The sequence below is a fragment of the Bipolaris oryzae genome (assembly GCF_000523455.1).
Source record: "Bipolaris oryzae ATCC 44560 unplaced genomic scaffold scaffold_61, whole genome shotgun sequence".
NCBI classification, from domain to species: Eukaryota; Fungi; Ascomycota; class Dothideomycetes; order Pleosporales; family Pleosporaceae; genus Bipolaris; species Bipolaris oryzae.
Window position 1 is genome coordinate 1 of NW_006911337.1, and position 132212 is coordinate 132212.

The 132212-nt window shown below is 51.2% G+C and overlaps 51 protein-coding genes across 51 annotated transcripts, besides 1 other annotated feature; 25 read left to right on the plus strand and 26 right to left on the minus strand.

Moving 5' to 3' along the window:
- Window positions 1-523: 523 nt before the first annotated feature.
- COCMIDRAFT_26132 (uncharacterized protein) lies at window positions 524-3038 on the minus strand (the record flags this gene model as incomplete). The annotated part of the gene is made up of 5 exons (XM_007689569.1): window positions 524-771; window positions 826-1105; window positions 1155-1784; window positions 1836-2702; window positions 2766-3038. The coding sequence occupies 5 exons, from the start codon at window positions 3036-3038 to the stop codon at window positions 524-526; spliced, it is 2298 nt and encodes a 765-aa protein (XP_007687759.1).
- Window positions 3039-3836: 798 nt separating this feature from the next.
- Window positions 3837-6645, minus strand: COCMIDRAFT_36575 (uncharacterized protein; the record flags this gene model as incomplete). The annotated part of the gene is made up of 3 exons (XM_007689579.1): window positions 3837-5686; window positions 5747-6427; window positions 6489-6645. The coding sequence occupies 3 exons, from the start codon at window positions 6643-6645 to the stop codon at window positions 3837-3839; spliced, it is 2688 nt and encodes an 895-aa protein (XP_007687769.1).
- Window positions 6646-7200: 555 nt separating this feature from the next.
- Window positions 7201-8907, plus strand: COCMIDRAFT_26134 (uncharacterized protein; the record flags this gene model as incomplete). Its single annotated transcript, XM_007689570.1, has 2 exons — window positions 7201-7566; window positions 7621-8907. The coding sequence occupies 2 exons, from the start codon at window positions 7201-7203 to the stop codon at window positions 8905-8907; spliced, it is 1653 nt and encodes a 550-aa protein (XP_007687760.1).
- Window positions 8908-9423: 516 nt separating this feature from the next.
- COCMIDRAFT_26135 (uncharacterized protein) lies at window positions 9424-10294 on the minus strand (the record flags this gene model as incomplete). The annotated part of the gene is made up of 5 exons (XM_007689571.1): window positions 9424-9554; window positions 9612-9692; window positions 9757-10146; window positions 10199-10211; window positions 10274-10294. The coding sequence occupies 5 exons, from the start codon at window positions 10292-10294 to the stop codon at window positions 9424-9426; spliced, it is 636 nt and encodes a 211-aa protein (XP_007687761.1).
- Window positions 10295-10912: 618 nt separating this feature from the next.
- On the plus strand, window positions 10913-14496 carry COCMIDRAFT_94886 (uncharacterized protein; the record flags this gene model as incomplete). The annotated part of the gene is made up of 6 exons (XM_007689592.1): window positions 10913-11118; window positions 11257-11974; window positions 12083-12836; window positions 12939-13570; window positions 13619-14037; window positions 14094-14496. 6 exons carry the CDS (start codon window positions 10913-10915, stop codon window positions 14494-14496), a joined length of 3132 nt encoding a protein of 1043 aa, XP_007687782.1.
- An 863-nt stretch (window positions 14497-15359) lies between these two features.
- Window positions 15360-16753, minus strand: COCMIDRAFT_94862 (uncharacterized protein; the record flags this gene model as incomplete). Its single annotated transcript, XM_007689593.1, has 2 exons — window positions 15360-16427; window positions 16583-16753. 2 exons carry the CDS (start codon window positions 16751-16753, stop codon window positions 15360-15362), a joined length of 1239 nt encoding a protein of 412 aa, XP_007687783.1.
- Window positions 16754-16841: 88 nt separating this feature from the next.
- Window positions 16842-17291, minus strand: COCMIDRAFT_94849 (uncharacterized protein; the record flags this gene model as incomplete). Its single annotated transcript, XM_007689594.1, has 1 exon — window positions 16842-17291. A coding segment is annotated over one exon (450 nt), but the record flags the coding sequence as incomplete, so codon positions are not given.
- Window positions 17292-17829: 538 nt separating this feature from the next.
- COCMIDRAFT_36580 (uncharacterized protein) lies at window positions 17830-19845 on the plus strand (the record flags this gene model as incomplete). Its single annotated transcript, XM_007689580.1, has 3 exons — window positions 17830-17850; window positions 17907-18738; window positions 18788-19845. 3 exons carry the CDS (start codon window positions 17830-17832, stop codon window positions 19843-19845), a joined length of 1911 nt encoding a protein of 636 aa, XP_007687770.1.
- Window positions 19846-20163: 318 nt separating this feature from the next.
- Window positions 20164-21246, plus strand: COCMIDRAFT_26139 (uncharacterized protein; the record flags this gene model as incomplete). Its single annotated transcript, XM_007689572.1, has 2 exons — window positions 20164-20355; window positions 20413-21246. The coding sequence occupies 2 exons, from the start codon at window positions 20164-20166 to the stop codon at window positions 21244-21246; spliced, it is 1026 nt and encodes a 341-aa protein (XP_007687762.1).
- Window positions 21247-21678: 432 nt separating this feature from the next.
- Window positions 21679-22398, minus strand: COCMIDRAFT_94758 (uncharacterized protein; the record flags this gene model as incomplete). The annotated part of the gene is made up of 2 exons (XM_007689595.1): window positions 21679-22104; window positions 22177-22398. The coding sequence occupies 2 exons, from the start codon at window positions 22396-22398 to the stop codon at window positions 21679-21681; spliced, it is 648 nt and encodes a 215-aa protein (XP_007687785.1).
- A 786-nt stretch (window positions 22399-23184) lies between these two features.
- COCMIDRAFT_36583 (uncharacterized protein) lies at window positions 23185-24070 on the plus strand (the record flags this gene model as incomplete). Its single annotated transcript, XM_007689581.1, has 2 exons — window positions 23185-23284; window positions 23412-24070. The coding sequence occupies 2 exons, from the start codon at window positions 23185-23187 to the stop codon at window positions 24068-24070; spliced, it is 759 nt and encodes a 252-aa protein (XP_007687771.1).
- A 1579-nt stretch (window positions 24071-25649) lies between these two features.
- COCMIDRAFT_94780 (uncharacterized protein) lies at window positions 25650-26358 on the minus strand (the record flags this gene model as incomplete). The annotated part of the gene is made up of 3 exons (XM_007689596.1): window positions 25650-25718; window positions 25798-26205; window positions 26260-26358. The coding sequence occupies 3 exons, from the start codon at window positions 26356-26358 to the stop codon at window positions 25650-25652; spliced, it is 576 nt and encodes a 191-aa protein (XP_007687786.1).
- Window positions 26359-28845: 2487 nt separating this feature from the next.
- COCMIDRAFT_36585 (uncharacterized protein) lies at window positions 28846-29148 on the plus strand (the record flags this gene model as incomplete). Its single annotated transcript, XM_007689582.1, has 1 exon — window positions 28846-29148. One exon carries the CDS (start codon window positions 28846-28848, stop codon window positions 29146-29148), a length of 303 nt encoding a protein of 100 aa, XP_007687772.1.
- Window positions 29149-30611: 1463 nt separating this feature from the next.
- Window positions 30612-31779, minus strand: COCMIDRAFT_94797 (glycoside hydrolase family 43 protein; the record flags this gene model as incomplete). The annotated part of the gene is made up of 4 exons (XM_007689597.1): window positions 30612-31091; window positions 31166-31456; window positions 31514-31585; window positions 31639-31779. 4 exons carry the CDS (start codon window positions 31777-31779, stop codon window positions 30612-30614), a joined length of 984 nt encoding a protein of 327 aa, XP_007687787.1.
- Window positions 31780-34166: 2387 nt separating this feature from the next.
- On the minus strand, window positions 34167-34574 carry COCMIDRAFT_36587 (uncharacterized protein; the record flags this gene model as incomplete). Its single annotated transcript, XM_007689583.1, has 3 exons — window positions 34167-34241; window positions 34298-34363; window positions 34422-34574. 3 exons carry the CDS (start codon window positions 34572-34574, stop codon window positions 34167-34169), a joined length of 294 nt encoding a protein of 97 aa, XP_007687773.1.
- Window positions 34575-35914: 1340 nt separating this feature from the next.
- Window positions 35915-37371, plus strand: COCMIDRAFT_94888 (uncharacterized protein; the record flags this gene model as incomplete). Its single annotated transcript, XM_007689598.1, has 2 exons — window positions 35915-36557; window positions 36614-37371. 2 exons carry the CDS (start codon window positions 35915-35917, stop codon window positions 37369-37371), a joined length of 1401 nt encoding a protein of 466 aa, XP_007687788.1.
- An 85-nt stretch (window positions 37372-37456) lies between these two features.
- Window positions 37457-38919, minus strand: COCMIDRAFT_94838 (uncharacterized protein; the record flags this gene model as incomplete). The annotated part of the gene is made up of 2 exons (XM_007689599.1): window positions 37457-37720; window positions 37777-38919. The coding sequence occupies 2 exons, from the start codon at window positions 38917-38919 to the stop codon at window positions 37457-37459; spliced, it is 1407 nt and encodes a 468-aa protein (XP_007687789.1).
- A 337-nt stretch (window positions 38920-39256) lies between these two features.
- COCMIDRAFT_94782 (uncharacterized protein) lies at window positions 39257-40065 on the plus strand (the record flags this gene model as incomplete). Its single annotated transcript, XM_007689600.1, has 3 exons — window positions 39257-39304; window positions 39353-39542; window positions 39608-40065. 3 exons carry the CDS (start codon window positions 39257-39259, stop codon window positions 40063-40065), a joined length of 696 nt encoding a protein of 231 aa, XP_007687790.1.
- Window positions 40066-40337: 272 nt separating this feature from the next.
- COCMIDRAFT_5123 (uncharacterized protein) lies at window positions 40338-41696 on the minus strand (the record flags this gene model as incomplete). Its single annotated transcript, XM_007689562.1, has 1 exon — window positions 40338-41696. The coding sequence occupies one exon, from the start codon at window positions 41694-41696 to the stop codon at window positions 40338-40340; it is 1359 nt and encodes a 452-aa protein (XP_007687752.1).
- Window positions 41697-42437: 741 nt separating this feature from the next.
- COCMIDRAFT_94784 (uncharacterized protein) lies at window positions 42438-44137 on the plus strand (the record flags this gene model as incomplete). Its single annotated transcript, XM_007689601.1, has 3 exons — window positions 42438-42578; window positions 42635-43370; window positions 43434-44137. 3 exons carry the CDS (start codon window positions 42438-42440, stop codon window positions 44135-44137), a joined length of 1581 nt encoding a protein of 526 aa, XP_007687791.1.
- A 218-nt stretch (window positions 44138-44355) lies between these two features.
- COCMIDRAFT_5125 (uncharacterized protein) lies at window positions 44356-48153 on the minus strand (the record flags this gene model as incomplete). Its single annotated transcript, XM_007689563.1, has 2 exons — window positions 44356-47874; window positions 47932-48153. The coding sequence occupies 2 exons, from the start codon at window positions 48151-48153 to the stop codon at window positions 44356-44358; spliced, it is 3741 nt and encodes a 1246-aa protein (XP_007687753.1).
- A 180-nt stretch (window positions 48154-48333) lies between these two features.
- On the plus strand, window positions 48334-48874 carry COCMIDRAFT_36594 (uncharacterized protein; the record flags this gene model as incomplete). Its single annotated transcript, XM_007689584.1, has 2 exons — window positions 48334-48504; window positions 48563-48874. 2 exons carry the CDS (start codon window positions 48334-48336, stop codon window positions 48872-48874), a joined length of 483 nt encoding a protein of 160 aa, XP_007687774.1.
- Window positions 48875-49109: 235 nt separating this feature from the next.
- Window positions 49110-49794, minus strand: COCMIDRAFT_36595 (uncharacterized protein; the record flags this gene model as incomplete). Its single annotated transcript, XM_007689585.1, has 2 exons — window positions 49110-49343; window positions 49396-49794. The coding sequence occupies 2 exons, from the start codon at window positions 49792-49794 to the stop codon at window positions 49110-49112; spliced, it is 633 nt and encodes a 210-aa protein (XP_007687775.1).
- A 1182-nt stretch (window positions 49795-50976) lies between these two features.
- COCMIDRAFT_36596 (uncharacterized protein) lies at window positions 50977-52584 on the plus strand (the record flags this gene model as incomplete). The annotated part of the gene is made up of 6 exons (XM_007689586.1): window positions 50977-50983; window positions 51083-51113; window positions 51275-51330; window positions 51439-51469; window positions 51529-52300; window positions 52354-52584. 6 exons carry the CDS (start codon window positions 50977-50979, stop codon window positions 52582-52584), a joined length of 1128 nt encoding a protein of 375 aa, XP_007687776.1.
- Window positions 52585-53347: 763 nt separating this feature from the next.
- Window positions 53348-55006, plus strand: COCMIDRAFT_26152 (uncharacterized protein; the record flags this gene model as incomplete). The annotated part of the gene is made up of 4 exons (XM_007689573.1): window positions 53348-53719; window positions 53777-54032; window positions 54088-54675; window positions 54729-55006. 4 exons carry the CDS (start codon window positions 53348-53350, stop codon window positions 55004-55006), a joined length of 1494 nt encoding a protein of 497 aa, XP_007687763.1.
- An 8360-nt stretch (window positions 55007-63366) lies between these two features.
- On the minus strand, window positions 63367-66849 carry COCMIDRAFT_94826 (uncharacterized protein; the record flags this gene model as incomplete). Its single annotated transcript, XM_007689602.1, has 3 exons — window positions 63367-65975; window positions 66038-66181; window positions 66594-66849. 3 exons carry the CDS (start codon window positions 66847-66849, stop codon window positions 63367-63369), a joined length of 3009 nt encoding a protein of 1002 aa, XP_007687792.1.
- Window positions 66850-67705: 856 nt separating this feature from the next.
- Window positions 67706-69300, minus strand: COCMIDRAFT_26154 (uncharacterized protein; the record flags this gene model as incomplete). Its single annotated transcript, XM_007689574.1, has 5 exons — window positions 67706-68138; window positions 68254-68426; window positions 68558-68841; window positions 68935-69112; window positions 69229-69300. The coding sequence occupies 5 exons, from the start codon at window positions 69298-69300 to the stop codon at window positions 67706-67708; spliced, it is 1140 nt and encodes a 379-aa protein (XP_007687764.1).
- Window positions 69301-69898: 598 nt separating this feature from the next.
- Window positions 69899-70261, plus strand: COCMIDRAFT_36600 (uncharacterized protein; the record flags this gene model as incomplete). The annotated part of the gene is made up of 1 exon (XM_007689587.1): window positions 69899-70261. The coding sequence occupies one exon, from the start codon at window positions 69899-69901 to the stop codon at window positions 70259-70261; it is 363 nt and encodes a 120-aa protein (XP_007687777.1).
- Window positions 70262-72569: 2308 nt separating this feature from the next.
- Window positions 72570-75175, minus strand: COCMIDRAFT_94773 (glycoside hydrolase family 63 protein; the record flags this gene model as incomplete). The annotated part of the gene is made up of 3 exons (XM_007689603.1): window positions 72570-72818; window positions 72883-74837; window positions 74941-75175. 3 exons carry the CDS (start codon window positions 75173-75175, stop codon window positions 72570-72572), a joined length of 2439 nt encoding a protein of 812 aa, XP_007687793.1.
- A 685-nt stretch (window positions 75176-75860) lies between these two features.
- On the minus strand, window positions 75861-76499 carry COCMIDRAFT_5132 (uncharacterized protein; the record flags this gene model as incomplete). The annotated part of the gene is made up of 1 exon (XM_007689564.1): window positions 75861-76499. One exon carries the CDS (start codon window positions 76497-76499, stop codon window positions 75861-75863), a length of 639 nt encoding a protein of 212 aa, XP_007687754.1.
- Window positions 76500-76676: 177 nt separating this feature from the next.
- Window positions 76677-76892: a sequence feature (Protein overlapping with rRNA (COCMIDRAFT_94864, EUC45706.1) was converted to a misc_feature.).
- Window positions 76893-77818: 926 nt separating this feature from the next.
- Window positions 77819-78091, plus strand: COCMIDRAFT_72491 (uncharacterized protein; the record flags this gene model as incomplete). Its single annotated transcript, XM_007689605.1, has 1 exon — window positions 77819-78091. A coding segment is annotated over one exon (273 nt), but the record flags the coding sequence as incomplete, so codon positions are not given.
- Window positions 78092-79459: 1368 nt separating this feature from the next.
- On the minus strand, window positions 79460-80479 carry COCMIDRAFT_5134 (uncharacterized protein; the record flags this gene model as incomplete). Its single annotated transcript, XM_007689565.1, has 1 exon — window positions 79460-80479. The coding sequence occupies one exon, from the start codon at window positions 80477-80479 to the stop codon at window positions 79460-79462; it is 1020 nt and encodes a 339-aa protein (XP_007687755.1).
- Window positions 80480-81247: 768 nt separating this feature from the next.
- Window positions 81248-82656, plus strand: COCMIDRAFT_36604 (uncharacterized protein; the record flags this gene model as incomplete). The annotated part of the gene is made up of 5 exons (XM_007689588.1): window positions 81248-81537; window positions 81596-81681; window positions 81738-81902; window positions 81956-82026; window positions 82081-82656. 5 exons carry the CDS (start codon window positions 81248-81250, stop codon window positions 82654-82656), a joined length of 1188 nt encoding a protein of 395 aa, XP_007687778.1.
- A 257-nt stretch (window positions 82657-82913) lies between these two features.
- COCMIDRAFT_94820 (uncharacterized protein) lies at window positions 82914-84546 on the minus strand (the record flags this gene model as incomplete). Its single annotated transcript, XM_007689606.1, has 4 exons — window positions 82914-83089; window positions 83146-83635; window positions 83683-84280; window positions 84329-84546. 4 exons carry the CDS (start codon window positions 84544-84546, stop codon window positions 82914-82916), a joined length of 1482 nt encoding a protein of 493 aa, XP_007687796.1.
- Window positions 84547-86237: 1691 nt separating this feature from the next.
- COCMIDRAFT_5137 (uncharacterized protein) lies at window positions 86238-89045 on the plus strand (the record flags this gene model as incomplete). Its single annotated transcript, XM_007689566.1, has 9 exons — window positions 86238-86351; window positions 86398-86820; window positions 86871-87103; window positions 87151-87337; window positions 87392-87664; window positions 87718-87905; window positions 87967-88489; window positions 88566-88719; window positions 88777-89045. 9 exons carry the CDS (start codon window positions 86238-86240, stop codon window positions 89043-89045), a joined length of 2364 nt encoding a protein of 787 aa, XP_007687756.1.
- A 456-nt stretch (window positions 89046-89501) lies between these two features.
- Window positions 89502-90012, minus strand: COCMIDRAFT_36607 (uncharacterized protein; the record flags this gene model as incomplete). The annotated part of the gene is made up of 2 exons (XM_007689589.1): window positions 89502-89610; window positions 89678-90012. 2 exons carry the CDS (start codon window positions 90010-90012, stop codon window positions 89502-89504), a joined length of 444 nt encoding a protein of 147 aa, XP_007687779.1.
- Window positions 90013-90609: 597 nt separating this feature from the next.
- COCMIDRAFT_36608 (uncharacterized protein) lies at window positions 90610-92200 on the minus strand (the record flags this gene model as incomplete). The annotated part of the gene is made up of 3 exons (XM_007689590.1): window positions 90610-90927; window positions 90977-92094; window positions 92146-92200. 3 exons carry the CDS (start codon window positions 92198-92200, stop codon window positions 90610-90612), a joined length of 1491 nt encoding a protein of 496 aa, XP_007687780.1.
- A 537-nt stretch (window positions 92201-92737) lies between these two features.
- Window positions 92738-94528, minus strand: COCMIDRAFT_94890 (uncharacterized protein; the record flags this gene model as incomplete). The annotated part of the gene is made up of 2 exons (XM_007689607.1): window positions 92738-93999; window positions 94135-94528. The coding sequence occupies 2 exons, from the start codon at window positions 94526-94528 to the stop codon at window positions 92738-92740; spliced, it is 1656 nt and encodes a 551-aa protein (XP_007687797.1).
- A 1421-nt stretch (window positions 94529-95949) lies between these two features.
- On the plus strand, window positions 95950-96441 carry COCMIDRAFT_94781 (uncharacterized protein; the record flags this gene model as incomplete). The annotated part of the gene is made up of 1 exon (XM_007689608.1): window positions 95950-96441. The coding sequence occupies one exon, from the start codon at window positions 95950-95952 to the stop codon at window positions 96439-96441; it is 492 nt and encodes a 163-aa protein (XP_007687798.1).
- Window positions 96442-97196: 755 nt separating this feature from the next.
- COCMIDRAFT_94816 (uncharacterized protein) lies at window positions 97197-98905 on the plus strand (the record flags this gene model as incomplete). Its single annotated transcript, XM_007689609.1, has 3 exons — window positions 97197-97802; window positions 97905-98634; window positions 98685-98905. 3 exons carry the CDS (start codon window positions 97197-97199, stop codon window positions 98903-98905), a joined length of 1557 nt encoding a protein of 518 aa, XP_007687799.1.
- A 1081-nt stretch (window positions 98906-99986) lies between these two features.
- Window positions 99987-102280, minus strand: COCMIDRAFT_94831 (uncharacterized protein; the record flags this gene model as incomplete). Its single annotated transcript, XM_007689610.1, is given in 3 exon segments — window positions 99987-101585; window positions 101614-101615; window positions 101632-102280. The coding sequence occupies 3 exon segments, from the start codon at window positions 102278-102280 to the stop codon at window positions 99987-99989; spliced, it is 2250 nt and encodes a 749-aa protein (XP_007687800.1).
- A 2678-nt stretch (window positions 102281-104958) lies between these two features.
- Window positions 104959-107842, minus strand: COCMIDRAFT_5143 (uncharacterized protein; the record flags this gene model as incomplete). Its single annotated transcript, XM_007689567.1, has 5 exons — window positions 104959-105171; window positions 105228-105893; window positions 105941-107556; window positions 107617-107776; window positions 107831-107842. 5 exons carry the CDS (start codon window positions 107840-107842, stop codon window positions 104959-104961), a joined length of 2667 nt encoding a protein of 888 aa, XP_007687757.1.
- A 249-nt stretch (window positions 107843-108091) lies between these two features.
- On the minus strand, window positions 108092-109090 carry COCMIDRAFT_26169 (uncharacterized protein; the record flags this gene model as incomplete). The annotated part of the gene is made up of 1 exon (XM_007689575.1): window positions 108092-109090. One exon carries the CDS (start codon window positions 109088-109090, stop codon window positions 108092-108094), a length of 999 nt encoding a protein of 332 aa, XP_007687765.1.
- An 881-nt stretch (window positions 109091-109971) lies between these two features.
- Window positions 109972-110373, plus strand: COCMIDRAFT_36614 (uncharacterized protein; the record flags this gene model as incomplete). Its single annotated transcript, XM_007689591.1, has 1 exon — window positions 109972-110373. One exon carries the CDS (start codon window positions 109972-109974, stop codon window positions 110371-110373), a length of 402 nt encoding a protein of 133 aa, XP_007687781.1.
- Window positions 110374-111917: 1544 nt separating this feature from the next.
- On the plus strand, window positions 111918-112442 carry COCMIDRAFT_26170 (uncharacterized protein; the record flags this gene model as incomplete). The annotated part of the gene is made up of 1 exon (XM_007689576.1): window positions 111918-112442. One exon carries the CDS (start codon window positions 111918-111920, stop codon window positions 112440-112442), a length of 525 nt encoding a protein of 174 aa, XP_007687766.1.
- Window positions 112443-113226: 784 nt separating this feature from the next.
- On the plus strand, window positions 113227-116480 carry COCMIDRAFT_94768 (uncharacterized protein; the record flags this gene model as incomplete). Its single annotated transcript, XM_007689611.1, has 2 exons — window positions 113227-113453; window positions 113528-116480. 2 exons carry the CDS (start codon window positions 113227-113229, stop codon window positions 116478-116480), a joined length of 3180 nt encoding a protein of 1059 aa, XP_007687801.1.
- A 1780-nt stretch (window positions 116481-118260) lies between these two features.
- COCMIDRAFT_77848 (uncharacterized protein) lies at window positions 118261-118911 on the plus strand (the record flags this gene model as incomplete). The annotated part of the gene is made up of 1 exon (XM_007689612.1): window positions 118261-118911. A coding segment is annotated over one exon (651 nt), but the record flags the coding sequence as incomplete, so codon positions are not given.
- A 786-nt stretch (window positions 118912-119697) lies between these two features.
- COCMIDRAFT_26172 (uncharacterized protein) lies at window positions 119698-121612 on the plus strand (the record flags this gene model as incomplete). The annotated part of the gene is made up of 3 exons (XM_007689577.1): window positions 119698-119866; window positions 119923-121014; window positions 121071-121612. The coding sequence occupies 3 exons, from the start codon at window positions 119698-119700 to the stop codon at window positions 121610-121612; spliced, it is 1803 nt and encodes a 600-aa protein (XP_007687767.1).
- A 211-nt stretch (window positions 121613-121823) lies between these two features.
- COCMIDRAFT_94845 (uncharacterized protein) lies at window positions 121824-123095 on the plus strand (the record flags this gene model as incomplete). Its single annotated transcript, XM_007689613.1, has 1 exon — window positions 121824-123095. The coding sequence occupies one exon, from the start codon at window positions 121824-121826 to the stop codon at window positions 123093-123095; it is 1272 nt and encodes a 423-aa protein (XP_007687803.1).
- A 603-nt stretch (window positions 123096-123698) lies between these two features.
- Window positions 123699-127169, plus strand: COCMIDRAFT_26174 (uncharacterized protein; the record flags this gene model as incomplete). Its single annotated transcript, XM_007689578.1, has 1 exon — window positions 123699-127169. The coding sequence occupies one exon, from the start codon at window positions 123699-123701 to the stop codon at window positions 127167-127169; it is 3471 nt and encodes a 1156-aa protein (XP_007687768.1).
- An 898-nt stretch (window positions 127170-128067) lies between these two features.
- Window positions 128068-129783, minus strand: COCMIDRAFT_94848 (uncharacterized protein; the record flags this gene model as incomplete). Its single annotated transcript, XM_007689614.1, has 1 exon — window positions 128068-129783. One exon carries the CDS (start codon window positions 129781-129783, stop codon window positions 128068-128070), a length of 1716 nt encoding a protein of 571 aa, XP_007687804.1.
- Between the last annotated feature and the right edge of the window lie 2429 nt (window positions 129784-132212).

Sequence of the window (132212 nt, forward strand, 5' to 3'; positions counted from 1 at the left end):
ATACTCGGACTTCATGTAAATCTAGATAAAGAATAATACCTCTTATTTCTATCTAATATTATTGCGTTGTTGTAGAGCAATTGCGCAAAGAGCCGCGTCAAGTTTGGTGGGGTGGGCCACTTACTGATGTGGGCCGCTTACTGATAAAACACGTTAATCAGTCTGCTTATTAAGAAGTATAACTATGTACGCACAATCCAGTTCGCTGCTCGTCATATCGCCCCTGACTTCCCTCGCTGATCTGACCAAAGCCGTCACGACTAATGAAAATGTCAGGATAAACAAGAAAAGTCATGTAGGTCAATAAACTATATCCACCAAGCGATGTTGTGTCAGGAGAAAGCAATTCATGCTCAGTGTGCTCATCTTAAGCCAATCGATCTGACAATTTTTTCGACATTGATCTTAGCTTTTGGGCATATCCACGAGACCTTCTTCGAGATTGAGAGCGAGGGGTGCACAAGCTGATGATACCCAACGGTACGTATGTGGGCGGCGATGTCTGGAGCCCCAGACTTGACATCTACCGAAAAGAGCCAAAAGTGGGTCGCGACGTCGGGTTGCCGTAGCGTGGAAGCATACCAGCTGGGGGCCCGGGGCGCGTGGTAAGGGCGGGGTTGCAGCAAAGCATCGCGACACGGGAGCCGTACTTGGAACCGCGAAGTGAAACCATGTGCTTCCGAATGTGGCCACCGACAAGCTCGCGATGCTGGGAGCTGCTATTGGTCAAGATGTACTGGATGAGATAGTTGCCGAACTGATCACCCGCAACTGTCTCGAAATTAGCCTCTCTTGCATTGACCGAGCACAGAGATCGTCACTTACTGTCAATCAAAGGCATACGTGGACGGTCAGGGCGAGCCTCGCAAACACGGTCGAGATAACGGTCCAGAAACTCGCTGCCGCCAATCTTGAGGCATTTCTCGATGACTTTAGAAGCATACTGATCCATGCTGTACTCCGTGCTAAAGCGAAGAATGTGCTCGATTGCACGACTACGATCAGCGGGCGCGCCATGCTCACAGATGTGCTGAATGCACCAGTTTCCAAACTGTCCATGTGCAATCACATCGATGCTGGCCAATACCTCATTGATGCAGGGGCGCTACAATGGTCAGTAGGATTAACATATCACATGTATCGTGAGCAAATACCTTGTCTTCTTCGAGACAGTTCTCAAAGATGTTCTGTACAACAAGACTTCCGGTCTCGCCCAATGCAACCTCATGCCACATACCGCGAAGGGCTTCATTGACATAGCGCATGATCTGGGGCGGAGAGTCGCTCCAGCGAAGCTCGAATAACTTCTGCCAGACATGGCAAGCATAGCGATGGATTACGGTCTCTGGAATGCGACGGAGAAGCTCATGGACCATGGTTGCCTTGTACTCCTCGGGAACGCAGTCGAAGGCTTTCTGGATAACGTGGCAACCGAAAGCATCCATGCTCAGCGCAAGAGTGTTGCCGCGGATAGCTTGAGCAATGGCAATTACCTGATCGTGTGTACCATGTTCGAAGCAGCGCTGAACAAGGAAGTTGCCGAACCGGTTGATCATCAAAGCATACGCTTGGGAAATGATCGCTTCGACGATTTCATACTTTTGTTCTGGAGTGCCCACCTTGAGCTTCTGTTGGAGAAAGATGGAAGCTTGCTGATCGTTGTTGCAGATGATCTTGTCAACAATATACTTCCAGTTGCAGCTCATGTTGCGGTCTAGCAGACGACGGTAGTTCATAGGCTCGACAGGAGGAACGTACTGGGTAGTGCCAGTCTCGGGTTGGGCCTGAGCAATTGTCAGTTCAGAATCCGGGTATGAGAACAATCGAAGACTAACCTGTGTATTCCATGGGGAAGATCCCATGTTATTGGTGAAGTTGAACTCGTTCGCGTCCGCAGATAAGTTGCTGGAAATGGTGCCGATTGGAGTCGGGTGACCAATAGGATACATTGGCGGCAGAGCGTATTGGTTGTATCCTGGATCAAATGCGGAGCTTGGACGAGTAGGCGGGTTGCTCAAGTTGTTGCTCACACCCATGCCCACACCCATACCATTGCTAGAGCCAGTATACACACTATTAGACATACCGCTATTCATCACGTTGCTAACGTTGCTTGCCCTGCTGGTGCTGCGGAAGCTTTGGTCGAGCGGAAAGTGAGTAGGTTCATTCAAGTAGCCAGTACGACGATAGCTTGACTGTGAGGGCTGTGATCGGGTCTGTATTTGTGCCTGGGTCGGATAGGGGGCTCCGAATCCATTACTGCCCACGTGAGCTGGACGAGCAGACCCATTGCCCCAGCCGTAGGTGCCTTGGGTCGAGGCGTTGAACTTGTTCTGTAGGGTTGCAAGAGTCTGCTCGGTGACGTCGTCTGAGTAGCCATAATCAGGCTCAGACGATTGGGTGAGGTGCTCCATGGTTGATCGGGCTACATTTTGGCTGTGCATCTCTTGGTTCACGCGATTGACTTCGTTGCGAGCTTCCTGTAGCTCAAGCTTCAGCTTCTGTAACTCGACAGCTTCGACAAGGACAACCGAGTTTTCCATCTCCGTGGGTGGCGTGGACGTGAAATCTTCCGTGGCTGGAGTAAGGGAAACAGAGCCGCTAGAAGAACTATACGGATCATGGAGAGGAGAGTGCCTGTTGAAGCGCTGCAACATTGAGTCCACTATGGCTCGATCCTCATCGGCTTCTGTGCTGGACTTCTGCATATATGATATTTATTAGTACAGTTGATGCGCCAAGGGGCAAGTATGAGCACCACGAACCTTGTAACCATCGAGCGGATTGTGTGGTTCCAGAAGCGGTCGATTGCCCAGGGCAGAAGGTCCAAGTGATCGCTTGAAGCCCTGTGTATTGGAAGTCAATGCCGAGCCAAACACGCGTTGCAAAGCATATGGATAGCCGCCTAGACTCAAGTTGCCTACCGCCTGACCCAAAGCCTCGGGTGAAGTGTCGATTTTGAGGTCCCCTGGTACCGGGAACCGGGTGGGACCCTTGCGAGGTGTAGGCGAGCCGTCGGACGCGATATTGAAGCTCATGGCCGCGGCACTTGAACTTGTGTGCGGCGGATTAGATGGTATAAATCTAGAAAGCTCACGTAGTATGCAGGCTGTACAGGGACAACACTGCGGTTCCGAAAGGTGGTGGTGGTGGGGAAGCAAATCTGGGGTAATGGGGGCAAATGTGCAGATAAGATGCAGGACAGATGCCTGTTGAGGCTTGGGCGGCGTCGTATATGGCCAAGGTAGATACAGAAGCGACGATGAACTCAAATGTACACAGATTAGGTGGCAGAAGGTGCCGAGACAAAGAGAGAGAGAGAGTAATGGTGGCACAAAAGGAAGGAGGGGGACGGGGAAGCCACAGCAAAAAGAAGAAGGTGGGGTGGCGGCGAGAGAAGAGCGTTTAAATCAGTCGCAGTGAGTGCGAAGGCAGGCGCGTCATGGCGGGATTTTCCGCATTCACTTTCACTCCATGCCAAGAGTATAATCTGTGCCAGTCTTGCCGTCCAAGTGCTTATGGAATCTCCAGTAGCGAAGACAACGACAATTGTTGTGTTGGCTATACATTGGTTCTCTGGGGTGGCTAGATACATTTTTTGGCTCAGAATTAGTGCAGTGGTCAAACAAGGAGAAATTAAGAGAGCTTCTTTAGCGCTGAAACCCGAAGATTCCTTTCTGTGATATAGAAGTTCAAAAAAAAATTCGGTTTGAATGAAGAGACGGTCTTCGTAATCTAGGAATTACTTTTAGTTGATGGAAGAAGAAAGTAAAGACAACAACAATAAAGATGTAACTGCCCAAGTATACGCACAGTCCATGGTCTTAGAAATATGCCTAATCAGCCTGATATGTGCCAATGTCACTGTCAATGACACTAGCCGGTGTAATCTCCCAGTTAGAGTCAAAGAAGCCCATAGCCAGCACACCTTCAATACCCTTCCACTTTGCACTTTTACCAAAAATTACAAAGTCTGGTTGTCCCACGCCTGTCATAATGGGCAGAATCCGTGCCGCCTGCTGCAGTCCTGCCTCATCAGAACCCCAGAGCACCAATTCCAGTCGTTCGCCTTCGAGGGGGCGAAGGAACGCAGCACCACTGGCCTCCTCCCCATACTGGTGTTCCTGACCACGATAATCGCGAACAATGACTCCAGATTCACTGACATAGATAGGAAAGCTAGACTGGAATGGCGGGAGACTACTGGCGATACCCAGAGTAATGACGTTTCCAGAGGAATCTGGAGGGATAGAATTTGATACAGATGGGAGAATTTGCGTGTCTGCTTTGAAGTATTGGTGGAGATTACGGGAAACCTGCAAGGCGATATGCGATGTGGCCATAGACCCTGAATGACGAATGATGAAAGAGCCTTGTGTACGCAGAACAGCAGTCATGGAACCCAGCTGGCGACCATTTCGTTGGAGGCTCCTGGTTTCTTTCCCAGCTGGACCCAGTGTCCAACCGTCGGCCGATTTGTAGACACTGACTACTGCCTCTCCTGGACTTGGCGTACCTGGGAGTCCAATCCTTTTCTGGTCAATGGTTACCGACTCCTTCCAAAGAGCAATATCGAATTCAAGATCTTGTACATTCGAGGTCTTGATAATGTTCCCTCGAACACTGACTCTTCCGTATCGTCCTGGGTCCTCTAAATGTTTCACTCTGATCCCCCCTTTGCTACCCATGTCTCCTGGATCGCCAACGAGGAAGCTGAATTGCTTCAGTTTTCGTGGTATGACGTCCTCGCTATTTGTCTGGCTGTAGTAGAAGCTGACTAATTGGGGAGTAGTCATGACACCATCCCACCAATGACTGAAGCCAACAACCTCATTGAAACTCGAGTTGGCGTTCTCCTGATGGATCTGTTGTGCTAGGAGGCGCGAATTATATGCTGGTACATTGTCATCAATCCCGCCATGCTGCTGCTGGATAGGAATGCCTCGCACGTTCGGCATGAGCAATTCATGACGATAACTGTTTAGGGATGCGCTTATCATCTCTTTGCGTCTGGGGTCTGCGCCCTGCCAAAGCTCATATGGGACATACTTCTGGATACTACTGTATCCAGATACTGGAGCCGCAGCTAGCACCTTGTCTGGACGATGTGTCAAGGCGAACCAAGTTCCTTGGCCGCCATTAGAGTGACCCGAGACTATCCAACGATCCGCATCAACGCCGGGGCCGGTCCATTTATTATTTTCAATCCAATCTGAAATAGCTGCGATAGCTGCTTCCACATCAGTAAAGCCCCAGTTGTGCCAGTCATCGCTGGACCATGTAGTAACGCCTGTTGGGAATAACACCCACGCGCAAAGGTCTGACACGGGGTCCAGTGCATGATATACCATGGGGTTATCAGCTTCAACTCCCGCTCCATGAAGCTGCAGAAGAACTGGTAGTTTCAAGCGATTAGATGAGCAATTTGCGTTCTTGGCAGGAGGCCGAAGCATAGCGTAAGATACCATGCCCCCTGGATGGAGATATGTAATCTTATGGGGCGCATAAAGATCTACGTGGTTAAAGGGCTGGGAAGCACAGATTGTCGAAGAGTGAGTGCTGCCAACTTTCCTGTATTTTATCTCATAATCCGCGGTAGACGTATTGCTGGCTACTGGAAGGATATCGAATGACACGGGCCTCGTTTGACCAGCAACTATGGTCATGGGTAAGGTGCGTTGATTATCTGAGGACATGCGGTCCCCCTGGTCAGCGACGTCTAAGTCTACTTTAAAAGGAGTCTGACCAATCATATCTCTCTCCACAAATGGCATTTGAGAGCTGGCAGTGGACCGTTGGATGCCCAAGATCTCAATGTCCTCCTGCCCGCTATTCCTCAAGGATACCGACCCGATAGTAGACGCGGGTCTTCCATTTATGACATCAGACATCAGGATTCCAGGCTTCGCAAGTTCGAGTGACGCAGTGACTTGTCGTATGTCGACTACAACGTCAATTGTTGGTGCTAGAATACCTCCAAAGGCCCTTACGTCGCGGACCAGACGGATGTCAATTTTGTGTGAGCCAGGCGTAAGATGCAACACAGGAGGCGCATGCCGGAAGCTGTAGTAGTCGCCCCCGAAGTAATGCTTGTCGTCGATCCAGTACTCTAGGATAGAGTCTGTGTGTAAGATGACAGATTGAGTGGCATTCCCACCCACGACAATCTCGCCGCGCACCCAAGCCTGATATTGGACGGCAGCCCATCCGTAAACAACTTTCAAGAAGTCCCAGTCGACATTTGAGTAGCTGATGCTCAGAGATGCATTAGCCGAGCCAGCAGTGCTTAGGGTCTGCTTAGCCTTGGTGATGTTCCACGACGCAGTTCCATTCGCTGGTAGGGCACTAGGAAATGTTGCGCCTGGATTATAAGTGAGGTTTCTAAAGCCACCAGCATATTCTAGTGGATCTGCACCCCAAGAAGCCTCTGGGAAGTTGTTAGTAGGTGGGGGGATGTTTTCAAGCTGGCGTGCTCATTCATGACGTGCCTCTGGTCCCAATCTGGAAAGGCCCAAGAATGTGCCATGTTTCACCGAAGGACAACATGGAGACGCCTTGTGCTCGTGTAGCTAGTGGCCACTGGAACACGAGTAAGAATGAGGAAAGCAAAACCGATGACGACAGTCGATTCGACTTCATGAACATGGTATGACTGCTGGAGTTGCTCGATGCAATCGAAATAGACCAGAAAGGGAGTTTCCTGCTCTTTTTCTCTTCTTTCCAAGTACAATTGATGCCTCTGCAGCAGGCAAGACCAAGCCACGCAGACGTTGGCGGCTCTATCAACGGAGCTTGGCTGACGAGCCGTGGTGGTGGTGGCGCATAGCCAAGCAATCGCCTGTCTACCGGCCCCCCTGTCACTTTGCCCCGGTCATCAGCCGAACCGCTTTTGGACGCGTGTCGATAGGATCACGAACGCTAGCCAGACAATTCTCCGCTAATTACGGACCCATTGCGACGCTTGTTTTCTAACACCGCGTCCTATTCTTGGGACAATTCTCCGCCCAAATCCCTGGTACACGCCCCTCGCTACCGTTACAAGGCCCCGCGGCTTTTGGCGTCTTGTACATGTAATCAGCATTGTGCTCCCTACAGTCTGTAACCCCGACACTTGGTTCCCTTTCACCACCCATGGCGTAACCAACTCATTCACGATAAACCCCCTCACTCCCCTCGACGACGCTTTGCTCCGCAGTCGCCATGTCGCCCCCATCGGCGCGGGACCCCAGTCCCAATGCTACCTTCAAATTTCCCGCCTTCCAACCCGATCTCATGCCTATGCCCGAGGAAGACCATGGCTACGGCCTCAGCTCGTCGCGGTCCGCTAGTCCCAACCCTGCAACTCAAATCAACGGCAGCACGATGCCCGCAGATCGGTGGCAGCCACGCAAAGAGGCGAGGTTTGGCGGAATGAGTACTTCGATGTCCGGCCCCTCGACCAGACACGGGCGCCAGAAGAGCTTGAGCGAGGCCTTCAAGACCATACGCACGCGCAAGGGCAGCGTCAGCCAGAATGCCCACGAGATTGCCGATGCGCTCAAGGCACCACTCTCGCCAAAGCTCATTGTATGCTTTCCCACGCACAGGGTACACATGACGCAACGCTAACTCGAGGCGCAGTTGCTGTGTGCCGCCTGGTACATGACGTCCATCTTCACAAACATGTCCTCCAAGGCCATTCTTACCGCGCTGCCCAAACCTATAACCCTCACGACTGTGCAGTTTGCGTTTGTATCTGGCTGGTGTCTGATACTCGGCATGCTGGCCAGGAAGTTTCCTCGCTTGAAACAGACAATGCCCTTTTTGAAATATGGAATCCGCCCGCCCTCTAGGGAACTGGTCATGGCTACGCTGCCCCTGACGTGCTTTCAAATTGGTGGGCATATACTGAGCGCGGACGCTACGTCGAGAATACCAGTCTCGCTCGTGCATACTATCAAAGGACTTTCGCCACTCTTGACTGTTATGGCATACAGCATCTTTTTCAAGATCCAGTACTCGCTACCTACCTATCTCTCACTGATACCACTCACTCTGGGTGTGGTTCTAGCGTGCTCGGCGGACTTCAACGCCAACTTCATCGGCCTGATTTCCGCTTTCGCCAGCGCGATCCTCTTCGTCGTGCAGAACATTGTCTCGAAGCAAATCTTCAACGATGCCGCGGCCGCAGAGAAAGACGGGCTCCCGCCCAACCGATTTACCAAGCCGGACAAGCTCAATCTGCTCTGCTACTCCTCTGGACTTGCGTTCCTCTTTACCCTCCCGTTGTGGTTGTGGTCCGAGGGCTTCACGCTCATCTTTGACTTTCTACACGATGCCTCGATCGAACTGTCAGATCACCCCGACGCTTTAGACCATGGAAGACTATTCATCGAGTTTATCTTCAACGGAACATTCCACTTTGGACAAAACATAGTAGCTTTTGTGCTCCTATCTATGGTTTCCCCCGTCACGTACTCCGTCGCAAGTCTAATCAAGCGCGTCTTCGTCATCGTCTTCGCCATTGTCTGGTTCGGAAAACCAATGACTAAAGTACAGGCATTCGGTTTCGTACTCACCTTCGTCGGCCTGTATCTCTACGACCGTACGCACGATTCCGCCAGGGCGGACAAGCGCGCAAAAGCGCTCAAGTCCAAGGACCATGGTACCTTACTCCCGCTTGCGACTGATGTCAAGTCTCGAGCGGCATTCACGGCTAGTCCGACGCCCATGTCCGGAACGGGAATGTATCCTATGGCAGGCATTTCCGAGTCGAGGGACGAGAAGAGAGATGATAGCCTAGGCGGGTCGCCGTACAGACGAACGTCTGAGCAGAGCGCACAGTGTCTGCCTCCTGGGACAAAGGCAGAAGAAACGTGGCGACCTAACGATATGAATGGCAGTAGAAAGAGTATAGGCGTTTCATGAGGCATGATAAGCATACATACCCAGATCAATAGACATTTTGCATTTTCCCTTTCTCTCGGACAAGAATATCTCTCTCCCTCCAAATAGTGATTGTGACATGGTATGTTTGTGGAACCCGCAAAAAAAGAATCTAACATGAAGTGTCATTGCATAAGACGTTAGATACACATCAGTCAATTCCATTATCGTCTTCCGCATCCAAACATGATAAAAGCATGGCCTTGCGGCAGGGCAAAACCAAGTATCGAGACCTCCCCTTCCCCTCCAAGACACCTTTAACCGAACAGAAAGCAAGCAGAGACACAAAGCACATGTAAAAAGCGAGGGACTTCCTGGACGCCAATTGGAGGGCATTTGCGTGACTCGTGTAGCACATTGCATTCATGGTATCGCCCGCCGTGGGAGCGCACCGTCCTTGTCCCGATCAAAACAACATGCGCCACGCAGAAGCAGCCAGGGCCAGGGCCAGAGACAGTGTGGGCGGAGCATTGCTGTTTGGGCTGGTGGGTTGTTCGTCTAGCAGCATCCCTTCTTCTGCTCTGCGTCGGCCGACTTGCTGATTTCGAGCACCTTGCGGTCGTTGCCAAGGACGGGACCACTGCCTTCGCCCTGGTCAAGAGCTTTGCTTGAGACGATGCGGTAGATTTCTGGGAGTTAGGTTAGTGGCAATGCTTCTCGGAGCTGCTTGGTGGGGGGCCGCCTACCTGTGAGAATGTTCTGGAAAGCAAGCTCGACGTTGCTGGCGTCCAAGGCGGACGTCTCAATGAACGAAAGGTTGTTCTCGCCTGCAAATAGTGGTTAGTATGAATGTGATTGAACACACAAAAGCCGCATATCAGGTAAACGCACTCGCAAACTGCTTAGCCTCCTCAGTTGGCACTGCCCGCAGATGCCTCAAATCGCTCTTGTTACCGACGAGCATAATGACAATGTTGGAGTCGGCATGGTCGCGCAGCTCCTTGAGCCACCTGGTGACGTTCTCGTATGTCTGGTGCTTGCTGATGTCGTAGACGAGCAGAGCGCCGACTGCGCCACGGTAGTATGCGGAGGTGATGGCGCGGTAACGCTCCTGGCCGGCAGTATCCCAAATCTGGGCCTTGATCGTCTTGGCGTCAACTTGAATGGAACGGGTCGCAAACTCGACACCGATGGTCGACTTTGAGTCGAGGTTGAACTCGTTGCGCGTGAAACGGCTCAAAAGGTTGGATTTACCGACGCCAGAGTCTCCGATGAGCACCACTGCGGGGGGTTAGCGGGGCAGTCTAAGGACGATGACGGGGCCTGGAGGTACCCTTGAAGAGGAACTGTGTAGGCGGGCGGTCAGCAGATGCGGTAGACTGTCGACTGCAGGCGGACGGGCACTCACGTCATATTCGTCGTTGGCCATTATGACCGTGGGCGGGGAGGAGGATGGGGTGGGCGGTTGGGCGGTGGGGTGGACAAGAGGGATTTGGTGGTGAGGTGGTCGAGGGGACTAGCAGGCAGAGCCAAGAGGGAGTCGCAGAAGCAGGACAGGCTAGGCAGGAGAGGCGTGTGTTTTGGGGCCGGTGGTGGTGGACAGGTGCTTGTATCTCGCTGCCTCCTGGAGTTGCTCCACCAAGCACCAGCCAGCGCCCTCCCCAGCGAACGAGCGAGCCCGAGCCCTTGCCTGTCTTAGGTAAGCGAGCCGCTAGTGACATTCCCGACCTTCACCTTCCCCATGCACTTACGTAGTCCTTACTTGCCGTGTGCGTGCATGCAACGCAGGGACTCTCGGTTGTGCCTGTCTGGTACTGGCTTTGGTTTGCTTGTTTTGTCCACCTCATCGCTCAACGCCCAAAACGCCACATAGATAGTCTCTTGCTTTCTCTCTCCGCGTGCCCACTGCTGCTGCACCTTGCACAGGACCGCGTGCTCCGTTTAGTGCCGGGCCAATTGCACCCACACAGCGATCACCTGCGTGCCGTTTCAGCGTTTCAGCATTTCGTAGTTGCGGCTCCCCACCAATCAGGAACCCACCCGCCACATGTCTCCACAACCCGATACAGACTTGGACGCCGACGACATTTCCATCACCTCGACGGCCGAGGGCGAGCCCACTGACGATGCAGTCTACGCAGTCGAGGAGATTCTGGCTGAGAAGTGGGATATTTGGGACGATGAAGATCCTTGCCAGCCCCCCTTCCATGGTACCAAGTACCTGACCAAATGGGATGGCTACCCACTTCACGAGTGAGTTGACCATTCCGCCTTGTCGGAAGTTGGCTGACGAGTAGTGAAGATGTAAGTATTTCGACATCTTTTGTAGCGGTGGCCTGTCATGCAATCTCACCTCCCCACATCCACGTGCATGTCGACGATTTACTAAAGCCTCATAGGCACTTGGGAGCCCCTATCGGCCTTTATAATTCCTGACGATGATGGCAACACTCCGTCCGGGACACCGCCATTGCTCCAAACATGGCATGATCGTAAGAAGTCTATGGGCGAACCCCACTTTCACAGGTATTGTCGAAAGAACATAGACGACTTCCATGCCGCAATTGAAGCTGCAGAAACGGCCAGGGCGGTCAGAAAAGCAAAGCGCGACAAGAAGCGACAGAGGCTTGCCTTGTCAAACAAACGGTCGGCACTCTTTGTGTCGGACAGCGAAGACGAAGATGGGCTTGCCGCATCAAATCGATCGCAGAAGCAGAACCTTCCACAAGCTGCCGCCGGTACTCGCAGCTCATCATCAGCTAAGCAACCTCAAACAGCGCGTAAACTACCTTTAGTGCAGCCGGATCTATCATCAGCATCCGAGGCAGACTTAACCGATGATTCAATGATGGCTGAATTGGGCGAAATTTCGAAAAAGACGACACACAGTTCAATTGGCACCAAAGGTTCGGCGAATGATGGCCAATCAAGACGCAATTCATTGCAGTCACCATGCAGCCCGACTAAACGCACTGCAGCACCTGTGAGCAAGGAACCAGTCGCAAAAGCAAACCAAACCAAGCAGGCAACCAACAAGGAGCTACAGAAACCATCTCAACCTCTAAAAGATGCAGTTTCGCAGAGCATTAAACCGGCTACGGCGGCGCTTGTGCCAGCATCGCCTGTGGTAGAGAAACCCCAGTCAGCTAATGAGGCGAATGCTCCTCCTTCAACATCCAAAAAGCAGCAAGCAAAAGTTGCCAGCGCAACACCAAAGGCTCGTGCCTCTGATACTTCAATTGCTTCTGTAGAAAGACCGGCCAACTCGGCTGGTCAGGGAAATGCTAACAAGGCCAAACGTAGTGGTGCCATAAAGGTGGTAAACCAACCAAAGGTGCAGTTGCGTAGTGAATGGACAAAGGGCCAAAAGGCGTTCTCCACTTTACACTTCCGAGCAATAGCACAAAAGCGGTCGCGCGCTGAAGGCACGCCTGATCCGGCAGCGCTCGAGATTGTAAATGACCCGTCTGGTACCATCAGGCCAAAACCTCCATTCCCACGTGATGATCCTTATGCTCGCCGCGAGGTTGGCCAGAGCCGTACAAAGAGTCCAGAGCGCGATGATGCACGGCGAGGGTCTAGAAGCGAGCTTTCGACGAGCGAGATTTTGACTGACGAAAATGTCCCTCTAGCACCCTGGGAGGTGGATAAGATCCCGCAAGTGTGTCCTGAATGGCGGCTCAGTAACAATTGTTCAAAGCCCGCACAAACCTGCATATTTCTGCATCGAAACAGGGATCCAGACGGAAATGATTACCCCGTAGGCCATGCTGGAGGTTTTATACCCCCAAAATACCGCAGGCTACCTCTTACATGTGTCCACTGGCTGTACGGGAAGACTGGCTGTTTTAAGCCAGCTGACAAGTGTCTCTTTGCCCACCGAAATACCGGCTGGGTACCAAACGAAAATCACTCTAGCGAGAGCGCCACTCGAATCGACAAGAATATAAAGCCGATATGCGAGCGAAAAGGTGGTGCACCAAAACCAGTGAAGCCACACAATGAGCGAACAAGTGGTGCACAGAAACCGGTGGAGCCGCAAAACAAGCGAACAGAGACTGCATCGACACCAGCAAAGCCGCACAACGAGCGGAAAAAAGGTTTACTAAAGTCAGTGAAGAGTGTAGATAGGTTGGCCCCTCAGGATTTGACATGCTGGTACTGGGCCAATGACATTTGTCGAAACACTGCGGAGAAGTGCCAGTTCCAACACTATGATACTGGAATTCCAGCCCGTCCTCCGCATGGCCATGCTAGATCTTCTTACCGTCCTCTACCAGATAGTAGCAACGATATGTCTACGGATAAGGCGACTATGCAAGATTCTAGGGCTACTGTTGAGGCACCAGAAGAGACCCTGGTGCCTACAAACGATTATGTACCTCACCCCAAGTCGCCCGAGGCTGTGGAGACTGTGGAGCCTGGTGCACTCGAAGCAACATGTGGGAAGGTGCTAAAGAGGATTGACTCCGTGTGCGATCTCAACTTTGAAGAATTATTTGGCAGTAATAATTGTGAAAGAGGGATTAAGCTGATGGATCGGCGAGCTTTCCTAGTGTACCACTCGGAAGAGCATGCGGAGGAGCTGGAGTTGATCACTCGATGGCTGCTGATGCATCATGTCGAGGTTAGTGGTATGCATTTTCCTGGCGGGTGGGCGAATTTCCAGCAGGAAATCAAGAGCGGAGGGTCTGGCGTCATCATCGTAGGTTGCACATGGGGTTGGCATTAGTACTGTATTAACTTGTACCAGGTACACGCTGCTTTCGAGTACTTCACCGAATTGCCCGGTCTGGGCGATATACTCCAACATGAAGTTCGTGTCTGTTCGCTTGGCGTGCAAGAAGATATCGAGTATGATCCTGCTTTGTCACTTGATCCACCCGTATACGGCTATGGTCCGGTGGAAATCTTCCCCGTCGGCGGGTTCATCTACATTACCGACGAGGTATTTGACAAGGAGCCACAACTCGCTTTGAAAATCATCGAGCTATTCCTCGCGAAAGTCGAAAAATTGAAGCAGCTTAAGGGTCTGCCGAATCCGGGACGCCAGGTCGAAACCGCAAATCTGCTCTGGCGTCTATGTGTCCGCCCAGAACTAATGAAGTATCTAATCAATTACTGCGAGAAGTATGCAGATCGGGTCGACAGTGGCGACGCAGAAATGCAAAGGTTTGTTTCGCCCATGATGATTTCACTTCGCGAACCCAAGCTAACCCCAACAACAGCCGTGCCCGCCTCTACACTCTCCTATCCGACACAAACTACATCGAGCAAGACCACCCCTCCGAGCCGCTCAGCCGCATCCTCGACAACTTCCCCATCCTCTCCGAGCGCCGCACCATTGCAGACAGCGAGCCAGTCACGTACTTCAAAACCGTTAAGCGCGACCCGGCCGCAGCCAACCTAGCCATGATGCGTTACTATGCGGGCTTGCACGTCGACATGCGACGCGACTACCGCCATTTTTACCTAGTGCATACGGATCCCCGGGCGAGCGTGGTACAGCAATGGAAAGAGGAGATGCAAACGATTGGCCGGGTCATGTCGCCGAGGCAGTGCGTCCAAGAGTTGGAAAAGGAGAGTGAAGGAAGTATGATTGATTTTTATGAGCGGTTCATGGAAGAGTAAAAGGAGTGTTAGGTCAGTGTTAAGGGACGGTTGAGAGAGCAAACGGGGCATTAAGATGCCTTTTCTTTTATTTCTCAGTTCATGTTTTGACTTTTTTTCTTTTTTCGATACTTTCTTTCTTTCTTTCTTTTTCGGTCTTTTCGTTTCAAAGATTTGAGTAAATGTGCATTGCACATTGAGTTTAATTGATTTAACATGTTTTTTCCTTCTTCCTTTCTTTTCTACTTTTATGCTTTCTTGCTAGTGTCTAGGTACGCAACTCGCGTGTGTGAATACATGCGGCTTAACTACATTAGCTTTATAGATACAAAGTACATGGCCTTTTCATATATATGTATGGCTGAAGAATATGTATACATGTATATATTTGCGTGTTTTTTGTGTGTGTGTGAAAGGTGACATATGCGCTTAATTTTGAAAAACCAAAAAGCAAATGGGTATATGAGTAAAATGAGCCAGATTGCAGTTGGGCCGAGGCCTGGTATTACGCGCATGATATGCCATTTGGTGGTCTTTGTTTGTGTATTGGGGGGCAGCAGTCTCGAGGGGCGGTACTAGTGAAGAATATCGTGTATCGTCGTTCAAGTTGTATTCTTGGTTGGTTGATTTTTTTCCCCTGGTTGAGAAATTTGCCTCGTCGCCGCTGTGGCGAAAAGGCTAGGACTAAGGCTCCGCTCTGAGACTGCAGGGCGAGAATCAAGTCGGGTCCAGTGGCGTGGCATCCAGTGAGTCGAAGTGCCGACAAGCGCATGTCTAGATGCGGACTAGACTGGATTTGGACCAAGACTCGAGCGCGGGTTAGGGTTGGAAGGATGCCAAGGACTCGATCGACAGTCACGTGACATTGAAATTTGCACCTCCCATCAACCATGAGGCCCGAATTTCCGCGGAGACTCAGGGGCTGGTGCGGGTGTGAGTAGACTGTCGCGATGCATATCTCTCATTGCTTCTGCGTAGTCGTTTTCGGCGACCCTGTGTCTTTCATCAGGGCCATACATGTCGTCGATGAAGTGATGCTGTTTCTTGCTTCCGGGATGTCCGTTGTCTAGTGGCCCAGTAGGCTCATCGACTAGCGCACTGGGTACAATGTCCTCGGGGTCTAGGCCGGCGTTGCAGTCGCGGTAGTCGGGTTGGTTTGGAAACATGACCGAGTCCTTGTGTGGCCTGCGAGCGCGCTTGGGCTTGAAGGGGAAATTGCTGGGATGAATATAGTCGCCATCGGGGCTGCGGACATTTTGTAGAGCATTTGCCTCCCTCTCCATCTCTTCCCAGGTGGCGACGAGGTTGTTGCCGTTGCGGCTGCGGCTGTCGCTCATGTCTCCAGAGAAACTGCCTAATCGGCTAATTCGGAAAGCGCGGAGACGGTCCAGGGCGACCTTGAAATCGTCAAGAACTACCGAGTCGGTCAAGCACTTGAAGACGAAGGCGAATTTCCAGAAAGGATTGATTCCGGTAGGGCCGGGGAGAGAAAGCGCGCCGGTGACAGACAATATGTCCATGATGATGAAGATGATGCTGAGAACCATGGAGAAAAGCATGATACCGAAGCGCGGAGAGATGCGTATGATTTCCTTGATGCTGAGCTCATACTGTGTCTTGATGACCCAGAAGAGGTAGACGGTGGTCAAAATCCACCATGGATCGCGGCAGAGAGCCTCATAGGGCCTGGTGCTGAGAAAGAGCCTGTTGACGCCGTGGAAGTAGGCAAAGTTTGCGTAAATCTCGAGGATCCAGTATGGCTGGGCAAGAATGATGGTGCCAATGAAGATGTAGCTGGTGGGTTTTGAGAAAAATGGCTTGATCTTCATCCAGGCAATGACATTGTGCAGCGACCATGAAGCATTAAGGAAGATGGCGGCAACCGAGAGCCACCAGGCGTGAACAGGGGTGGGGAAGAATAACCAGAAGCCTTGCCATAAGCCGAGAATGAGCTGAGTGGGTAATTGGTCAGTGGGGCGCCTTATAGAATGGGACGCAAGATCAAAAGGCTGGAAGACTTACTTCGAGGAGAATTAACTGGAGGAAAATGTTAGCAAGTCGCTGGAGGTATTTGGGGGCGCAGTCTTTTTTTTTAGAGTGGACTGACCTTGTGCAACAAGACGCCTCTGCGCATGTTTGCGAGGGTGATGAAGGCCATGATGATGAGGGAGCCGACGAGGTAGCCCTGGGCCCAGGCCTCGAGGACGAGCTCCTCGCGGTCGGTGGGCTTGGGGACGACGTGGTTCTCCTGCCAGCCCATGTCTGGAAGGGGGCTCATGGTGTTGGGGTAAAAATTTCAATCTTGGAGGCGGAAAGCCGAGGCGGAAGCCGAGGAAGAGAAGAGTGATGTCACGCGGCGTAGGGCTTCACAGATGGGGCTCAACACTTTTACCATGGCTGAGGCGGAGAGGGCGAGTCGACGGTGGGCGAGGGTCGAGGGGGGTTATGAGGGCGGGAAGGGAGTCAGGGAGCACAGGAGCAAACAGGTGCAGTTTGGCCTTGTTGTGGCGCCGCTTCTCCGCATGATTCCATGGACAGTTGGGGAGGATGGACGGCACAGAGGCTCCGGGGCCGAGTGCGCATAGTGGGCTAGTGCTGTGGGTTGGCTGGGCTGGCTGGGCGGGCCAGCGCGTGCAGAGTTTTTGGCCGTGATGTGATCTTACTCGGTGCCGAAGCCAGTGCTGACGGAGGCGAAGGGCGTGTGTGTGTGTCGATGTGTTGGAGAGGGAGAGAGAGTGTGTGTGGACGTGTCGAGTGCAGCACCAGCACAGGCACAGACAAGGCACAGGGGCGACGGTGCGTCGAGGGTGCAGGTAGCAGGTAGCGCATATCCATGGGGTGTGGTGGTACCTGTTGTACACTACGTATCTCTGTATACACCACTACACAGGCCTACTAACCTACTCTAACCTACTCCATGCATAGATAACACGCGCACACACACATACCAGCTTGGGGGCACGGCGGATGAGCGACATGGGTTCGGTGCCAACGGCGGCGGCCTGGCCAGTCTGCTGGGATGCGGGGAGAGGGCAGGATTGGGCCATGGCCGTCATGGGCATTGCTTCCTCAACCTTCATTTGGGGGGCCTCGCTGCTTGTATAGGGGCCGCCCTTGGTGTTTTTGTTTTTTTCTGTTGCCAGGCCAGGCCGCACATATGCACCTGCTCAACGTATGTGCATATGCATAGTCGATTGCCCCTGCGTCGTTTGTCCTGGGCGAGCAGCAGCCCGCACAGCGTCATTGCCCAGTGCAGGCCTGCCCCGCCACACACACACACATACACACACATACCCATACGCATTCATGTCGCCGCCCCTCGTCGCCCACACATTACACGGCCACTGATTGAGCATGTTCAAGAAGAAACCCAATGCAAGTCTCGCCCTGCAGTCCTTGTATCCACACTCCCTCATATTGACAACGCCCAGATCAAGCCCCTCGCCCCGCTCAAGTCGAGCGACCGGCGCAGGACAGCCGACCAGATCATCGCAGACTTTGCCATAGACACGCCCACTGATGATGCCGCCGCTCTCACCGCCCTGCGACGCTCTATACTGCCCGACAATGCCCAGTCTGCCCGCTTCACCACCACGGCCGGCCCAGATCTCAGCACCGTCACTGGCACTCTCTATGTCGGCGCCCACGATGATGGCGACCAACGCGTCCTCTGGCTCAAGCTGCGCGACCGCCTCTACCCCACCGTCTACACGCTCTGGCACAACCCCGCCATCGTTCCCCTGCTGCACACCCCGCTCTTCGTCGTCGACAAGCTTAAGCAGGGCGCCGACTTGATGACGCCCGGCCTCCAGCGAGGCCCTCCCTTCCCCAAGAATGCTACAAAAGGTGCTATTGTTGCCATTGCTAGCCTCGAGGCTCCATCCGTGCCCATGGCCGTGGGCGAGTGCATCGTCGATGTCAGTGCTCTGGGAAGTACCCAAGGTACAAAGGGCCATGCCGTATCCACGATCCATTGGGCAGGTGACGAGCTGTGGTCCTGGAGTGCAGCAGGCAAGCCGGGCCGCGACCCCCCAGACACGATTGAAGGTTGGGACAGCGACACATCGCACGACACATCCCTCGCGGACCGCGCTGCCGCTATCCATCTCGACGGCGACGATGATCAAGACGGCGGCATCCCACTCGGTACTGCCCCTGCCGACCCTTCTCCGCCCGAAACCCTCGACGCTGTCCAGGGCGAAGACGCACCCTCGAACCCTGATTTCATCGACACGCTCGAGGACAAGGAGCTGACGACAAAAGGTACCCTCGCTGCATTCGCGCTCCAGACCCAACAGCTAACCAGGCCCAGAAATCGACGATGCCTTCAAAAATGCCTTTTTGTTTGGAGTGCGCTACCACATGGACCACAACAAACAACACCCTACCTATGGACTTGAGTTCCCTCTGTCTCAGTCACATGTCATGTCGCAACTCGTCCAGCCCTTTCTCCCCACCTACACTCCTGCGCGAACTGCCTCTTTGCAAATCAAAAAGACCAGCTGGAAGAATCTGCGAAAGTTCCTCAAATATCTTGACAAGCAGCTCATCATAAAGTCCAAGGACCGTGACGGCAACGAGGTTGTTGTTCTCGATATTGATTTCAAAGACCGCCAGTTGGAGTCGTTTGTCCCATACAGATTACCCAAGAAGGACGGTCCGACTGCCACGAGTACAAACGATAAGGCCGCCCCACCACCATCCGCCGACCCGTCACTCGGCCAGAAATTAAAGCTTGTTTCTGTACTCCGACCCAAGGAGAAATTAGCCCCTATCCTAGCTGCTTCCAAAGCGGATCCTCGAGGTCTTTACACGCCGGCAGAGCTTAAGCAGATTCTCTTGGCATATGTCGAGGCTGAGAACCTCATTGATCAAAAGAACAAGCGACTTGTTCGCATAAATCCCCAGCTAGCAGATGCACTACTGGGCTCATCGGCAGCTGACAACGCGGCGCTCTCATCAGGGGCCATGCCTAGAGACGCTCTGGCAGAACGCATGCTCGCGGCCGCCTCTCCCTTGCACGCAATTCTTCGCAACGATGCCAGCATCGCAGACACGAAGCCCAAAGCAGGCGCTCCGCCCAAGATCCAAATCATCCTCGAGACACGCAGTGGCAACAAAACAGTCACAAAGGTTCATGGCCTGGAATCTTACTACATCCCTCCTCAGCCTTTAGCCGATGAACTGAGAAAAACGTGTGCAGGCAGCACGAGTATCGACAAACTGCAAGGTTCCAGTCCCAAAGCTCCCGTCATGGAGGTTATGGTCCAAGGCCCGCAAAAGGACGCCATCATCAAGGCGTTGGAGAAGCGAGGCGTCAACAAGAACTGGGTCGACGTGGTGGACAAGACAAAGGGCAAGAAAAAGTAATCTTCTCCAGCGCGAGCATTAATAAACGAACCCTGTCATTTGTCCAGCCCTACAAGCGGCCGAGCGATCGGACTTTTTTTTTGGATTGCGTTATAGTTCATCGTGGATTTTGCCTTCGACATGGATGCGACAGCATGGATAGTCGGGACTTTAAACTCCGAGCCGAGGCTTGTGATTAGAAACGTGACAATTCGATTAGGGTGGGCGTGCTGCACTTCGTCCGACCAACGTTCTTTCATTCAAACCTCGAAATCTGTGTTTTCTTTGTTGTCGCCTTTGTTTCTTGGGTTCTCGTCGGTCAAATCTGGTATGGTAGCCATGGCGCAAACGACTGGCGTTGTCGTTGCAGGCGCATCCGTGGCAGCCCTTGTAGCGCAACCGGCATGGAGAGACGGCCTGCTGGCTGCGCTGGCTCGCTGGACAGGTTATAATGCGCCTGGTGGTTTGTGGAGGATAGCTGCGATTTTTCTTGCCTTGGGCAACCTGAAGAACCTGCCTTTTGTCTGGCATGTATGTATATTTTTACTCAACACGAGATGTGAGCCAGCAAACTGATCAGGCACCTAGATACGCATCTTTCGCGCCATGTTTTACCACATTTACGTCCAGCCCACGCCCATCCCTCCCCATGCCCTGTTCCAACCCATGATCTCCTCGACTCGGACCACCCTCGTCGAAACAGATTACAACTTGCACAAGTCCAACAGTACCTACTTCAGCGACATGGACGTTTCACGCACCCATCTCTTCACTGCATTGATGCGTAACGCTATCCGAAAACAGAGTCGCCGGTCTGGCGCCAAGGTGGCTGGAGCCATGGGAGCCACAGAAGGCACACCTGGCAGGCATATCATCGCGCTAGGCGGGATAAGTTGTCTATTCAAGAGGGAGATTCCGCCTTACCAAAAATTCGAAATGTGGACCAGACTACTATGCTGGGACAGGAAGTGGTTCTACCTTGTCACTCATCTGGTCAAGCCAGGTGTAGCCCAGCCAGAGAGCTGGACACTGCAGCCTTGGAAAAAGTCAAAGAGCCGCTCTGCAAACGTCGATCCGGAAAAGTTGAAAGGCGCAGTTTACGCGACTGCACTTGCCAAGTACGTCATCAAGCGTGGTAGAATCACAGTACCACCAGAGCAGGCCCTCATAGACTCCGAAATGGTCCCGTCAAAACCAGAGGGATGGGAATACCACGGTCCCGCGGCTGAGCAAAATGAGCAAAGCGAAACCAGCTTACCCAAAGTTTTCCAACCAGACGAATGGAACTGGGACGTCATCGAGGCGGAGCGACTGCGCGGGCTGGAAATTGCAAGCAAATTTGCCGCCATGGACGGTCTGCATGATTTCTTCGATGGCGGTAAAGAAGGCGTACTAGGCGAATACGCGGATCTTCTTTTCTAAGTCAAACAATAAAGACATTTCGGCGGAGTAATTACGGGATAGGTCAGAAATGAGGGTTCAAAGAGCGATTAAGACGGGCGGATAATGCGCAAGAAGGGAAACGAGATGAAGTGACAACAACAACAGCAACAACAACTCATCACGCACAGCCTCTCTTGAACGGTGGAATGCGATATTATCATACATCGAGCGTCTGCATACACACAGACAAACACTGTGTGCTACAACTGTGCAGGCGCTCTGGGGAGTTCGATACCCTAAGTACACTTAGACATGCATACCATATACTCTTTATACATAAATAGAAAAATAGATGGCTTTTTCTTCCCCTCGGCATTATCGCCCAATTACTATTATTATTCCTATTCTCCAACAAACAACTGCGCTGCTGAACCTAATTTTTTTTTCTTTTTTTCTTTTTCCTCTCCTGATTCAACTCGAATACTCGTCGTCAGTATCAAACGCCGCGCCAGTAGCTTCTATCCGCATGGCCATGAGGATCTCTCTACATATAGTTTCCAATTCCAAGCCACGCGCAACCCGACCATCGAATGCGTCAATGAACAGCAGCTTTTCTTTGGCGCAGGGCCAAGGGTGGTCATATACAGCTCCACCCCACATCCAGAAACCATCGGCGCAGTCTATGTGAATCTCTTCCACATTAACAAACTGCTTGAGTTGCTGTGCTTCAGTACGGTAGAAAAATTCATCACTGTTCTCCCGCTCAAATTTGAGACGCTTGACTGCTGGTGCGATATTCTTGTAAAGGTCGAACCTAGAAGCCCCGATATCCATCATATCAGTATCGAGATCCATCCAAACATAGCGCTGTTCAGTTTTAGTGGAGTATGTTTCTTCCTCCTGCTCATCAGGCGTGAAAAATCTCTCGATGGCGATCTCGGACGGGATATCTTTAGTGGATTTTGTTACTGCAGCAACCTCGAAGAAGACTCGCTTATAAAGTCCAAGGTTACGGGCTTCCCGGCAGGACTGTAGTATGGCTGGTATAGGCGTAGACGATACCAGCCGGCCATAGCGTTGAGACCACTCTCGAAAACGCCGGACATCGACAGTGCGCGGTTCGACTGTGTCCGTCCAGATTTGCTCTCGAAGCTCCTGAGGGAGCCGAAGAAATGGATGAAAAGTGGCCATGATGCAGGATGGCGACCAATGATGCTAGCACTACAGCTATTAGTCGGGGGAGTGGGCAGCAAAAGGGCTGATATGCTGTAAGAAGCAGGCGAAGGCTATCACACCAAGGTATGTGTTCAATGCTAAACACTCCGCACTTAGCCTTGCACCATTAGAAAAAATCCGGATCAAATCCGGTGTGGCAAAAGGTAGGTTGACACAATCTTGAGAGAGTCAGGCCCAATTTTGGCTGACTTGCTTCTGTACCAAGACCGATACAAGTACCAATGCAGGTGCGGGTGAGCAGGGGCCGGGGTATTTCACCCACACTCTGTAACGTGGACGCAAACGGGCCGGCTATACTACAACATGGGGCGACTTTTGCACGTGCACAAGGGCATCTCCACAGTACTAGCGCGCGCTTCCTTCTACCGAGATGAGCAAAGCAGAAAAGCCGCCTCGAGGTACTTGGCGACGCCTTCCGAATTGGTCGACAAATCCGAACGATGAACTTGCGTCTGTTCAGAAACGCTATAGTAGCTATGAGCCTTACTGCACATAGGCAGGTGGCCTAGCCGAAGGATGCTCGATATCACCTTCCAAGACCCGGCTGTGTCTACGTTCTAGAACTCAGTACCAAGTAGTCACAGGGAGTCGGGACGAGTAAACAGATTACATTATGGGCGAGAGCCAGGGTTTATCCTCCTTCTTTCCAACTTCACAAAGAGTGCCGTAGACTTCTGTCTGACATATTTCTTCACCTCAAAGACATCTTCCTTGCACTTTATCTTTTAGTAAGCTTGCATCATGAGGACTTCTTTGGCATTGCTGTTCACAGCGCTTGCTCAGCGAGCTGTCTCGACACGCACTCCACTCCTCCAATGGGACCCCGATACGGTCTACGACTGTGCGGAATGGTTCAACAACGGCGAAGGCGATACCTGCAAATACATACGCAAGCTCCACGGCAATAAGCTCCTTTCAGACAGCTAACAACCTACCCTCGTGCTGATCCTGTACCTTTTATTACGTAGTCACTCCAGCAGAGTTTCATGAATGGAACCCTTCAGTTGGCCTTGATTGCAAGCCCTGGCGTTTCCAATCCTACTGCACCATCACTCAAAGAAAACTGGACGCCTGGAAACCAAAGACAACTTCCTCACAGGTGACCACCACCACTACGAGCACAACTTCTTCTTCTTCTTCTTCTTCTTCCGCGCCTTCCCCCACCGCCTGGAACGCACTGGGCTGCTATGCCCAGTATCCAACCCACCCGCTCCTAGAGCAGAATTTGAATGCAGACGGAGATGCAGCTCTGACTGTTGCAAAGTGCAAGGATAGTTGCTACCGCCGCGTCTTTACCTACGCAGGTGTACAGGGGGGCAATCAGTGTTGGTGCAGCAGCTTCGTAGGCGGAGAGTGGACGGAGAATCAGAGTGACTGCAACGTTCCTTGTACGGGTAATGAAGCGGAGATGTGTGGAGGCAAGGGCGTTTTTGATGTTTTTGAGGCGGTGCAGGAGGATGTGCTTGCTGCTGCTACCACTGCTACTAGTACTACTACTGAGAGAAAGAGTGTAGAGACTGTTAGCACGAGTTTCAAGACTGCTACTACGAGCAATAGTGCTGTAAGCAGTGGTGCCGTGAGCAACGGTGCCATCAGGAACATGCCTCTCTTCGGCATGAGGTTTTAGACTCACACCATGCCGATAATTGTTTCCCAGTGATTGTAGATTTATTTTTAATACAACATCCAGTATTTACTTGTACACAGCAAGCACTGACTGTATCCTGCCGTACCGACAAAATACAAGTTGCACCCCCCAAGTCAATGCTTTTCCCAGGGGTCTCTTTTTTTTTGGCACCACCACCGCGCTACTACTAAGTGTACCTCCTAACTGTGCCTCAATCCTGCAGTACCCAAATTTCCACTTCCAACAGGTGACTCATTTTACGACTCACAGAGCGAGGTCTAGAACAGTATTGCTATTAGTATGCTAACTACTTAAGGGGGTTTAGGAATGAGACTTTGGGCGTTTGCGACACCCTTGTCAACTAGTAGTATGATGATTGCCAACAAAACTGACTATTCCTAATTTAGTCGCAACGCCGGGCTTCGCTCGTAAATAACCGCGAAAAGGAAAAATCCCTGGCTACATGAGTTTTGCTACGCGGGGAGAGCCTTGTGACTAAGCGCGTTGTTAATTGCCTTTGTGCAACGCAAGTGTACGGGTTGTCGTTTCGACCAGGTTGACGGAGTTACTCATGCAGGTACCTTGTTCTTCAAGACCGACTACTACTACTACTACTACTACTACTACTACTACTACTACTACTTACCCCCTTGCACACCTCACTTGAGACTCCCCCCACCTAATTTGGAAACTTATTGCTTGTGGTGGAAAGGCGTTGTATCGCATAACCAAGTCAGCAGCGTCGTTATATGCGAGTTCGATGGTACTGGACGTAAACTTACTAACCTCCGTAGTCGCGAATTTTCGTCCAGCTTACTATACCTCGATCAAAAGATATGTTTTTGATGCTATGAACTATGAGAAAACAATTGTGTGCCGGGTGACCGAAAACCATTTTCAGCATATTCCTTTATTTTTTTTCCCTACTTTTCTCTACCTTCTCGTCCGAATTTTGACAGCTATTTTTTTTGCGCCTTTTGAACTTACCAGTCCATTCTTCTTGATCGTGTCGTGCTGTTTTCTTCTTCTAAGGGGAAAATTGCAGACAACGTTCGCAGCAGCGCCCACGCAAACCGGGCATCTTCGAATTTCAAAGTTGCGAAATAAGTTTCGATTTATATGGCTGAGAGAAATGTTTATTTTGCAAGCCTGACTTTTTTTTTCAGATGATAAATAGGATTAGTCTACGTTGCTGATTTTGTGAAAGTGGGAACACAGGAGTTGTGGCGAGTAATTCCAGGGACAATGTGGGCGAGGACATAATTTCTGGAGGTTGTCTAGCATCGTAAAGCTCGTCGTAGCCTGTGACCTTGGTCATTCCCAGCACTAGTTTCTCAGCACTAACACCAATAGAGATTCTCAAAACTAATCAGATTGCATTTCGTTGTGCACAAAAATCACTTTAGGGATTAATCGCAACATGTAGTAGCGAATAGTCACAAGAACAAAGCACAATAGGAACTAATATTCTCAAAATCATGCATTGCAATTATTGCTACCAATCACCAATGCCTCATCCACTCAGTAACAAGAGGCCCAAGAAGAATTCCAAACCATCCGACCCTAGTCTGTACAACTCTTAGTTGCAAGTAAGATCGGCAGTGTTTCCATCGTAGCTGCAGAACCTGCTGTCGTACTGGAAGGCAAGCTGTGTGTCCCAAAAGTCAGTACTCGTTCTTTTTCTCTTCTACTAATATTTCTGTAACAGATGGAGAGGGGAAACTAACGTTGATGTAGCCACCGTCAGACTGAGTGTAGAACTGGTTGTGGCGACCAATGTACATGCAGTCGTAGTTGGTGTGGAAAGCACCCAACTTGAGCGTCATGCTGACAACATCGGAAATGGCGCGGCGGTCCTTGACGTCCCAGCCCTTGTTGTAGCACACGGTAGCGACCCAACGGTTGCGGTCTGGGTTGTTCTGGTACATGAGGGCGGTGGTCTGCTTGGTGAAGGTCTCACGGGCCGGGTTCCAGTCCTTAAGGGGGAGGAGCTTGTTGAGGAGGGCGTTGAAGATACGGCCGACGGCTTGACCGGCGGCGCCAGAGTGGTCGCCGATGACTTGGGCGTTGGCGGAGGGGGTTTGACGCTTCTCGAGATCGGCGGCGAGGTCGAGGACCTCGGAGGTCAGGCCGTCCTATTGTGGGTTAGGTTGGGAAGAGGGTTTTTGGAGGGGATATGGAAGTCATACGCTGGTGATGATGACAGGAGACAAGGCGTTTGCCTCAGGGATGGCTGCGGCGTTGGTAAGGGCCGCGGCCATGACAATCAAGGGGACGGTGAAACGCATGGTGATGGAGGAGAGTGGTGGAACAAGAGTGATTCTTGAGAAAGGATTGAAGAGTGCGTTTGGAGGGATTGAAGTCCGAAGATGTGCTTTGAAGGCTGGATCTTGTTGTGAGTGGTGGTTCTCCTTTGCACGTCGTCTTGTCCTCTTTATATACAGATTTCTGAGGTTACCAAGCTGCACTTCGAACCCGTTCTATCTGCTTTCAGATTGCAATATCAATTTCGCCGGTGGTTGTTTAGCACGAATCAACCTATTCGGGATAGACTATCAGTGAACAAGGGGAGCTCTGACTCGGGGCTGTTGAGATACCTTGTTGAATCGGCCTATAGAAGGGGCTCTCTATACCCCGTGTAGGGATATGCATCCCTCACATGGTGTTTTCCACGAATGGAATGGCTGTATGCCTGACACTTGTGGATCACGCAATGTGCCCTGCATTATGCGGCTGTGTACCTATGTACATGAACTAGCAATGTACATCCTATCTGAACTGTCTATTCATTCCATCACTTTCAAAGTTCACATGATTCGAGATGGCAGATTGTGACAGACCACTAAAGACCTAGCAACTTAGTGAGCAGCTTACGTTGTTCATGCACATCATGTCAATTTACAGTAGGTGGATAAGTAGATCCGTCATCTACACAAATGCCGACCAAAATACTAGCGTAGACACGGCACAGGTCCCACTTGTACATCAATTCATTCTTTAGGTCCGATATCCACTAGCTGTAGCGCTATACACGTAGCTCAGTGACTCGAAAATAGGCCTGGGGAAGCTTAGATCCCCCCACCAACTAGGATCCCTTTACCCGTCTTTACGAATAAAACCCACGTGCTATCAACGGACTTCGAATGCCAAGAGAACATATTACACTAAGTGCTAGAACTACAGCTAAAAGTAGCTACTTATCTTGACCCGACATCCAAGAATCTCCACTACTAGGTTCAATCAGGTAACTGAATAGCGCGTATAATCTTAGAGACGTGCAATAGGAGATAATACAATGCGAAACAAGCGGGTTTTGTACGCACATAATACATACAAGCAAAGATTGATAGGGACTGGACTGCCATGCACACTTATCATCTCTTAGTCCAGAATTTCAACCCGACCACCAAGTGTTCGCCACACAAAATCTCCCTAACAAATAGCAGGAAAAAAGGTCCCATGATAAACACCAACGTTGAGAATAAAGTTTGACATGAACGATAAGGCGGAACGTGCCATGTCAGCATCAACCTACGTACTAGTGAGTACTAAAGTAAGTAAAACTCGGACCGAGTCCTCGGAGCAGGCCCGACCGAAACCACGGATGATTGGCAACGATCAACGTGTGCCAGAAGATTGCCCCAGTTTCGTTCCTTTCTTTTGTTCCGTACGCCAGTCGAGAAGAGGGAAAGAACGTGGCCCGTTGTTGCGCCGGAGGTTTTTCTCTCTTGGCCGGCAAACGCCATCATCCCTACAAATTAGTGTACTTTATCCCTTGTTATGCGCAATTACTACTCTGGGATAACGAATCCACTTGCTGGTTGTGATAGCGGAGGATTTTTCAAACTGGCATTTTGCTTGTCGACGGCCCTTTTTTGGGGGGGTTAATACTGACTCTTTGGAACAGGGTGGATCGAGACGAAGGATTCTTGGTAGCGATAGCATAGTGTGGATGCGAGTGATCGTGTGTTAGGTGAGTAAGTTAAAAACAAGCATTTAGTCGCCTTGGTCGGAGCTTGGTCGGAGCTTAGTTACTAGACTGGCGAAATACGAAGCATTGGCCCCGTTGATGTATGATGAATAGTGGCGCGCGTTGTATATAGGGAGAAAGTCTACCGAGTGCAAGGACTTTGCCTGTTTGCTTGTTTGCTTTTCCTTGGCTTTTTTATCCGTGATTGTGGCTAGAGGGGAAATGAATCGGAGGTCCGGTCCACTTTGATGCTGCTGTATCGGACCGAGATGATTGCAATGGTTCGTTGTTACTAGTCCCACCCCTGTTTCTGGAACTTGAATCGGGGTTCAAACGTGATTGTGCACAGGCCCTGACTTGGATGTCGTGCCTATCCTAATGCTTTCCATGATAGTGGTTGTACATGTCACTCTACTTGTGTCCGTGCTGGCATATGATGGCTGCAAATAACCTGCTCGTTTGAGGCTCAGCTCCAAGGAGCTGATTTTACCCGATAAAGTGGATTCTCTTATAGTATTCACTGTACTAATTTTGCCAAGCCCACGTGTCTTTCTCTAGGGTAGTATTACTTTACTCTATTGGCTCACGAGAATCATCCGGATGAGAATCAAAGAAGGATACAAAAAGACTATAAGTATAAACCATTTCCTACCCCTAAAGACAAATCACAACAGCAACATCAAGTCATTTTCAAACTCCTCACTACTACACTCATCCACATAGTGTAAACTGTACAAAGTACGACCTACCTCCCCTCCATTTCCTACCACCTCCAACTAACCGTCTCCCTCTTTCAGCCACAAAAATGAAGCTCTCACCCTTTACTCTCCTTCTATTCCCCCTCGCAGCCAGTGCTTGCTCCAACTATCAATCCTGCCACTGCTACGACTCAAACGGGGTTCCCAACGACCGCGTCACAGCACAAGTATGTAACGGGTTTGGCGACAGAGCTTCAATGGCGGATCCGAGTCAAGGGTCCGATGGCGCACGCGAGTGCAAAGCCAACAAGTCAAAGGAGGTTACGTTTAACAATTGTTCTTGGAGGCAGTGGTGTCAGATTGCGGGTGCGACGGGCAAGGATAGCAGTTGCCGTGATAAAAAGACATAAAGTGTTTGTGTTTGAGGGTTTGAGAGCTGGTGGGGTTCAGCGAGAAAAAGGGAGAGATAAGAAATGTTGGGGAGGGGAAGGGGGTTATTGATAGTTTTGGGTACGAGGGTAGAGTTGTGCTTGACGCTTCCGCCTGTAGAAGGAGTGGTTGTGCACGACATTTTAGTTATGAAATAATACATACCTAATCGATATACGGGACTTGGAATCGAAGTAGTCTTTTTTTTGTCATAAGTTTATTTGAATGGTTGTATTGGTCTATACTGGTCTAGAACTAGGGTCTCTGAAGTAGCTAGATACACTTAGGGCTTTTTAACGGCAAAGGTTATTGACCACCCCCATAAGAGCTATTCATCACCCCCATAAGCAGATCCCCCTACTTAGCGTAGGTTGTAATAAAATTTATTCTATCTTAAGTTAAGAAAGTAAAAAAAAGAAAGTGAGAAAATACGCCTCTCTATCTCTACTTTTGCTTCTACTTTTTCTTCTACCTCTTCTCTTCTCCTCCTCTTCTCCTTCTATATTATTTATTACTTTTTTCTCTCTTCTTCTTCTTCTTCTTCTTCTTACTTAACTCTAATTCTTTAAATAAGAGTAAAGAAAGAAGAGAAAGTAATAGAGAGAAAGATAGAGAAAAGTGAAGAGAGAAAAAGAGAGAGGAGGGTAAAAAAAGAGAGGAAGGCGTAAATTACACACAGTGTAACACCAATGCCGACCCCTACCTTATAGGGGTGGTCAATAACCTTTGCCCTTTTTAACACTGAAACTAAAGTGGGGACCATGTGAGAAGAATAAGACAAGAAAGCGTCTTCGGTACCAAAACTTGTAAAAACTCCTTCCCTAACTCGGATTCAAAAGAATGTAGTTTAAACAACTGAATTGTCTTTTCAGATTTGGTAGTCTTGTCTTGTTAGTTTGGTGGAGAGAGAGAGACTCGAAGTCATATGTTTACCGTGCCTAGAAATGCGGGGGAGGTACGGACTGTCCCGTGAACTTTATTCAGCGGTCCATTTTAGTTGATGAATGAGTAGGGTATAACGTAAGCTTTCTGTTGGTGTACTAGTGCATTTACTACACTCTTGCATCTTGTATACCTACCGCTATCTATACTCTATGTAGCTCTACTCAATCCACTAGCTGGCTGGACCAAGAGCTGTAGCTTCATGTTATTGTACCAAATATCATTGTTCATTGTCTACTCTTGTTCGCTCTTGAAGTAAGAAACGCGTGTTCCAGTTTAGTTTACTCTATACCAAGCTTATGGTTCCACATACGTCACACACAGGAAGCAGTAGTATCCCAGGAACTTGGTTCACATCTTGGCAATATATACTATCAATATAATTGCTTGGCAATTATATGTGTAGAAAACAACGCTTTCAGTAATTTATGGAATCATGAGCATGCCAGCTTAAACCGCATGTTAAATATATAGGAATTTGAATACAAAAAATGTCGTAGCCTTAAGAGCTAACTACAGGCTGGGGTTGAGCAAGCTTGAAAGTACCATCCTCAAACAAGACCTTCCTGACCTTGGTGTTGCGGAGGTCATCACGGCCAGAAAGCGAGGAATCAGCATAATAAAGAAGCCAGTCATTCTTGAACTTGACAATGGACTCGTGGGTAGTCCATCCCTTGACAGGCTGCAGAAGCGTGTTCTTCCAGTAGTAAGGACCGTCAGGCTTGGTAGCGGTAGCGATTTCAATAGTGTGCGAGGTGCCGGTGGAGTACTGGAGGATATAGAGGTTGCCGACCTTGTTCAGAGATGGGGCCTCGAAGTAACGGCGCGGGCTGTCTGCCTGCATGACCTTGCCGTCTTGGTCGTAGATGACGAGTTCCTTTGGTGTGGTGGCGAGAGAGGTGAGGTTGGCCGAGAGCTTGGCAAAACGGGGCCCAATGGCTGGGCCGGAAGTAGGAGAAATGTTACCGAATGCGGACGTGTTCTGGAAATCGCGTTAGCATTCGCTTGGCCATGCTTGCCAACAGCTGGGGTTGTGCGGGAAAGGCGGAGGCTTACCAAGGTGTTGTTGGTCCATGCTTGAAGCTGGCCGCCCCACAGTCCGCCCCATAACATGTAATAGTCGTGTCCGTCTTGCAAGACTGTGGGGTCAATACTGTAGGTGCCAGGAATCGGGTTGGGTTCGGGCTTGAATTTTCCGTCCGGCTTGTCAGATTTGGCCACTCCGATGCGGAAGACATCGTCCTTGTCCTTGGCTGGGAAGAACAGGTAGTAGTAGCCATCCTTCTCCGTCGCATCAGGAGCCCAGAGTTGCTGCGACGCCCATGGAATGTCTGTGAGGTCCAAAAGCTATTTTTTTGTCAGTTACAAATTCCACCAATCTCTAGTCAAAGAATGGCTATGTACCTTTGGTCCAACTGTAGCAGGCTTGGTGTAATCGGTCTGAGTAAGCACATAGTAATCCTTCATGTCGTATTGCTGTTTTTTTTCGTCAACTTGCATTCGCGACATAGAAATCCTGAAATACTGACCACCGGGGGTTGCCTGGTCGAGTTCCAGTCGTGGGATCCATAGATGTATACAGTGTTGGGATCATGCTTCCAGACGTGGGCTGCAGGGTCGCACTGGTGGAAGGTGCTGATAATCGGGGGATCGTAAGCTTGAACCGACATGTTGGAGACGTGGAATCGGTCACGAAAAGAATGTTTCGCAAGCTCGGTTCACTGATGTACAATGAAAGCCTGGTTGGTTTCAAGAAGGCGTGGACACCCAACCTTTTAAGGCCCTCATAGCGTAGCTCGAGTAAGTCATTTTAGTGTCTGACATCGGGTAAGCCCCACCCGATTTTTAGGCTAATATCAAAGGAATAAGCAATCTGAAAAGTTTAAAATGGGTCACCTTCAGTTGTGCAGAACAGATAGTATTGGGGAAGCTTGTGCAATTATGCGGTGATGTCCTGGAATAAGCACCGAGATTCGACCTCCACGGCCCGATTGCATCAGTCCCCCGCGGAAGGTGGGCCACAGCAGCCGTGTCACACAACAGCAGATTGGAAGATGACGTGAGTGTGTTTCGAAACATTTCAGTAGTCGGAAAATGAGCATGCACGAGGATTGCAATGGAGATGGTACCAATGACATGGCGAGATCTCGTTAATCTCGTGTCAGTAAGCGAGTACTATCTAAGCATACTCGATTTGTAGCAAATCAACTGCCGTCGCGAATTATATTTCCGCATGAAATACCCTCCGCATTTGCTGGCATCGGTACCGAATCATGTAGGGATCCGCCGGGCTGGTTCTACCATATAAGTAGGTGCTTAAGCGGTCAGCTTTCCAGGGACAACGGGGTTGCAAATGAAGCATACAATTTATCATTCGCGGATTATTGTACAGAGCCGCATCTCTATACAGGGTAGGGAAATATCCAATTTTGCGCATATATGGTACAGATCGAAATGCGATAGGGGTTTAGAGTTGCTGTTGAAAGCCTTGAGGCGAAGAAGCTCTACTTAGCATCTGCCGAGGAAATACGTGTGTGGCGGGGGCGGGAACGGGTAAATCCCCCAACGAACTCGTCATGATATTTCCGTATTGGGAACCTTTCCCAGAGAACACACAACCGATACTGGCGTTGCACTGCGACACTAGGTACAAGACTACGGTTCAATGGAATGCGCCATGGCGAGCTTACATCGAAAAGTTGCTCGTTCCTCCGCCTTCGTCCGTCTCTTTCTGACTGCCATACTGCCCTGGCGCTCGACTATAAAGTTTGATGACCTGACCTCGTTTCATCTCTGATAACGACATGAGCGATGAGGGATGTAGATATGAGTAGGATTGGGAGATTATTAGATGAAAAGCAAAGGTTGAGTTGATGCGTGGTTTGGTGTACCATTGCATGACGACTCCTTTTTCCAAGGGTTTCAGACAGGGAAGCCGCGGGTCCGCGGAAGCCAACGCTACCACATTCAGATTGGTCCTGAGGAACAATACGTGTGGCAACAGGCTATTTAGCTCAATTCTCATGCACTCTGGAAATGCTAATAATGCTTAGGGGGTTGTTTGAACAGTATGCTGTCAGCGCGGAAGTAGTATCGAAGAAGATTGCATCTTTGATTACATGTTTGCCCGGCTACCTGACTACCCTAACCGTGAGACTCTGACTAATCTCGCTGGGTTACATGCTCTGACTACCAGCTAGTCTAACTGTACTCTCTGTAAGGTATAATATAAGATGCTCCCATATTGCTCACGTCACCCAACGCTAGCTCAAAACGGAGATTCCACACATCATATGTAGCATCAACCAGATGAACTGCAGATATCCTGTGAGCTAACCAGAGTAAATATCTTCATACAGCAGAGGCTGAAATGGTTGCTCATTGACCATATGCTTGGTTTGAACAGTCGAATGAGTATCGACATACATTGCCGGGCAATGCTACTCGGTGATATCCTTCATCATGTAATCTGGCAAGCGAAGAGATCAGAAAACATAATCATTGGTCCGTGAATTGAAATAGGAGTGGTGAAAGCCTGATATCAATGATACTCCGAATGTGTTGAACAAATTATTCTTTCATTGTTCTTCGTCGCTGTGCACAAAAGGACAATGGTAACATACTAATCTCATTCTGCCTTGTTACAGCAAGTTTCAGTCATCTCGTTGTCTCTGTATTTGCATCTTAGACGTGAGCTACCACCCAACTGAATTGAATTCTCAAGGCTCACCTCACATATATCACTATATCCCAGGTGGTACTATTATACCCTCCTACATATATCTCGAACGTCTTGTATTTGCCTGTGCAAGCCATATCAAGTCAAGATGATGAGAAATGAATCAAACTGCTCTCTACATCAAAAACCGAAATGCACGTGTGGTATATAATTGAGGATGTGCAGTTAAAGATAGGACAATAAGGTGTTTTTACATAGATTAAGAGCTATTCAAGAGATACCTAGACGTTGTGGTAGTATTAAAACTATACAAAGGATCGAACTCGAGTATACAGGATATCCGCAGCACTGACAGGTGACAAGCGCGATTGGCAGCACTTAGGAGCACCATGCGTATCTCTGGCCAGTCGAAGTGGTGTAGGGAATGCATCCATGCCATCCAGTGCACGAGTTCTAAAGCCACGATCAGCATAATATTTATTAGATATATCAATGGAGGAGTAACGTACGGGTCGGCAGTAATGAGCCTCGGCGGGGTCTCCAGTGCCACAGCTCTGAAGCACGGGGTCGCAAAGCTATTAGAAAGCTTGTTAGAAAGTAGCAAGTAAACAATGTGTTTGGTGACACTCTTACCCAATCTTTGCGGCTCACAAGCTCAGGTGCGGTTGCTGCAGCCTTCGCCAGTGCATCTTCTGCGCTGGTGGCAATGTCACCGAGGTTTTCGGGGACGGGGTTGGCGTTGACGACGGCAGTAGCCAGAAGAATGGTGAAAATCGCGAAACGCATGGCGGTATATTTATCAAGCGTTTATTGGTGTAGAAAGAGTGACAAGAAGTTGGGTTATTAGGTGGTTAAGTGGTAGTGTGTATTTGCTTTGATGGGGGTAGATAAAGGAGAAGTGGCTGGACTTATGAAGTGGAGCGACCGCTACAATTTCCTTCTATCAAGATGTCCTGTGCTCGTATAATGGCAGCTGCTGTGGTTTCGCCGACGGTATTGTTTATTATGTTGTGCTTGGGGTTCCTTGGTTTTGCTGATCGCTCGGTGAAAAACATCATCACTTGTGGATATGTTAGGCTGTCTTTCTTGCCTGCACCTTTCCCATTTCTAAAAGACCTAAACCTGATTTATAAATAGTTCTATTCACATAGGTGACATTATCTGGTCGTGGGGCTAAGGGGCTGTGTAGTCAATTTAGCAATTGTTACTTCGGGATTAGAGTCAGAGTTTTATCCCTATAGTGAGGACTTGGATCATGAAATATTTAGGCAAGGGATATCCTAATTGGGAAAAGAAGTCTCGGACAGAAGTATACCTCCAGTGACCCAATTGTTGCAGACTAACAACAAAGCAGGCAAGCCAGTGCCTGCGCGTGAGTCTATTTGTTGTATCTTCCTGCTAGGCTGGTTCTTGAGATTGTAAATATGACCTCGCCTCAGCTTTTTCAAGAAAGAGCTATCTTCAATGCGTACATACAGAATGTTCACACTCACTCGCACAGGTCGCTAAACTTACCAGGATGGTAGGTGGTTGCGTAAGGAGTGAAGGTATGGCGGGATTTTGCCATTAGTCCGCATCAGGTTAGCGCGCTCTTGAACGCGCTTTCCTTCGCGTATATGACGCCCCCACAGCCCCCTCTCCACCTCTTCTCCATCACAATCAGCTCGCCGCCATCATACGCAACCCTCGCACATACACAGCTGGCCTCCACGATACGTATTTCTTCGACACCTACAGACTGCGACCCCCCAGCGCACACACACCCAGTCAGCCGTTGATACATTGTCGTCTTTGCCTTCTCGTAGCCAGGCCTCAATACACCATCCTTGCGAATCTCACAAGGCCTTCGATCGCGGTTTGCACAGTTTCGTCAGCTTAGCTCACGTGCTGGCTTTCGGCTTTCATAGGGGTGCTGTTCAGACTGGCGCGAGTTGTGTGGACACGGCGTGGTCAGCGGTTCACGAGGTGGCTGGGAGAGCTTCCGCGACAGAGTCAGGGCTGCTCATTGCCAACTGTGCAATCAAAGCCCGGGTGGGTGGGTTCCTCTTCCCTACGACATTTTAGAGCAAGAGGGGTATCGCTTTTTCTATGTGAGTCTTGTTAGAGTATAGTACAGTTAATAAACAATGATCTACAACCTCGTCCGCAAAAGCGGCATTCCAGTACTGGCTTCTCTCGCGTCTGGTGGTGCATCACAATGGCCATGTTGCTTAACCATCAAATATCTCGAGGCTCGCATGCAAGCCACTATCTCTCTGCAATACTCACTGCCCATCCAAGGATTTGACGATAAGCAAACCTTCACCCTCCTCTACAATGCTGACAATCTGGTGCCCGGCAACACTTCGGTCCAGCCCTCACCCATCAGCCTTCCACAGGACCGGCTGCATGATATTGCTCGGCAGGGAAACGCCCATTTGAAAACATTGACTTTAACCCTCAAGGCACCTTGCCCTGTCTGGTGCCCTCAATCCCCCGGCCCAATGTTGCCCAAGGAGGGGTTCGGCACCGCCTTTGCTCAGTTCGTTAAACTCGCCAGTGCAACTCAAATATATATCTTGTTTGATTGGAACTGGCTACACAAGGACCACTACGCTCGATTCGATCACTTAATCCAACGTCCGGGAGAGCTGACTGGGATACCGGTGGATCCGTCTTCGGCAAGACATTTCAGGCTAGCAGACTGGTCCATCTTGGGCCCAGCAGATGATGTCGCGTCCGATGCCCCTCCCCCGTATATCGAATCGTCTAAGAAACGTCCAAGACAAGGTAAGTCTGTCATTGTTTAGACCCTCTTTCGACTTGTCATTAAGATGTACGTTCAGTCACAACCAGCCCATCACCTGAACCATCTATAAAGCGCGCGCTGCTTTCACCTACATCATGTCTGTTATCATCACCGACTGAAAAGGCGTCGGCGGTATCGGTGTTAACACCGAGCCCCAAACTACGTTCGCCCTCTCCCATCACCAGCGCGCCTGATTTTCAAGATGTACTCAAGAACACACTGGAAACGATGCTTCCGCAAATGCTCCAGGCGATACTACCAGATATGCTCCCTCGTGTGCTTGCCGCTCCTTGTTCATCATCACCTTCAACATCATTCTCTCGGTCATCTCCAAAGCCAAAGCCAAGGCCAAAACTAATATCCTCACTCGGCAACTTGCTGAATGCCCACGCAACCGCTCGCCTCGAAGCTCAACTTGAAGAAATATATGCTCAGACACTCGAAGATGCATCGCAACTTCGCAGCGCGGCTGATGACGAGTTTCACGAGCTACTCGAGGAGCAGAAACTTGATGTGGCCATGATCAAGGAAGACAGCATCATGGATCTCAACCGTGTGTTTGACGACAAGCTGGCTGAGTTTAAGGAGAGCACGGTGGACATGGTGGATGAGATGGAGAAACGCGTCGAGTTGGTTTATGCGGATGTTTGCGAGAGGTTGGATGAGCTGGTGAGCAAGAAGGTCGAGTTTGCAAGTCGGCGAGGAGACGTTGAGAAGATTAAGGACTCTCCCGGTGTCACACAACCAAGAGATATACAAGATCGAGGCCGACGGGCAGTTTCATTGCCATTATGAAGACAGGGAAAAGTTGCAAGGTTCACAGCTCTGATATTGATGCATAAACTGCGCCATGTTATATACCCAGCGCTTATGAATGCTATCATGTATCATCGAATTCGCCCATTTGTATGCGTAGAGCTTCTTGCTCCCAAAAGTCCGCAAGCTGCTCTGCACCCCGCCGTCCACCGAATCGAACCTCGCCATTGTTCATGTCACCTTCAGCCCCATCCATGAGACGCTGGAAACAATCTTTGAACTTTGGATCGTTGAAGTGGGCATATGGATGATCTGGATTAAGCCAGGCACTGCACAGGTAGCAAAAGTGCGTCTTGCACTGAGCGCATGTGATGTGATTGCATCCGTACTTTGATATGTGTTAGCAGAGGGCGCTGTAGGCGCAAGGAAGTATAGGTTACTTACAGACTTCTGGCAAGGCACAGAGCAATACGGACATGGTGTTGTGTTCCTTGCGATGAAGTTGAGTGATGCCTGGTCCTCCTCGGTGAGCTGAGTAGCATCTCGAGGCTCACAGCGTACAAAGTCTCCATGCCACGAAGCCAGACAGACAACGCAAAAGGCAAGATTGCAGTCTTCACAGACTTGCAGCCTCTCCATGCCCCTCACGCCCACGCGCCGTTTTTCAGGCCCAGTGTCGGCGCTTATTGAGACCTCTGAAGTGTCGTCGGGTTCCGAGTCTGAGTCGTCCATTTGACCGACATCGGTAATTTTGGGGTATTTGTCCGTACGCATGGCACCCTGGCACCAGGATCGAGGACAGAAGACAATGGTCGGGTCGGATTCAATCTTCTTCTTTCGCTTTAGCTTCGCGTAGCGTTCGACCTGGCTACGTGATATGGGTATTTGTAGCAGTTCCTTTGGTGACAAGAGTCGATCCTTCTTTTTGGCGCTACTACCGCACTCGGTGGACATGCACTTGACATTGTGGACATGGCCCTCGTTGATACAATTGTTGTAGTAGTCCTGTAGACAGGCGATGCAGAAGACGTGACTACAGCGAGCCATACGATAACAGGCGGAACCCTTCTTGGGTTCCAAGCACACTTGACAGTCGAAAGTTTCCTTGTCGAATAGTTCTTTCTTCATATGCCGAGCATAGTCTACCATGTGCTTTTGAATGCTCGCGGGAAGGGTGAGCCCTTGCAGACCAAAAGCAGTCTCGGCCTGCTCCTGCAAGGAACTGATATAAGCAAACAAGACGGTATCTCCTCCATAATCATGCCATAGCGATTGCGCCTCAGCGGATAGTGCAGCCTGGATGTTCCCGGGTAACCATGATGGCGAAGTTGAGGGTTTTACAACAGGTGGAACCTGGGCGGGGTATCCTTCTGGTAAGGAAATATCGAGGCGCAAGGGCGGGAGGTAGGCAAGTCGCTCGACATGCTGCGAAGGCTCGAAGGTCGTGGGAATGGGCTTGGTCGGGGCGATGAGCAGTTGGAGAGTGGCTTGGTAGGGATTGTTTTCTTGAATGACTAGCTCTGGATAGATTGACTGCAGGGTGGCGAGCTCTTCGGCGCGCTCATTGTATGAAGTGGCTTCGGCCATGTGGGTGGCGTTGGACGGGTTGGTGTCGCGGGCGCGGGGGGAGAAGGGTGGGCTGATATAGCGAATGGGTGGCGGCGGAGGCGGCGGCAGCTATCGATAGCGCATAAAGGAAAAAGAGGCCTTGAAGAGGCCCATGGTGAAGGGGGATAAGAAGGGACAGGTCTCAGATACTAGATGCATCTATAGGCAGGAGAGTCAATTGTCAGTGAGAGCCGCGACGGGCGGGGCGTGGCGTACCTTGCCCGCGCCGCGCCAAGTCTTGAAGGGCGTCGCCAGGCATGTGCATGCGCCACCATCATCCAGCGTCTGTCGTCATTACTCTCATTGTCGCTGCATTATGGACGGCCCTCCGCTTGCCTCGCTCTCCCTCACCCATGTGTACTATGTTGGTGCATCCACACAGCCACTGCCCGCACACTGCTGACGCTTGTAGAACCCGGCCGACCGCGTCTCGTGGGTGTGCGCATGGCTGGCTCTCGTCCCTCAGGCCCTGTGCGTCGTCTATGCGACCCTGATATGGTCGAACCGCGAGATTGAGATATTCCTCATGTTTGCCGGCCAAATGACGTGCGAGGCCCTGAATTGGGTGCTCAAGAGATATATCAAGGAAGAGCGACCAAGGCGTATGGCCACCCAACTCTAGTCCATCAACCCAAATAGCACCCTGTACTAACGGCTACACAACTAGAAATGCATAACAAAGGCTATGGAATGCCCTCCTCACATGCCCAGTTTGTCTCCTTCTTCTCCGTCACCCTCGCCCTCTTCCTCATCTTCCGTCACGTCCCGCATCCTACCGAAACCCACACTCCCTTCTCCTTGGGCGGCCGCATCATTCTTTCACTCCTCGCCTTGCTTGGCGCCGCTGCTGTAGCCGTCAGTCGTATATACTTGAGCTACCACACCCCCAAGCAGGTCATTGTTGGCTGTGCCGCCGGCGCCACTTTTGCTCTGGCCTGGTTCGCATTCACAACCTACCTGCGGAGAGCAGGTTGGATTGAGTGGGCACTCGATACGTGGCTTTTGAGGATGCTCCGTGTCAGAGACCTCGTCATTCAGGAGGACTTGGTAGATTCTGGCTGGGCGCGGTGGGAGGACAGGAGAAAGCGACAGCTGTTCCAGACTCAAGCAAAGAAGGCTAGGTGATTCTTGATGCTTCATCATTCTCCTCGAGACAAGATGTTCCTCCATCAAGCTGCCGTCATCCAGATACCATTTTACCCGTGTAATACCAATTTGACAATCGCCGCCAGCCTCCAGGTCCCCTGGCAGGCTCGGCTCTTGCGCATTCCCAAGACTCTTTACCAATCTCTAGTCGCCGTATCTTGTACGCATCGTCTTACTAACCCTATAGTCTCTGTGTTGCTATGCAGTAGCGAATCTGTGTCTAGCCCCTTTACGCACAAGAACCTTGAGCATCAGGGCTTTGTTTGGACCAAGTGTCTGTCAAGCATCCAATCTTGCTTACAGTTCCGGCTACAAAAACGGCGAGTGGACTGATAATCCTGCTGTGAAAAAAATTTCAAGTCGAACTGAGGCCTCAAGTCATATGTGTCTACCTTGGGCGAACAAGTTTCGGCAGAATTCATCGATGTAGCTGGAGTGTCCCTGAACAAGCGGCTCGCACTCTCTGCTACAGCCGTGGCAGAAGTAGTGGTGGTTTTGCCGAGCCAACTTGTTCCTTGACCTCGCCAGCAGAGGACTGTCCTGGCATTTCCTTGCCCAATAACGTCAAAGCCATCTTTACTTGTCTTGGCGGTAGGAGCATTGGGATCTTCCCTCCAAATTTCAATTCCATCGAATATGTTCAAGCCTCTGGCAATCCTAGCCACACGTAGCGCTTGCTCAATATCAGCGACTTCCAGCAGCACCACTTTAGCCTCCACATCTCGTGCAACATCGAGCAGACGCGGATAGAACACATCGCCTTGTTGTGTGTCTGTGTGTTTGTCCTTGGATGGTGGCACCAGTGCAAGCTTTGGTTCGAAATTACGCACTGAGCGCGTTGTAGTCTTCCAAAAGGCAGAGGGTGAGATGTAGGGTGGGTTGGAAATGACTATGTCCCAGTAAACCGGCTGCGAAGCATAGTTGAGGGCTGCCTTTAACGGAAGGGCTTGTCCGTATCCATCCACGAACGGGTCAATCAGTACGTCGGCTTTTAGAAATTGAGTTTGCCCGTTGACCTGGAGTTGTCGGTCCTTGAATAGCCTTTGTAGGTTGTGTTTAGCCAGAGATAGTGCTTTGTCACACACGTCGACGCCGAGAAGGCGCAAGTTAATGTCGCTGCGTGCAGACAATAATTCATGTTGAAAGAGAAGGGGAATGCAGCCGGTACCAGTACAGAGATCAAGAAGACGCAATTCTGGTGGAAGATTCTTCGAGTTGCGAAGAAGACTAACAAGATGCGTGACTGAAGCCGCTGTGTCTGGTCTGGTGCAGAAATCAGTCAAAGCCGTTAGGACTGTAAACTTCTCATACCTTGGAATCAGTACGCCAGGCTCGCATCTTATCTCCAAATCCCCAAAGTGTTCTGTGCCCAGTATATACTGGAGTGGCTTTCCTCGTGATCTTTCGTGAACCAATTGGCGCAGCAAAGCTCTCTTGGCCCACTTGTCCGGCCTGGCGCGTCGTGTTTGGCCAACTGCCTCGACGTGTTCGCGCAGCCATCGCAACTCGTTCTGCGCAGCCTGCAGGTCACGGCAAGGTGCGAGAAGAGCGGGAAGAAGAGAATCTATCGCACGCGCCTTGCGGATGAGTGACGTTGATATGCGCGGCATGGTCTAAGAGAGTGTACTTATGGTGGGGTGGGAGGGACCAGCCTCCCTTCCTACCTCTTGTGCCTCAATCCTCACCCTCAAACATCATGCCATGTAATCAAGCTTTGATTTCCCCGCTCAACCACCGGCCGACCCACAACCCCCAACGCCACTATTGCCGTACCCCATACTTTCCAAGCCTATCTTGACTCGATTCCCTTGCCGAACGGAATGTTAATACCGAGTTTCGTTGTCATGAGCAGCCACGTTTCTTGGCTGCTTCATCCGGTTGAATACTTCCAGACCTCGGGCATCAAAGTGGAAAACCCTCTATTTTGTTGGCATGCAAAGCATACATGGCCACATTGAACAGCTACATCACTCTGCAACTGAGATAACAAAGTCAATATTGCTCTCAACTAAGCATACAATACAAAAATCAAGGATCTACGCATAATCTATCCATACTGCAGCCATCCTCTTACATCCACTCCTCTCAACGTCTAGATGACATGCATTGCCTAGTGTTCCCCTCTATTGGCTGTACTCGAGCGGAGAGTATTCGCCTTGTGGGGTTGTGTAACTCAGGTGCCCTGCGGAGCATGCCTTGGCAATACAATGCCGGCAGATGGGTAAATCGTTGTGCATTCATCCCAGTCTGGGCAAATGATCTTCAACGTATAAGGCAACCAAATGTTTCCTCAATTATGCACTGCTGAATCTGCTGGCACGGTCTCACATCACTTCATCACATCCGTTACCATGTCCGACAGTCATGGATACACATGGCGCGACCATACGCGCTTGTTCATCGCCTGTGGCGTTGTTATCTTGAGCCCGTTTCAGTACGGATTCGACTTTGGCATGATTGGAGGGTTGCAAGCAATGGTTGGATTCTTAGAGGTACATGATTGTTAGAGAATGTCTGCCAGAGAATTTGTCCTTGACCGTCCGTCTAGGTTTTTGGTTACCGTACAAACAAGACGCCTACAGGATGGAATATCAAGACAGAGAGACAACAGCTCATCTCCTCACTCATGACGCTCGGGGCTTTTATCAGCTCCGCTACTGCTGGCGTCCCTTCTACTCGCTTCGGTCGCCGTATGTGCCTCGCTCTAGCATGCGTCATTTGTTGCATCGCCAATGTCTTGATGATGGCCACTGAAAACATTGGGGCGCTCTATACCGGACGTCTGATCATTGGTTTGGCGAATGGCTACTTTATGACTTTCTCGCAACTATACCTGCAGGAGAGTAGCACAGCTGAACTGCGCGGCGTGTTTCTCACTGGCTTCAACTTCTTTGTTTCATTCGGAACACTGATTGGAACCATTGTCGACTGGGGGACGGCAAAACGCCCAGACAAGTCCGCCTACCTCATTCCCCTTGGACTCATATACATCTTTCCGCTTATCATCCTCTGTACCGTATGGTTCATCCCAGAGAGTCCCAGATGGCTCATCCTGCAGGGACGCTTTGAAGAAGGCGTCAAGGCACTCGAGTGGCTCCGTCCAAAGCGCCATGATTCCCGCGCAGAGGCCTCCGCAATTCTTGCAGCAATCGAAAAGGAAAAAGAGACAAGCTCTGGCATAGGATGGGTCGACATGTTCAGCAACCCCGTCGACCGGCGCCGTACCTTTCTCGCAGTCTTTGCCGTCCTCCTTCAAGCAGCCTCAGGTTCCATGTTCATCATCGGTAAGCATTCGTAAACAAGAAGCCTCAATTATACATAGAATCCCCATACTGAAGACCCCCCAGCATACAAAGCATACTTCCTCCAAATGGCCAAAGTCACTGATCCCTTCGCAATGTCCAACGTCCTCTCCGCCATCAGCATAATCGCCTTCATCGCAAACTCGCTCATCGTCGTACGCTACGGAAACCGCAGAGTCCTTCTCATGACAGGCCTCCTCATCTGTGGCATGCTGCAACTCATCATCGCAGTCGTATACCACAAGGCACCTAACGCAAAGGCCACAGGCAAAGTCACCGTCGGGCTAACCGCTATATACATGTTCAGCTACAACGGCATGATATCAACATACGCATGGTTATCCGGTGGTGAACTGCCCACCCAACGCCTCCGGTCGCACACCTTCGGTCTAGCTGCCAGTGCCGGGTTCGTCGGTGCATGGCTCACTACGTTCACAGCCCCGTACTTTATCAATCCCGCCGCCATGAATTGGGGACCCAGGTACGGATTCATCTGGGCACCTTCATGCGCGATTGCGGCAACGTGGGTGTTTTTCTTCCTGCCCGAAGTTAAGAATCGCACGCTGGAGGAGATTGACGAGATGTTCGAGACTAGGCTGAGCGCAAGGCAGTTTGCAAAGTATAGGTGTGTGGGGATTGCGAGGGAGGAGGAGGATGGGAAGACGAGGAGTAGTGAAGAGGTGGAGAAAGAGATTAATGTTTTGCAGAGTGAGAAGGTTGCTGTTGAGACTGCTGTGTCGAGGGATTAGATGGGTTGTTGTTGGATGGAAGGAACGGGGAAGGAATAGAGGATAACGCGGTATTACCGCTCTTCATCATATAGTCAAGGCACAATATCACGTACCATCGCTGTACTATCTACAAACAGAATAACCAAAAATTCTACCAGACCTGATGCGCACGCATAGTCCAACCGGACTAATCTGAAACACATACTTATCACAACATATCACCACCCTAACACACCTCACCCAACTATCCTCTCAATAACATACCGTCCACTCGCCTCCTTCCTCTGCACCACCTTGCGAATCCCCAACCCCCACCCCTGCGTCCCCTTCTCACCCACAAGACTCATCTCAACCTCGCACTCGCGCCTCTCCTTGGACAACTCGACAACCTTGCCTTTCGGCTTACTCGCCTGCAGCAACGGCGTGTTAAGCGCAATATTAATAATCTGTGGCCTCGTCACGGGAGTCAAGGGGTGCATTCTCGTTTTGGGCGTTTTACTGCCGTGAACGGTGGATGTGGCTGCGCGCTGGAGGTGCGAGTAGATGATGTAGCCTGGCATTTTTGCGGGCGGTGTGCGTGCGAGGAGGGAGGAGGGGTGTAGGAATACATATTTAGAATGGGGATCGTCGTCGGTGCGGTCGGTTTGCGAGGAGAACAAGGTTACGTAGGGGACGTCGATTGCGGTTTTTGGTTTCCGGGGTAGATCTGGGGGGATAGGGGCGAGGTCTGCGCGCATGGCGATTTGGTCGATGAAGCCTGCTGCGCAGATTTGGGTGAGGATGTTGATGTTGCGTTCGGATGGGGCTGGGAGTTTGGGGTCGTAGCCGCTGATTGCGGTGGGTCGGTGGGCGCGGACGATGTTGGTGAGTTGGTGGCGGAGTTGGCTGGCTTCGTTCATGGCTTTGGCGTTGAGGAACATGTCTTCGCAGAATCTTTGCGAGTTGGGCTCGTAGGCGTAGGCGCAGATTGCATTGCTGAGCTTGATGCAGTCGCTTTGCTTTGCATTGATGCTCATCTTCGCCTGCGCCGCGTTGTAGGCTCTCCGTAGTCGTGAGCGCTCTTCGGCTTCGATGTTGTCTTGCTCGGTGCGAGTAGCATCTGGATCCTTGGTTGGTTCCCGCAGTCCGAGTTTGTTCTCTGGTATGATGAGTTCTGGCACTGACAAGGCGGCCACCAATGCGATAGTCTCGGCTACGAGATTCTGCGCAACACCCATTGCGACCATACGAGCGAATCGTGGGTTGAGGGGGTACAAAGAAAGCTCATGGCCAAGTTTAGTGACTTTTCCATCGATTGAAAGTGCGCCCAAGTAAGAAAGTAGGTTCTCTGCCTTTTGTAGGCTTCCACGATCCGGTGGTGTTGGGAATGGGAAGTTGACAACAGGAGCACCCATGCTCTTCAGCTGTAGCACCACGCCCTCTAGCGGTGTTCTTGATATTTCCGGCGCAGCATACTCTTCGAAATCACGCTCGAATACTGCGGAGGAGTACAAGCGGTAACAGTGACCAGGTCCAGTACGACCCGCACGACCAGAACGCTGGTTTGCACTGGCCTTGCTGATCCAACCGACTTCAAAGCTTTGTACCCCAGTAACAGGATCATACTTCTTTTCTTTTGCCCTTCCACAGTCAAAGACGTAGCGTATGCCAGGTATTGTCAAACTGGTCTCGGCAACGTTCGTGGCGAGAACGATGAGACGAGAGCCATCTGGGGGTGATTCGAAGACGCGTAGTTGTTGATTGGTAGGTAACTGTGAATAAAGCGGCAGAACGTGAACATTCATGACGGTTTCTTCAGGCTTCTCATCTTCGATCTCGAATTCTTTGTCGTCATCGTCGTCAAGGCCCATTATTATCGAACCTTCAGAGTCTGAACCATCATCGTCTTCGTAGTCTTTTGACTTGGTTGGCGCGCCCAGTTCAATGTCCTCGACTTCCAACGGTGTTTCTGCTGGAGAAACAACAACCTTGCCGGCTTTGATCTCTTTGCCCTGAGTAGATGGGAAAGCTTGCTTCAATTGCTTCGCTAACTGCGAAATCTCGTTTTGACCGGTAAGAAAGACGAGCATACCGCCCTTGGGCAACTTTCGGTGGCCCCTACACACTTTTCGGTACATTTCCTCAACGTAGTCTCGTTGAGTACGACGCGCGAAGTGGTTCACAACGGTATATTGGCGACCTTCGGCCTTGATGAGTGGTGGAGGTTCGCTTCTAAACAAGCGCTTGTTTTCTGTGAAATCCGATATGCGTAGAGTAGCCGACATTATGATCAGTTTCAGGGGCTTGTTTTTGGGATCATCTTTCACCATCTGAGCTCGGAGATCAACTATTCTGCTGAGCATGCCGATGAGAATGTCGGTATTGACGCTACGCTCGTGGGCCTCGTCAATCACAATTGCGGAGTACTTTGTCAGGACGAAGTCCTGAGTTATCTCTCGTAGCAAGACACCATCAGTCATGAACTTGATAGCAGTTTTAGCGCTTGTGGTTGTATCAAAGCGGATCTGATACGCCACTTTAGAACCTTGATCTCCAAGCTCATCACCAACACGTTTTGCCATGCTGACAGCGGCTACACGGCGTGGTTGAGTGACCCCGATCATGCCCGGCGTTGGTCCGTCGGCTGCTCCATAGCCTGACTCAAGAAGAAATTGTGGTACTTGAGTAGTTTTACCGCTACCAGTGGAACCCCAAACTACCACTACGTCGTTGTTGTGTATCGCCTCCATGATCTTTTGTTCTTCAGCAACAATCGGTAACTGCATTCTCGACTCTTGTATCTCGGGCGATCGATCGACGTTTACACTGAATGCTTTGCGAGTAGCATCAGTCTTCGTTTTCGTTTCGAGTTCAGGAGGTAGAGGATCCTGCTCGAGGGCTCGAGGTTTGAAGTTCGCTGGGGTGGGCGCGAAAGAGAGTTGGTTAGTCGGAGTGAAGCCTACTTGTTCGTTTCTTTGCTGCGTTGCCCAAGCCTTGAAGGCTGATGTTCTTTCCTTCTTTGCAAGCTTTTTGTCTTCATCCAGACTGGTGTCGCTTTCGTCGCTTTCGTCTTCGGAGTCCTCTTCTGATCCGCTTTGCTCTGATCCCGAAGAATCACCTTCCTCGGAATCGGAGCCTTCATCTTCAGACTCCGCGCTGGAGGTCGCTGAATCGTCTTCGTCCATTTGACTGTCGTCCTCCTCGGCTGAGCTAAAACCCTCCCATTCTACTTCTTCTTCTTCAATTGCAACTGGTTTAGTAGTTTGGCCCTTGCGACGCTTTCGGACTTGTATTACTGGCTTGCCTGAATCATCCAGTTCCAGAGGCCTCTTCAACCCACTTCCAAAAAGACCGTTTGTCTGTTGTGGTACTGCAGGGAGCTCGGGCGTGGACTGGCGGGTGTCGGTTTCCGGTTCGGATGGCGACGGTGACTGCGCGCGTTCTCGTGATACTTCGTTCTCATGTGCTGATTTTGCTGCGGCCTGCCGCGCAGTGGATTTGGGTACGGAGTGCGATACAGGGGCTGGTACCTGCTCTGCTTCATCTGAACTGTCGTCCTCAATATCTCTAACTTCGCGCTCCTCCAGTAACAATTCCTGGTTTTTGTCCACATCTATCCCAGCCCGGCTTTCGGCCAGCGCACGCCTCAAAGCTTCTCTCTTTGTATCTGCTCCTCGGCCAAGCTTCTTTGAACTCTGGAATAAGGTAGTGTCGACTTTCTGGGCGGCAAGCTTTTTCAGCAGCTCAAGGCTTTCTTCTTTCTTGAGTTTGGTATCCTAGGTGGGTTAGTCGTGCTTGTAAGTGCGAAGCAACTGGGGCGCAAGGTGACATACAATGTATTTTTCGAGGCGCTTTTTCTTTTTGTTAGACATTTTGCCCTGCGCTTCGCGCGTGAGCTCTTCCTTCAGCGCTGCCTTTTTCGCATTGCGTTCCTGTTGCTCAACAGGCAATATCTCAGCCGTGTTGGCATCATCGACGCCATTGCTTGGGTCGGCAGCATTTTTGCGACGGGCAAGGACCTTGTGCTTTCGCTGCCGGGGCACAAACTTGGGCATACTGGGCGGGTGATGGCGGCGAAGTCTGCTCGCATGCGCCCGAAATAATTTTGGCGGGGATCAGACGCTAGCGTCGACTCTCCGCATCACTCCCGCGGCCAGTAACAGACGACGCATTCAGGTGGGCCAACTCTTCTTCTCGCCATCACCCCACTTCAGCACGACACACCTCATAGCAATATGCCAGCAACAGTCAATTCAGATGACTACGTTGTGACACCAGCGGCCTATCCCGCGCACACCAAGACAGCGACTGTAGCCATAAATGGGTTGGAAACGACGGCAACGGCCGTCAGCTTTGCCGACAAGATACTCATCACAGTTACGCAGCAAGGCCGACTAGCGCATTGGGTATAAAAAGAAACGTTGTACTATACTAGAGCAATATCCACTAACTACAACAATGCAGGTACACGTTCCACTCGATATCACAGCGACGGATGCATCAATAACATCCAATTCCTACCTCGAGCGCGAGGAGGAGGATCCAAGTTCGGATCTCTTGCCTATGCACCAACTAACGGCTACAACTATACTGGGCGGCACTATACCAGAACTTGACACGCTTGGGCAGACGCTTGCAACCCAAGTCGCTAGCGCAATCAAGCAACGTGACGAACGAGAGTCAAGGATGGTTGTATTGGGCATGGGTTTAGATAAGAGTATGGTTGGGAGGGGAGCTTTCAGCGAGCTGGTTGGACTGGTCCTGGGAATAATATGAGGTGTTGTATATTTTGAGCTGCTCTGGTCTGGACGAGTAGTCCTGACAATGCTCGATGTGATTTCTATGATATCCCTGAAGCGAATCGCTTCTCTGCCAAAACCCGGGTATGTCCTTGGCAATGATCCTTTAAATTCCTGCCTCATAACTGTCTTCCCACATGTGCGCCATTCCCATGCTAATCCAATTGTAGTTCCGCAACGCCGCCCAATGCAAAGCATGCGCAACCTAGACGCTATACGTTGTCGCGCAGCTTGTTGATCAGCAAATCTACCGATTCCATGTCGTTGGCATCCAACTTTTCTTTAGGCTTGAGTTCGGCGGGCACATGCTCCAGAGCAGCATCGAGTCCAGCCTGGAAATTTCGGACCGACGAGGACAGGGCAAAAATGGCCTTTTTGCGGACTTTCTTGTCAGCATCTGAAGTGGCCATCCGAACCAATGTGGGAATAGCGCCGACAACAAGAAGCTGCAGCATATTAGTATTGTGCAAATTGGGTTGTGCATCAAGGTCCACTTACTCGCTCTTGCGTCCTGATATTGTTTTGTACAGCAGTGCCGCAGCACCATGCAGCGTAGAATCTCAGTTCGGATTCTTTGTTCTCTAGTTGCTGGACAAGTGGCATCCACAGGCCCAAGCTCTCGATGTTGTTCGCATTGTCCAGGTTCTCGATGAGCTGCTCGAAGTTGTCGAATGCGGTCGTCCTGTGCTCGAGTTCTGCTTCCTCATTCTGGATGACTTGCATGCTCTCTTGCATGAGTTGGGCGTCTGATGGGCCTGACATGCCGGTGACGAGGCGTTGCAGGGCCTCGACATCGATCTGGGCGGGCCGCTGGTCTGCAGCGGCTCCGTCGGTGCGCGAGGCTTCGGAATTTTGGATGCCCCACTTGAGGAGGTTGTTTAGTCCGGGGTCGTTCATGATGCTGGATGTGTGTGTGTGTGTGTGTGAAATTGGGGTGGAGGTGTCTGGGTGGAGGAGGGCTGGGGTTTGGCTGTGGGCTATGGTGTTGAAATAATTTTGGCGGGACAATGACGCTGATCACGGCGGGGGGCGTTGCGATGGGGCCAGCAGCTTCGGGCGGCTTCGATGGACTGCAGCAGTCGAGCAGCACCCCTGCACGGCGCGGTGCGTGTCGCGAGACTCTTTGATACGTCGTGCCATGTGTGTATGCGCTCTTGCAAGACTGCCTGGCATCACGATGGGCATTTGCAGTGATGCAATGGCACGCACGATCGCTGAGGGGGCTGCGCGGCGGCGTCTGCTCGTTTGGCCAGGTACGCAGGTGGGCGGACTGGGCCGACCCACCATACCCCTCATTGCACGTGACGTCCGGATGGGGGCTAGGCGGGGGGCAGGGCGACAGAGGGCGGCGAGAGGACGAGTTGGCGGTGAGCAAGCCGCGGATGGCGGATGGCGGATGGCGGAGGAATGGCAACACTACAGCAATGCAAGCTGGCTGGGTGGCTGGGGGCTGCTGAGTGTGCCATGCCCAACTCGGGCGTGCATTACCAGCACAATGCCGTCGAGAACACGTAGTGCGTAGTGGAGAGTCGATATGCTCGCCCTGCGCCAAGCCCTTTGCAGCGCTGCCTGGCGGTCTGGTACAGTTGACGTGCGTGGACAACACCTCCCGTTTGCTGTGGCGGAACGGCTTGCGTGTGCTGCTCGCTGCTGCTACCCGCCTCCAAAAGCATCAATTGTGCAGCCTAGAGTTGACGGGCGCCGTCTATAAGTTGGCCGCCGTACTGCTCGCCCACGCTGGCCACTCAGTCAGTAGAATTATACACAATCCCCCTTTGGGACCAGTCCGCCCGTGCAAAGCTCTCCTTCGCTCCTGTGCTCCTGCCACCCCGCTAAATCTGGGCAAGGCCGACCCGCTTATTTAGCACACCCAGTTCTTGCCTCGCGCACAAGAACCTCACCCTCAACACCGCCGCCGAACTTGTAAGCTCCCCCGACTGTCCGCGTCCTCTCTGCTGCTGGCCCCGTAGCTGCTCTCCCAACTTCCTCTACTAACTCTCAATTGCTCCAGCGACGCTACACCCACACCCTTTCACAGCTCTACGTTTACTCTAATCTCACCCTAATCAGTCAATCATCATGGAGGGTAAGCAGCCTGAACCCCTACCTCCCTGCCCGATGCCCATCCCCAATGACCGTGCCATCTATCTCAATGAACTCTGCTAACATCTCTCTCCCCCTACAGAGGAAGTCGCAGCTCTCGTCATCGACAATGGGTGAGTTGGCATCCCAGACACCCAACACCTGCCATCCCTGCTGTGGAGGGGCTTTCCCTTGTGCTCAGCGCCCAAGCACTCGACAAAGCCACCCATCACCACCTCCACAGCAGCGCGCAAGGTTACAGCTACACAAATGGGCTCGAGCTGACATTCTACAGTTCGGGTATGTGCAAGGCCGGTTTCGCCGGTGATGATGCGCCCCGAGCAGTCTTCCGTAAGTACCTCGATCCACAGCTTACTCCCCAACAGCTGCATCGAGAGCGTCACGCTGTGGCCTCTGGGTGTAGTATGGTGTGAAAACTCGATTCTGACAGCTTTGCAGCTTCCATTGTCGGCCGACCGCGTCACCATGGGTACGACCAACCTCCCCGTGTCCATCTCCCCCTCATACGCAAGCTGACAAAGACGCCAGTATCATGATTGGTATGGGCCAGAAGGACTCATATGTCGGTGATGAGGCACAGTCAAAGCGTGGTATCCTGACTCTGCGATACCCCATTGAGCACGGTGTCGTTACCAACTGGGATGACATGGAGAAGATTTGGCACCACACCTTCTACAACGAGCTCCGTGTCGCACCTGAAGAGCACCCCGTCCTCCTCACCGAGGCTCCCATCAACCCCAAGTCCAACCGTGAGAAGATGACACAGATCGTTTTCGAGACTTTCAATGCTCCCGCTTTCTACGTCTCTATCCAGGCCGTCCTGTCTCTGTACGCCTCTGGACGTACCACTGGTATCGTTCTCGACTCCGGTGACGGTGTCACTCACGTTGTCCCCATCTATGAGGGTTTCGCCCTTCCCCACGCCATCTCCCGTGTCGACATGGCTGGTCGTGACTTGACCGACTACCTCATGAAGATCTTGGCTGAGCGCGGTTACACCTTCTCCACCACTGCCGAGCGAGAAATCGTCCGTGACATCAAGGAGAAGCTCTGCTACGTCGCTCTCGACTTCGAGCAGGAGATCCAGACTGCTAGCCAGTCGTCCAGCTTGGAGAAGTCCTACGAGCTTCCTGACGGTCAGGTCATCACTATTGGAAACGAGCGTTTCCGTGCTCCTGAAGCTCTCTTCCAGCCTTCCGTCTTGGGTCTTGAAAGCGGCGGTATCCACGTCACCACTTTCAACTCCATCATGAAGTGCGATGTCGACGTCAGGAAAGACCTGTACGGCAACATTGTCATGGTACGTGAAACTGCATACGATCACGACAATAAGTAGCTAACAAAAGAAACTAGTCTGGTGGTACCACCATGTACCCCGGTATCTCCGACCGCATGCAGAAGGAAATCACCGCCCTCGCCCCATCCTCGATGAAGGTCAAGATCATCGCTCCTCCCGAGCGCAAGTACTCCGTCTGGATCGGTGGTTCCATTCTTGCTTCGCTCTCCACCTTCCAGCAGATGTGGATCTCAAAGCAGGAGTACGACGAGAGCGGTCCCTCCATCGTCCACCGCAAGTGCTTCTAAGGTATGAATCACCGCATCCTCAAACAATTTCATTCACTAACGTCTTGCCAGCGTGTTCCTGCGTACGGTTCTCGAGATCATGACAAGCCTACAGGCGGAGACATCTGCGTTTTGGCGCACTGTCATTCCTGGGTTTCACACATGGCGGTTGTCCACAAAATAGCACAGCGGGTCAATGGTTGGGTGTTTGAGTTATGGAGCAGCTTGGGCTCACACATGAAGTGTAGTGCGGATCTTAAGGTTGTAGCTTAGAGCCTATGAACACTTTCGTATCCCTTACAGATGGATAGCGCTCAAGTGATGTTTGTGATATGCTCCAATGAGCCTACGGGCATGATGACATTTCCCAAGGTAACCGCATTTGACATGACATGCCTGTGGAGACTGCCTGTCAAGAGTCTGACATGTTGCGGTGTACATAGTTTACCCAAGATGGGCAGGAGCTGTTCCGACGTGGTTTGGTTTGGTGACTTTTGATGTTCATCGCGGCGCTAGCAGGGATACGCAGCTTTTTCGAACCGTTAGTCGATTACCAAGCAACGCGTTGCTTCACAAAGAGCTTAAATGCGCCCTGTCATATTCAGTATGTCCCCGCCTGTGAGCTTACTGCCTTGTGCAAAGCCATCTTCTCACTGCCTGGTCCTGCGTGCTAACCTGTCGTACTCTAGAATAGGACGTCTGAACTATCGCTGCATCATTCAGCCTTCTTCCAATCAATAGACTATTTACCAAGCTTTATCTACACTCGACACGCGTCTGAACTATGTCGCCACCACCTAGCATACACAGTAGACCACCATCTAACAACACTGCTGACGAAAACACACCCCTCTTATCATATGTGGAACCTGCGCCTATAGTAGAGAGCTCAGATGTTTCGGACCAACCCTATGAGAATGAAGGCATTGAGAACAGGAATCAGGATGAACACCGACCACTTCCAAAGTTACAAGTCCTTCTATTGTGTTACGCGGGCTGTCTAGGGCCTATTGCTTTCTTCTCAATCATTCCTTATATCAATTTCATGATTGAGAAAGTTGGCGGTGTCGACAAGGAGGATGTCGGTTTCTATTCTGGGCTGATTGAAAGTCTTTTCAGTGCAATTCAGATGTGTGTCATGATCCTATGGGGCAAGGTAGGAGGTCCAAGACTAGCTGATGCAAGATAATGTCCCCGCTGACCCAGTTTCCAGGCTTCTGATCGTTATGGGAGAAAGCCAGTACTGGTTATATCTTTGTTTGGAATGACCATTGCTACGTTCCTATTTGGTCTAAGTCAATCTATATGGCAGATGGCGTTGTTCAGATGTTTTTCTGGCGTCTTTGCTGGCACTGTTGTTACTATTCGTGCCATGCTATCTGAGAACAGCACCAAGCACACACAAGCTCGCGCCTTTAGCTTTTTTGCATTCTCCAACAATATGGGCATCTTTCTAGGCCCGCTGATTGGTAAGTGACAAAGAGATTAGCACACGCTCATCATGTGCTAAGGAGACGACTACAGGTGGCGGACTCGAGCGACCAGCTGACAAGTTTCCCTCGACTTTTGGCAAGATGCAGTTCTGGCACGACTATCCTTACGCGTTGCCAAACATCGTCATTGCGGCAGTTGGCTTATCTGCCGGCATTGCTACCCTGCTGTTTGTAAAGGAAACGCTACATACTCATGGTGATGCGAAGAACTCAAAGCCCAGCATGTCGACTCGGGAGCTACTCAATTACCCCGGTGTCGCGCGTGTCCTTCTTATCTACAATTATGTGATGCTTCTGGCGTACACTTTTACCGCCGTGTTTCCGCTAGCCCAATACACACCCGTGGACATGGGCGGCCTTGGCTTCTCATCAGGTCTAATCGCCATATTCACGGGGCTAAACGGGGTATCTCAAGCCATTTGGCTACTACTAGTCTTCCCGATACTGCACAAGCGTTTTGGTACTGGTCGTTTGCTTTGGCTATGCGGGCTAGCCTGGCCTGTTCTTTTCGTCTCCATTCCGATTTACAACCTCTTTCTGCGATATGGAAAGCCTATTCTTTTCTGGGCTACTGGACCGCCTATGCTGGCATTTTTCAGTGGCGTTTCCATGGCGTTCAGTGAGTACCCCCGTATGCTACTATTCGATCTTCGTCACTAATGCACATATTAGCCTCTGTACAACTTGCACTCAACGACATTTCACCCTCGCCTGAGACCCTTGGGACTCTGAACGCTATTGCAATTGCGTTCCAGTGTGCTCTTCGATCCGTTGCTCCTGCCGTGGCAAGTAGTATATACGCTATCAGTGTCAAGTACAATCTCCTATGGGGTCAGCTATTTTGGCTTACTCAGGTTGTTTTGGTATTGGGGTTGTACGCGTTGTTGCCATTGCTTCCAGCCAAGGTCAGAGGTGCTCCGAAACCTAAACTTGACAACGGCAATTCATAGTGTTTCTGGGAGTATAAAAGCGGGAGATCACTGCTCCTTCATGTGCAATCGTAGGAGTCTATATCATTATGAGGGGGGTAAAGTGGTAGTGTATGATATTAGTGGGCTGATTACATCGGACCTGCGACAGTCGTCACTTTAGAGTAGTCATCAATTTAGAATAGAGATCTGTTTGGAAAATGAAAGATGAGATTCAATCATTCTCAATCGGTGAAATGGCTACCTTGTAATGCTGAAAACGAGTCTTATTGTCCTACATCGTCGTTCTCCCAACATATTTTTGTCATCATCATAACAGTCTCCTAACCAGCCCCTTATCATCTAGAGCATAAAAATCATTCTTCACTTCCCAATTCTTACCTGCATACATATCCCCTCTTCCCTCTCTATATGCTTCATCACAACACAAACCAACAATCGCGACCTCGAACTCTCATTACACCACTCGACACACTACTTTCTCTACCTCAGCCCCCAAAATCATTGCCATTCTCACAGAAACTACTGCCCGAATCCTACCCGGTATCTGCCGATATCCTACTTCTCTACCTCATCAAACGCCCACAAACATCAATTGCATATCCGGCCAGTACCAGGACTTTCCACCGTCATATCTGGTATTCATTCCACAACCATCGATTAGGCGGATAAAAAAAACTCCAGTATCAGCGATTAGCATCGGTATTGTGGCCAAGATACATGAAGCTTAATGTACAGCCTATTTACAATCGACTGATTCGGGGTGGATTCGTGGTGTTTAGAAGACACTGCGGAATGGGAGGGAGTAGAAAAAGGCTTTTGGGTTAGGTCGCGACGGGTATGTATTGTGGGAATAAATGGTGGGGTAGGTTCGGTAGCAAGTCTTCTTGAGGTTGTATGCGTGGACAGAGTGTGCTGGACGAGGAAAGCGAATTATCGAGGTTAGCTCGCGACTTGGAGAGTGGAGGGATCAATGTAGTATTTCTAACGTGAAGAATGAGATGTGGTCTTGGAAGAAGTGATTACCAGATGCCGCGGAACTATCATTCAGGATATGTGGATGAGGAGTGATATAGAAAAAGTGTGGGGGGAAACGACTTCTGGTAAGGATGTTTCAAGATATTTTTTTTCATTAGAGCATTGGAGTATCGTCTCATATAAGAGGGAGTGGTTTGGTTATATATACAGTGTGTCTATAGGCTCATATTAGTACAAATTAGGTCATTTGCAGATGAAATGTTACCGAAGGCGGTTGGGGAGGAGTGTTTTGAAGTGCGATGAATAGATGTTCACCTACACAATGTGGTGTAGCAGTACGTGAATAGATTGCGAAAATAATCTGGTGCTTCTTTTCGATGTTCATAGTCTACTATCTTCAATTGATTCTATACCAGCAATTTCTTGCCAATGAAAATATTTCCCGGTTGCGGGGCGCTCATGATATCTTGTGAGTGCGATATATCATCTTGGTACAAAACAGTGCTGGCATGATTGATGATATAACACTGACTGAGTAGTATGCTGCAAACATTAAAATAAGTAATATCTTGGAGAAGCTTTTGAGATATAGAAGAAGGGTACCTGCTGAAGCAACATACACTGTCGTAGCATATTCACGCTCAATGAGAGTGCAGTCTATGAGTCATCTTCAATTTGTCTTTGCCAGCTATCAAATATACCCGCTTCCCACCCATAGCCACAGTAGTTCACACGGGAATTGAAACACAGTCTACGGTGAATATTTCGGCCCTCCACACAACATCCCTTGCAAGCCCTAAGCATCGAACTAATGTAAGGTACCACCGATCAAGCGATCAACAGGCTTCGGGACAGCCCACCTTCGGCACGTAACCAGAAACAGCAAGACACCGCATATGCGGGGGAGAGACGTCGGGGGCTTCCGAAGAAGAAGCGCAGAAAGTGGATCTGGTGCAGTGGCTGTGTTGAACAAGGTTAGGATTTTTTTTGACTCCCCCACGACGGAGGCTACTACTAACCCGCTTGTTCTAGAAAGAAGTAGCGCATGTAGCTTGCGACGAAAGACCGAAGAACCACTGCCAAATTGAATATAGTCAATTAACAAGATGGGTAAGAAATCCAATGAGAGGAAAGACATGGAAATTCACACTGTCGGTCTTTTACCCATGGCCTGTTTCTCGTAACAACGACCAAGCCCCTCCTCCTCACCACCAAAGTAACCCCACTCTCGACGTCATATCGAACACCACATATACGTTGTATGTGCATGTGACTAGCTTGAGGGAAAAAAAAAGAGAGATGGGGTTTATCCGTTGGCGGACTGGCGTCTCGCTTGTATAGCTTCTTTGGCTGTAGACAACCACACCACAAACCTTGATTTACGCCTCGAGGCTCAGTTTCTGGACTCATTCTTTTACCTTGCTAGTATCTTCACTTTTGTGACTTTCTCAAGTGAGTGCTGGGTTTTTGACTTTAGAGATACGATCATTTGGTCCGCGGAGGTCAACGACATGAGAGTGTCTATTATGGCCACTGGGCCAACCAGGTACGCGCACGAGAAAGCATAAGATTTATTCTTGGGGGATACGTGGTGCTTTGGGAAGACGCAGCGTGTTTGGACTGGGTATGAAGAGGAGTCTTGAGGTTGAGGAAGAGGCAGGTTGATGTGCGCGCATGCTCACATGATAGGTTACTTTCACTTGGACATATTTCACTCTACTATCAGATGTAGAAGCACAGTGTATCTCTAATAACCTTTTCGGTTCTGGTTTTCTCCTTTCGGCGGTTCTCCCAGGCCTCTCTTATCCGACATACATATCATGGTTGCTAAGCTGGAGCCGAAGTTCTAGACCTTTTCCCGGTACTATGGTATTTCATTCACCGGACATTGGATGGATTACCTAAAGGCAATCCACAAACTAATCCACAAACTACTTCGAATCTTGTCTAACCACGGGAACCGCTGATATGCAGTATTGTTCATGGTTAATACCGCAGTTATGCAACAAAGTCTATGCCGATGAATTTCGCTACAATCAGTGGACCACACTCCTCACCAGCCAAAGCGAAAGCGCCCCAGTGTTCTAGATTCAAGCAACTCGGAAGCCGATCAATACCAAGAAAGCATAAAAGCCTTTCGGATCTTGCTCACCACTGTCGGAACAAGAAAGCGCTCACGCGGGCTCGGTGGCTCTATGCAAACCTTTCGGTTGGCCCAAAATTCCCGCAAAATACGTATGGATAAAATCCCATCCCCCCCAAAAAATGAGGCATTTAGCCACATCCGGCAACCATCTCTTTCCAGAACTAGATTTATTTGTTGGGTAGCGAACCGGAAGCCAACGCAATTACCATCACGCTTATCATTCACGCATCGGCATTTGATCGATGGTAATCGGACGGTAGTTCCCCATCACCGACGATACTGCAACGCGGAAATAAAGAAAAGGACATTAGCATCACCCCGAACCCGATGCTCCGACCCGAGCCCGAAACTATATGTGGATAAACCCGCAGACTAAGAAATCTAGAATGGCGTTTTTTTTTGGTGGTGGTGAGTGGTGGTGGTGGCTTGCCGAGTCTTCCGTTCGCTCCCGAGGAATATGCGAAGACCGACAAGGACGATGTTGCGATCATCCGTTCGTCCTTTTGAGAAGAACGGCTAATTTGCGAAAGGATGACCGGCATTTCCACGTGTCTGTTCGGCAAATTGAGATGGCCAGTGTGTTTTGATTCTAGAAGCCCGGTGAGAAGGAATGACATGGCATGATTTCACAGAGCCGCTCTTTCCTTGGTAAATGTTGATCGTGGGGTCCACAGAGGTATGTAAGACGGTCGATGTACCTGATGATCCGCATGTTTTTGTGGTAGGTGGGCCCTGCATAATTGGTGTATTATTGTGTCCAGGGTGTCAGCCTTGTGGAGGTTGTGCTTACTGCGTGACGAACGGTGGGGGATTTTATGCCTTGGACGTATGTGGTATTTTATCCGCTAACGACATGGGATGTTTGTCTTTTAACATGATTGAGTATTCAACTTGTGCTGGATTGAAATGAATGAGTTGTGAATGTCTGAATTAACAATGACGCAGGCGTGTATCCATTTCGCTGTTTCTCATTCAAGGCAAGCTTGAACGGGCTAGTCGATCTAGGGACCACGTACCGCTGTTCTGGCATCATGTTTACCATGAACTTGTTATACTCATTACTCAATATTGATACGCCATTTGGCTTTTCACTGGGATACAAGCCTCTCCTGTAAGACATTACTACACCTGACGTTAAGCCATATTACACCAATCATATCATCACCAATACTAGAATCCATGCATTCATCGTTCCATTCTTCGATTGGCTACCAATACCTAATGCTAAGCCGATTCTGCTGACCATTTTGTCTTGGCATCTCTTGTAACATCTGCACCTCTTTCAGCCATGCCCTTGCATACTCGAGATTTGTTTTTCAAAGTCTAAAACCTCCACCATCCATTAAACCTTGGTAACTATGATACCAACATACAGCAACGGATACACTACTGTTTCGCCACCACAACGGCTTGGTCGTGGTACAGCACCTGATTGGCACAAGTCTAGTCTGTATACTACCAGTCTTGTTCCATGGCTCAGATCACGCGGTTTGACAGCAAGATCAGTTTCACCTTCCTTTGCCAAGCAGTATTGCAGTTCCATGTGACCTACGAGTAGACGTAAAACTCTTGCTTTTCGTGCCACAGTCTTCCCTGTCTGTAAACGTAATCGTTGCAAGACGAAAGTACACGCGGCAAGGCGGTTGACCAACAAAAAAGCAAAGGAACCCTGTCCCAAACTACGGACGCGGAGAATTAAAAACCGACGACGTAATAAGGTTGCATCTGGAGCGGCCAGCGCATCAGAAGAAACATGAATTTGCCTCAGGGTACACTCGGATACTCTTTACCGATAGTAACTATGAAGCGTTTGCGTTACAGTACTACACAAAGAACAACCGCGGCTATTACACACGTCGGTTGGCAAACCAGCTGTCACAAAACGGTTGCAGATCTTGGCAAAGCCTACCACCACCGACGTCAACAAGGGCAAACCCGACACTTCTAACGGCCCGTTTCGGCGAGTTTTTTTTTCGCCTCCTTCCCTTTGTGCCTCTTGGTCACTGGTCTTGCTTTTTTCAGCCGCTCCCGCATGCAAAAACTGTGAACACGTTACTCGATTTCGCGGAACCTACCATGAGCGGCGGGAGGCCTATGACGTCTTTGAATTGCGGAAAAGCCGAAACACGAGCGAGGCACGGATTGTTTAACAGACCGCCTCATCTATCTTTGGTTGCAATGAGGTTGCACATAGCCGATAGAAAGCATGTATCGGTGTGATGACATCAAGTTCTGCGGCTTAATCAAACACATTGCGACTCGGACTATCAACTCCGCGCGTCGATCTGCAGGCCCCTACGACATGTGGTGGTTGGGGAATGGGCTGGGGCTGATTGGGGTTGGCAAGGCCTGGCAAGCGGGCGGGTGGGCGGGTGGGGCTACTTCACACATGGGCTGGGATGGTTGGTTGGTTGGATAGTTGACTGACTGGCTGGCTGGGTGTGGGATTGAGTTTGAACGAAGGAGGGCCGAAACGCAGGCGGGTCAGGATGCAAAAGGGCAAAAGGCACGCCTGCCAAAAGAGAGAGAGGGAGCGCGGCTTATTAGCCGATCCAACGTCATGCCAGAAAGTGCATCGTATCGCGTAAACCCTCGTGATATGGTGGTACCACAAACCCACATCCCTTCACCCCCCATCCCACCCCACACCCTGGTCACTCAAGTTGTGCAAGGAAGAACAAAGAGGGAAAAAAATCACAACGTGGATCGCGCATCGCATGCATAGCTTGTTAGCCACTCACACCCACCTGCAACCCACATCCGCACTGCATGTCTCCTCCCCCCCCGTCCGCCTCATCTGCTCCCATTCCCCATTTTTTTCCTTTTTCTTTTCCCCGGGGAAGACGCTGCATACGGCCACCCCCTCCCCCCATTCCAAAAGGGAAAAAAAGCAGTACTCAGTACTTACTAGTATCATTGATAACATACCATTTCTTACGTATCACGCTTTGATCAATAGCACTAACCTACCTACCCAATTTCCCACAACACGCGCGCCCTGCATGGACCCCCATATATTACCATAACCATGCCTACGTGCGTGCGTGCATGCGGTAGATCATAGCAAAAATAAAAGGCCATGTAACAGTTATAATACCAATCAAAACAAATAAACATACGCAAACGAAAAAGAGCCGGTGGTGCACAGATGCTCTTTATTATTATTATTTTTTGCTTCACCGATACAATTTCGATTGACAAGAATAACACGTGACTTAAGTAGAGAGAGAGAGAAAGAGAGAGTGGGTTTTTTTTTCCAAACCCAAGATGGGTAAACCATCCTATATGCGCATATGCACGCGCCCCATAATCCGCCCCCATCTTCCCCGTTGCCGATATCAACTTGTCCAAACTCGGCTTTCAGCCCCGTGTGTGTGTGTGTGTGTGGGCGCTGGAGGTTTCGATGCCAAGCATCGGGCAAGTTGAACAAGAGTCCAGATTGAGGTTTTCCCTTGACTTTGTCTTTATTGTTCGCGATTGCGAAATTGTAATTGTCTGTCATTGCTACAGTTAGTTTTTTTTTTCAAAAAAAAAAAACTTTCATGATATATAGCGTAAACCTTGTTTCCCCCAAAAATTTCCCCGACCGTTGTGCTCGGGGATGTTTTGCGCGCGCGCGCATTGCATACGCCGAGGACGACGACAACAACAACAAGCCGAAGGAACGGAGGGTTGGCGAGGTATTTTTTTTTCTTCTATCGTATCCCGCACCACATGCTCAAAATTTTTCCTTTATTTTGTTTACCAAACACTTGTTCGGTTTCGCGGCAGGACCCATATGTCCGATGCGCGCACGTACTTTAATACGCATACGCGCGCGCACGCGCGAGATACGGTGCAGTGTACCTAGTTACCTATATCTCGTCTCTTATTCGTTTCAACGATAAATCCTCCCGCCGACCCGAGGCTCACGGAACGCCTAGTTTGGTTTTCGCGAGACATTTTTATTATTATTAAGGCTTCCCATGCTACATACTATTAGGAGCCAAAAAAAGGGGGGGGGACAGGACCCATCTAAAAAGATTCATTCAAGTAACCCTGTTTTTGCGTGATGGCGCGCCTCGGTACATGGAATCGGGGAATCGAGATTATGGGTCCCATGAATCCAATTTGCGTGGGTTATGTTGTTATCTGGACTAACGGAAAGTGACTTGGTGCGCTATTGGAAAGCCGGGTGGGGAAAGGAAAAAAATATGGGTTGCGAAAGTGGGTATTGTCGGGAATACTGTGTGGTTAGTAGATTGCCCGAACAGGGTTACAGAAGACATGCTTTTCTCCTTTTTCCTTACCTGACAAACTTGAGCTTGCTTTATTATGGCTACTATTGTGTTTGTTGAGACGTGGCGCAAACTGAGTGGGACATGGTGAACGACTCAAGGAGATGAAGGATGGTTATCGTCGGCAGAGAGACGGTACTGGCGAGAACACGAGACATGGCTTTAATTGTCGTGGTTCTAGGTGTACTGACGGCGTCATTACTAGTAAGCGGCCTCCCTGGGGTGGCAGCGCCGAGGAAGTGAGGCAATCGGGACGCAGCACGCTGCACGACATCATTCGCTAAGCCGTTGTCATCAATCTTTGATCATGGTGACAGGCGCGGGTAAGCTGCTGTTCAACTCCAGACCATGCAGAAGCCGGGTTTGCGCCCACACATAATTGGTCAACTCCGTCGCCGTGGCTTGCAGCAGCTTGTTGAATACCCCGCGTCGCGAATACGAAAATCTACACCCTACCCGTATGTCGTATGCGCTGCATCGATATGTCATTGAATCGTATGTTCCGCGTGGCCATTTGTGCTTGGCTTTGCATTCCTTGGTGCCAACTGTAGTCTACTCTATGGCTGGACTTCCAGACTACTTCAGGGTAACTCATCCGGGAATCCTGCCGAAATGCCAAGTGCTAAGTGAAAAGTTTGACGACCCTGATATGCTCTATGCGAAACTAGGGTCATTTGGCAAATCTAGGCTCAAAAAGACGATTCTCACCTAGATTGCATATGCAAGAATTGTACATTGCAAGATATAGTGGTGCCAAAGGCAAAAAGGATAGTAGACATTTGTAGACATGGCAGATTGCAGGCGAATTGAGTCACAAATGGCACAGCACGATGGGACATTTAGGATTAAATTCAGACAATGAAATTATGCTTCTTGGTATACGTGAGAAGACTAGCAAGTACAGTGATGAGAAATTAACCTTTCCATGAAGGCGGGCTCATCGGACCCTAGCAAATATCCAAATACACATCGACTCATATCTAGTCGTCATCCTCCTCCTCAACAGCGCGGGGAGCAAGGACATAACGGGTGGTTCCGTGCTTGTCGGTTCCGTGCTCGAGAGACAGCTTGCTGAGAGCAGCAATCATGTTCTCAATGGCAGGGTTCTTGCGGCTACGGTCCTTGCGGCCGAGAGTGTCGAGCCACTCAATGCGGTTAAGCATGTAGTAAACAATGGCGATGATGATCGTAACACCAATAGAGTAAGCCCAGATGACGACAACGGTGACGATGTCGACCCATCCGTCATCACGGAAGCGGGAGTTGATAGTAGGGGGGTTGGTCTCGTAGGGAGCACCGGACATCCAGCCGAAGAGAGTGAAGATGGTAGCGAGAGCATCGACACCCAAGATGGCAATAACCAGCTGGAATGAGGGGAAAGTCTTGCCGCCACGAGTGACGAAGATGAGCCAGTTCTCAGTAAGGGCAACCTCGAGGAACAGAATGGGCTGGATAGCACCAAAGTTCTGGATGATACCACCGCTGGGGATGAAGAGGGTACCACGGACGATCCAGGTGGCGAGAGCGAGGAGGAGACCGAGGATGACGGAGATGAACCAGATCTTGGGCAGCTGCCACTCGACGGGGCGTTGCTCAGAGTGGGCGTTGTCGTAAGCAACGGCGACGGTAGCCAAATCAGCGAAGAGGGCAAGGAAGACAATAAGTTCAGCGCGGATAGTCTCGTTGAGGATGATCATGGAGGTGACGAGGTAGACTTCCAAGTGGAGACAGAGAGCAATACGGTACTGAATGTAGGCCTTCATACGCTGGAAAATCTGGCGGGCAGTCTTGATGGCAAGGACAATGGTGGAGAGACCAGGGGCAAGGAAGACGATATCGGCAGCGGCCTGAGCAGCTTCGGTAGAACCCTCGACGGCAATACCACAGTCAGACTTCTTAAGAGAAGGAGCATCGTTGACACCGTCACCAGTCATGGCAGTCAAGTGACCACGCTGCTGGAGCATTTCGACGACCTGGTACTTGTGCTCGGGGAAAACCTCAGCGAAACCGTCGGCACGCTCGACAAGGTCGTGCTGGGTGGTACCAGTAAGACCGCCGTTGATGAGCTTGGAAGAGTTGTAAACCTTGGTACCGAGAGCAAGCATCTTGCAGGTCTCCTTGGCGATGGCAATAGCGTCACCAGTCAACATCTTGACGGGAACACCGAGCTGCTGAGCCTCAACGATGGTCTGGGCGGTATCCTCACGAGGGGGGTCGAACATGGACATGAGACCGAGAAGGATCCAGTCACCGTCGTTCTTCTGGTAAGCGACACCGAGAGAGCGGAAACCACGGCGAGCGAACTCGGCGGCCTTCTCCTTGTAGAGGGTAGCGGTGATCTCATCGCAGTTGGCGAGGTTGACAATGGCCTTGGGAGCACCCTTGGCGCAGACGTACTTGTCACCACCCATGTGGCAGACGGCAGTGATACGCTTGGAGACGGGGTCGAAAGGAGTGAACTTCTCAGTGCGCCATCCCATGTTGAGGATCTCACGAGCCTTGGGGTAGCGGCGGATGGTAAGAATGGTAACCTTGTCAATGGGGTCGAGAGACTTGAGGTTGTGGGAAGAGGCAAGAGCAGCGACGGCCATCATCCAGTTGACATCCTGACCCTCGGCGACGTAGGGCTCACGGAGCGAAAGCTGGTTAGCAGTAAGAGTACCAGTCTTGTCAGAGCAGAGAACATCGACACCAGCAAGCGACTCGATGGCAGTGAGCTTCTGGACGATAGCCTTCTGCTCAGCAAGGTAGGCAGCACCGACGGCGAGGGTGGTGGTGGTGACGACGGGCAGACCGACGGGGACACCAACGATGAACATGATGAGGGCGTAGTGGAGGAGAGTGACGGACTTGTCGGTTCCCTCGCGGGCAGTGGCAATAGGAATGTGACGGAAGAAACCACCAATCCAGGCAAGCAGGATGAAGAACATGACGAGGACGAGAAGCGCCGTTCCGATGGAGTTCATGATAGCCTTGAAGTGACCCTGGTCCTGAGCGCCCTGAACAAGGGTAGCAGTGCGACCGACGAAAGAATGCTTAGCAGTGGTGATGACAATACCGTAGGCCTTGCCGCGCTTGCAACCAGTGGTGTAGTAGGCAACCTCTCCCATGTACTTGTCGACAGCGAGAGACTCTCCGGTGATGGACGATTGATCGCAGGCAACGAGAGGGTGGCCCTGGGTAATGGGGTTCTCCTCGTCGAACTTCTCCTCATCGACATCATCGTCCTTCTCGTCTTCGGGGTCAGCGTCGTGGAACTTGTCTTCAGCCTTGAGCTTCATGTACAATTCGAAGTCTTCAGGGTGGTCGTAGCTGCAGATAAGACGGGCATCACCAGGGACGGTCTGACCCTCCTCAACGACAACAATGTCACCGGGGACGAGTTCACGGGCGAGGATGGTTTGTTGTTGGTTGTCACGAACGACAGTTGCCTTCATGGCAATGTCACCCTTGAGCGATGCGACGACATCAGCAGCCTGCTTCTCCTGGTACCAACCGACAATGGCGTTGAGCAACAGGATACCGCAAATGACACCGAAATCAATCCAGTCCTGAAGACCAGCGGCGAGAAGAGCAGCGAGCTCCATGACTGGCTGAGCGTTAGTAGTTGCGCTAAAACAAGGTTTGCGCAAGGATGCGGCGGGTACTTACCGTAGAGAATAGGACCGGTGAAGTAACCAATGAACTGCTTGAGAAGGTTGGTCTTCTCGCTGGTGATTTCGTTGAAGCCATAGCGCTTGCGGCGCTCCTCGACCTCGTGCGAGGAAAGACCGGTGCGAAGCTCAGTGTTGAGGACTGTGAGGCAGTGTTAGCAAGAGTTGTCTTTTTTTGCGCGTGTTTTGCAGGGCGCGGCTGGTGAGGACAGTAGCGGATAGTTTGGTGGAGTCGGCGTGCATGGATTCTCCACTGCACTTTGCCGCCACGGGCTGAGCTAGCAGGGCAGGAAGCTCAAGCTTGAGCTCGGGCCATGACGCAACGCCAGCGACCACATTGCGGCCTCTGCTGCTCAACGACAGCAAAAAGGCGAATGGGTATTGCCAAGTGCTCATAATAGGCAGGTGGCACGCGTGTGGTGTGTGCGCGGGTGTAGATGTGGAGGATGTGCGATCGCGGTCGCGAGGCGGGCAATTGGGGGGGAGGGACGTGGGGAAGTAGAGTAGAGGGAGAATGGGGATAGTGGTAGTGGTGGTGGTGATGGAAGACTTACAATCATCAGGAACAGCGCCAGCGTCGGCGACGGGGGCAGCGGTGGTAGCACCAGACTTCCAGAACTGCCACCACTTCTTGACCTTGACGGTGGGCGTGGCGTGGGGGTTGACCTTTGCGTCGCGGTAGAAGAGGATGTACTTCTGGAGGGCTGTATATTCGTCCATGCCGTCGAATTCGGTCATGGAGACGATGGACTTCTGGCGCTCAGCGCCAGAGCTGGCCCGCGGGCGCTCAACATCGTCGTTGGGCGCCATGTCGGAGTCGAATTAGGGATTGGGTGTTGCTCGTATGTATTATTATATCCGGTAACTCTGGGCACAGAGAAGGCTTTCCGGGCGACTTGACTGGGATGGGGTTGAGGTCAGGTCGAAAGTGCTGGGCAAAGGGGAACCGCAAGCAGGGCCTTCTCTGTGAAGAAGTGTTCAGAGGGCGGGCGCGGCTCTGGTTAAGTAGCGCGCTGGAAGCTCACCCACGTATCAACCAGGGAAAAACTCAGCAAGGACCGACCTTTGGCCGCTATGAGGGATTTATGATTGTCATAAAACTAGCCATGGTTGGGGAATAGCTCGAGCCGACCAGCCCGGGGGCATTTTTGCAGCACCCCGGGTCCGTGCACTGCACGCTACATCATCGGCGCGCCGCAAACAGCAGAGATTGGCCGTTTTGGCGGTGCAGCAGTCACCGGCCGAGGGTGGGTGGCCGTCGCGCGCTGCTGACAAGCGATTATCCGACTGCTTTTGCCTCGTCGTCATGGCCGGCTGCTGCGAGTGGGAGTGGGTGCATGTGAGTGATGGTGAAGGAATGGGATGAGTGAGCGAGGTGAGGGCAGATTACCATGTCTGCAATCATCCCACTCCCTTCCAGCATGACACTGCATCATCTGTGTGTGTCTTTTTTTCTCTTCTCTCTTAATCTTTGCCACGGACGGCCGGTCTGTTCCGCCTCGGGAGAAGGAAGCAATTGGCAAGCACCTTCACTTGCTACTGCTACCACTGGTGCTGCTGCTGCCGGTTGCTACTTCCTGCTAAGAACTGCTGCTACATACACCATCGCTCCTGCCTCCTCCTGTCTGCCACTACTCCCTCCACCACCAATACTTGCTACAAGCCACTACTCCAAGCAAAACCATCCGCCCAGCCACCCCCATTGCCCTTGTCTGTACCATGCCCTGTAGTGTGTACTATTGCCTGCCCGTGTCTGTGTCTGCATCGTCTGCTGCTCCCTAACCCGGCATCGTCTCGTTTCCTCCAACGCGTCTCCGTCGCCGGCTGCTGAGATTAAGCTGGAGATAGCGCGACATTCCGCGACAAGCGTGCAGGCGCGGCAGGGATGCGCCCCCATGACGTTTGGCCAACTGCAACCCACGCCCGGCCAGGATCGAGTAGCATCGAGTAGCACCACTGCACCACTGCACCACTGCACCACTCCCTCCACTCCCTCCTCCACTCGCCGCCACTGACTGGCACTCGCAGCAGCACCAAGCTTCTTCTCGCTCTGTAAACAATGCTTGTCGCCTTGGCTCGCCCCTCGCCTCCGCTCCATGCTGCGAGGCATTTTTTCTTTGGCCCTTGGCTGTGGTCCCCCGAGCCCTCCCCACGCCTGCGCGACTTTTGGCTGCATTCACAATTTTCTTCTAGCGGCCTTCCAGCCCCACGTACCACCAAGCACCATGGAGCCTCAATATCCGACTTCCCCCCTCCCTCTCCATGATCCAGCACGCCCCACGGCCTGCTTCGGGCATCGGCCCTGTCTCAACGAGCCCTACCGCTGCTGAGACGGCCAGCCATGTCGGCCGAATCACACTTGCTGTCACGCCGTCGCCCGGCCAACCCTGACCACCCCCGGTCGTGGCCGTTAGCAGTTGTGTTATCATGGCCAGACAGACTAATACTACCAACCGCACTCGCTCCACTACACGCCCAGCGTGTGCCGTGGAGAAATTGAAACACGGTTCCGTCGCACAGGGCCTTGGCTTGCAAAAGAGCCTGGCCTGGCCGTTCTCGCTCTGTGTCGTGCGCGCGCCTTTGCGCCAATGCCAATACCAATGCTAAGTGTCATGCCTGCGAGGGCCTCGAGGGCCTGGGGAGCCTGCCAGTCTGCCCCGGTTTCCAGACCGTGGATGGCCTTCCCAACACGGCAGCCGCCACGGCCATGCACGTGACGCGCCTTCCTGCCACCACTCCCACTGCCGATGCTTCGCCGGCACGCGAGTGAGTGAGCCTCACCGCCGTGCGGGAATAATGCCTCTAACCCACATGTGTACGAGTGCGAACACGTACTGCATGCCATCCTCCGCCTGCCACCCCATCCCATGCCATCCCATCACTCATCGTTTTTACCGACGCCAACCCTCGCCGCCCTCGACGGGCCCTCTGAATCGCTCCCACCAACGCGCCCCACCCACCGGTGTCGGTCCGCGCTCGTCGCACGCACCCTTACGCCGTGTGCTATCTCGTCTACTGTATTGTTTGTACATGCTATTGCTACAAGGTTTCTCGAGTATCGTCGTCTGCCCATCTGTCACTATCCATGTGCTATAACGGCCACGACCCTCTGTGCTTCGTCCTGAGACAGACGGCCCCGTCGCTTGCGCTGATCACCACCGTCAACGTCTTTTCGCGATACCTTCGTACCTGCAGCATGGGCGTTGCGGCACCCACACGCCAAGCCAATTGTTGTACGCCGCGTTTCAAACACCGACACATGTTCGGGAAACTTTCACCACTCCATCTTTTAGTTAGCTCTCCAGCCTCGTGACACGCTTCCGGTGAGGCACTCCCGACCTTCACGGCTGATCTACCTGAGGCTCATGTGCGGCTGCCATTGTTTCGTTCCCAGCCTCCGAACTCTGTCCCTGCTCCCAACTAAACAATGGCTTTTTTTTTCCAAACCATGTCTGCCGCGCCAACTGCTCACGGCACGCGAACCCTTGCATCCGACGCATGCAGGGACGGTGGGCTCCACCAGCCCGCCTCACTCATGTCTTTTTGCGGCCTGGTCTCGATTGCATACACCGGACGTCTACTCAACCAAATGCACTCTTGTCAAGTTCAATGACAAATTCAACACTGTCCACCTACGTTGAACATATGTATACCAAAGCCCCCCCCCCCACCAATCAAGTCTACCTTGACCTGTGAGGAGCATTGATATCGGAGCATGCGCAATTACTCACGCCTAGCTATACATACTAGGAAACCCTGCTACCACCACCTGGGCGTGGTAGAAAACTTTGCATAACCATAGTGCGACATATCCAACCACATTGCTCCCGTCAGAGTATAGCCACTCAAATCATCTATCATGGTCGCACCTGTGAATGATTGCTCTGATACCTGCCAAGCAGCAGATCAATTGTTTGTATCAGCGCCGGATCTGGTAGATCGCCCTTGGCGCTGGCTCTCCCATTCTCCGCACAACCCAACACCGTCCGCTATGCTCATCGCATCTCCGCCCGGGCACCATGCTCCGCGTCCGGCTTACCATCATCCGCTACTATCGCCAAATACATTCCTACTCTGTACAAAGTGTGCCCAGCCTGTCCAAGCCGCTGACACTTTAGTGCGGCATTTTCAGAGGTTGCACCATATTGTTCTTGGCAACCATCGCGGGTTCATCCGAGCACTCAACTCCCCAGATTTTGACCTGTCATCCACCCCCACATAGACATCCGATCTTGCCATGATGACTGCCTTTTTGCCATATATCCGTCCGCCTTTTGACCATGGGATATAATCACGCAATCACTTGCATCTAGACCCCGCTTCCGACGGCATTCTTCCATTTCTCCATGCTTTTACCGAGTAGAGTACTCGGCATTGCATCCAGACACTGAAAGCAAGTAAGGAAAACTTTTTTTAGCCAAGGAATCTGGAGAGACACACGTGCACTCTTCTCCGCGTACACGGTCACCACTCAATCGTCGTCCCTCCGCTGCCAAGTATGGCTCTGTGCGGACAGGCGCCTGGGCGGAGCAACCGTGTGCCACCACAGCCTCCCATTACACTCGTCTGTGCAACCTCTTGGCTCGTAATTGCTTCCTTTTTGCAGCACTTGGCCTAATGTTCAACATGAAAAGATATCATTTGCCATTTACTTTTGCACTCCTTTTAATTCTCCCTTTATCTTCGTATAAACAAAAGTTAGCCAGACTTGGCTTTATTGGTTTTTTTCCTCGCTCAAAGTCCCGTGTGTGTGGCGCATTAGTAAGCTACGTTCTTCGGCTAGCACATTGCTCATCGTAATTTCACTCTCAACTCTGTTCGATGATCCCCTTTTTTTTCTTTGTTTGTTTTGCAACTCCCGCTGGCGAGTAAAACGAGTAAAGGGAAAAAAGGGGGGTTTCCCACGCGTGATAGGGTTCTCCTGTGCCAAACAACAAGGTTGACGTAATTTTAGTGTAACAATCTAGGACCAAATGCCGTGTGGTAGGTTTACACTTTCTGTGTCATCTCCGAAGGTTTCGTGTACCATGACTTGGGTTTTTGTTTAGGGTTTTTCTGAGTCGTCTTTGTACGTATTTAGAATTTGAGCATAAATATTGTGTAGATGAGAGGAGTGAAGGGGAGTGAAGGGTCGCGAAAATGAGTGACATCCATTGCGTGCTTGGTGGCTTGCAGTGACATTACAGTTTGACATGTCAGGAACAACAGAATATCCAGTGAGAAATTACACATTCTATTCTGTAATTATTTTCGAGAAGCAATATGGATTTCGCGAATGACCAAATCATTTCACATATCTTACACAAGACATACATACTCCTATTATAAATCGAAATTGAAAATACAATAAACTTTACATTTCACAACTATTTCCCTATACGTTATAGAAGCACTTGTATGATACTATCTATTGCACACTCTTAGAATTCGAAGTCGCTATTCGTTCGCTGTACAGCTGCTTTCACCGTTTCCTCCCGCTCCTCAACAACTGGCATCACTCCCCAATTAAGACCACTATTTACCTTGAATACCTAGTAAATTAATACTTGCACGTATATTCTGCCCAAATCAAGAGAGAATTCTGCATCGCGATTAACGAAATAAACAAAAACTCAAATTAATTTTTCTTGAGTCATTAGAACATCATGTAGTACATTAAAAAATCCTGTTAGTACCTATTATGTAAGTAACTAAATTTCAACACATATATACATATACCCCATATTACGCATCATGAATATACACAAAAAGATATCACATTACTACTGATCCTATCATGTCTTGTTTTATTTTATTTTTACACTCTTTCAAGTATGAGCCCGGACGACTTCGATCCTGTGAACACCGCACTCAACCCTCTTATATTCCAAAATATCCAGAGGATTTGAAAAAAAGAAAAAGAAAAAAGTCAAAATGCCACCTATATGACTACTCCTGTTGGAAAGACTCGCTGTTTCGTTTGTTCACTTGGATGAAAAGGATATCAGTAGTAGATTCGGCAGTTACGCTTTATAGCTACTTTTTAAAAAAATGAACATTAATGTGAATGCAGTGGAAGCTATTAAATAAAACAATACTTCGACAAAAAATCAAAAGTATATAGTAAATAATTTATATATATAGAAACATAACTGAATAAGAACAAGAAAACTTGTACGTGTTCGTTTCTTGTCAATGATAAATTAGCACAGTATTATCTTTTTTTTCTTAAAAACGATTTCTTTGGAAAATATGAAGTATCTTTTTTTTTAACATAAAGTGAAAATACCTCGTGAATCCTCGTCCATTTAACATACGGGTCAAAAAAAAGAAAGGAAAGAAAAAAAAGGCTCATTTAACGAGACTACACATTGGACCAGTCATCACATCTAGGGGATTCAACCTTTCTCTCATTGACAACATAGATTGATGGTACGTCTACCAGTCATTCTCTTAATCTTCCATTGTATCTACTCTTCCACCTCACATCTCACCTACCACTCCATATTGTCTCCCCCCCACCCCATCCAGCCCACCCCACTCTCAACCATCTACAACTCATCCTTCTCCTTCACCTCCTCGCCACTCAAATCCGGCATCGCCATAATCTTCACCACCAAGCTCGTCCACCCCGTAAAATGCTGCGTCCGCTGCCCCTTTCCAGTCTCAGGATTATATTGCTCCCACGCGAACCCCGTCTCCTTCCAGCTCTCATACACCGTCTTGACCAGGTTCTTGCGAAGCTCCGTGTAAATTTTCGTGGCGCGTGCACGGTAAGGGCCCGGGGATTGTGCGAGTTTCTATTAGCAGAAAGGTCAGTAAAAAGGAACAAGATGGGAGGTTCTTTGACAAGATGAGACTTACAAGAAGTTGGGTTACGGCTAGGTAGTTGATTGGCATCCAGACTGGTCCTCTCCAGTAATCTTCGGCAGTATGGTAGAATTCGTCGCTCTTGCTCAGACTGCGGATTCCGTAGGGACTCCAGAGCTCTTCCTCATCCTCAATTAGGTCAAGGACTGCACCGAGCTTCTTGCTGTCCTTGTCTATCAGGCCTGTTATGAAAGGAAATAGAGAAATGTATCCCTTGTGGCAGACCAGCGCGTTCTCTTCATAGTCATCGATAGTGGCGTCGCAATATGTTTGGTCTTTTTCGGACCAGTGCAAGTCGTCGATGTTTCGGGTGATGGCTTCGTCGTAGCGAGCAAACTCGGTTGCGTCGTCTTCTTCGTTGAGGTAGATTGCGATGCGCTTAATTGCACGCGTCATCATACCCATCCAGCTGATGAGATCGACATGGAGCTCCCCAAGGTGCGGTGGCTGAACGCGCGGGTAGTCATCAAGGCCAGAGGTAAGGATGTGCGTTGGGGTACGTCCACGCCAGCGGTAGCCCTCTTTCGAAGAAAAGGCCTGACGTTCATAACTCTTGATATCACCAGCCTGTGTCTTGCGGTACCAGAAATAGTTGCGCTTCAACAGTGGGTAGAGAGTGCGGAGATATTCGAGTGCTGCCTCGCGGTTCGACAGTTGCATTGAGTAGGACTTTTCTTGACGAAGCTTTTCGCTGCTAGTGTCCGTCTTTATCGCATCGAGCTGATCGAGGAAGGAAGTGATAACCATGAAGAGCGTTGGTGGGTTCGCGTAGTGAGGGTATTGTACTTGGAACTCTTCAGGCACCTTGCTGCGGGCTTCGGGACCGAGAATCTGCTCACGGGCGATCCAACCATCTTCATCCATTAGCTTGAACCAACTTTTGATAATGTCAAGAGTGAGGTCAGCATCCCAGTCAATGACGGGTAACAGATGAAAACCTTCGTCCCAAAGGAAGCCACGTGGAAAGAATGGCCGAGATGGAATTGCAGTAAAAAGCTCCGAAGGCCCCTCGAGCTGGGCTACGTTCCTGCTTCGTGCCTCGGCAGCCTCCTCCCAAAACCCTTCACTGTCCTCTTCGTAAGCAGGGTCGTAGGAGCGGTCGACACGAGAGTCTCCAAAGAAGTAGCCGATACCGCCGATCAGGTTCGAGAATAGCGACTTTGAAAACTCCTCGTAGCGCTCTTTGAGGAAAGGAGCTTGTGGTTCGAAGATTTTGGTGAAGCGAGATGAGAAGCTTGAAGTGACCGAGTCAATCTGCTGGGTAATGTCTTGCGAGGTAACCTTTTCAGGAGCAGACCCGGATGAGAAGATGACATCGAACTCGAATGGCCCCTCAAAGACCTTTTGGACAATGTGCATATTTCCTTGGCCAGGCAAATGCTGGATGGTGTAAACCTGAGCAGGGGGTGGGGGGTTTTGCTCGTCGTACTTTGGGATCAAGACATCAATCTGACCCTTCATGTGTGCGAACAGAATAGCCTTGACCTGCCATAGCGCCTCATCGGGTATTTGTCCGCTATGGACCAGTGTCCTGTCCAAAGGCTTATCGTCCCAGCTCGGATGGCCAGTGACGGGGTGCTCGCCTTTGCCTTCCGTGACCCTGACTTCAAAGTCACCAAGCTCAGTCGTCTGCCCTTTCAAGACAACATCACCTTTGACACCCGGCTCTTCCGTGTCAGCATCTGCGACTTCCAGACTACCCAAACCTTCGAGCGTGTTGTACCAGATGACCGTTGTACGTAGATTCGGGCTGGCGTCTTCTCGCGGCGTTCCCTTGATCCTTGCGCCCCAGCTGCCGCCGTGTTCTCCACCTGGGAACTTGATAAACTCGGTGGTGATGTCGATTTTGTTCGCAGGATCGTGGATTGTTTGTCGGCCGCCGCTACGCACATCATACTCATCCCAGCCGTAGCCGTCTAGCTCATGCTGCTCGCAGGTGTGTCGGAAATCTATCGAGTCAGCAATTGGCCTTGTTGGGGCTAACCATGTGAAGATGACTAGATGCTTCCTGTCTTGTTCCCATCCATTCACACAGCTACCAGTAGTACTTACTATTCTGCACACTTTGATAGTCCTCCACTCGGGTCCACATTAACCCGCCCATTAAGCTCTTAGGAATGCGTGGCCTGACGCCAAAGTACAAGTTTGGACGATAGGGCCCCCAGAGCAAGCTGGCATTGGTAGCCTTCTCTACCTCTGCCAGCTGCGCGCCCACGAGGGGCAATTGGAGTGCAAAAAGACATGCCAGCCCCTTCCAGAGGGTACCATGTCTGCTGTCGCGCGTCATTGTGATGTGTGAAGCTGGAGCTCCGGACCTCGAAGCTTGCGGGGTTTGGGACACATCTCGCCCAGACAGCCACGGCCGCGGCCGCAATCGCTCCTGATTGGACAGCTGCAAGTGCTCCCTCTCCACATGTTGTGCGAAGCATACGCACTTCCTCGGACTTGACGGCGCAATAGTAAACTAAGCATGACTTTCGGTCGAATAGGTCCTAACTAGAATTGGTGCCTGTTGTAGCCTTGTATCCTATCTCCCGGTACGCTTCACGGAGCAAGCAGAGGGTTTCATCTAGTTATCAGTAAGAGTAGTTGATTTTGCATTCTAAGAGCAGCATTCGCCTGATAAGACGAATGCGATTACACTTTTCCAGCCTGCTCACAGTAACAAGTTTTGTGTTGACACACGTTCCTTCTGTTCTGGTCAGACTCAAAGAGAACCAAATGTGGTAAAATATGAAGGCGTCATACCGTGAGCTGCTCCTCTACTGAATGCACGCAACCCAACGGCTTGTCGTGGCATTTCATGGCCATATCCCCCGTGGGTATGCTTTTGCCTTGTGCCGAGCATCCCCAAAAGACGGCCATGACAGCATGATACCACGCTGGCCATGCATCAAACTCAAGTCTTTAAAAGTATTGTCGTGATCCTAGCCATTGATGTGAGACCTTGCAGCACATCTTCACCCATCTCATTATGACCTGCTCGGGGATAGCGGCCTGTTGAATCCACCCTGGCGGTTCATGTACTGTCTGGCCTGGAGCTGCTTGTCCTTTCTGACTCCATAGTTCTTGTCGTTTCCTGGCACTTTGGTATTCTTCGTGCTCTTGAATCCCCCAAAGCCCATGACCTTTAGCATCTCCCATTCGTCGTCATCCATGTCATCTGGTTTCTGCCTCTCGTCCTTCATCTCGACATCGGGTGTCTCTTCCTTGACGGCGTCGGCCGAGGAGCGGGGACCAGTTGGAGGCTTTGCAGATCCGCCAAATGGACCGCGAGCACTACCGCGTGGCCCTTTTGGTGGCTGTGGTGAGCGGTCACGGAAGCTGGAGCGGTCGTCCCTGCCTCCTCTCCTGTCGTCGCGCCCTCGTCCACGATCATGACCAGCCCCAGACCTGACTCGGTCTCCGCCCCTTCCAGCTCCATCGCGCTCATCTTTGCGGTATGGTGATCGTGAACGGTATCGAGTGTCGCGTCGGCTGCCGCGGTCTCTGGGACTGCGCGAGCGGTTGCGCCGTTCTGTGGGTGTACTGCCTCGCTCACGGCCTTCGCGTGGTTCGCGACGGCTGTCTCGCTCGCGGAAGCGGTCGCGTGGTCGCTCGTTATCTGACATTGCTATGTTGTATGGAGCTGTGCGTGGGGTTGGGAGGCGACCGTCGCGAAGAGCAGATCAACCCGTTGGCTGGGTTTGGTTGCCAAGACCGTCGCCATTCAGCCCTACCAAATTTGGTGATACATGTCATAGCGCGTCGACGTAGCTTTTGAAAATAAAAATTGGAATATATCAAAACTAGTCTTTCGAGAATATGCAATTGTTTTGAGAAACACGCGAACAAAAATGATTGCAGTGCTGCACTTGGATACTAAGCCAGACCCACGTGACATACTGAACAACCAGCGAGCAAAAGAGAATCGCAAAAACATACGACAGCGGGGATTCGCCAGTGGTCACCCACCTGACTACTAGTCCGCCGATTTCGAGCTTGAGTACCGCTGAGCGAACGGGAAGCGCTAGTATCTCGAATCTATGGCCGTATGTGCCAGACACTTAAAAATAAACGTCTCGAATTATCGGATGAATGAACGCATTAGGGACATGGGCTAGGCCTGATGGTTCGGGGTTGCTCACGTGCCACAATCGACATCCTCAACTTAGCTTTGCACTGCTGCACAAACAGAACTTGAACCCTCTACCCCCCTCCCCTTCGCACGCCGCACAGAGAGAGAGTAAACACTGAGTGGTATTTTCGTTTGATGTGCCTACCAGAAGTGACTCTGCGCTTACACCTTTACATACTAAGAACTACGCGCCAACAGATTACATTATGTTGCTCACATTCTTTACTTAGCTCTCTAAGCTACTAACACTTCTATGTACACAGCGTGCGAAAAGATGTAAAGATGGTATTTAGTGAGCACCCCTGAAGCATCAGCACTAGCCTATGTCCCTAACATGTTTATATATTCGATAATATAAAACATGAACTTCTAGCAATCTATTATATACGACCAAAGTAGGTACCTAGTTGTTTAACAGCTATTCCATGGAGGGCACTGCGGGAGATAAGGGTCTTGTTGGTACAGTCTCATGCAACCATGTGTTAATTTATACCAATAGTATCCACCTCAAATAGTCGATAAAACAGCTTTTCAACGACCCTGCCCAGACTTTGATAGTTTTTTTCGGTGTTAATGCTCCTAGGTGACTACCCATTAACCATAAACTGCAAGCGAGACTGAAATCGCATGACCCATAGCCCTCTGCTTCGTGCCTTCCACGTTCTCTAATGATCGAAAAAAGCCAATGACACATCATCCACATTGCTCCTCGAGCCTCATATCCATGAGCATCTTTGCATCTCACCCACAAGGCTACTTTACAAAACCGCCTAAGGCTTTTTCATATATCTTTCATTTTCAAACATGCCCGAACTCAGTAATACCCCACGAGCTGCACATCAAATTTCTCTCTTCCTGCACACAGCGGTCGATTCCGGGCTCGACTCAGGTGTCGGTATCAGTATCATTCAAAGTACGGCGCCAGGTATGGGCCTGTCTTTTACTCTACCAACGGAGGAGCAAGCACACGGCATCGAGCGTAGCCAGGCCAGAGCCAAAAATATCAAAACGCCCGAAAGAGCTCATATGTTCGCGCTCATACTTGCCATGTGGCTAGCGCGCAGTACAATCAGGCGAAAATGCACTGGCACAGGCATCAAGGTGCAGAGTGTTGCGGTACTTTGTAGGTTGCCGGCGGTGGTTGAACTGATCGAACATCACCAAGCTCACGGCCTCGAGAGTCTCGAATCCGTGGTCAGCAAGGAGGACCGCTCGATGATCAGAAGAGTCCTGGCGAGGGCAAGACGACTGTCGAGATACGATGTTCAAGTCACAATTGCAGAAGATGGGGCAGAAGGCGACATTGTGAAAGCAACGAGGGCAAAGATGATAGCCAGTCACAGGAAGAAGAGACCGCTTCGTCGCCTTCGCCACGAACGACAAATCATGTCAAGAAATGCCTAGACGGCGGGCGACGAGGAAGAAGAAAGAGGAAGCGACGGAGAAGAAAAGAGCAACGACGGCTCACATTCAGAAGCTATGGCAGAAAGAGAATCTTCAAGTATATTTATGATAGACGAGATAGATGATGAGCCTGAATCGCATTGTACTCGGCGTATACTCCTCATTCCACTGCCACAACTCCAAAGCTATTAACTGACACACAATGAGCAGAGTTAGGCAGCCTAATCTCCAGACCTCTGAAACCTCCAAGCCCCTCAACCTTGCCATATATACTCGCGCATCGAACACGGGTCGATTCAAGCCCTTTGCAAGACACGGAGACCATACAGAATGCATAGAAGTACCAGTGAAGCTATTATATGGCAAAAATACAACACGGACTGAGATAGAGACAGAACGAAGCGAGCAGATATAAGATGATCGCTCGGCTCGAGCAAGGATGAACAGCTGCTAATGCGAATTTGCGAATGCCAAACAACAAAAGACAGTCGGTCCAACTTCTAGCCCCTTCCGGTTGCCGAGGAGTCCAGCCTCCGTGATATGATACTCCTCCAAATTACTGGCTGAATCGCATCAAATGAGTTCAAGCATTAGTGGATCATGATGCGAAGAAGAGATGAATGATTGCGAGCAGCAGGAAGCCTTTGTACAGACCATAACAGTAGGACCACTAATGCGGGAAAAGGCTACAGACTCAACCCGGGCAGTAGCGGTGGTTATCGTCGGAAGCCACATCCAAAGCCAGTAAGAAGAGAAGAGACCAACAAACCAAAACTGGAAGGGAGTCAACAACATATCAAAGAGGTGCCCAATGCTAACTGCTTATTAAACTCAAATGATCAGTTACTGCTAAAAAGCAGCAATACATCGGCAGGTAGCCACATTTTACATTTTTCATGTACAAAATCCCATCTACGACGAACAAACGATTGTCGACAGCCATGTGGTATCACTCTTCTATTCCGTAACGCCATACCATGCAGGGTATCTAAGATGCTCTCATGAATCGTATGACCCGCGGCATTCAAAGTCAAAAAAAGGTCAAGTTGCTCAAATTTCATCTTCCTCCTCATCAAAGTCATCCTCAGAGCCCATGTCATATAGAATACGACCACCCTCACCACCCTCGCCCTTCTGAGCGTCAAAGTAAGGAAGGACAATGCCTTCGCGCGCCTGCTTTTGCTTGTCGGTAAGGCCGAGGTTGAAAGTCGATTCCATTTCATTTTCAGCAGCCTTTGCAAACCCTTTCGTGTCCTGGCTCGCGTATGCAGGAAGCTGATCGAGTAGAACGACAAACTCTTGCTTTAGTGTACCAAAAGGCGAACCACGGACGGGAGTTTGATAATCTGAGCGACGGCCAGGCCGGAGGAAATAAGTCTCTCCCTCAGGACGGCCAGATTTGCGCCGGAATTCAGCCTCAAGGACGATGCCACGGCGATCGTTGGCGTCGAGGCATTGAACGACGCCTTCCGCTTCCTGGAGCAGACCGTGGGTAGGCTCAGGCAAACTGCGCTCCCTAGCTGCCTTGGCGGCGAGACAGTGAGCTAAAGATTTGCAGGTGATGACTGAAGTCGCCATGTAAGTCACCAGATCGAGTGCCTGCGGGGCATACGGGGTCTCCGGTCGCACGTTATGGCCAGGTAGCATATCTTGATGATAGACGCCGACAAGGGTGGATGCGAACTCTCCAGCGACCATATTGAAGAGCCTACCCATATCGATGCCCTTCTCATTAAGCGCGTCATATAGAGAGTCGATGATGACGAGACTCTCTTTTGTACCGCTTAGAGCCTTGCGCAATCCATGCATAACCTCCTCTCCAGTGGCGCCAAACCCGGTGACGGTGCGGATAGTTGATATGAAATGTGATGATTCAAAAGCAACGACAACAACATTGATGTTCCTAGATAACGCTCGTCGCATCATCTCGGTTAGAAAAGGATGTGCCCGCTGGTTGAGGTCATCGAGGACGAGTGTAAAGGGTGAGGTATTGGCGCGGACGTTGAGAACTCTAGACATGAGCTGGACTGATTGGCGCTGGTACTGCGCGAGGGATGCAGATCGACTCATGTTGAAGTTTGGAGCACCTGAAAGGAAGTTTGGGATTTCTTCGAGAGACTGGATGAGGTCCTATACGAAAGTTGTGTTGCCGGCAAGTTTGTCAGGGTGCTCAGGGAACTAGGTGGACGCTGTACTGTTCTTGGAGGATGATTGTTAAGAGAACCCGTTTTCTTCTGAACAACTGTGACCTGACCATTGTTAGCTGACACGATGCAATTCGTTGTTTCTCAGCATTATTGTAGTGTAAGAATTGATAATTTGACATGACAAGAGATAATGTCATCGTACGTGAGATGACAAGGGTCCGGGAGGTATATCGGAGTCATATGTTTCTTTGGGAAATACCGAGCACTATGGCATGATAAGAAGCCCGGGGAGACTCAAGAAAAAAAGCGTACCTGCAGTGAATCGGGAAGGTAGCCGGATGTGCGGAATCAATTTAAGTTTGCCAAGACCAGCTGGTAAATTCGCGCTCTGCGATTGAAGCCTGTTGAGTCGCAAATGTTACAGTTCGCTGAAGGAGTCGTCGATTTCCGAAGTAGCATTGCAGAATCCTGACAGACGGTTGTCATAGTGGGGTTGTGCAGTGAATAGTCCAAGTCATTTTCGTGCGCGCTAGTGCGTTTCCAGACTAGTACCGGCCTTTTATGGAGTTAGGCAGTTGCACTGCCGTCCCCACTTTCCCACGCCGAACGCATTGCCCAGACGTCCGGGGTACAAATGGACATTACAGCCGACTAGCGACATGAAGTATTCCTCAAAGTTATTGATTCAGATATGACAAGTAACGCGCCATCGTCATCGTCAAAGCCTCCACGACCCAAGTCACCACACTTTCCTCCACACAACGCTCCCCGCGTCTGGTTTATCACAAGAGGAGTATCACCAATCGCTATCGCATTAGCGAGACAAGTACTGGAGCATGGTGACTATGTCGTGGCTGGCGTGATGCCTGTTGAGTTTGAGAAAAGAGAGGGACAAGTAGACGATTTTCGGACGTTTTTGCAAGACGTGAAGCAAACCGACAGATGGCGTGAGCATCTGAGGGTTGTGGCATTGGACAGTAGGTGAGTATTCGCAAACCGCGTCAAGACTGTTATTGTGCTGATTGCGCCTCGCATGAAGGGTCATTGGCCAATGCCAGGCAGCGGTTGCTGAGGCTGTGGAAGCATTTGGGCGAATTGATGTTCTGCTATGCGCCGCGAGCGAAGGTAAGCCGTCTTTGCGTGGAGGGAAAACGTGGGTTGACCACTAATCTCGAGGGTAGCTGTCATAGGTACAGTTGAGGAGCTGGCCCAGAGCACTCGAACAATAAGTCTGGTTGATGAAATCTTCGAAATCAACTTTTTTGCGAACGTTAATATCATCAAAGCCGTACTTCCTATCATGCGAGAACGGAAGAACGGCCATCTCATTGTGATAACTGGCATCAGTAAGTCCTCTTTACGGATCGTTTCAGCTTGGACGTATTCTGACTATTAACAGCCGGCCATCTGGGCACGCCAGGCCTGGGAATGTACTGCTCATCTCAATGGGCCATTGAAGGCTACTGTGATGTGAGTATTTTACAGTAAATAGCGCCATTAACTTTACTGAAAATCGCCCCATAGAGTCTTGCCTACGAAATCGCTCCCTTCAATGTCAAGATGTCATTAGTTCAAGCAAACATGGAGGTAAATGTGCTCACGAACCGCATCACATCCGTCCCTCCTATGCCAGAGTACCTCCAAGGCGAAAATCCTGCGCCTTTGGCTCGGGAAATCTTCTCGGGTCTCTTGGACAAGCTAGAGCGTATCGGAAACCCTTCTGCTCACCCCCCTCACAACTTTGACGAAACGAAATCTCCTGGCGAAGACAGCAACATGTCCGAAGCTGGACAGGATGCAGAACCGACAATGGGCGATTTACTCAATTCTAATGCAGTAACGAGCCTGTACGCGCCATTGCCAGCAGCAGTAAAAAGCAGTTTGATCGCAGAAACGGTACATGCATTGACTGCGATCGGGGGTCATGACAACCCTCCTGCGCGCCATATAGTAGGCATCGAGGGAGTTACAGCTGTCAAGGAGAAGCTCAAAACCACGAGTGAAGAGCTGGAGGACTTTGTTCAAGTTAGTGGCGCGGTAGATATTGGGCATCGAGACCATCAGGGGACTGGAATGTCTATGGACCAAGGCATGTTATGAGTGATTGGCCTTAATTATTGTTGGTTAGACGGTATTGGGCGGTTGACGTTTGTGACGAACACCGCCCATAGTTGGCTGTAGCGCATCTGCGCGTCGCTTTGCATTTGTTGTATTACTCTGTATTAAACTACATACTTTGTACGGTACCATATTCAATCCTGTTGTTCTATGATCAGAGAAATCAAGTCGTTGCATCTGCCATCCATCAACGTGGCAGTTACATTGGGTTGCTCTCTCAGCTCCCCGCCAGGCATTGGCTATGGGGCTATCTTGGCAGGTGCAACTTTCCTGCGTACCCTCCTAAACAATGACCTCCACCCTAAATAGCCCTTTCCTTCTTCCTTCTCTATACCATCTACGAGATGCTCCCTCGCATCCACGTACCACACTCTCCAGACAATCACGACTATGATAGTCAAGGGAACTGCAATGACTGGAGTTTTGTTAGATAAGCATCACTTGAGGCATCGTTCACTTGTTTGCACTTACCCCACATGAGCCAAAAGTCTTGCGATACTGTGATATGGTGAGGGTACTCTTCCTGCAGCTGCATGAACTGACTGCCAAATATAGATGCGACCGTACCCAGAGGCATGAAGAGAAGCGTTGTAACAGCAATCGTCTTCATGCTCTGATTTTCAGACTGCATTACTTTACTGTCACCTTGTGTGACTACATTGAAGGACAGCTGGATAATATTGGAGATGCGTGCGTCAAGACTTGTAAGCCGTCGCTGTGTAGACTCAAAAAGGGTCCTGCGATATTCCAATGCCTGGCGGGTGAACTTTTGGTGGAAGCTGGGGGTTTTGCCGATCACACTCTCATGGTGATCATAGAGACCTTGGAGGGTAGCCAGGGCAGCCTCACAGTTCTCGCGCAAGTAAATAGTATGCTTCGCGAGATTGTGAAGGCCGGTAAAATGGTCCTTGAGCGAGTCCTTTGTTGCTTTTCCAGGATTTCTTGCCATTTCCAGTGCTTGCTGATGACGTGTTAGCAGCTATCTTTGTGCCATAGCAGGTGCCATACCGTCTCCATTTCTCCGAAAATGTCTCCTAGGTTCCACCCTGTCCAGTCGAGGACTTTGTACATTTCTTCGAATGCTACCTCTAGCAAAGTATATGGATCTCGGATCAGATCTTCACACTTTGCCATGTTTACCAAGGCACGAAAGCGGTTCTGAAATGAAGCTGGAACTCCAAAACAAAACAACTCGACCACAGGCGGAGCTGTGGTTGATGATAAGGTATCATCGCTGTTTGAGCTGAATGTACGCGCAGGCTTTGGAGTTGTGGCATTCTGCTCTCGGATTTTAAGTACGAAACCCGGTTTTATCCAGGAGAAATTTGCCTGAGGTTGACTTTGCGCCGTTTGACGCATCTTCAGTCCACTAGCGTCTTCGTCTTCACCGCCGAGATGAACGATCTTTTTGTCAATTATTGCGAGAGTTTTACACAAGAAGTGGAACCACACAAACGTTGTTCCATCGACATCTTCACGAGCCGCGAACGACTGCGAGACACCTTGCAGACCCTCGTCGACAAACGCACTGGGGATTCTCCATTCTTCAAGAAACTCCAGTAGACTTTCGCCGTAGTTTCCAGTGGGTTTATCTGGGGGTGCGAATCTATCTCAGTCAATGATTATCGGGACTCTTGCTATGTACGATACTCACATTACCCGGACGGCCCCTTTGCTCTGCGATTCGAGCGCTTCAATAGACTGGATACCACCGATCTCCTTACCCTGGACAGCTGAGTCTAACCATTCAAAGACATGTAGATTCACGACTCCATATGACTTTTCTTTCCTAGATTCCGCACTATTTCGCGACTTGGTTTTGAACTCGTCAAAAGGTCTACGGTCTGCAGTCAAGCTCCGAAATGATGCCATCTTTTACTGCTTGCACGGGAGGCTGAACACACCCAACTAATAAGTAATACCATTATGGTCCAGAGACTTCAGGGCGGAGATAGTACTTGTGAGCTGACCGGTTAGTCACACTTTACTCGTGGCTCTAACCGTGGCACAACTGGAAACGAGACTATCCAAAGCCCCTGCAGCCATCGCCTGCAGCAAGCCCCCTCCCACCTGCAGACGGCCTCTTTGGGGGCCAAAACCACAACTCACCATTCATCCAGGAGCTGAACGGAAAAGCAATAGTATGTCCAGGCCTTTCAGAAGATGGTAATGCTAGCGCCAAACAAAATTGGTGGCGCCAGGCTGAGATTGCCAAGCATTCAGCTGGCAGTGACCTCGCCAATCTTTGCCCAAAAAGGCAGTGCACACGAGAACACGAATCACGCGGATTGGTAGAGTGCAGCATGGTAGTCCCTTTTCTGAATACAACCCTGCTATCTGGGCTAACAGTGTCTGCCTCGTTGCTTGAAGCTGTCTTGGCACGGCTTGATACTATGATAACCAAAGTTCGGTCACAAGTCCTCCGGCCAGTGAGTAAAGGGTAGTAGTACAATACCCACTTGCACCCACACCTCGTGTTGATAGAGTGCAGGGGCTGGCAAAATTGTGCAAGAAAGTAAATTCTGCGAGCCCATTAATGCAACACCCGACTTTCGCTGAACTACTGACATGTGTCTGCTGAAGATATACACGTGTCTGGGCAGGAAAGGCCAGGAAAGCGCGCCATCTTGTAAAGTTTCGCCATCCCTGGAAACTTTCAGGCGGAGAAGATAGTATGGTCTGATATGGCTCATATGCGTAGTACACAAAATCCGTTTACATAACGTGTTTTCAGCCTTGTCTGGCAAGTTCCGGTTCTTGTGGACTATGCATTAACGCCATCACACACTTCGCCAGGAATGGGGCGATGGGGCCGCCAACGCAGCCAATCATTCAGGATGATGTCAAGCTGAACTCCAAATGTGGTATACATCCACTAAACTTAGGATCATGTGTAACTTGGCCCCATCAAACCGATCAGGATGGCTTTAGATCCCAAGTCTCGAAGTTGATAAGATCGCTTGCGTTCGCGCCTCGCCGGTGACTCGAGCAGCCTGACAGAGACTACCGCCCATTCCAATTAGGCGCTCTAATTGAATGGTATAATAGTCCTGAATTACCTTGACCCCCTTTCTCAGGTCGCTGACACTAGGCAGGACTACTCTGCTAACCTTGCTGGCCGACACGGTGGAGGAGTTGATCCTGAAACCGGTACATTTGTCCACATACAATCCTATCAGCAATCTTATTATCCTGTTCGTACAATCCAGATTCTTGTACCAAGCACCCATTAATCTGATTGATTTGGCTAGAATCAATCAAGTCATTGCGGCGGAGGCAACTACGATCCAAATAAGCCCGCTGTCACTGTATCTGCTGTGCCACTGGTATACAATCAACCACCACCTCAGCCGCAACCAACATTCGCATCTCAAGTGAGTTTGAGGTGTAATCGTTTCTCTCCACAGCTGACGTGAATCTGAACAGGCGACTACTGCGTATGATCCACAACCGTATCAGCATTTTCAGCCGCCACCACCACAACAACATCAGCAACAATACCAAGTAGATTCCCGGCCAGGTTTTATCACACAGCTGTGTAATTGCTTTCGGTAATTTTCAAAATGCATGACCAAAACGTCCAGGCTTCGGTGTACGAGACGACATATGCCTCCAACACCCCAAATAATGGCCAGGCGCCAGATCCGGAGAGACAGCCAGGGCAATCTCTCATTCTGGTTCGTCAACCCTGATATAAAGTCTACAGTTTCTAATGAGATATAGCCCCGTGGACCCTTGAGGCTCAAGGGATATAGATACATCTTCACTCCGTTTACCAATGCAAAGGCGGGATTTCCAAACTTCTACCGCAAGCCAGGTCTTGGTTATCGAAAGCTTGGTCAGTACAGGCATCGAGATTGTTTGGACCGAGAGTGGGAAGGTGACTACGATGATCGCTACATTTCTTCCTGGGATGGCAAAGTTTCGAAGTTGGTTGTGCAAGCTGTTGACGACATTTACGAAAACAACACCGGATCTACTTACCGGCGTACATTCATCCGTAATGTTGCGCCCATGTTTATGCGCTTGGCAAACTGGCCATTCGACCACATCGATTATGCGGCGAACAGTGGCCACATCTCACACAATGATGTCGTGATGCTTGGCCTCAAGTGGGTTGTCGCAGCGTGCGTCATCACCATTTGCGTATGTTCTCTTGCCCACTGATCAGCGACACCATTCTGACAAAACGGCAGATCTCTAGTCCCAGTCCCGCTGAGACTGCTAGTCGCAATGGAGGCAACTACGACGCACTTAATTACAAGTACTTTGGCTATCCCAAGGTCGCAAAGAACATGCTTGAGACGGCTAATCCAAATGGCATTGTTCCGAGCCAGGCACATCCCGTTGCTGAGCGCATACTACAGCCACGGTACCTTTGCTTCCTACGTGATGGGAGGCCTGCAAAGATCACCAAGGTCGATGACTGGTAAATCTTTGTTCGTCAACTTTTAAGGCTGCCGCTAACTTGAGTAGGATTGCAGAGCAAGGTGGAGCTCGCAACCTTTCCTATGTGTTTATTGCATATACGGCAGAGCAGTTCAGCACACCTGAGGACTTTAGAGTTCTACACGAAATGTCTGATGCTGCTGCTCGTAGAGCCGGAGCGATTGCATACTGGGTTGGCTGCTCCTGCATGCCTGACAACCAGCTGCAAGAAGATGTATGCGAATAGCGCGATTAACGCTGAAGGAGCCTCACTAATTTTCATCCACAGGTCTACCGTATTTGTGATGTAATCCGAGGAGCCCGGTCCCTCGCTATTGCCGTTGGCCCTCCTTCAAACAACTCATCCGAGATCAACACACCAGAACTCATGCTTCAGCAATGGGGCCGCAGAGTCTGGACCTTCCCAGAAGTCCTGCTAGCGCCTGCAGGACAAGATATCAGCGTCTTCGTGCGTGGCACCAATCTCGACCACCCCATCATGGTACCCAAGAACCAGTTTTCGGCTCAAGTATGGCTGGACGACGCTCATGTCGCCCGACAGGTATGAGTAACTACCTATCACCTCTCTTTGCTATCGTTTGCTAACCCACTTAGCTCATCGACCATTACGAGGGTAACCTTATTCTGAGCCAACTCGAGCTCGTCACACTTGCTCTCGAGTGCCTGCACAACAGAGACACTACACAGTACCTCCCTGGAGACCACAGCTATGCCTTAATGGGTCTTCTCCGTGTGCGCCCCCAAATCGACCCTACAGACTCTGCATTCCAGGCTTTCGCTCGGTACGTCTTGAATCTTTATAGAACACTTCTTGTCTCATCTTACTAACCCAACAACACACAGTCTCTCCCTCGCAAACGGAAGCGAACAACTCCTCGAACGCCTCATCTGCGTCTTACCCAGGAACCCAAATCAACCCTGGCACTCAATGGACGACGCCTACAACGCCAAGCTCTGGGATATCCTCCCCCAAGACGTCGGTATCGCAGGTGTAGGCGAAGACGACAGCATCATCCTCGATGGCTGCCGCGCCGCAAACGTACGCTGGAAATCCTTCACGCCCGTTGCGTACGTCCGGCGCGAGGCATGGAAGCGGCGGATCGCAAAGATAGCCCTGCGTCTAGGTGGTATCGTCTTCCTCGTTGCCATCACCTTGACTGCCATACCTTCCCTCCGCACACCAGGTATCATTCTCCTCGTCTACTCGCTGGTCCTCATGGCGCTGTCGCCCTGGCTGCTGCGTCTCCTGTACCTCGGCAAGTTCTGGGACCAGCAGTGCTGGTTCTTTGGGTTCGAGGGGTACATGGATCTCGAGACAATTGAGCGGCAGATTTTTGGTGGGAGGTTGGGACGCTTAAAGTGGACTGTAAGTTTTCCCCCTCTTCCTTCTTCCTCTTCGTCTTCTATGACAGTAATGAGGACACAACTGATATAACAAACAGGCAGCAGCAAGCCCCCTCTCCCGCCACTACCGCAATTCCAAAAACGAATGCACCCCCATCGACCCAACCTCGGACCCCGAAGTCGCCGCTCTCGTCCAAAAAGCCAAGTCCGCAGGCCCAGGTGACCAACGTGTCTTCACCCTCATAGATACCGGTTCGTTCTTTCCCCCCCTTCCTCTTCCATCCTTCCCAAAAGCTAACAACTTCACAGGCAACATGACAGCAACCCTCTTCACCGCCGAGCGCCCCCCCGTCTGCTTCCTCATGGCCGGTTCCGAAGGCGGCATGAAACGTATCATCGGATGCTCATACGACTGGACGACGGAGACCATGTACCGCGAGACTGTGCTGCGCATCGGCACAGAGTTCGAGGATAAGATGTCGAGGGTGGGCAGGGTCAAGATTGGGTTTAAGAGGAAACAGCACCCGTTTGCGACGTTGGCGGAGGTTGGGGAGCCGGTGGGCAAGGAGGTTAAGTAAGTGGTTGTATACTTGATATGGATGGGTAAATTTGATGGCGGCGTGGTTTGGGGTTATGAATTAATGGTTTTGGATTCCCCCCCTTCTATATGGTTACCAGTGGCTTTCTGGTTTGGCTGGATGGGTACGCTTTATATCATTGTTATGAATGTAATGTTTTTTCTTGGGAAAATAAATATCCTCTCATGTTCCTCTTACCGCGTACACATTGCCACTTAACATACCGCACTGGCAAAAGGAAAAAAAAGGAAGCAAGACCAGAAAAATCTAAATGTGGGCTTCATCGGCAAGAAAGACGCAGTGTATCAGTTATTGATTAACGACAATTCTAATTGTATAGAGGAGAATGCAGATGGAATACAACAATTACCACGAATTTTCTCACAACCCCCAAGCTACCAAAGTCCTAGCAGAGCGCATAGCACACGCAACACCACCTTCACCACCATCACTTACTCAAGCCACAGCCGTAACCTCAGTCGGAATAATCGTAAAATCAACCGCAGGCCCCAACTCCGTATGAGCAACAGAATTATTTCCCGTATACGTATACGTAACCTCACCCCTTATTATTCATTAGCTTTCTCTCTCTCTCTCTACCCCCCCAAAAAATCGACACATGAAAAACTTACTGCGTAAAAGAATACTCGACACTAATAATAGCACCGATATCGCGTCCCTGGTTAAACTCCTGCGTCTGCACATCACCGGGGACATCGACGCCGACGACGGCACAGGATTTGAAGCCGCCTTGCACACTGGTGCCGGAGCAGAAGTTGGCGTCAAAAGCGGGTTGGCCGGATGGACCGGCGGGCGCGGATACGTTGAAGGAGTAGCGGCAGGTTGCGGCGGTGCAGACGGAGCTGAAGGAGGTGACTTGCCAGGTCCATGGTGTGGTGGTGGGGAGGGCTGCTGCAGAGGCGGTGGCGGCGGCGAGGAGGGCGAGGGAGGTGAGTTTGGAGAGCATGGTGAGAAGTGGTTGATTGGTGTTTGCTTGAAAGGTAGCGAGTGTGTGTTTTGGAATGAAGTATTGAGTTATTGAGTGATAGTGTTGTATTCTGATGGTGATTTTCTTGACAGACCGGCCCGCTGGCCTTTTATATCATTATTGTTTCTATTCTCGCCTCAATTTCTGTCGCCCAAAGGCAAAAACTCATGTCCCCTGATGTCACGTAGAATACGAGGCTGTACATGTTGATGTTACTAACAGTACGAGTTGTCCTCCACTTGTGTCGTGTCACGCTCCGCAAGGTACAAATTTAGCCTCACTTCCTGGCGCCTTACCAGAAGAGCACGCAAATTCTTGTGACATCATGTTAGGAGCCACAATGGGTTTGATGTTAACAACGACCATGTTTGTCGTGGTGGCTGGCGATCGTCGCAAGGTGCTGACGAATGATGACAAGCGCCATCAAAATGCCACAATGGGAAGGATACTAGGTCGCATCCGGTCCAGGCGTCCAGGCAACATATTGATGCGAAATGATTGTATCATCGCAATGTCACACCGTGAGTTTGAACATTACTGAGCAGATATTCAAAAATTGTCATGTCGCTGGCTATGTCACGTCGGCGCTGGCCGATTAGTAGAGGGCCTCTTCTTACTGACGGGCGACCCGGTAAAGACGTGACTGTCGGTGACAGACCTCATCATCCTCGGTCGAGACGTGCTAGGGAGATCGAATGGACTTGCGTGGCCATGTGTGGATCCCGGAATGCCAATCCTTGATTTACTTCCTGGAGTAGCCACTGGATCCGCGGGCACATCCACAGGCGGTGGCTCCGCAAGCGGATCAGACAAGAATATTACCAATAGCTTTTCAACAACGTCTCGCATCCGATCTGGCTGGACATGCAATGGTTTCTCCAACATGTGGTTTCTCTGTAAACAGTTATTTGCCAGGCCTAAAAAAAGATCATATCTAACATACCAGCGCAAGTGCTGCACCCTTGTAGGTCTGATGATAAATCAACTTATATTCATCATCTTTGGCCGCCTCTTCTGGGGTTGTCTGTTCATTCAAGCGCTCGCCTTCCTCGCCAGCAGCCAACGATGCCCGACGAGACCTGTTCTGCTTTCGCTGCTGCAGCCCATGCATGCGCATGGCTGCCATGACCACTTTGACGAGTGCATCCTTGTTCCGTGACTCTGTTGTTGGCTCTTCCGGCTTGATGGGTACAGTAGCGACCTGGGAAAGGTTGGATCGCCTCGTATGTGCTTCAGGTGGACCTTTGCGGCTCAAGGGTCTTGTGTCTGAAGAGATGCTCGGTGATCGAGACAGCGGACGAGAGTTGGAGTGCGGCAGCGGACCAGACGAAGACGATGGTCTCGAGTCTGGGAATGGCGAGGCTCTTTTGTCAATAGACAATGACGATTTGCGGTGGGCGTAGGGCAGCTGGGACTCGCTTCCCCGAGCAGCCGCTGCCGAGACTGCTCTTCCACCCCTTCCTCTCGCCTTCTTGTTCGCTATTGTAGCCTCCTCAAAGATGTCTCGGTGTTTCTTCGGAGACTTGGATGCAGCGTGGGCGTTGTGCATTGATGGGAGGAAATGAGCGTCATTGTCGATTGGCGGGTCAATGCTAGCATAGTGTAGCATATCAGACGAAAGCGGCGTTGCGTGTACCCTGAGTTCTGGAAGCTGTTCGCCTGCATTGTCGACAATTGACAAAGACGGTGGCGGTGTTGGTATCCCATCGGCGGCATGCGCAGCGATTGTCCCATAGAAGAGGATTTCTGTTATCCTGGGTTTCTGAGCGCTTTCTGGTACATCTTGCACTTGCGCTAGTATCCCAATGGGAGACTGTGAGCGCGCGAGGTTCCACCACTTATTTGTATCATGGTTAGATGCATTTGGGGATGTTGTAGGCTTGCTGAGCAAGAGAGACTCGAACCAATCTTGGGTGATTTCGTCGGTTGTCCATACATCCAGACTGGGGCCGGCGGTAAGATACAGTGGTATTTTTGCGGTATCAACGGTGGTTAGGAAGCGTAGGCTGGTGGTGCCGAGGGTTGGCGACGACGCGACATTTTGCGTCGTAAAGCTGATTTCTGCGCAATGTTAGTACGAGTAGAAACATGAAGGCAATTTCTTTATCATGCCTTTGATTGAGCGGCCTCCTGGTAGCAAGAGATTTCCACTCCAGACATCTGTCATTGCAGGTGCATACGTACTTACGTAGTTGTCAGTTTTTAGTCGAGGCAATGCCCGCGTCAGCTCGGCGGCGGGATGACGCGCTTCGGTCCGCACTAAGAACACGCGACTGCACGTGCAAGCTGACATTATCACAACATTATATCGTTTCTCTCCGAGTTTGTCGTATTCAGTCACAAAGAACAGAGAGTTGAGTGCGGTAACTATTGATTGGAGGGAGGGGTGGCGGAGTGAATTTTCTTCCAGATAGTACCAAAATCTTTCTACCACAATATCAAGGAATTCGTAAGATTAAGAGAAAAAGCTCCTCTCCCTAAAAATTGAATTGTAATTTCAGATTTTGAAGACTATTTCTACATTGAAATCAAACTTTTTCTGAACTTCCAATCAACACAGGAGTTTGGAGGTTTTAGCGCCAAAGAAGCTTTCTTGATTTCTCCCTTTCTCCCACTGCACCACTCCTGAACAAATTACTGTATAGTTAACGCAAGAACTGGCATTAGCTGAAGTAGAGGCGACGTGGAGAATTGATCTCTAGGGTTAGAGTTTTACCGGATGAAATCTCAACGCATGCAAGAGATATTGGGTTGCCAATCCCAATGGTCTTCCCTCCCACTCCTTCCTCCAGAATCTTGTCTGAGGCCTGAGTCCCGGAGCCTCTCTGTCAAAAACTGTCTTTTCCTGCATCAGATCCCAATGCGCAGCATTCTTCCACCTTAGCAGCATTGGTATCAGGATTTTGCCGGAAATGTTCGTGTTACGACAAGTCGTTGCAAAATCCTCAGTTTGGCTGTCAAGCCAAGCGAGGGAAGGATCGGCGGGCTGCCATATGGATAGCGACTCAAGAGTTGTTGCCTGCTCGAGTAGAGTGAGGGAGGTCTGGTAAATGACCGAAACATCACTTCGGGCTGACATTAGATAGTTTGCCATTCGCTGCGACGATTTGACCGAGAGGCCATCTTGCAGAATGGATGTGTCGAAAGGATGCGCATGCTGAGCATGCGAGAGATCGGTGCGTAGGGTAAGATGTCGCAGGTTTGGTGGGAGTAGATGGGCGACTGGTGTTTCCATGGTAAACTCGGGGTCTCCAGTCAAGAAGGGAAGTGGGACTTCCAGAGTGTCAAGTTTGGGGAAGTGCGTCATATTAAGGTGACCATTCATCACCATTGAGATACGGGGTTGGGAGTAGAACCAGACGAGTTTGTCGCAATATTCTATACTGAAGACGAGAATCTCCAGCGTGGACTGAAAGGCTTGTAACACATCACACCAGGCGGCTAGATTGACGACAGGATCTGGCATTGACCTGCCGTCGAAGACGAAGTCGTAGGTAAGTGAGCGTAGCCTAGGGATGCATTGAAAAAGAGAGCGTGTGCTTGCGATGAAAGCGCCCGAATGGCGGAAGACCAATGTGGTAATATTAGTCGGTCTAATGCGCCGGATGAGTGGAACGTTAGTGCTGAGTGTGGATTGATGACGCAATCCGCCTCGGACTGAAAGCTCGAGGGATTGGATATTAGGGAGATTTAGAAAATGATCAGCGGAAAGGTAAGTATCTGGGTCGCGGTACGCTATGCCTCTTGCTTGGTCAAAAACAAGAGATGTATGTGTGATGGATGACAGACGGCGGACAAGCGATTGAGCCAAAAAGCGCGGAGTCCCTAATGATTCGGGAGCCAGAGTGTCGGGCAAAGCTTGAAGATAGTCATACGTGGTAGACTTGCAGTCGGTTACGTGTAGATGTTGAAGTGATGGGAGGATTAGGATGATGAGTGCTGCATACGCAGAATATTCGCGTGTTTCTAGGAAAAGGGTGTTGTTAGAAAGCACGGCTAGGATGAGAAGAGCAGATGTTGACGTTTTTCTTTTGTACTCGCAAATAAGTCTCAGTCATGACACAAGAGCTTCCTAGAGATGTGCTATCGAAAATCACATACCAAGTGCCTCTTTCAGATGGGCATTGGTGGGAAACATGGTCTCGTTGGTCCAAATGTCCATGGCCTTTTGGAGTAGGTAGGCATGGTCGAAGGAGCTGTCGTGAGGAAGCTGTCGCTGGCCTTGGGTAACGCTTTCACCAGAGGAGACGCCCAGACGGATCGACCTGACATTGCTGGCTTTTCTGGCGTCCTGGAGGATGTTCAGACAAAAGTAATCAATCCTTGGGAGCTTGTTGCTGGGGGGCACGAAGAGATCGACATGGCGGTAAAGGAATGGCGTAGCGAGTATATGGAGATGGCTGTTGAGACGGCAGAACGAAGACGTGTCGTGCTGTGAAAGACGGGCGACTATTTGCTCGAGCAGCTCATTGGGGAGAGTGGAGAAGGATGCCATTGCAGAGGATGGTTGCGTCGGCTGGTGAAGGGCATCTTGATCTTGGTCAGGTCAGGGCAAATGCGGATCCGCCGGGGTCCGTGCCCATTGTCCGTGGAGCCCATGACTGGCAAGCTGGAGGCGATTGGGGACCCGGGCATATGGTCTGGGGCATACCGTCTGCGTCGATGTATCGAGTACAAGATTCAAGCGCAGAGCAAGAGGATGCTAATGGCTGTGCGGCGATGTGCTAGCGGCCACGGTGGATCCGCCAGTCGTAGCCATAAGCAGACAGGCGTGAGGTGAGCGAGTCAAGGCAAGGCAAGGCGGGGCCATGACATGCATCTTCACAAGGCTCGAGGCTGGCCAGTCAGACGCCGCCTGTTTCCCGGGCCAACCCCGCGTTTGGGGGGACGTCGATGGGCGGGCTCGACGAGGGGCATGCATCCATGTTGATGTTGCCATGTGTAGTGTATACGAGCGCAGACATATGACGCTGCAGACGACGTGGTGTTGCGCCCAGCCAGCCATGCGCCCTGCCAACAGCGGGTGCATGGCCGAGGGCAGAGCAGATGGGCGACACATGTGACGCGGGTCTGGTCGGCGCTATGGAGCGAGTAGGTAAGGCGAGGACAGAGGGCAGAGGGCAGAGCAGGGAAAATATCGTCTGCTGGCAACCAACCCCCGGCCTGCGCCAGCGTGAACGGACAGGCGGACAGGCGGACGAGGGGGGTTGGGCCGAGTACGAGCGAGCAAGCGTGTCAGAGTCCAATGACCAGCCTCTGCTTCCGACTTGTTCCTTGCTCTTGCCCATCGACTGTTCGACGGTTCGCGGCTCCGTCCACGAAACAACCGCTATCCGCCTCGCCCACACTGGCCATCAGCTACTACTTGCACACTACCCACTGGCACCTCGGCTACTATTCCTCCATGCATACCCATACATATATATAACACACACTCGTAGTGCATGGCCAGCCAGTCAGCCGCACCAGCAGCACGAATAACACCTCCTTCACCCTCACCCTCACCCTCGCCTCACCTCAACAGCAACCGCAACCGCAACCGCAACCGCAACCGCAACCGCAACCGCAACTACGTCACACGCTTGCGCTCCCGCCCGCCCCTGTCTCGTACACACCATACCGTAATAGCCCGCTAATCGCCTGTCGCGGCCTCTGCCACGAGAGCGCATGGCGTAGACACGACGTTTCCGCCAGACTCCACCATAAACACCATCACATCACTGCCCATTGCTCGCCTGCACCCCACGCCCGTTACACGTCGCCCTTTGCCCCCCTCGGCCCGCCAATACGCCCGTCCACACCGCCCTCAGCCCACCCAGCGCCTTTTGCTCAACAAAACACAAAACGAGCCACCGGGCCTTGATGCACGACGACGCACACCGGCCCTCACCAGACCATCCCGCTCCCGATCGCTCCATGACTACCAACAGGCCCTTTCTCGGGGGCTTCCTCGCTGCCTTCCGTGCCCAGCAGCCCTCGCTCCAAAAGACCGTGTCCTCGCAGGCTGCCTCTGTCGCATCCTACGCCCAGAACACCCCAGCACAGCAACAACAGGCCCGTGACTCGGCAGCCGCCTCGCGCACCATCACCGCAAAGGCGCGATCCCCTTCGCCGGGCGCAACCGTTGCTGTCCAGGGAACCGGCCACTTCCAGCCCACCAGACAGCACGCCCCTCCCTACACCCGCTCCACATCACCCCAAGCAAAAGCCTTTCCCATACCAGGCGCATCGCAACGGAGCAGAAGAGGCTCAGATAGCTCTTCGGACGGCTTCCATGAGGCCATGGGTGCAGAAAAATGGTATATTGGCGGTCGCACCGCAACAGGCGAGGAGAAGTTTTACAAGCTTGGCATGGTTAAGCGACACAAGAGCGCGGATCGTTTGAGCCTGGACAAGCTCAGCATATGACATTTGCTGTGTGTTCGCATCTCTTGGTTTTAAAAGGCGTAACTGCATCGACGGCGTTTGGGACTGTACACGCACCCCTTTTGTAGGGTCGGGTCGGGTTCGACATTTCACGACACTCTCGGGTACACATTTGGCCACGGCCACTGCCATGGCTACGGCTGATATGGCCTATATACACCCATATTTGAGCTCTTTATTTGAGCGTTTTGCCCTGTATTGCTAGTCCTTGGCTTTTTTTTGTTTGCATTGTCCACGTGAGCACCCACGTGAGTGGTCCTGTGCCAAGATACTCCCTTGCACTATTCCCGAGTCCGCTCTTGCTCATCGCCACTGCCTACTGCCTGGTATACATATATTGCATCTACTCTGACCACAGCCTAGAACACAATGCCTGTCTTGAATCGAGCCATCAAGACGCACTCACACCGCCGGCAACGTTTCCGACCGGACATTCTTGTTCCGATGTACCTGTGGCCATGATCCACTTTTCGGATATATCGACTCCTTGAAGCGAAGATTCTTCACGGAAAAGCTTTTCTATGGACAACGGCGCGTATCCACCCGCGGATATGACCCGTCATTAGCGTCCTGCAACCCAAGCATAACCCAATCTGTAGCCCAAACCAATCGTACATTAATGCTCTTGATACGCTTGCATTCTTCCCTTTATCTGATATCACTCAATCTTCTTCGACTCATTCACTGAAAACACTGATTTTTTGTCTTCGAATTTTTGCCTTCTATGAGTACGCATAATGGCACCCTCTTCCACATCCTCCTCAGTACCCGTTGGCCCTCAGCATGCCAATCCGGGCACCGAACCTGAGAAACAGACGCAATATGCCTCTATTGTCCCTGAGCAACCCCAACAACCCCAGCAAGACCGACTACAGCTTCAACGCACAGTCTCGAGCAGTCACCATGACATGGTCAATGTCCAATATGTTGCAACTGGCGACAACGACGTCATCTACAACAAGTTCTCCAACCGTCGAAAACTAATCATCGTTGCCGTTGTGTCGTTTTGCAGCTTTCTCGCTCCTATCTCTTCGACCACTGTCTTGTCTGCCGTTCCTGAGGTGGCTGCCACTTTCAACACTGATGGCTCCATCATCAATGTGTCCAATGCCTTATACATGCTCTTCATGGGCCTGTCTCCGTGCTTCTATGGGCCATATGGCAACATCTACGGCCGCAAATGGGTCTCTGTAACAAGTGCTACCTTATTCACTGCCTTTTCTATTGGCACAGCTTTAGCACCGAATCTTGCTGCCTTTTTTGTCTTTCGAATCCTTACTGCCTTCCAAGGCACTGCGTTTTTGGTAATTGGGTCCGCCGTCATTGGCGATATCTACAAGCCGGTAAGTCTTGGCTCTTACTCATAATAACGTACAGTATGACTTGGACATTGTGCCAGGTAATATTGTCACTACAGTCATGTACCTCTACTAACACCTCCACAGACTGAGCGCGCAACAGCACTGAGCTTGTTCCTCAGCGGCACGCTCATCGGACCAGCACTGGGCCCTTTTCTTGGCGGCATCATCGTTACATTCCGCACCTGGCGTGACATCTTTTGGCTGCAGACAGCTTTGGCTGGCACAGCAACCATGTTGTGCTTCTTCCTCCAGCCAGAGACAATCCACAAGCGACGTGCCGACGAGCTCCAAGGGCTACCGAGAAAAGAGCGAGCCGTCAAAATGTGGCAGTGGCTCAACCCCTTTCGCATCATCATGCTGTATCGGTACCCGAATATCCTTCTTACAGGATTGGCGTCGAGTGCGCTCGTCTGGAACATGTACTCGCTGCTCACGCCCATCCGGTACGTCTTGAACCCACGCTTCAACCTCGAAACGCCATTACAGTCTGGCCTCTTCTACATCGCGCCTGGATGCGGGTACCTAGTCGGCACCTTTGTCGGTGGTCGCTATGCCGATCGTGTAGTCAAAAAGTATATTCGCAAGCGCGGCCATCGTGTCTCGGAGGATCGGTTGCGTAGCTGCGTACTGTTCCTGGGTGTCATGATGCCAGCCTGCATGCTCATCTACGGATGGAGTGTTGAGAAGCGTGTCGGCGGGGTCGCTCTGCCCGTCATTATGATGTTCCTGCAGGGTGTGGGCCAGCTTTTCTGTTTTCCTAGTCTGAATACGTATTGTCTGGATGTCATGCAGAGCCGGAGTGCTGAGGTTGTTGGTAAGTACCATGGTATCTGTTGTCTGAGACATGAATTAACGATGTGATAGCGGGCAACTACTTTATGCGGTACATGTTTGCTGCCGCAGGATCTGCCGCCTGCTTGCCTGCTGTTCGAGCCATTGGCGTCGGCTGGTTCTCGACTATTAGCGCTGCATTTCTTGTTGCCGGCGCAGCAGGTACCTATGTCACAGCGCTGTATGGAAAGTCATGGCGCATGGCTATCGACGAGAAGAAGGCAGCCAGTAAGGAGGGTGAAAACAAAGTATAGATTGTTAATGGGGATCGCAAGTTGATTTAGTGCTGAACACTTTTCGTACCAAAGTCACGTATGGACATGTTACCTTTTCACTTCCATGACGATTACACTTCGCACATATCAAAGACTGACAAACACACAAGGTTTAATTTCTACAATACTACTTAGTTTAAACTCAAACACTATATCATCCTCCCAAGAAAAGGAAAAAAAACTCCTAAATCCGGAACAATCCTCCTACTACAAACCACAAAAAATCATACCCATCGCTATCACTCAAAACAAGAAACATTACCAAGCATCCACTTAACCACCCTAAACCCACACAAACCCCGCTTCCCGCCTTTCACCCACCCCACCGCCCCACCACCCCCCAATTCCTCCCTTCGCTCACCCAAACCCTCAATTTTCTTTTTTTTTCTTTCCATTATATTATTTTTAATCATCCAATCTTCCATCAAACCACGAATCACAACTTCGCGTTTGATTCTTTCTCTCTCAAGGTCGCTTAGCTCAGTTGGTTAGAGCGTGGTGCTAATAGGAAAACTTCTTTGGAAGCGCATCCTGTGATACGCCAAGGTCGCGAGTTCGACCCTCGTAGTGACCATTTATTTCTTTTTTTCTCCCTCTTTTTCGTTGCTTGATTTACTTGTGAAGAAGGGAGAGGAGAGGGATGATGATGTTTGTTTGTTTTTTTCGATTAGGAAAGGGGAATGGGAATGAATGGAGGAGGAGTAGGAATATGAGGATTTAACCATTTCAACGTATATGTTCGTTATTGTATTAGGTTATTCTTTCTTTGTCGTGGCACTACGAATTTAAAATTATCCAAATATTGATACACATATAGTTATATATATATTTTCTTCAACTACACATATATACCAAAGTAAGGGGTTTCAATCACTCACTTCAGCCGCATAATTCATATATGTATATATACAGTCTGGCACTCACAAGATATACGTCTAATTCATTATGAATATAACAAGGTAAATCAAACCACATATTCCGCCCGTATGATTTTACAAACGCCAATTAATCGTCAGTTGGTATATCTCCCCCCGGCCTCCCCTCCCCCTTCCCTCCTACGTCATATCGCCGGCATGGCATCTTCTAAACTCGACATATCCATTGTCAGTGCATCTCTGCAGGCTCCGTTCTCGCACAGCATGACACCTTCTTTTGCAGCATCCATACTCTGGACTAGGGCATTTCTCGACTTCAACCACTCGCCGGTCCCTTTTCCTACTCTACTGACAGTCCCGAGACCAGTTGGCCGCTCACGATACCGCCTCAGCCACTCGTCGACCTTCTGACCGTCGCCTGTAATGACGGCATGTCTGATGCCGAGTTTGCCCGCAACCACGGCGTCCATCATGCTGGGAAACAGGAATGGGTGCTGCATAATTTCCGCCTCAAACGCAGAGGCCGTGTCGCGCGCTCGCTGCGTGTACTCGCTGTCCTCGAGCAGGGCGCCGAGACGATCGAGGTTCTGGGCCGAGACGCCGTTGGTGCCTGGCTCTGCATTGTCCATGCCGTCTTTGAGTCGCATAATGAGGTCCTTCTGGTCCTCGGGTGTCGAGAAGAAACCTAAATGCTGCTTGTCCCAGAACATTCTCAGTTGTGTCTTCTGGAGGTCGTCGGCCCACTGCAGGTATGAGTCATTGAATGTAGCCTCGTACAGATCGATCAGGCCAGAAATGAGGTAGGCGTAGTCATCGGCAAATCCAGGTGCATCGCCGGGGCCTTCGCGCCACACACGTATCAGCGTCTTGGTTTCCGAGTTGTAGAGGTGTTTTTGAAGAAAAGCGGCCGCCTTCTCGGCTGCAGCGAGATACTCTTTGGAACGTGCTGGGTCTTGAGATGCCAACGCAGCCGATGTCCGCGCCAGAGCACCAATAGCGAGACCGTTCCAAGATACTACAATCTTATCGTCTAGGCCCGGCCGCGGGCGCTCCTTGTTACGGTGCTCGAGAAGCTTCTGTCGGCCCTCGGTGAGGATCCTCTCAACCTTGTCTTCGGAAAGACCAAACTGTTTGGCCAGATCTGCGGGTGTCGAGGTAATGGCTAATACGTTCTGGTTGATAAGTTCGTCATGTGCGTCATGCTCAGGAGCAACGTTGCCTTCGTCCTTGACATTGTAATACCGTGCGAGAATCTCGGAATCTCTTTCGCCAAGTATATCCTGAAACTCCTTCAATGTCCAAACGTAAAATGCACCCTCTCGCTTTTCCTTGTCGTTTGGACGGTATAATGAATCGGCATCCTCGGATGAGTAGAAACCACCGCTCTCGGCATGCATAGGCGGACTCGTGAGATATGTTGCGATATCGTGAACAGCCCCGAGGTGCTCCGGACTCCTCGTCATCAGGTATGCGTCGAGGTATACGGCCAGCAGCTGTGAGTGATCATAAAGCATCTTCTCAAAATGCGGCAAGCTCCAATCTTTTGTTACAGAGTAGCGCGCAAATCCATTTCCAATCTGATCGTGTATGCCACCCTTGTTCATCGCAGATAATGTTGCCAGAGCCATATCTTTTGCGTGCGTGCAGTCCTTTGCTCCGAGAACTTCCTTGACCGGGTTCGGATATTGCGATAGTTTTAGGAGAAAGTGGAGATTCGAGGGAGTTGGAAACTTTGGCGCACCGCCGAAACCTGCGTGGGCTTGATCGTATCTCTTCTTGAAATGCTGCGCATTGTTAGTAATGGTTTCGTACTGCTTGCGCAAGTGGTACTCGCTTCATATGCTTCATCCAGTAACTCCAGGTCAAGAGTCTCGTGAGGCGCGCCGTCTTTTCTACTTATATTCCCCTCTTCAGCAAAGTCACGTAGTTGTGCTGTAATCTCCTTGGCCGACTCAAGACACCGTTGTCGCTGGTCCCTCCACACATCCCGAATCTTCTTCAAGATACCAACAAAACCGATATGTTCCCCCATAGCCATTGTCGATCCCGGACCAGGCCAGTAGGTGCCGCCGAATATGGGCTCGAGATTGGGTGTGATAAAGACATTCAGAGGCCAGCCTCCAGAGCCTGTTGTAGCCTGAACATAATTCATGTATATGCGATCGACGTCCGGACGCTCTTCGCGATCAATCTTTATGGGAATGAAGTGCTCGTTGAGTAGCTTCGCAACTTCATCGTTCTCAAAGGACTCACGTTCCATGACATGACACCAATGGCAAGCCGCATAGCCTATGCTGATAAATATCAGCCTGTTTGACTTGTTGGCGAGTTCAATGGCCTCTGATCCCCATATTTGCCATGCGACGGGATTATTCATGTGGCCACGGACGTAAGGACTCCGGCTCTCATTCAGACGGTTCTTCAGCTTCAGGCCATCACCTGAAGAAGTCATATGACCCGAAGGACCGTGTGAATTCATCCTCAGGATCGAGGTACGGAAGTGGCGCTGTTGCGCAAAAGACACGGTCGGCCGAGTCACAGCAGCTGCAGGTGAGACTTGATGGGCGGACGCAGCGGCAACTGGAGTTTTGACTGGATGGCAAGATGCTCGAAAGTTGAATTTCACAAGAGGCATACAGTAAAGAAGAAAAAAAGAAGCATGCAAAGTCGCAGTGGCGCGTGGTTCGGCGAAACTATGGCCGTTATCAATGAGCATCTCCGACTGCGCTGCCGACTTGCATCTTGCCCCGCCCCCGCCAACGACGTAATCTCCGCGACCCCGACTGGCCCGGCTGGCTGGTGGAGGCTTGGTCCTCTGCAATCTGTGTCTGTCTGACGTGCAGTAGCTTTGCCTATTTCATCTGCCCATTACAGAAATTTTCTCGAAAGGAAAACCATGTGCCACCGATTGACCGTTCAAATCACCATGTTTAGTTAAACACCCGCTGAGGCGCAGTATCGAAGAAACTTTTCAGACCGCATTAGGAAGGCAAGTCGCACCTGATGTTCTAGCTTACGCTTGTCCATGCTTTTTGGCAGAGAAAAAAAACAGTGGAGTCTAGAAGGTATTTCGTACCATGGGGATATCTACAGTGGCGAAAACGGGTCTCTACCCTGTTGAACTTGCGTCTTCGGTTTGCGTAGGAAACTCGCGCACCCAAGGTACACGAGCACCGCTCCGACTGAGTTTAGCGACTCCACCTAAAGTACGAAATTTTACAGATTGGTCTTGGTCATGCGTCTGTCTTGTGACGCTGATCCTGAAATCCAAACTCTAACTGATTCCACTAGTCATGTTTACGAGGTACTCGGGGTCGCCTCTTGACTCCTGGGTTGAACATAACCTGTGTCCCTACCATGCTTATATATGGACAAGATAAATGCCCGTACAGTGGATTTTTTCCAATACCCGATAGTTTAGGCCGGGGTCAGACTCTTGTTGCATTCTCCGATGACGTCTTTGTACCAATTATGGTACAAGTATCGTTCAACTTGCCCTTTTAGTGTTAGCACATTCTCTATAAGGAAGGCAATTTCTACAGTCCGCGGGGGCATGGGCATCGCACGTTGCGTCGGGTATGACCCGAACTAACGGAGACATGTTCTTCGGCTTGTATGATTGATATGGCCTGGCTCTTTTGTCTGTTTTCCATCAATCTCTTGACCGATGTATTTTAATACGTAGATCTACACGCAGATAGTACCAAGATTACTTAGAATCCCTACAACTCAAAAAATCAGTAATACGACGACCAATCCACTCCAAAAAAAAAGAAGACTCGCCATCTTCCTCATCACCGCAACTCGCCCTTCTCAATTATACCCCTCCACCCGTCCCTTCCCCCACACCACCATCCCAAACACAAGCACCACCAAGCCCTCCAAATTAATTACCCTCCATCACCCCCCCTGGCCCCCTCCCCAAACCCGCTGAAACACGGAGAGCATGCGGGGTGAGATAAAAACACACCACCACCACCAAACCTCTAACACTGTACTTTATGCCTGGCTTGTCCCCCCTGCCTGTCACACGCGCCGAACCGCCCTGTTGGGAGGGGAGGGTAGTGAACCCATCAATCCCCCTTGCCCCCCCAAGCCGTCGGAGAAAAACAAAAGAAAAAGAACAAAAAGGAAATGCATAAAAGATCTACTACGTCTTGCAGATTGCTTCTTTTTTAGCCGATGCTTAAGATAGCTTGTTTGCTCCCACTCTCTCCTCCCCCCTCCCCCTTCCCCTTCCTTTGGGAAATGAAGAAATAAGCAAAATGATTGGCTTGTTTCGTTTGGAAAAAAGAGAGAGAGGGAGGGGGGGGAAGAGAGTGAGAGTGAGAGAGTGAGAGTGTGTGTGGGTGTGCTATGTTTAGATGCGACAAAAAGGTATTTTGGGACGCGGAGAAAACAAGAAAAGAAAGGAAGAAAGGAAGAAAGATGGAAAATGATGGACAGCATGGATGTATGAGACATGCATGAGAATTGGAAACAAAAGATGTTAAAATCTCCGATTCGCTTGAGGACAGTACACGCATTCGAATTCATGTTTTTTTTAGATTCTACTTTATTAGCAATCACCTGTGGAAACCACAACAGTTGATCAGAAAAAAAAGGATGTTATTTCGCACCAATCTCTCAAACCCTGACATACCCTCTCGTCATGCCAATAGCGCCGTTACATGTAACAACAATACCATGGTGATCCAGCAACCAAACGGTAGCTTTTTCTAGCAAGGAATCAAAAATAGAGACATTTTTTAAGGGAAAAGAAAGAGACAATCGGGTTAACCCCCATATCAGCCAACAGGCCCGTCAAAAACTTCCGAGGAAGTTCGTTCTTGTGTGACATGTAAACGTGTATGGAAAGAAAGAAAGAAAAGAAACAAAAGACATGGCGGCCATATGCCCATTTGAACGACATTTTCCCCAGGCTCCAGACCAAGAAAAAGAGAATACAGGGGAGACTGGCGTGAGGAGAGAGAAGAAAAAGGATATGTAACAACGAATGGAAAGAGAAGAAAAGCAAGTATGGTATATGAACAATAGAATGCAGATACGCCGGCCCATGGCGAAAAAGCAAAGAATGAACAAGATGAAACTTCACAGGTCCTGTCAATACTGTTTACAAAGGCTCCGAAACGAGGTGCTTCTCGACCAGAAACCACTCTAAGAGCCGGTGTTCTCAATTTTAACGCCGCCAGTAGTATCGGCTGCACCGGTCTTGCTGTCAGACGATCTGTTGGGGACAGGCTCATCAACAGTCGATGCACTGGTGCTTGGATTTGTGCTGCTCAGTGGTGACTGAGTAGAGCTGCTGAGAGCAGGCGTGGGCATGGTGGGTGAGTCTATGCGATCGTAGCGGTTCATCTTCTTCTCAACCTGGAAAGAGTTAGCCAATCGTCTATCAGTCAGTCAGATTGTTGGGCTCAGCTTACCGATACGCACTGTTTTCCGGGAATAACTTTCTTGGCCTTTTCAAGCTCTGGCTTGAGTGACTGAACAAACATCTCATAGTCGTCGCGAGTAAGGGTATCCAAAAGCTTCTGGATCACATAGTTGCCGTAACCATCCCTGAGCAAGTTCATGACATTGCTTTCACCGCGCTCATTCTTAGACAAGACAACAGACACAAGCTCGCGGCGTTGGGCATCGTCACTGCAGATCAGACATCTCTCAACAACGTTGCTGGCAAACTTGTGCTTGGAAAAGACCAAGAACTGTGCTTTGATCAAAGCAACAATCTTGGCCCTGTCCTCGGGTAAGCCATGCTCGATGACGTGTTGGGTCACGTAGTTTCCGTATTGGTCGGTAATGAGTTTTGGACCCTCGGCGTGAAGCTCAGTAAGTATGAACCTGCGCTGGGGCTCCTCCACCTTCTCGAGCAGTCGTTGGATGACGCGGCAGCCATACGAGTTTACCGACAAGACACCGACATTGCCCCTAAAAGCCTCAACAATCTTTTGGATGTGGTGCATCGGGACTCGGTCAATAACCTTTTGGATGACGTGATTGCCGTTCTGGTCCTTGACAGTTTTGAGCACATCCTTTTCAAGCTCCTTGACCATGGATGCTTGTTGCTCGGTGAGGGCGTGTTCCAAGGCCTAGACCCCATTAGTCTTTGTTCATGCTTGCAATCAGGAAAACTTACCTTTTGGACTACGCGACAGGCGTACATTTGATTGGCGAGCTCCAGGACATGGCCCCTCATCTTACCAACAAGAATCTTCTTTTGAGTCTGGTCACCGTGCTCGAAGAACTTTTGGATGACATAGTTGCCAAAGACATCTTGCATGAGCTGAAGCGCGTTCTCCTCGAGCTCCCTAAAGACACTTTCCTTGACTTCGCTGTTTGCGGTTTCGAGCTTCTGCTGGATGAACCGGGAGCCGTGCTGATCTCCTGCAAATTCAACCACGTGGCCTTTGATGTCGGTCAGTTCCCATCGCTTGCTCTGCTTCTGCTCCCTCTTGAAATTCGCTAGCTCGGGGCTCATGGCGCCTAGTGCATCGGCGGCGTTTTGTTCGCGGGGTCCTCTGGGCGGCTGCTGTTGGCTAGGCATCATCTGAGCCATGTTCATGTGCTGCGGTAGTGCAGACAGAGGCATGCCATTGGACATGGCAAACTGGTACTGGAAAGGGTTCTGTAGCTGGGCGGTGGAGAACATGTGTTGGAACTGTTGCTGATGAAGTTGGTTTGGCGGGATGAAGTTGCGCCTTCCCTGCTGTGACAGCTGGAAGCCAGCTAGTTTATTCTGCAGTTGGGCGACATTGCTCGGGTGGGCCAAGTTTTGCTCGCTGCTGTAGGGATTCAGACGATCATACACAAGCGGTGTGCTGCTGTGGGAGTACATGGGACTCTGACGAACACTGGTGCTGTTTACGGCATTTCGGCTGTTGTCGAACTGGTGGGATCGGAGTTGGCTGCTGGGGAAGGTCTCCGGAGTGTAAGACCCTGCATCCACCCTACCCGTATTTGACAGATAGGTGTGGCCGTTGAAAGTTTCGCCAAGCTCCTCTCCAGACGCAAAGGCCGAAGGAATGTTGGTGGTGCTCATAGAAGCCCTGTGTGAGGCCATGCGCGACTCTGGTTCTTGCTCGTAGTTGATTCTGCCGAGTGCTTGGAATGAGTCGCTCTGCATTGAGCCACTTCGTTCTTGGAAGGTGCGACCGTTGGCAAGAGAAAAGGATGAGCCGTGGCGCGGAGCTTGCGAGAGCCTCGAGAAAGCGTCCATGGTTTGGTTGAACTGGGTTGGTTCGGCGCCATGTCGCGAGGGTGGCAGGCTTCCGCTTCGCGAAGGAGCTCCGCTTGACGATGTGACATGGTCGGAATTAGCTACGCTGCGGCGGTCGTCGTTGGGCGAATGGACTGAGGCAGTGTCAGGCCATGATGTGACGCCGGTGTCGGGGCGGTGGGCGTTTGTCTCTGACTGGGCAAAGCCAAAGTTTGTGAAGCTGGCATTAAGCCCGTCAATTGGGCGTGAGGCAAAGTTTGCATTTGCAGTTTCTGAAAAGGGCTTGATGGGTTTGGAGAGGGAGCCTCGAGATGCACCAAATAGACCAGACGAGGTGTTATCAGCATAGGGCTGGCCTGGCTGCGCCTGCGCAATTGGCCGCTTCCCTGCCGGCGAGACAGCGGAGCTTCTGGCTTGTGACATGCTTCCGGCTGGCTTCTCGCTCCAGGCTTGCCTAGCGCTTGGCCTCCACTCGGTGTCCGAGTTGGCCACGAGGGAGCCTGAGCCTGTCTTGCCGTTGGCGAGGGCAGCGTTATCTGCACATGTGTCAGTGGTGTCAAGGGCGTTTGCACAATGGCTTGTCTGCGGTGGCATACCTAGAGGGCGCGAGGTGTCTCTGCCCGCGGAGCCGAAGGGGAAGGCACCAGCACCAATCGGGGCATTCCAGATGCTGTTACCCCATGGGGATGAGTGTGATGTGCGGTCGGCGTCTGTGCCGTTGAGCGAGAGGCCATTGCCAAAGTCGCGCGATCGGGTCTGGGGGATTGAATTAGTGTGGACAGAGCGAGTGGCGGGGAAGGAGCTACCCACATTGCCCGTCATGGCGGCCATATTACGACTAAGGTCGCTGGACGTGGAGTTCATGTACACTGGCGGGGCGAGGTGGTGCGGTGTATATATGCGAGCAGCGGGCGGCGGGGTTTATTAGGGCAGTGGATTGCGGAGGCTGCGCAGAGTGGTTGGTGGGTGTGTGTGAGTGGATGGGTCAGGGTCGAACTAAGGCTCAGGCGTCAGCACAGGCAGGGCAGTTGCTGAGAGTTTGGGCGCACCGACGCTTGTATTATGACTCGCTCAGCGGAGGGCACAATGAGAAGTATGTGAAGAAGGTGTGTACAAGGTCGTGGCAGCAGTAAAGACGAAGAAGAGGAGAGCAGCAGCAGTAGCAGTAGCAGCAGTAGCAGCAGTAGTAGTAGTAGTAGTAGTGGTAGGAAAAAAAAGAAGATCAAAAGTATGTGGTGATATGAGCGTAGTCGTTGGGTAAGCTGGGGTGCCGTCCGTGGGTCGTGGGGAAGCGAACTCTGGGTGGAGTGGGAGGGTGGATGTAGGGGGGGGCGAATGGCAGTGGTGGTGTTGGTGGTGGTGTTGGTCGCTTCTTTCTAGCCAGAGTAGATGGGCGATTCTAAGCAATGATGTTGCGCGCCAGGCGGGGAACGCATCAGGGTCGACAACCAGTGTAGCGGGGATGCAAGGGCGGGAGGGTGGCCAGGACGGGCGGTGTTGGGTCTTATATGTGCAGCGGGGGCGGGCAGGGCCGGTTGTGTGGGATTGTGTGCGGTTCGCGGAGGGAGAGAGTTTGGTCGTAGCACAGACGTGGGCGTCGGGGAGGGGGGGGGAGAGGCAGAAGACGAGTGGAGGGGGTGGATGAAGACGTCTTTTTGCTGAAGATGCGACCTGCTGGGCCCTGGCGACGATGGGATCGGCAGCTAAGTTTGGCGTCCGCTGGGGTACGCTAAGAATGGGCCAGACAGACAGGATTGGACTGCAGGCCGAGGGAAGAGAGGGCAGAGGTGGCAGTGGTGGTTGTGGTGGTGAGGGTAGTGGCAAAGCAAGCAGGCAAGGCTTTGAAGAGACAACGCTGGGGCGGCGGCGGCGGCGTCGTCGTCGTCTTAGAAGAAGACGGTAGCGGGCGCAGGCGTCGTGTCTGTCACTCTGGGTTTGCAATGCGCTCGTGTGTGCCAAGACCGAGCCAGGGACGATGCGGCAGCGCAATCCGGCCGATCTTTTGTGTTGCGCGCTCCCCGTCTGGCAGCCTGAGACACTCCCCTCGCATGGACAGGAGTCGTGGAGCATCATATCCAGCCCGAGCGTGTTTCACCACTGCGCTGTCATGTGCCCGCGCTCATGTCTTCTCAGAGCATGTACTTGCCCTTGTAGTAGTAGTAGCACCAGCAGCACCAGCAGTACTTAGCAAATGGTAGTAAGAGACCACCGCCCATTCCCCTCCCCCCCAGCCGCAAACAAGCACCACGCCAAAGACTCGCTCAGCCTCAGCCTGCCTGCCTGCCTGCTTGCTTGCTTGCTCTCCTCTCTTACACGTACACACACAACAGCTGCTGCATCCGGCACCACCCACCCATCCACCCACCCACGCCCTCCCTCCCTTGCCTTGCACACACGTTTGCAAACGCAATCGTCCCAGCCCAAGCCACCGTCGCACTCGCTACGTACCCTCTCGCCAGCCCGGCCAGCGTCTTTGCGGCCTCGTGACCTGCCCCGTCCATGGATTGTCCTCCGCTGACGATGCTCCCTGCAATATAACGCTGCAGGGCTGCACGCTGCATCCAAGGCGTCCACTGAGCCCATGGGCCTCTCCACCTTGTGCGAGCCTTTGTGCTGTGCTGGCACTCTGGCACTCTGGCAATGCCTCCAGCGCACCCACCCTAGGACGTGACAAAGAAGCTGCTAACCCCGCCCCTCCCGCACACTGCACTTCCTTTTCCGTCGCACTTGGTCGTTCGTCTCAAAGAAGCCTCGCACCCACACCCCCATACACACTCACTCACTCACTCACTTATTCACTCACACCGCTTGCTGTCCATTGCCACTACATACTGCTCCTGCTGCTATCTATGTACCTGACTGCTCACGGCCACTGTGGCACAATCAGCCTCCCCCCCCGGCCGAGCGTTGCCACTACTTGGTTACTTACGTAGCCTAACTCGGGCCGGTGAATGTCATTCTGGCAACTTGGATGCGCGACTTTTTGTCCTCTAGCTGGCTCCAAACTGCCGCCTAGGCAGTACGCACCTGGGTTTCCCTGCGCCCTTGCAAAGTGTCTTTTCGTATCGTGTCGTGTCTACGCCAACAGTGTTGCACATTGTCAGCGCTATTCATGGCCTTGCCAGCCAAGTGCTGCGTCTGCTTTTGGTCCCCCAAGATGCGACGGCCTCAGGAGCTCAAGCTGCAAGCGTCGCATGTCCAAAAAGGCAGGCACTTGGCGTCGAGAAGGGGGCAAAAGCATCAAGCTTCCGCAAGACTCATCAAACAAAGCAGTCGCCCATGCAATGTTTACTCGCGCTCCCGGCTGCTGCCCATGCCGGGCAATCCGGCCACCGCTCGCGTGCTGCCGATAATCCCCAACTGCTATAATCCTGATCCTCCTTACCTACTTACCTCGAGTGTGGAGCAAAAGCCGGCCCCGGGCACCACAACCAAAAAAAACTAATAGACAGGGCAAGGCATACACCTAGCAAGGCCTATAGCAGCTATAGCAGCCCCGGCTTGTTGAGCCCAGGGGGAGACGCCCATGAAGTCGCTCTAGTCCCATCACCACATGGCGCTCCTTGCACTCCATCGGCTGTGACGTTTGTCGAGCTGTTCGCTCCATACTCACTTACGCGCGTTGCTGTGCCGTGTGTTATGATCATGGGTGATGCTGTATCGCTCCACAGCCCGCGCAAGACGTTCGTCTCAAGCAACTGACAATGCAATGCGTCCCGCCTCTCGGCGCCGTTGGATCTGTTGCTCTTGTCATTTGCCGACTCAAACGCATAACGTCTCGGTCCCAATGAGCTTAACCCAACATGCAGCCTGCCAGTCCCAAGATACATAGTCTGGGGGACCTCTCCTCAACCGAACAGCACAGCGCGGACGTGCTGGCCTCGCGATCCACTCACGATCCACCGTGCAGAGTCGAGACCTCTCGCCTAGCCGCTGGCCCCCCCGTTGTGCGTATTACCGCTCCTTGCACTGCCCAGATGTTCCCGGCCATAACGCGATTCGTTTGTTATTGCTGTTTGATGCTCGCTCGCTCGCTGTTTGTCCGTCGTCTGCTTGCTTGCTTGCTTCCTTGCTTGCGGCTTGCCTCTGGCCCTCCCCTCGTGTCCCATTCCTAGCCACGGCTGGCTGGCTTCGGTTTATGCAACCCCAAAGCGTGCGGCATCGTTAGGCGCGCAGCCAAACGCCATGGTCCCCTTTTTTTTTCTGTTGGCGGTCACGGCGGGACGAACGACTGGCTCTGATAATGGTGCCAAATTAAGAGCCAGAGAGGATGGGCATGGTGCAGACGTCTTTATTGCGATGCTTCTTCTGGGCCTAGCGCGCGGCTCCTTCGCCTTTTTGGTCTGTCCGGTAGGGGGACGCGTTCTAGCGCAGGCGGGTGATTGGCTGCCTAGCGGTCGACGTTCTGTGTACCTGCATTGGCAAACTGCGAGGCGCTTCTTGCCCTGCGCCGTCAAAATAACGTCGCCTCCCTCTTGCCTTGATCTCTTTGCCCACCTTTTCCTACGGTACTGCCCATTGTTCAATCCTTTTTTCCCTCTGCCGAATCATCGCTTCACTCTTTCAGCGGTATTCGCACTTACGCTCTTTCCTACTTGTGTCTCTCGTTCCCTATCTACTCACCTGCGAAACGCCGGTGCTCTCTTAGGTGCGTATCCGAAACTGTCCGCTCGTCATCCGTCAGCGTCTCGCCAAGCATCTCCAGCCAGACAGCGACGACATCACGACTGCGCGAGCAACATTACCACCACCCCTAAGGCCATGGATGCTAACCCTTACCCAGCGACTGCATTCTTTAACCGCAGCCATCGCACACTGAGCACTCTGCACGCCATCGATACGCCTTAACGACCACACAAACTAAACTCAAAACAAAACTAAACCAAATCCAATCACAATGATGAACATCAACCTATTCAAGCGCGACGAGGACGACAGCCTCAGCGACACCCACCTGACGCTCCTCATCACCCTCGTCATGTTGGCCTTGCTCGGTGTAGCAAGCATCACAGGCCTGCTCTTCCTACGGAGCCTCCGTCGCGCAAGGAAAATGGAACAAGCCACCCCAGAACTCCCCGTCTACGAGAAGCGTCAATCAAACATCAACCACTTGACCATTACCGCCATGCCATACAAAGGCCGCGAGTCTGTCATCACCTACTCGGAAAAGCAGACCCTCATGGACAGCCCCACCAGCCCAGTGCCCGAGATTCGCATCACCTTCCCCGATGAGGTTGACGAGTCTGGCAAGCAGCACTCTGGCCGCGTCGTTGTCGTTCGTGTTGGAGACCACAGCGTTGGCCTCGAACCTCTGCGCGAGGACCTTCCAGCTTACCAACAGGACGCATCAGACCGCTTCGATTCACTCGACTTGGATCGTATGGGCGGCCTGAAGGAGAAGGACGACAAGTACTACTCATAATCTTGACTCCAACCCTAAACGATAATTACCCGACCAGGCCATCGCCCTCGAACAGGTCTGGCAGCCCGGGCCCTAAAGCCACTTGGCTATGACCGACTTGACTTTGATGACGGCTATACCGCGCTGAATGCCAGCTTCGCCCAACCTTTCTGAAGCATGGCCAGCACGGCGGTGGCACTACACATGTATATTCTCGGAGTTGACTGGCCAACTAGTTGTATACCCCTGCATGATTTGGCCATCTCTTCAACGAGGTTCTGCACCTCTTATATAACTCTTATTCATTAATGTATGCTATCTTAACTCCTCTCGAGCGACTGCATCGAGCAGCATGAGAGCCAATACAAGCCATTATCGATAAAAAAAAACATCTTTTGCTGTCCCGTGATGTCCTCGAGATCTGACAAAGCAGCATCAGGACAATCAATCAATGACCTTTGATTGACGTCAGTGCTCGCTATTTACCATTGCCATGTTTCGTATCGTCTTCGATAACCCTTCCTTCAACAAAATATCTGAAAAGTAAGTCAAAGTGTATCATATCCTCGGCCAGCCATGTTGGTCGTGCACCTCGATGGCAGGTGCGTATTATTGGTGCAGGCTTGGCATTACGACGATCCACTCTACTAGCATGTCCGTAACAGACCCTCACTCGCGTAAACTCCGCAACAACTTTCTTCTCATGGATTCTGTCGCTCCTTGAGGCCCATTGAGCCATCTCAACTTCTTTCAGATTTCGATTGGCATTTAGTGTTCGCCGATTGGCTTCCTCTCTTCCGTCGCCATGGCGAACCGTGAGGTGTTTACTCCGCTGTCCGAGATCACCGGTCAGAAAAGCACTCCAAAAGGTCAACAACATGCACCGCAAAAGCAGCAGCAGCAGCCGCAGCAGCAACAAGTGGCACAGCCTCCGCGGACTATGGTGCATGATCCAGACAAGGTGAAAAAGCTTAGTCAGGTACACTTCAAGGCCTCGCACGGTATCCTCGTGGCTTTCTTTTGTTTCATGCTGTAAGTGCAGTTCAATTCAGCTCCACTGAGGCTTGGAGAGAGCGCGTATTACGAATTTATCTGACGCGCGCTAGTGTACTTCACGTTTTCGGTATATACCTATTCACGAGCGGTTTCCTCCTCACGCGATTGGTTCTCGACCACAAGTCGGAATGTGCATTGCCTCCTATCGACGTGGCAAACTCGTATATCACGGGCAATCCAGAGAAGGGATGCTGGCACCCCAAGACCTTTGAAAAGGCGGTTGTGATCATTGTCGATGCACTCAGATATGATTTCACCGTGCCATTCGAGGCTCAATTCGAACCTACCAATCTGGCTGCTGCTGCTGCGAACCCCTCTGAAGCACCGCCAGTTGCTCCACGCCACTTCCATAATGCGTTTCCTGTCCTATACGAGACGGCCATGAATCAGCCTGAAAATGCTTTTCTTCTTCCTTTCATCGCAGATCCGCCAACGGCTACGATGCAGAGATTAAAGGGGCTCACAACGGGCACATTGCCAACTTTTATTGATGTGGGAAGCAACTTTGCGGGTCAGGCAATTCACGAAGATAACATTGTTGGCCAGCTGAAGAACGCGAGCAAGAGGTTGGTGCATCTTGGAGACGACACGTGGCACGCACTTTTCGCCGGCTACTTTGAGCCAAATCTCACGCACGCGTACGATTCGTTCAATGTCTGGGATTTGCATACAGTAGACAATGGTGTCACCGAGCACATCTTCCCGCTGCTAAAGGCTGAGAATGCAAGCAAGTGGGATGTCATCTTCGGTCACTACCTGGGCGTAGACCATGCTGGACATCGTTACGGTCCTGACCACCCCGCTATGACTGCAAAACTGAATGAAATGGATAGTGTCTTTCGTCGCATGATCAATGAGATTGACGATGATACGCTTTTGGTAGTCATGGGTGACCACGGAATGGATGCAAAGGGAGATCACGGAGGAGAGTCGGATGATGAGATCCAGGCTGCTCTGTGGATGTACTCCAAAAAAGGTATCTTTGGACGCAGCGACCCTTCATACGTCACTCCTCCACGCAATGCTCATATCCGGCCGGTCGGCCAGATTGACCTCGTTCCAACTCTTTCGCTCTTGCTTGGTATGCCGATACCATTCAACAACCTTGGCAAGCCGATTGAGGAAGCTTTCATTGGAAAGAAAGGAGACAACTTCGCGAACCTCGCAGCTGTCAACCGCATGACCGCTGCACAGATCCACAAATACCAGCATGAATACGCACAGGCGCGAGGTATTCCTGATAGTGCCAGAGCTACCTCGCTCTCTCTGTGGACGAGTGCAAATGAAGCATGGAACTCCCTCGGAAAGTCCAAGACGAACAGTGCGCAAATGCGCCAAGTCTACGACGCCTTCTTTGCTTACCAACACGACACCCTCAGTCTTTGCCGCGACCTTTGGGCCAGGTTCGACATTCCAAGAATGATCAGTGGTGTCACGATCCTAGCGTCTAGTCTGATCGTTCTCGCGCTCTACGCTAGAATTCTCCACGGAGACCGCACTGAGGTTACACCCGTCTTTTTCACTCGGGGCGCCATTGGCCTCGCCTTGGGGGGTATTGTCGGTGTTGGTATCACCGTCTTCATGCCCGAGGATGCAAGATCCCATGTAGTTGTCCTCTCTTCTGCGCTCTCTGGAATCATTGGCTGCGCATCTACATTCTATGCCCTTAGCTACCGCATGATGCCTCTTATGCCCAACACCATCTGGGGATGGGCAAGTGTTGTATTCACCTTTGCACTTTCTGCTGGCTTTGCAGCCAACTCATTCACGATCTGGGAAGACGAAATCTTGCTCCACTTCTTGACGACATTTGGCGTTCTTGCACTCATCTCCTCACTCCGTCAGAGGCGCCTTGCAGACCGAACATTGGGCGCCTACCATTCGATTCTCTTTACCGCCCTGCTAAGAGTCGCCAGTTTCTCAAGGCTTTGCAGAGAAGAGCAAATGCCTTACTGCAAGTCCACATACTATGCTTCTGCGTTGTCCACTACCTCTGCACCATGGCAGCTTCTCATCCCTGTCACGGTCGCTATTCTAATTCCTACGTTTATCAAAAGCTATTACGAGGGCACAAAGAGCTACCAGCACAACGCAACTCTTTGGATAGGATTGGCATTACGCTTTGGGCTGATGCTTTCGGCAGCTTATTGGGCTCTAGATGCCGCGGACGATGGCGAGTGGCTACCTGACTGGATGAACGTCATCCGCATCACGAAGCGCTTCCTGGCACAAATTGTGCTGGCAATCAGCATGGCGTTTGGATACTCGATTTACAACTGGTCGAAGCCTCTCCTCAATGTCATCATTGACAAAGAAGGCAAGGATGCGAATGGTGCACCGAAAGAGGCGGTCACTGTTCTCGGGTTCGCAAACGTGGAGGGCTCACGCTATGCCCTTCTCATTACCATCTGGTATCTTGCCATTGCCCTCCTCCAGAAGCCAATGGGAGCTGGTGCCATTGGCATCTTAGTCTGGCAGCTCTTCTCCCTTTTCGAGATCGTGGATACAAACAACTTGCGCCAGTCCCCAATCGGCCCCGTTGTCCTAGGCCTCCTTGGATCTTTCCACTTTTTCAAAACAGGCCACCAAGCCACGCTCTCAAGCATCCAGTGGGAATCGGCCTTTATCCCACTTGCTAAGATTCGCTACCCGTGGACACCCATTCTTGTCATTCTCAACACCTTTGGCGCTCAGATCCTGTGCGCAGTCGCCGTCCCCGCCCTTGTTTTGTGGAAGGTCAAGCCGCAGAAGAAGGGCTTGCTCAGTGTCGTGGCGAAGGCTGTGGCCACCCACATTCTCTTCTACGCTACAATCAATCTGGCAACGACCATGTGGGCAGGCCACCTTAGGAGACACTTGATGCTGTACCGCATCTTCAACCCGAGATTCATGGTCGGCGCTGCCGTGTTGCTTGTCGTGGATCTCGTCAGCATTGCCATCGCGCTTTGGGGTACGAGGATGAGTATGTTGAGTACAGCGGAGGTATTTGGGTTTGGTGGGTGAGACAGATGTAGGAAACATGTCCGCGATGTAGTGTCATTTGGATGTAAAAGAAAATATGCAGTGCAGGAAGTAATGTCCACGGGTGACTGCACATCGTGTTCCACTGTTTTATGATCATATTGCGATTGAAAGTTTTACATGTCTTTTGCCCATTTCGGCATGTATAGAGAATATCTCAAATAGCGAGAGAAAACAGTATCGCATTTCCAAGTGTCATGTCACTATCGCAGCATCATGCTATATCTTTTTCTTACTGCATCTCGCAATAGAAACTCATTTTCATGCATAGCTCTTTTACTCCTCATGAGCTCAACGAACTCTACTATTCTCTACTTCCCGCTACCACACTCACCGCCAACCTTTCACTGAAATTCTTGTTCTAGGTTCGACCGAAATCGACTCCTGATCGTTTGCCCCTCGCCGTCACCCCGTTTGCAGCGACGAGATTCCCAGCAAATCCCGTCGTCTCACGCTCGCTCTCTCACCGAGTGATAGCGCAGACCGGGATGCAAACAAAAGTGAAGGCAGCAGCGCTAGCTAGTCCCGCCGTTGGCGCTACAGTCTACTTGCTATATCAGGGCGCAATTGGAGTCGTTTCTCCCCTCTCCTCCCTCCGTACACTTAGTGCAACGACTCGATCACAGCAAAGCTCTGATCTCTTTCTTGCCTGACCGCGACATCAGATTCCGAACGTGTGTACGGTTTGGTTGATGGGAGTTTGATTAGTGGTGGCTGGGATTGCGAGTCCGGCGGTGAGTATGCGGCAAGATGGGTTTGGATGGTCTGGCATTTACTGACTGATAGGCTAGGATTCGAAACGGTTGCATTGGTTTCGACAAGTGTTTTCGTTTGCTAGAAACTACTTTACCTGATCGCTACAACTTGGTCAACAGCACATATCGGGGTGGTACTTACACGACTCGGCTAGACAACTATTGGGGATAGAATCGCGGCACGACATCGATTCAAACAAGACAACTGCGATACAGTAAAGACAAAAAGTCTCACAGGCGATTTTATGAACATGAGTCCCACTGAGATCCCAGCTATCCTAGGTCGTCTCAGAGACCGGTATCTTCCGCGAAAGCCATACACACCTATCGTAGGACAACAGCAACTCAAAGAAATTGAGAACATACTTGCAGCAATTGCAACTCACCCTATAGGTACGTACGGCCGTTTTGCTCCCTACCCGCTCGCCTCATTACTAACACGGATAGGCTCTGCGCTTCAAAACTTAATAGATAACCTGTGGGATACGCTTCTAGTCTTTTCATACGATGAGACGAACGCTATCATCCACCGTCTTCAGCGCAACTTCAGAGCCCGCCAGAGCACCCTTGCCGACTTAGTCACTCAGATGTTCGGCTTTGGTATTGACAGCAATCACTACAAGCTCGATCACACACTCGGTAAACAAATCATCCAGCTCTTCCACGACGTCCAGGCGTACACTGAGTCAATGAGAGACACAAATAAACTGATTATGCAGGCATTTGGCATGATGGCGGAGACGGATCTTCAAGAGCGCCTGAGCAATCTCATTGGGGATGCCTCGTTTGCAAATGAGCTATTTATGCTCATCTGTAAATTAGGCTTTCCTAGAGAAGCGTATAGTACTCTTGTCTCTGCTGTCAGCAGGCCACAGGCTTTGGAGAATGTTACTGTTTGCAACAGATCACTGTCTTCTGCAATTCACACTCAAAAGCAATCACGCAAGGTTGACGAGGGTATGCTTGTACAGCAACATGACGATCGAACCCCGTCGTCGCCTCTCCTGCCTAGGACTAAGAAGGAAGTCGCCCTACTCATCGAAACCGTTTCACGTGGCAAACTGCTTCCAAAGCACGAAAGCGCTTGGTACTCCTTTGGCTTTGTCTGCACTACGACTGAAGAAAACGAGCGATACCTTGCAGGTCTCTACGCCGCCCTCATCCAGGAAGCAGACAATCCAGAAAGCTTCGGTGAGCTCTGGCACACTCTAGAAACGAGTAATCTAGTAAATCTATTCGACACAAAGGGATATGCAAACTTCCGCGACCTTTCCCCCCACTTGGAAGCCTTCCTCGCCTCACCAGCCGAGCAGCTCCCCACGGTATGGCGTCTGAAGCAGTTCGTTCACGATGCCGAGAACACGGATCCACCAGCTAGCCTCCAGCGTGACTACGGCTTCAAGTACTGCAGGCATAGAGATGAAGTTATGCGTCTTAAGTTCATATACAGCAAGATGTTTGAGAAGATGGAGATGATGGATGTACATGGTGCTTGCGTGCATGGCAGGCTGTACGAGACTGCTGTACGCAAGGGAGTATCTATTTGGTCTGAGGATGAGAGGCTCATGAAGAATGACTATCCTTCGCCCTTTGTAGGATTTGAGAGCACGGCTGGACTGGGGAATTATCGGAAGCCGTTGTTTAAGAAGCAGTTGAAGACGTAGTGGCGAGGTCGTGATGGTGGTAGTGATGATGATATCCGGAACACCCTTGAACAGGGGAATAGAGGTGCCGGTTTCGGTTCTCTGATGGAAGGTTTGGCTATGGGACAGTGGGCATGTGATTCGAGACTAGGTTTGGGTATGGCGTTGTGGAGGACTGCACATCAGGGAATCTTGCCTTTACACATGTACTGTCCATCTTCTTTTCCTGACAGCACTAGTACTGCTGTTAACGAGCATGAGTATGCCCAGCTCCGATGACATAAAAGAATGGTCCTTGCGCAGGGATAGTTTTGCAGGTGGTGTGATTTATTCCGGTGTAAAGTTGGATGAACAAGGCGAGCCCAAATGGTTGCCTTGCCATGTTCTAGCCCCACGACTGTTCCTTTTGCTGCTAGTCGTGGCGCCAATCCCGCTTCGAGTGGCCTAACAGGTGTCATCCACCAGTATCACAAGCACCTTGCTCGTCAATGCTACACAGCCACCCAACGCCTTCTTGCTCATTCTGCGCTGTACATGCAGCCGAGGCAGAGTCGACAATGCGTGGTTGATTAGTGTGCACGCCTAGCGTTCGGCTGATGACGGGTCGGCGGGAGGCGTCCGCTACGCTGATCCCACGTTTGCGCATTCGCGCAATGGGGTCTAAACGCTTATGAGAGCCGTCTAGGCAATTGCCAATTCCGTCATGAATTTCTTGACCAAGCTGACGCCTCTCATATATGCTGGCTGTCCGAATTTGCAACTCAGAGCAATCTCGTTCAACGCTACCGCTATCTTCGCGCAATGGAGACCATGCCGTCGTGCACAAACTCGCGCACCAGCTTGCCCAAGCTGAGCATGAGTAAGCATGTCCAAAGGAGGGACTCGCTTTCCTCTTCGAGAACCCGAGACTCTGGCTATAACAGTGATCCGGACCCGCTCTCACCTCTGGAAGTAGCCGCGTTAGAGCAGGGTACGCACTCCTTGTCTGTACATCTTCCAAAGCCCTGATCACTAACAGCGCAGTAGACTTGCTTCTCCCGACATTTCCACGCGTGCCAAGTGTCCTGCTCAACTCTAAACCCATTACCTTTCAGTCATACCTCAATTTCGATACCTTAAAGCTCTTTGGACGGGGGACCATCTTGAGTGATGATGCAAGGGCTAGCTCGGACCGGGGAATCTCAAGTCAGCCCGCAACATCTATTTCGGACCGCGAAATCCCGCGAAGCTTTCCTTGGTCCCCCGAATTGGAGATTGTCTCTGGCCACGGACCTGCGGAGATTCTGCAAACCCAAATACCTTCTCAAGATGAAGATATAGAGAGATGGGTAAACGACAATCTCCCGTCACGTAATCGGCCGGAGCAGAGGACGCTGTCTATTGTTTCAATATCTTCAACGAGTAGCTGCGACATGTACACAAGCACGGATGTCAGTGACGATGAAGACGAGTATGGAAATGGGCCCTCCATCCCTCAAAAACCCAAGTCCACTCTCAAGGTCATCGACTTGATCATTAGGAAGGTTGAAATTAGTCTACGGCACGCAGCTTACAAGCAATGTGCGGGAAACAACACCCCGAGCTCTCAATCTGGAATCTCTGCTTCCACAGGACAAAGCCGCAAAACACCGTCCAGCTCCGGATCAAAGAGAAAGACTCGCCAGGACGGTAGTCCACCACCAGAAGATGATGACGAGGACAGACCAAATAAGAGGCGGCGGGGGTCGATAACAACCCTAGATGAATCAGATATGGGCGCGCGGTTCGCATGTCCATTCTACAAGCATGATCCGAACCGATACCGCAACCGGCGTACCTGCCCCGGGCCTGGTTGGACAACTGTCCATAGGATGAAGGAGCACCTGTATCGGTCACACGCTCAGCCAATATTCTGTCCAATCTGCTACGCAAAGTTCAAGTCAGACAAGGAGCAACTGAATCATGTGCGCTTGCAGCAATGCAAGAGATCGTCTCCCCAACAAATTGACGGCATTGATAGGGAAACAATTTGGACGCTGAGAAAGCGTACCACTGGACTGAGGCTAGAAGAGGATAAGTGGAGGGATGTTTACCATATCCTTTTTCCGGATGTGCCAACTGCGGACATTCCTAGCCCATGTACGTTACTACCTCCTTTATCCAAATCTCCGCTTGCCTTACTGACAAGAAAGTAGTTTATGACTGCGACTCGCCAAGTGAAGACTCACGAAGATTTCGCAGAGATCTGCTCCGTCGGGTGCAAGAGGAACTGCACTCGGAAGCTGAACAGATGTCCGGTCCAGTCGAGCAGCAACTTCTACAACGTGTCGCTCAAATCATCCGTCGTTGCGAGGAGGATCTACTAAACCAGTCTCATCCGCCTCACACTGCTGACTTCGACACCGGTCGACGTGCTAGTGCCAGCTCTATAGGCAGTTCTCACCAGGCCACGCCGGCATCTGCGCCTAGTCCACCACCATTCCAGAGTGATTCGATACCAGTAGCGCCGGTACTAGGTTCCCAAGACCATATTCTTGTCCCGATGGCACTCCAGGAACCTGCGCAGTATATACCTGAGCCTATAGTAGACTTTACGCCGCTGTTATATGATGACCAGCCGTATGATACTTTTAGTCTGGGCATTGATTGGGATGATGTCTTTTCTCCGGTGCAAAACATACACTGTCGGAAAAGCGGCGAGCCTGGTACCACAGGTCCAAGGTTCATGTTTACTTGATGGAGAAATATAAAATTGTTCTCTTTGCAAACTCTAGTACTATACGTGTCTGTACATATTTTCCACAACTTGAAAATATAGCAGTAGTATGGTAATGCACATAGTGATTGTTCGCGTCACGACGTCATAAGGCACGTGACCTTTGCGAAACACGAGTCATGAAAAGCGATTTTCGTGCGATTGAGTTACACAATCTTCAGTTGCAAACACGATGCGTCCAGCAACGCGCACGTCGCTCGTCGAGTTTCGCTCAATCCTTCTACCGCCAATTCGCATTCCGGTTCACGCTCTCGGAGCGCTATATCGCCCACAATGCTCACGGCCGGCTCCCAGTTGCGCTCCTCTGCAATGCCTAACGCAGCGTCGGGGTATGAACCTCTACAAGACGGCCAGATCCAAGACACTGCTGGGACAGCACAAATCCTTGACTTTCTCATCGTATGAGATAGAGCCTCCAAGTGCATCGTCGCACCGCATCAACCTCTTCGAGACGGATAAGCACCATTCCAAGTATACACTGATAGCGAAGGACGTGTCATTGCAAGAGGCATACGATAATTATGTCAAGCCAGGGCATATGATTTACTGCACGAAGCAATTGAAAAAGGGAATGGCGAAGACGTTCATGACCGACGCGGAAAAGAAACATATATTGGATGAATACAAGAACTTCTCGTTTGTGGAGGCGCGCTCGCACCGGATTGCATTGAACAGTCCCCAGAAAGGACGACAACTGGGAGGACTGAAGAACATTATTTTCAATGAGTCGAGTCCGATTTCGCATTTCCGGCTGAGCATGGACCGGGCCTATCAGTTCGTCGATTCGGGCTCGCCTGTCGAGGTTCGTATTCGATTGCAGGGCAGTGTAGCCAAAGAACAACGACTCATGCCTGGCAATCCGGCCTTCTGGCCGTGGATGCACACCCACTTCCCACACCTGCGACCGGATTTTATTCTAAAAGGGATGCCCGAAGGAACCATATTTCTCATCAACCCAGTCAGCGATGGGCGAGTGTGCCAGTGGGTCATGGCCAAACCAACGGCTGTTAGCACCCAAGACCTTAACAAGCGATTTGTGAAGGTTCAGAAAGGCGTGATAAGATCAATCAGGCAGGGACAGCAAGAGATGCTGCCACAGCGAATGCGGCTTCAATTGGCCGAGAGTGGAAACGAGAATTATTCGCCCACCACGGGCATGCCGAAATCAAAGGCAAAGGCGAAATATGGCCAGGGTGGAAGTGTCACATATGGGGCGGAGGAGAAGAAGCATCTGGCCAAGGACGCGGAGACGTCTAGGTTCCTGCAGCCCGATGAAGACAAGACACAGGGAGCAGAGGACAAGGGGGCAGTGGAGGAGGAGGAGGAGGAGGAGGATGTGGATGAGGATGAGGATGAGTTCAAGCCCAGGTACAGGCCCAGGCACAATGACAAGTCGCCGCCGGAGCCCAAGCATCGATGGCTGGGACGAGGCAGCAGGCGGTGAAGTGGGCGGCGGGGCTAGGCGTGCAGTGTATTGTATTGTATAGATAAGACTGGCGACGTGGTGGCTCGACAGATGTATAGCGAGATACGTGTACAACAAGAAAGGGTTTCAGCAATGGCACATGTGCTTGGCACCGTGGTTAGGGCTGACTAGGGAGCTTCGGCCAGGGAAACAAAAACAGAAACGGCCGGGGCGCATCCCGAGCCACAACCCAGGCCAGGCCCTGGATTACTCGCACCAAACTAAGTCCCCGACACCCTCGTCTCCCTTTGCGCCCGTGTGCAGTGTGCAGTGTGCAGTGCTTCAGATGGATGCCCACCAGTGACCCCCCTACGAGTCTCGTCCTGTCTTGTGTCCTGTCTTGTGTCAGACAATGCTCTCGCCCTAGACCTCACTCCCCTTACGCGCGCCAGCCAGTCGAGCGAGGCCCAATATCCCTAACAGCCGCCCCTCCCCGCGACCTCCGTCCTCCGTTGTCCGTCCTCCGTCGTCATCATCATCATCACCACCACCGCCACCGCCGCCGTGTTCCGTGCCTCTGTCGCTGCACTCCCAACACGTCGCCTCGAGCCCGCAACCTCGCCCTTGTGCGCCTGAGGCTCAATGAACGCCGCACGTCAGGCGTGCCGCCCAAAGCACCAGGTCCTGGTCCTCAAGTGCTACCCCAAGGTCCAGAAGAACAATGCAGACGCCAAGGCCAATTCGAGCGAATTGAGCTACCTGCTCTACTATGCAAGCACACGCCGCAGCAAGCTCCAGAAGGTCGTCGACTTCCTCGACAAGAAGGCCACAAAGGATGTGTGGAAAGTCCGCACCGGCAATGTCCAGGTCACGTTGCAGATTGTCAAGACGGTGATTGAGAAATGCCCGCGCGACCTCCCCCTCTACGCCGGTCCTGTCCTGCAAATCCTGCGCACCATCCTCACCTCGAACAATCTGGCCATGATTGAGGAGTCGGTCCCGACCTTCGAGGCACTATGCGCCCACCAAGACCCCGCCGCCCTCGCTGCCGACCAAGACTACATCAAGAAGTACGATGAGATTGTTCAGTTGTATGCTCAGTTTGCGTCCAAAGATGCCGTCAAGACGGGCAAAGACGCCGTGAGCTGGCCTGTTGCCATTAGGCACCGAAAGGTTGGCCTACAGGCGCTCAAGGCCGTGGCCTCGTCCGAGTCACTGGGGTCGGAGACGGGCCGCCAGCTAGCCGTCATCATACCAGTCATACTCGCAAATATACACGCAGAAACCGGCGCATACCTCAAGAAGCTCGAGATCCGGGAAGCTGCCCAGGGCGAGCACGACAAGGAAACCGCAACACGGCGGCGACAGAGCGTATCCACAGCGCGAACTGACGACGAAGACGGAGACCCAATCGCCGCATCTGGAACAACCGAAGACGCGGACAAACTGGCTGAAGAGGAGGTTGGCGTGCTCGCGCTCCAGGCGCTAAGGAGCATCTTCCAAGGGGTGAATCGCGGTCAGCTTCGGCTCGCGACATCCGCCGTCCTCGACTTTATAAGCACACACGTCAAGAGTCAATCAGAGGTCCCGCCTAGCGAAAGCAGTCATTGGGCAACGACACTCATGGCCATGATCTGTGTGTGGGTGCCTGTGCAAGACCGATACACGATTCTCGTGGGGACAGTTGAAGCCCTGGTCCGCAGCCCAATTGTGGAGGAGGATCTCGAGCGACAACTAGTGCTCGCCACTGTCATTGACTATCTTCTTGCCTCGCCCATCAACTTTATCGGCCTTAGTGTCATGGATGTGTTAGTAGGGTTCATCTCGCACACTCTGTTACTGTTACAGCTCGGTGGGCCAGGATCGAACATCTTGCCACACCATCAGCAGACGACTTCTATCATGTCTGAAAAAGATGAAAGTAAAAACTCATCCACAAACAATGTGGACGGGGTCGTCATGGAAGTTGTGAAGAAGCCCTCGGGGGCAAGGTTGCAACTCTTAGACACTGTACAGAAATGTATGGCAGATCTTGCAACCCACGTGTACTATACAGACCAAATCTCAGACATGGTCGAAGCAATCCTGAGCCGCCTCAAGCCCTCACGTCTCTCGGCAATTTCTACTACTGCTGAAGCCATCCAGAACCCTGAAGGCGCCGTGGAGGCTGTTGCGGATTCAATCAGTATGCAAGAGAAGACTCATGTTGACCGATTCTTCTCATTTGAGACAGCACGCATCACGGCTCTCGACGCCGTCAAGGCCATCTTGAAGAGGGCGAACGCGAAGAAACCAGACGGTTCTCCAGCCTCGGTGTCGCGAAGCAAAGTTGGCGTCAGTGTGTGGGAAGGCTCGCAGTGGCTACTGCGTGACCCCAGCGGCCGAGTCAGAAAGGCGTATGTCGACGCGTTGGTCACTTGGCTGAATGCCGAGAAGGACAAGGAAGACCTGAAGATTGTAGACAACTACAGACGGAAGGAGAAGGACAACGACAAAAATTCACTGTCCAGACGGGCGGTTTCCAACGCCTCTACGAGGGAGAGGGTATCTAAGCGTGGCAAGGATACCTTTCTGCCTCTACTCCATCTGGCTGTGTATGAAAACGCGCATCAATTTATTGACTCGGAAGCCGACTACTTGCTTCTGCACCTCCTTCTTACCACTTTAGTCAACCGGTTAGGCGTCAACGCTGCAAGGAGCGGGTTGCCAATGATCATGCGACTACAAGAGGATATCGCGACCATAGAAGATCCTGGCGCCAAGTTGCGCATAGGAAGTCTGGTGCATGGCTACCTCTGGGCACTTAGTGCGGCCCTAGACTTTGAGGTGTCTTCGGTTGGACGCGCGTTGCACAATGAGATTACGCGTAGGAACCAGAAGGGTCTATGGATGAAGAGCATCAATGTCCCACCTATGCCCATCGATTTGATTGAAACGCCACACCCAACACCGATTGCAGTGCCTCCAGAGATTGTTCAGAACGAGGCCCTCAGGCCCTTTGACAATCTAGAGGCACTAGTTGAGAAGATATCGGAAGGTTATTCGACTTCCCTACATTCTCCGCCCACTTCGCCCCCAGGGTCGCCCAGCCGTGGAGGGGGTGCAAACGGCTCGATTCCAGCAATCCACCAACCAGTACAACCAATGGCTCCTAGGGATACCCCTGAATTGTCATTCAAAGTGCGGGAGGATCTAATGTCGCAATGGTCTCGTGACGAATGTCTAGCTAGCCACAGCAAAGACTCTACATCTGCATCTATCTCTGGGTCCAAGTCCGGGACTCACTACACTAAGAACAACTTTCTTGGTGTCAACATTCCACACGGAAATCTTGACAGCAATGCGAGCTCCCCTGCTCCCAGTCCCAGGCGAGCGCAGAGCAGACCCCCATCCGCCGCTTATGGTCTGGCGGGTCGTCTCTCCTCGCCAAACCGAAGCCGCAGTCCTGGCGGTACACCCAACAGTTCCTCATCTATGCGCTCGACTGTGCGTGTCGACGACCTCAGGCGTGCTCTATCCACCTCCAGCGGCGCAGCACCCAGGACAAGCTATTCAGTTCGCGCTCCATCACGGCGCCACCGCAAATCCTCTTCTGACCATGCATCGACAACCTCGGAATCGCTCATTAGTGTACATTCACTTTCCGATGCGTCCTTCATCACCACACACCCAGCTGGAGACTCCCAGTACCTTCAGAACTCCGATTCCACAGCCACACCCGCTGCGACATCGACACCCCGCCCGCTGACAGCCACGTCGACGCAGTCAAATGGACAACCTCGTGAGCAACCGTATACCCTGGACAACCTTCCTCCGGTACCTCCCATCCCAGAAGACCTCAAGGCAAGTGCCAATGGTGGCATCCATTCCCGAGACTTTGCTTCGCGGCCTCGCACCACGTCAAACGGCGGCATGGCGAACCAGGCGCGAAGCGTTAAGAGCGGAACCAGCCGGAGCCGGAGTGGAGACAGGAGAAGGAGCAGCGCAGGCAAACTCATCCTTGGCCCTTCCAAACCGGATTTCTCGGGCTTCTTGGATAGCATTGGTGTTGATGATGCGGATGCCGAGGATGGGGATGTTGAGGAGGTGGGTGTGCGTAAAGCACCATACTAAGAAGTGGTCAGGGAGGCGTTTTGGAAGAGGCGTGGACGGATGGGTATGTCATTCCCTTTGTGCATTTTTCTCTCACTCTTTTCTTGATACTCTCACGGTATTTCCTACTCGATGCATTCTGATGCATCATCTCCAACTCCTCGTCTTTTTTTCTCCCTTTTGTCGCGTAACTAGACTTTTTTTCTTTTTCTACCTCCGCTCTCATCAATTTTCGTTTGTTTTTTTTGTTACTACCGTTTCTTCTTTGTTTGTCTTCTTTTTTGGGGGGGAAGGGGGGTTCTTGTTAGATATAATTCCACAGCTGCATTAATAGCTAAAAAGAAGCTAAAAGTCAAAGCCAAAGGCAGCAGATTCAAATGCAAATTATACAGCCTTTTGAGAGACTTTTTTTTGAAATTATCTTGTCTTCTTCTTTTCATATTTGTCTCATTTCTTATGTGTTGGCAAGGAGCGTTGCAGGCAGCTCGGTAATAGATAATAGTGGTCGGTTCCTTGTACTACTAGCAGTGATAAAATACGGTCATGATTATGAAATTACCAAGTCTTCTTTCTTTCTGCATAACATGTCAACGATGGGCGTAGAGTACTTGGATCCGTTGCTGGCCAGTCTACAGGCAAACTTTGTCGTATAATACTCAGTCGCGTAGATATCGGCGGCAAACCAATGTTAAGGTAACAGTCGCAGTTTTTCATAAGAATCAGACATCAAAGATACAGATGTATTTGTTAAAGATAACACTAGACTCTGAGTAATTGGAAAAAAGAAAAAAAAGAGGAGACAAAGAATTCCATTCTTTCCTCGTTGTCCATATAACTCCCTCATTTCAATTCATCTATCCGCCCCGATAATCCCCCCCCCCAAAAAAAAACACGCTACCATTTACGTATAGGACAAAACCTATGATTTCTCAATATCATCCACCCCCTCACCCCTCGTATTAGGAAAACTCCTCCTCCGCCTACCCCCTCCTCCTCCTTCCGCTTCTCCAACCCCACTCGCCATGCTCTGCCCCCTCTCCGCCTCATCACCCAGGTGTAACGCAGTCACAGGCTGCATCTCAGCAAGCACCTCACCATGATTTCCGCCGACGCTCTCCATGGTAAACGGACTGGCGGTGGGGGCATCCAAAACGGCCAACTCGTCGGGCGTGAGAAAGCGGGGCATGAGCCAGGTGCGCATGGGAATGTAGAGGAAGATGAAGACGGGGAAGCCGATTGCGGCAATGGTCTGGGTTATGGCAAAAGTGGCGCCGAAGCCAATGAGTTCGAGGGCGACAAAGGCCCAGATGACCCAGCGGCGCTGGATGCGGAGTAGCGGCTCGGATTTGGGGGTGAGGTGGCGGTCGCGGGCGAGGAAGAGGAGTTTGAGGGTGAGGCCGTTGGCTTCGAGGGCTTGGATGCCCATTACGAAGAAGAGGCCGGCGAGGACGGCTTGGGGGATGAGGTGGAGGACGATGAGTAGAGGGCCGGTCATGGTGCCGAGGGTGAGGAGGCCTTGGGCGAGGTTTGAGACGCGTTGCTCGACGACGTGGTCGACGACGGTGCGGGTGTGGCCTTTGTTTGCTTCGTCGTCGTCGTCGCTTTGGTCGCCGGCGGAAAGGGTGCGGGTTACGCAGAGGGAGGTTGTGTGGAAGGGGGCTTGGGGGATGAGGCCGTTGGGGAAGGGAATACCGAGGAGACCGGCGACACCGGTTGTTAGACCCAGGAGAAATAAGTCCCAGTGGAATCCTGCCGGCTTGCGGAGAGGGAATTCTGTGCCCTGTGCGATAAGGCTGGAGACGTTGTGGTCGAACCAGAAGAGGATGGTAAGGAGAATGGCAAACGGGATAGCGAGGAACACGTCGCCGACACTGATATCCCAGAAGTGAATGAACCATCCGCGATCGGTCGTAGGGAAGAAGGCTTTGGAGGTGGGTAGCTTGAGCAGCTCGATACCTGACATGTTGCCAACGTGGACGAAGCCCGTGAAGAATACCACGGTCAAGGGGGTACCGTAGTCCTCGATGAACTTCCTTACATGGCGTTGCAGAAGCGATGATTGCCCAATTACACCACACAAGTACGCCACGGCCGTGACCAGCAGCGCAACCACAATGGACAGGTACGCCGACGCATCATCGACTGCCCACTGTCGTGTCAAGACCTGAATCCCCTTCTGTAAATAGATGAACGCAACATAGAACCCAAAGATGTCGCATGAAAACCGCGTAACATATCGCAATCCATTGCACGAATTGGTAACCGCCAGAATCCAGTGAAAGATAAGCGACCAAATCCCAATCCACGCCATAAAGGCAAAGTAGTTTGTGCCGCGCGGTACAATGATGTCATACACGGTATAGTTGAAGACGGTAATCGGGCCCGTAACGCCTACAATGACGAGCGGCTGTGCTGCTGCGAGCGAGAAGACGACCGAGCCCAACACAGAGGCGAGTAGCACTTCATTGACGCCAAAGCTTTGCTTCGTCTTTTCGAACATGTCGAGGGAAAAAGCGAGTGCGGGTAGGATGTTGGCAAAGTACATGTAGACGGTCGCGGGTACGACTCGATAGTCCCATGCGTCTTTCCAGTCACTCCAGTAGAAAGGTGCTCGTCGACGGACATCCTTGATCATGCCGCTGAACAGGCTCGTCTTCCACCATGCTGTACTGCTCTTCTTTTTCGCAGAAGATGATGGTCTTGATGCATTTGGTTGTTCTTCGCAATTGACATGATCATTGCTTGCCAATCCATTGTCTTCTGGAAAAGGTCCGCGCGATCCTGAAGAACGGTTCGGCGACATGGAGTCCTGCATGGTACGTAAGGCTGTATGACTCTCTGGGTCTCGTGATCCAGGAAGGAAACGGGCTTTTCGGAGGCTGCTATGTCCGGCACGTCGTCATAACAGGTCCAGGTAGTGCTGCGCGAGGGGGCAAAATAGGATTAAAAAATAAATAGGGACAAAACCAGGACGTCGAGGGAGATGAGCCCAATGCGAAAACGCAATACGATAAAGCAGCCTTCCCGCCATTGCGATGGCGGACGAGCTGGGTTAATAATGGACTGGTGGAAGAACCGTTGGTCTCACACTGAGCCCGGCCGTACCCCGGCAGTAGGAAGCTAACTGCTTGGGCAGAAAGCGGTGACAGGGCACGCTTAGCTAAATCGCATCCGGCAGATCGTCGTCAAACTTATACCACGTACGCGGTTAGTAGCACACTCAAACGGCACAAACACTAACGAGATTTAATAACGGTACAAGTCGGGAGCTGCATATGCACAGCTAACGTCACTCGCCGACGTCTGCTATACCACTAGGAGCCATGAAGGTATTCTGACTGCAATCACTAGTGCTCCGATGTCAATTGCGGGCCACGATTACTTGCATGCCTAGCCGCACCTAAAAACCGAAAAGAGAAGTACACTGTGCGCATGAGCCCATAGCTAGCATCCTCCGACTCGTTGCCGATACAATTCCCATCATGCCACTCACTCACCAATAGTATTGCATCTGCTGAGTCATTAGTAATTCTCCGATACAAAGAGCAGTGGGGCGGTTGCAGGCTTACATTGGGAATGCTTTCAGAGCTGGCCATATTCGCCGATACATCTAAGAGGTCCTGCCAATGCCCTTGCTTTTGAGCATGAGTCGCTTTCGTAGTCAACCCTGCATCCTTCGTCTGACCGTGCCATGATTCATCGTACGCTGCTGTTTCAGACGAGCCATCGTACTGTGGCACAGCCGCCTGTTCGAAATGTGTCAGCATTGTATCTGTTGTGAGATCGGCAGCATGCGGCACTGGCGGACTGCAATGACCGTCTGCTTGATGCTCGCTCCAGCCTGCCACATCAGCTTGAGCCTCCTGGTTAGCCCTTTCTCGAACAGTAGGATTCTCAGCAGCTTTGTCAGTCTCAAGCATCCCCTCGGAGCCCAGAGAGCCACGAGTCGTAGCTTCACGGACGCAGATTCCCAGCATTGCTTGTAGCGTGTATACCGCGTCATTGCCAGCATTATGAAGCTTCCATCCAACAATGTCGAAGTCGCCCAGTATGTTGCCTAACTTGGTGGGCTGTTGATCGCAGTGCCAGACGCGGTACATCGTGGCCGTGTCCATGACTTCAAGGATATTTTCCTCTTTTACTGGGTCATAACCGAGTTGCTGCAAATAGCGAATATCGCTCAGCGTGTCATGCCCAAGGAGAACGATGTTGCGCTTCTCACTCGACTGCTCAGTCGGCGTATCGATATCCCCGAATGGCGCTCGAAAACAGGCCGCAACACTCTGTGCGGCTTCAATGAGCGAGATAAACGTAGATTCGCCAAACAGGAAGCCATCAGGGTGTCCTATGACGTAGAGGTGGTTTACTAGGTGCTTGTACTCTTTGATGCGAAAGTGGCGAGCTCGAATCATCTCTCTCCATGCTTCTCCATTTTCGCCTGGTGCGACGCCTTGCAGGTCTCGTGTATCCAGTGTAGCGACTCCGACTTCGGTGATCTTGTGATGAGCTCCCTCGTACGATTCAACATCGACACAAACGAAGACTACGGACTGATCGAACATGAATGGGGCAGGTATAGATGGATCGACAGCTGGAGATGACCTAGATTCTGCTGATGTGGGTATTTGCTCGACTTCACGGAGCCCTAGATGCCTCTGCGCGCGCTTGAACTGCCCCGCCATTATCTTGTTCTTGGCTAAACGGTCTTGCTGTCTCTTGGCCTTCGCCTTTCCCTTTTGTTTCTGCACTTGTGCAATATCCTCCATTAACTGGTTGAAAGTTTCCAACTCGGCAGGCTGGAGAATTGGATAAGGGGGTTCTCCGATGGCTCGATGTGTCTCATTCGGTACGATTGCGATCATATCTTCTATATCCTGGCGTGATTGTGAGCGCCCAAGATATCTTGGTAAGCACCGAGGATGGTCAGGGAAGCTTGTCACCAGGCGTTCCTCTCGTTGGTGATTGGTAATGCGGAGGTCAAGTTGAAGCTGGTGATTGATCTCAGTGAGCAGAGCCTGCACCTGGTTCTCATGGACGAGGAGGGTAGGCTTGGAAGAGTCGGTG